At 39.0% G+C, this 120,773-nt stretch overlaps 5 protein-coding genes and 1 pseudogene across 8 annotated transcripts; 3 read left to right on the top strand and 3 right to left on the bottom strand.

Annotated features, from left to right (window-relative positions):
• Positions 1 to 3,612: 3,612 nt before the first annotated feature.
• On the bottom strand, positions 3,613 to 5,989 carry mc2r (melanocortin 2 receptor). The gene is made up of 2 exons (XM_088327930.1): positions 5,640 to 5,989; positions 3,613 to 4,150 (listed from the first exon to the last, which is right to left on the bottom strand). The coding sequence occupies exons 1-2, from the start codon at positions 5,987 to 5,989 to the stop codon at positions 3,613 to 3,615; spliced, it is 888 nt and encodes a 295-aa protein (XP_088184056.1).
• Positions 5,990 to 9,993: 4,004 nt separating this feature from the next.
• Positions 9,994 to 38,076, top strand: LOC148371731 (palmitoyltransferase ZDHHC3-like). Of its 4 annotated transcripts, none has more exons than XM_088326293.1 (8): positions 9,994 to 10,028; positions 11,403 to 11,449; positions 12,484 to 12,891; positions 13,851 to 13,975; positions 14,214 to 14,310; positions 14,463 to 14,544; positions 16,201 to 16,331; positions 34,267 to 38,076. In XM_088326293.1, exons 3-8 carry the CDS (start codon positions 12,556 to 12,558, stop codon positions 34,471 to 34,473), a joined length of 978 nt encoding a protein of 325 aa, XP_088182419.1. In that variant the 5' UTR covers positions 9,994 to 10,028; positions 11,403 to 11,449; positions 12,484 to 12,555; the 3' UTR covers positions 34,474 to 38,076. The 4 variants fall into 4 exon arrangements, with proteins under 4 accessions (XP_088182419.1, XP_088182420.1, XP_088182418.1 ...); XM_088326292.1 differs by having other exon boundaries at positions 10,002 to 10,174; XM_088326294.1 differs by lacking the exons at positions 11,403 to 11,449; positions 34,267 to 38,076 and adding an exon at positions 23,372 to 23,708 and having other exon boundaries at positions 9,998 to 10,174.
• On the bottom strand, positions 15,866 to 15,956 carry LOC148371732 (U2 spliceosomal RNA; annotated as a pseudogene).
• Positions 38,077 to 41,771: 3,695 nt separating the features above from the next.
• On the bottom strand, positions 41,772 to 45,013 carry LOC148371730 (transmembrane protein 42-like). The gene is made up of 3 exons (XM_088327928.1): positions 44,568 to 45,013; positions 42,276 to 42,422; positions 41,772 to 42,191 (listed from the first exon to the last, which is right to left on the bottom strand). The coding sequence occupies exons 1-3, from the start codon at positions 44,730 to 44,732 to the stop codon at positions 42,051 to 42,053; spliced, it is 453 nt and encodes a 150-aa protein (XP_088184054.1). The 5' UTR covers positions 44,733 to 45,013; the 3' UTR covers positions 41,772 to 42,050.
• A 1,001-nt stretch (positions 45,014 to 46,014) lies between these two features.
• kiaa1143 (KIAA1143 ortholog) lies at positions 46,015 to 51,410 on the top strand. The gene is made up of 3 exons (XM_088327927.1): positions 46,015 to 46,237; positions 48,598 to 48,748; positions 49,879 to 51,410. Exons 1-3 carry the CDS (start codon positions 46,124 to 46,126, stop codon positions 50,085 to 50,087), a joined length of 474 nt encoding a protein of 157 aa, XP_088184053.1. The 5' UTR covers positions 46,015 to 46,123; the 3' UTR covers positions 50,088 to 51,410.
• Positions 51,411 to 62,590: 11,180 nt separating this feature from the next.
• On the top strand, positions 62,591 to 118,200 carry LOC148371728 (IgGFc-binding protein-like). Its single transcript, XM_088327926.1, has 35 exons — positions 62,591 to 62,639; positions 62,707 to 62,861; positions 63,872 to 64,530; positions 66,389 to 66,822; positions 76,849 to 77,012; positions 77,718 to 77,894; positions 78,004 to 78,229; positions 79,147 to 79,392; positions 79,490 to 79,591; positions 81,027 to 81,171; positions 82,645 to 82,765; positions 82,846 to 83,172; positions 84,535 to 84,706; positions 87,246 to 87,343; positions 87,644 to 87,774; positions 87,884 to 88,053; positions 89,449 to 89,663; positions 89,730 to 89,924; positions 90,965 to 91,150; positions 92,046 to 92,479; positions 93,434 to 93,552; positions 93,626 to 93,822; positions 96,286 to 96,424; positions 97,342 to 97,524; positions 99,465 to 99,610; positions 100,878 to 101,224; positions 103,296 to 103,519; positions 105,470 to 105,611; positions 108,473 to 108,809; positions 110,448 to 110,564; positions 110,645 to 110,746; positions 113,260 to 113,455; positions 115,148 to 115,411; positions 116,543 to 116,685; positions 117,531 to 118,200. Exons 1-35 carry the CDS (start codon positions 62,591 to 62,593, stop codon positions 117,750 to 117,752), a joined length of 7,284 nt encoding a protein of 2,427 aa, XP_088184052.1. The 3' UTR covers positions 117,753 to 118,200.
• The last annotated feature ends 2,573 nt before the right edge of the window (positions 118,201 to 120,773 follow it).

Below are 120,773 nucleotides of genomic sequence, written 5' to 3'. Positions count from 1 at the left end.
GAAATTATCACATGATACTGGTGGGGACAAAACTACGTCTTTGCTTGCTGTTAACTTGCTAATACTAATACTGACTCTATTGTTTGGAGCTGAGGTGTGCACCAAATCAGAATCTTTGGTTTAAGTGCTCCCCTCTGCCATGAGACAGAGAATAACGTGCCTCATGAAGAAAGTCATACCTTACATATTGCTCATTTTGAACCACAACACCAATAGATAGGTAATCCTCCATTATGAAATAGAAGTCCATCCAACGAGAAAAAAGGATGGTCAGCTTGCCTTGCTCTTGACCTCCTGATACTATAACAAATTCAGGTTTTTAGGGATGAGGTGTGCGCCAAATGGGAATCCTATGTCTCACTATCGCCCTCTGCCATGAGGCAAGAGAATTGTGTGCCTCACTCTGCATCTGCAGACGTTCAGCACACAACTAAAACAACAAAAACTGTGAAATTGAATGCAAAATTTTTTTTTACTGTGAATAAATTTGACAGTTTAATATATTTTTTATTTTATATTTCTATTATGGCAGGTAGGGCACACCTCCCCCCTCTCCTGGCTGCTTGTCAAAGACTTTCAAATAAGGGCTATAGTAGACACAGCCAGTGATACGGGAAAATAAATAAATATAAGTTAATTATGAAACAGCAATAAGTATCCAAATCATTGCAAAGCATAATCGATTGTTGACAATTCAATTGTAGTTGCATTTTCACAAGTGAGAGGGCATATCATATGTCTCCCAACACTGCCTAAATCTGTCATATGCATCAGTTGAACTAAAAAGAGAAATGTAGCTAATGCATACTTGAATCATGACAAGAGTTCTTGGTCACTGGTCAGGAGCAACTACTTTACTGTATCCCTACTTAATGACATCATAACACTGTTTCATTAATCTTTTTTTTTAAAAAACGCTACCAGGTCGAACTGATGCCGGAGAGCAATTCCCTTGCTGGTAATACAGTAGGAAGCAATAAAAGTCTCTAAAAGACATTTTTCTTTTTGGACACATAATGTCCCCACCTGCAATACAACACAATGTCTTGTTGTTCAATTATTTTTACACAGTTCTGTTTTGGCAAGCAGGAGAGTTTTCAAGACATTAATTGACGTAACCAACTCAAAACCTAAATAACCAGAGTAGCTAACTAGCTTGCTTTAGTGTGTTCATGCAAAGACATAGTGTGTGACTCATTGGCAACCAATAAAATTCAATGATTTATTTCTTTAAAGAACATTGTGTATGTTTTAGTGCCTCCTAGTGGTAAACAAATTATCTAAAAAACAATATTGATTTGAATTATAAGCAAAATTGTATTATATCATATAAAGACGCGTAGGTCGAGACATTTGTATTTATTTTAACTAACATGAAGCTCCCATAGAGGAAGCTGACATGATTGTATTTATCTATTTATTTATGTATTTGTTTTACTGGAACCATTTAATGAATCATTTATTATTTTATTTTTGGAGTAACCCTTTCATATTTTATTTCCAATCCAGGTTCATTTTTTTTTTTAAATCTTTCAAACCTTCTAGCTAGTATAAAGTGAAATATGTCCCAATTTATTATGTCCCAAATCCAAATGACGTAACATAATCGCGAGGAAGTTAGTTTTTAACACAAAAATATGAAAGCCGCAATGATGAAGGTGCTGTATCTGAGTCAGATCCGGAGGCTTCTTCCTCAACTGGTAACCATAGAAACCATGACTATATGTTTCATGTGGGGGAGCTAACTCAAAAAATAGGCTTGTAAAGATGGCTGAACTTGACCAAGACCACCCCCGGAAGTGTTGCCCTGACGATACAGGTGGTTAAGGAAACATGAACCGTGAATAACATAAAACATATTAACAACACAAGTGAGTTGTCTGTCCCCGTGTGCCCTGCGATTGGCTGGCAACCAGTTCAGGGTGTCCCCTGCCCACTGCCCGATGATTGCTGGGATGGGCTCCAGCACCCCCGCGACCCTACTGAGGATAAGCGGTGTAGCTAATGAGATGAGATGAGATGAGATATTAACAACATAAACATAACATGATATGTTGTCATTTTCGAAATGCATATCAAAATGGTATCCCTTTGCGCTAATCAGTAACATCAAATTATCGCTTGGCTTTAAAATGATCGGTGACACCTTCACATTGCTGCAAACAGATTATCCAAAATAAAAAATCATAAACAGTGTAAAAGTAGTTATTTACAGTTACTGGTTACCTTTACTAGTTACTTCATTTAAAAAGTAATTGCGCTACGCCCCTCCCCAGATTACTGACACCCAAAAGTAGGGTGTTACGCCAGGTACAAATTACAATCTACTAAATATACTCGCATTGAATCTGACCCCTTAAAACTGCTTACAAATAGCCACATAATAAAAAAAATAGAAAAACACATGCACACTGACCTGTGGAAACAGTGGCGCCTTCATATTTCTAGGCTTGTGCAATCTTGAGAGCTTGCAATCTAACAGTAATAATAATCCATATCCATTTTGTCTTTTGTCTTCAAACCACTAAAATGTTTCCTTCTCCATTTCTGGGTAATGTCTAAGACTTCTCTGTTTTTTCGCTCATCATGGTGTTTTGCAAAAATAATTCTATGTTTACTCCATAGGTTCCGTTGTTCCTGTATAAGCCAGGCTGTCACGAATCAGGGCAGGAAACAGGAAAGGAACCCAATAGCGAAACGTACCTACAATTTATTGGGGAGAGGAGGAGGGCGCGCACACTCGATCCGGGGTCTTTCGGGTCCCAAACGGCTCTACTAGGTTGTTTTTGTTGCTTTATCCTACATTACTAATGTAACAATGTGCACGGAATGTCTTAAAAAGGGGGAACAATGAAAAACCAAAAGACAAAAATGAAAAAAAGAAACAAACTGAAAAATGCAATAATAAAAGGAAAAAAGAGCGATAAAAGAAAAGCAAAAAAAACCTACATTTTTATATAAACACATTAACACTGAAAAAAACAGGAGATACATTTAAAATATTTATTAATCTACAAAAAAAAGGTGTAATACAAACCAATTTTAAATTTATAATCACCAACACACAGTCCCAAAATATGAATATTCACTGGTGACAAGAAAAAAAAAGTTGCCTGGGGGAAACCAACTGTTGAGATGGTGGGGAGAGGGTTGCCTTCATTCACTTCCAAGCCGGCTCATAGAGCCTTTTTGTTCGCGAACGACACGAGTCAGTTGCTATTGCATCCCCGAATGTCAACAGCACTGGTGGCTCACTTTTTTCGCAACACAAGCCTGATTTGCCTTTTCCCTTTGGCGCATTAATAAATATTGCATTGGTAATGTAAATGAATGGTAGTAGCTGTTATGAATGTGGACATGATCCGAAAAGACATGACGTAAACAACTAGGAGAAAAGCGGAAAACCGCTTTATTCAAAGTAACGCACCGCTTTTGACCGTCAGTAACCGTAACAGTGTTGTAACTGTGGGAAAATAATTGGTTAGATTAGCCTGTTACTGAAAAAAAATACCGCGGTTAAAAACACCGTTATTCCCAACACAGCTCGTTACAGAGAAAAGTAATTGCATTCCAAGAATGCAGTCCTTTATTACGCGTTACTTCCAACACCGGTCATAAACAAAGGAGCATCTTCCTGAATGTATGCCTAAGCTCGGCACTGCGAAAGGCGTAGATGGCAGGATCTATAAGGGCATGACTCATGAGTAACAACACATGGATCTGGAAAAATGATCGAAAACACTCGCAATACGGATCAGTTGGGCACACCGTTATGATAATGAGGTGGAAAAAGAAAGGTGCCCAACAAACGACAAACGCCCCAAACAGAATGGTCAATGTGAGGGCTCCTCTTATGCTGCTCCCCCGCCACCTCGGACGACATTTTTCACCTCTGCCCGAGGTTATGGCGGCAATCTTCCTGGCGTGGTTACGAGCCAGCATAAACATATAAAAGTAGAGGAAGCAGATGACAGCGAAGGATATCACAAACAGGACCACGAAGAAGATCATGATGAACTTGAAGTCGAAGAACATCACCATGAACATGGCTGAAACTCCACAGGTTGTCCAGATGACGCCTAACGTGGTCCCCATACGTCGCATCGTCATGATGTTGTGGTATCGGAGAGCGTGGAAAATTGAGACGTATCTGGAACAAAAAGCATACATAAATGCATCAATCAATTAATAAATGCATACTTAAATGCGGGGTGCATTGTTTGAGGTGTCGTCAAAAAAGTTGAAAGTCAAATATTTTCTCTATGCAGTTCACAAAACCCTTAACCTGTGGTGTTTCTAGGGCAAGTACAGCCTGGCGGTGCCCAAGCCTCTCCAAGTCGTTTTTGGGGGGTGTTGGGGTTTTCTCCCCCTCATGAAACAGACAGTAATGGTTTTCATGGTGACAAGCATAAAGAGAAGCCTCATTATCTGACTCAGATACATCAACTACATCAGCTGGTTGCCATTTTTTTCCCGGTGTAAAGCATCAACCGACGGAGTCGTGACAGTACTGATACTAGATCCTAAATCACTGGGGAAACGCTATTTTGTTCCGAAATTTTGAGCATCAAATCGTGTAATACGTATTCTTTGTATATTTTTGCTAGAAAACCAACTTTGTGTCAATGACGTTACTTCCTCGGCTGTTGTGACAGATTAAAGGATCAAAGGCTCTCTGTTTGGTAAATTACTTTGCATTTTTTCGACAAAAAAAAATTATAGTAAAAAAAATTCATAATACGTGACATAAATACATAAACAAAAAAATTAAATACAATGGTTCCACTAAAATCACATAAATAATTAAATTAAGTGTGTGAGTTCAAAGAGCTCTTGTGCTTTTTTCCACTGCCCTATCTACTTTTTCTTACTTTTAGTTGATGGTGGAGAATGATATCATGCTAATCCCTATAAGTTTTTTTAGTTTATTTTCGTTAGAGTAGCATTAAAATCCTAAATGTAAGAAGAAGCCTGATTCAAGTACACTCCAAACGCCAACCAAAACCCAAAGAAAGATGAAAAACATAGATTATTAAAGTGTGTCTAAAATAATCCTAAAGAAGTTTGACAGGGGCTGCAATAATGACACAAGCCAGAGGTGGCGGACGTGAGTAAAAATGTTCTAATTTCTTTACAGCTACTTAGGAGGTGGGGGATCTCCTTAAAACGTTGAAAGTAGAATATTTTTTCTATAAAGTATGTGTTAACAATATGAGGGACGGTGGGGTTGAAGAGTGATTTCATCTAGTTTACGTAACATGAGATTCACCTCGAGGAAGCTAACATGCTTTTCTGCCATCTTGTCTGCCACAAAAAACAAAAACCTTGTGAAAGTCTGGCCGAAAAAAGAAGAGTGCGGTTTGGTCACCTTTAGTGGTAGTAGATTGTATTTTTTCTTTTTACTTTGTTGCACTAGTTTATTGGTGCACAACACAACACAGTGATCTCTAGTGGTTAAATAGTAGATAGTGCCCCTTTAAAATAAAATAAAAATGGAGATATGCTTTCTTCACGTGAGAATAATGATCTGAATTTCTTTTTTGTACATGTTTAATGTACGCTGCGCGGCCTTGAAAGATAGTTGGCTGGCCGCAAATAGCCCCCGGTTTTAGTGTGGAGATGATTATGATAATGCATACCGGTCCACAGCGATGGCCAGGAAGCTGAAAATTGACCCCATGAAAGACATTACGAGTAACGAATCGATCACATCATCAAGCTTGGTCTCAGAAGAGCCTTCCCTCTCCAATTTTCCCACGTCAGCAAACATCAGCAGGACGTTCTCGCAGGTTTTGCTGAGGCTGGCGACGGTGTTGAAGCCGGCCAGGCTGCACATGAAGCCATACATGGGCGAGTGCAGGTTGCGGTTGTAGATGACGGCCATCACCACCAAGAGGTTCTCAATCAGGCTGAAAACACCAATGGTGAAGAAGACAGCCACTGGGACACTTAGCTCCGGGCAGTCGGATTGGTTCGTGGAGGTGTTCATGATCAAGTAAGGCCAAAGTTTCTTTTAAAAGAATGTAACTGAAAATATAAATTCCCGAAGTTTTACAGTGAAGAAAAAAAACATAATGTACGTATTATTGGCCTTCACATATGCACAATATTGTCTTTCGGGAACGACAGTCACAGAATTTCACATGATGTCTCTCCCCCAGATGATCTTATTTCAGTCCTGCATCTTTTAGGGAGTATGTGTTCTTTGGCTAGGTGGGTTCATCTTTCAGTCTGTCCATGTTTTAAATGTATCCGGTCATGTCACCTGCAAAAAGACAAGACAGTACAAGGGTGAGACTTTATAACAATTCTTCGTCCATTTCTCCATTGATTCTCTGATATCTACCCAGCTGGTCTGTCCCTCTGTCCAGACAGCAATCCATCTGCCCATTTATCCATCCATTCATTTGTTCGTAAATCAAGCTGTCCAATCCAGTACTCCATCCAACCGATGATCAATTCATCTGATCATCTGACCATACAACCGTCTATCTATATATAATACCACACACAATTCAATTGTCCATCCATCAATTATTCCATACGACTATCCTTTAATTTAACCATCTGTTTGTCTATATATCGATCTGTCCACCAGACTCTCCGGCCATACTGCCATTTGACCATCCATTCGACCATTTGTATCCATCCATATTTCTATCCATCCATCTGACTATCAGACCATCTGACCATACATCCATCTATCTCTCCATCATTCTACTTGACCATCCATATATCCATCCATCCATCTAGCTATCCATTATTCCATTCTATCATCCATCCATCTGACCATCCATTTGTCCATCCATCTCTCCTTCCATTCATCCGTCCATCTATCCACCAAGGACAGTCTTTTAATCCATGTATTTATTTGTTCATCTATTGAACCATCCATCTATCCATCCATCCATCATCCTCCATCCATACATCCATCCATACATCATACGTACATACGTAGGTACATACATACATACATACATACATACATCCCCCATCCATCGATCCATACATCTCTCTGTCAGACTAATTTCAAAGTACCAGTAGGACCACATATGTATGACGTAACATATTGAAAAGCAAGCTGCAAAAAGTATAGCTGGTGTTTTTTGTTTAGTTTCTATTACTCCAACTAATAATTCATAATCACAGCAAATAAAAGGTCTGTTTCTTTTTTTCTTGCTCATCAGAGCCCTATTATAATAACACTGTTGTTTGAGTGAGACTGCATGATGAGAGTATGCTTTCACTACGTCCTTCATTAATTTCACAAAAGGCTTGCATGCACAAAGCAACACATAAACGCTGCAGCCACCTGTGCATCCATTTTATTCATTTACTAGGCAGTGAGGTACAGTATTTACTATACTGTGTAGTCATAATAACCTTGTGTCCCACTTTATTGCATTACCACTCAACGCTGTATTCAGCAAGTTATACAACAATCATTCATGAATATTACCACATCATCAAGTAGATTTAAAAGCTTTTTTGTACATATCTATATTTTTTTGTGTAGCTTACTATTTTATATTTTAGTTCTATTTTCTGTAATGGCCCAAAATTGGAAAAGCGCTGAAAGGTTAAAGACCTGCAAACGAAATAAACCCAAGTAATGATTACAATAACTCACACAACATCCCATATCTGCTAATGGTTTGTCAAGATGCAAAATACTGTGGATCCCTTAGATTTAAGAACAATATAAAAGTGAACTCAGACGCTGTAAAAAAAACAATGCAATTTTCTGAATTCAATGAAATCTTTTTCAAATTGACGTAATTCCAGCGTTCTAACTTCAATGTATCGTAAAATAATTGATAGTAAGCTTACCTTGATTCACTACCATCTTTTAGGAAAGCCTTTTGGGAAATGACTTGCCTTCAATTATTACAGCCAAGGATGAACTGAAATGGACCAGTATTTTGAGAAAGTTGGTTTTTGATGGATGCATGCAAATATTGTTGTAGCCTTGGAAGCTTGCCTCACCAAGGCTGCAAAAAGTCATGTGTCTATGTGATGGTGTCCCCTACTTAAACACATGAAAATGTATATTTTTCTATAAACCTGGGCAAGCAGTTAACTTCTACTGCTTTAAGTGCATTTCTGCTTAAGGTATTGTTTCCATTTCTTTCCCTTTCGCCCCAAAATGTTTCTAATATTTTTAGATTGAGTGTATTTTGTGTACTATATGTCTTCTTTTGCCAGCACAGCTATCTCTGCGTCATCAGTATAATATGTATAAAATGGTGAAAAGGTACCACCAAGAAAAATGCGTAGATTTGGACCCCAGTGTCCCCGACATTCAAACAGCTGGCTACATTTTTTTCTTTCCTTTTTTTTCAGGTATTTCTTTTATATATCAAGGTACAATATTTATTCAATTAAATGGGAAAAAAAATGTATTACATTTTAAGTTTTTCAATTATTATTGTCAATGTAAGTGCTTAAACGGGGACATAATTCAATATTGTGCTTTGAATCAGTGTGTTTCAAAACTATTGGATAAAACGGTCCATTTAGAGCATTGAAAAACAAAGTATACAATGTACTTGTATGTTTGCCAGGGCGCCCAATTGGCCCCGCCCTTGTGGCGCCAGCTGCGGCTCGTTGACAGATTGGCTTCCCTGCTATTGAAAGCCAGTCCTGTCACTCCCCTTTTGTCAGTCCGTCTGCAAACCTCAGTGAATACTAGGCAAGTCTTTTTCGACCCTGACTCCCGCTTGTCCCGTTTTTTGCTCCCGTTTGTCTCCGGCTACGACCCTTTTTGATCCCAACCACGTCTGCTCTCCCGTCCCCACTTACGACCCATTTTGATCCCGACCACGTCTGCTCTCCTGTCCCAACTCACGAGCCGTTTCCAGCCCCGACCACGTCTTTCTCTCCCAGTCTCGGCTACCGACCAGTTTTCCGCCCTTGGTCACAATCCGAGTACAAAAGCGACTTGCTTCACACGCCCAACGAACACCGGATCGTGGGCGCAGCCCTTCCTCTCTTTCAATAAAACTTGTGGTTAACGTCACGTGAGCGTGTGTGCGGCACAAATTTGTGGTCATGAGATCGGACCTTCCTGTGTGGAGTTTGCATGTTCTCCCCGTGCTTGCGTGAGTTTCCTCCCACATCCTTAAAACATGCATGTCAGATTAATTGGCTGGTCCACATTGTCCCTAGGTGTGAATGAGCGAGTGAGTTGTCTGTCTCTGTGTGCCCTGCGACTGGCTGGCAACCAGTTCAGGGTGTCCCCTTCCCGCTGCCCGAAGATAGCTGGGATGGGCTCCAGCTCCCCCGCGACTCTACTGAGGATAAGCGGTGCAGATAATGCATGGACAAATAACAAACAAAGAAACATGAGGAAACTGGTGTCAGGAATTTTATTTTTAAAAGTTTTCACTGGATGATGTACCTCGAGATTTCTTATTCATGAAAAACAATGTGCCTCATATAATGGGCATAACCAACCCCTTTTAGTGGGTGCTCAAGTACCCCCAAGTTCAACCTAAAGCTCTCTATTCTATCAGTTCCATAGAGCACAGCGTAGCAGCAGATTGCCAGACAAACACGGCGGCAACCTCTGGGTTAGGATTCCACTATGTAAACACATTTTTACACCCATGATCTTTTTTATTAAAAAAAAAGCATTGGTATAGGAGTTCAGGTATTCTTTCTTCGTGTTTAATTCAATGTTCTTTGTATTTTCGTACTGAAGGAAGGTTTTTTTTGTACCACTAGAAGCACTAAATATTACACAGTGCGTCTTTAAGTGTAATGGAAAAAAATGTAACCTGCCAGACACTCTCGGTGTTCAGCACCCCCAAAGCTCTGAACCATAAATCGCCACTGCCTCATCTCAAAAAAGGTCGGAAAAAAATTCTTTTCTAAAAGCTTTGAATCGGTATTGAAGCGTCCTGCCTGAGAAAGGCAGTATTCAGCTGAGTGAGGTAAACACTGCCAAATATAAAAACGAAGAAGAATGATCTGTCGTCAAGGAAGAACCAAATCATAAATAAAGAGACTTCCGGTTTTAGCAAAAGGTTAGAATGGCCCAAGTGGCATTCACTACTCAGACGGGACAAAATGTAAAACAGTTCACATAACATGAGAGTGGACCGATGTCCCAGGGTGTCCATCACTTTTCATTTGAAGCCAACACGAATGATATTGCGTTGCGAATTGGCATGTAAGTACTCTTGTTCGTTAGCGTTAGCAGCCACGATGAAGTGGTAAGAAGCGATATTGATATAAATTATTTTGCCGTCCTGGTTTAAGATGATACCTTGTCACTGTCACTCCGATGTAATCTAGTTCTGGCAGTTATTTTAGCAACACCAAATAGGCTGTAATTCACACAATAATATACTGATAGTCGATTAAATGTGTATTTTTTTATTAATCTGCTGCAAGTGAATTTTGGACCTCTTTCGAACTCAAGAATTTGAATTGCTGGTGTCGAAGACCCACGGGTGCCTTTTCTAATGCATTTTATTTGTTATCGTTTAACAGTTTGGGCTGTGACGAATAGGAATTTCTGGACATGATTAAATGTCACAAACATAATCACGGTTGACGAATATTTATTCAATTCCCCCCACACCGCTTTATTAAATGTTCCTGTGATAATATGAGCTTTATATTACATATATCTCAATAAAGAAGAGCATTTTAATGGTCAAGAAGTAATTAATAAATCTCTATTAACTTAACATCCAGTTCATTTGATCAACAGTGGCAACAATGCAGAATTTCAGGCTGTTAGGTTAGATCCTTTTCAGTAGCAATGCATGGGTAAGGTAACAGGTCGTAAGGTCTTTGACTCAACTTGTCAGTACTAAAGTGCAAAATCGAACAAAGTGCTAGAATGAGGTGCACAGATGATAAAAGTGCTCTATTTTTAACTCACACACTTAAAGTGAATACAGCAGAAGAGCAGCTACATGTGTCTGCTTTGCTTCAAGTTTTAGGATTTCAACACATTTTAAAATAAATGCAGCTACCATCAGCACACAAATGTCTTTTCACTGCATGTTGACGTTTTTTCATTTCAGTCAAGGGTGGTCACAAAGGGGGGTGGAGAGAATAAAAGATGGTAAGGTTAAAAATATTCGCAATTAGGCAAATATGTCTAATCGCCTTAATAACAGACGTAGTTGACTATGTTTGGAGATGGCAAAGAAAAATATATGACTAATATCATTACTCCGAAGAGGTTGTGCACGTTTTTAAAGGGACAGTATGTATTATTTGCCCGCTAGATGTAGCTGTATTGTGTAGTGCAACTGAAAATGAGGACTATAAGGCACAAGAAAGAATGCAAACTATGCAGACTCAAAATGACCAAAAACCACCATTATTCTTTTACTTTTTTACCCAGCATTTAATGGGTTTTTTTGTTTTGTTTGTTTTTTGAGGTACCGGTAACTGTAAGATGGCTGACAACTATGTCATCTCCCTCTAGGTGAGGCGCATGATATGTCAAATAAATGTTGATTTTTCGACCTACAAGTGTTTTTAACAAGATGCATGTTTTTGTGATAATGTATTCTTGCTTATTTTTTTAAATCTATAAGTTTTTTTATGATTTAAGGCTTTTTTTACACTAGGACACACTAAATAATGCATACTCTTGCTTTAAGGGTACACACTACACAGTGATTCATGATCAATCAAGTTAGACCAATTTTGAAATTTTTTAACGGTCTGACAACCTTTTCTGTACCACAGACAGGTTCAAGGTCTGATAATATTTTGTGGCCTGGCCCAATGATAACATTTAGTTATAATAAGACTTAGAAAAAAAAATTATTATAGGCCTAAATGTAATCACTATACAACTAGGGATCTAGATGACATAAGAAAATTCTTTCAATTTTATCTTATGATCACACTAGTTTTACTCACGGTATTAGAGACCAATGTTAGACTAGGTTCACACTGCAAAGAAATTGGATATTTTTGCAGGGACCTGTATCTGATCTGTTAAAGTCCCATCTGTTGAAAACCTAGGCCACTTTCATATGTGGCCCTAAATCTGATACATCTCTGATCTTTTGGAATGCAACCACATATTAAACACCATGGTACCTTGAGTAAAAATTCTGTATTGATAAAATCCAAAACCTTCCCCAGTGGTCACAGCCATCTGGGTTTGATTTCCCTTGCATCCAATGTTAGCAAAAGTTGGTCAGCAATATTTGCAGCAACAGATCAATCATTGCGCAAATACGGTAATATAATACTGTGAGGCCTTGTGTTTAACATGCACCCGAACTTTGAGTTATTTTTTGGTATAAAAAAGTGCGTTAGACACAAATAAATACGATATATATGGTATACGCAAAAAATGGGGCAACTTTTTTTTCTTTCTGTGCAGCCCCGGTACCAAAAAACCCACGGCCCAGTACCGGTCCGTGCCGGGTGTTTGCTGATCACTGATTTAAAAGACAATTAAATTTAAATCAAATGATGTTGTGAACCGTTTGCTTTTCCCAGCATATGGTGAGCTTTACTGTAGCCAAAAAGTGCAGCAAACCAGCAGCAGCAGGCTTCTAACATTGATGAAGCATGAAGAGCCCAGTCCACAGATGCAGAGACTTGGAGCAAAGCCATGGACAAGCTTGGGCAGGGACCACCTTCTTACAGATAGAGCAGCGCATACCCATCTCTAAGGACGTTATCACTTCCTCTTCAGCTTCTGCAATGTGGTTCATCAAGGACGCCTGTGGGATCATTTGTGCTATCATCACGTGGTTGCTGGTCTTGTATGCGGAGTTTGTGGTGCTGTTTGTCATGCTGCTGCCCTCAAAGAATCTGACCTACAGCGTTGTCAACGCTTCTCTTTTCAATGTTCTGGCCTTTCTAGCTCTCGCCTCACACCTCAGGGCCATGTGTACTGATCCTGTAAGTATCTTATTGAGATGCCAGAATTGTTTTGTCAAAATAATCATATCCTGATTTAATGAACACTGCACTAAATTGATGATCGATAAGTTGTTCAGTGTTTGCTATATAATTTTATAAGACCATGGTGGTAGGATAGTCTTGGGGTGTCAAGGGCCGTGCTCCCCTGAAAGAAAATTTTGCACATTTTACATTCAAACCTCAATCTGGTGCATTTTTAGCTAGAGCTATGATAAACGTGTGCCCTTGTAGGAAATTGAAGCATAGATACATCAGTTATAAAAGGCAACGATACAGCAAACAAGTCACATCCACAAAGCATTGTGAACGAGACAGGAGTTTAATGCAAAAAATCCGCTTGTCCTCTAACTAAATTAAAGATAACTAGTGTTGTTCTAATGCTGATTCTGTACTTTTTTAAGATATAGTATCGGCAAGTTATCTGACCAAAGTCACAGATTTTAATTAAATTAAATGTAATGCTCATATCGCTGATTATTTAAATTGCGGTATTATATATCAGTACTGCTTCTTTTGCGATTGCGTCTGACAGTATTCAGGTTCTTCTTTATTTGTTTCCAGGAGGTTTTTGTAACGCGTAACTTATGAGATAGAGTAAGGCCCCCGTGTCCACGAAAACTTTTTCAGCTATTTGACTAATTCCTTCCAATGACAATGTGGTGCTTTTACGCTCTGTTGAAAACGCCGGCTGTTTGGCGAGGCTTTGACAAGGTTTCCTGCGTGCATTGCTCTGCGATAAACCTTTTTTCTGCTCCCAGAAGTTAATAAATGTAAACAGTCTTTGAAGGGCTCACCAGAAAAATAACCTGTAATAATTCTGACTTTAAATAAAAAAATAATAATCACCTTTTTGCCATATGTGTTAGAGAGACACATATTTGGATCATAACCAACCTGTAAAAATAAATACCGATCTAAAAAGTTGCCTATTTTTACAGGGAGCGGTGCCCAAAGGCAATGCAACAAAGGAATATATTGAAAGCCTTCAACTGAAACCAGGACAGGTGGTCTACAAGTGTCCCAAGTGCTGTAGCATCAAGCCTGACCGAGCACACCACTGCAGGTAAACATTAATTCATTCACAAGCTTCACTGCGTTCAAATTGATGCATTTGATGATGTTAATGGTTGAACAACACAACATGCTGTTTTTGGTGTCTCCTCAAAATGTACCATATTGAGGTTTAATATTTGTGCTTTACATTTATGGAGTCAAATTTGATGTCATAACCTGTATCAAAGTGTTTTGTGAAATAAAAATCATACATTTTTCTCACCTTCTTCTCTGATGGACTCTCCAAGTGTTTGCAAACGCTGCATCCGAAAAATGGACCACCACTGCCCCTGGGTGAACAACTGTGTTGGAGAGAATAATCAAAAGTACTTTGTGCTCTTCACTGTGAGTTGCCTACAATGATCTTGCATTCATAATGTGTTCGACATTCTTTCTTTTTTTCACTCATAAGTGATGCAATTTTCAACACTGTATGTGAAAATTATGTGATTTTAAAGTCAGATAGGGTCCTTAAATTTCATTTTCTTTTTATTCAGATGTACATTGCACTTATCTCTCTCCACGCTCTATTCATGGTGGTTTTCCATTTTCTCTACTGCTTTGAAGATGATTGGACAAGTAAGTATGTTTTGATTTGTTTTGTGTTTGTATTTCATAGTAAAAGTGTTTTTGTACCCATGGAATATTAAAACCAAATACTGATCCTTTACCTGAAACGTGATCCTTATTTTTACGAATTTTAGTATTATCATACCAAAACAAGTACCGTATTTTCATGATCATACTGCATAGTAGTGTGCCCGCTTTGAGACTGGGAGGTCGCTGGTTCGCGCCTCGGCCGAGACATACCTAATTGGTATAATGGCGGCGCCCTCTGTTGGCTGCGGCTGCATCGACTCGCTACAATGGGTCAGGTGTATCGACATTTCGTTCTGTGTACATTGTTACAAAGAATGACAATACAAAGGAAATTATTATTTATATTATAATAGGCACTTTTTTTGTGCGCAATTTTCAGTGTTGGTCAAAAATTTAGTAACTGAATTACTCTAAAGGAAAGGAACTACTTACCAGGGAAAGTAACTATTTCCGTTACTTTAAAATAAGTTATTTGTCAAATCATTTGAAATTTTCTGAGCAACATTTTCTATTCTTAACTTAAAGAGCAACAAATATCAACCGTAAACAATATAATCAAACAACAATCAGCAATAAACAACATAAAGTGAGTTTAATAAGTGGGAAAAGCATTGGAAAAAAGAAAAAATTACAAGATCGAATGTAAAAAAAAATATAGAAGAAAAATAATCAAAATTATATTTTATATAAACCATGCTTACACTGAAAAACACGCTACTAAAATTAAGATATTTATAAATCTAAAAAAAAAAAGATAAAATACCAATGTAGATTGGAAAAGTATGCTGATCGCGTCAGTAGTGTGCAAGGCTTAGAATGAGCATTTTGCATCTTAGTAAAACCTAATCGAGAAGAGGTTAATTTGATATGAAATACACCCTATTCTTTGATTTCCTATGAAATGCATATAACACAGCTTTGTACACGTGCACACTTTCATTAGACTTGCAGTTTCTGTATACTGATACACACATTCTTGTCCTTGAAGATAGCAGTTCATGTACACGTTCTATTCAATGCTCATTCTTCCCCTCAAAGTTTAATGGTGGGCTCTGCTTAACAGTCCACAACACACACACACACACACACACAAAACACGATAGGTTGCAGCCCTTTTATGAAGAGAATTAAATGGGGGGGTTTTTAAGGGTTATTGTTCTATCTTCGTTATTCATTATCCATTATCCGTTATCGGTCAGTTCATTATACGCTACAAAGCCTAGGAGCCGGGACACTTACTCTCAACCAAAAGGCTAAGCTAAGGTCCTAGCCCTAAAGCCTTGTTGCGATCATTGCGAATGCACCGTTCCCGGAGGTACTGCAATACCGGGCCGATGCGTGGTGTGGACAGAGCAAGCTCTTATTCCATCTCCGGAATGCAAAAATCATTTGCGAGCATTACTCTCGGCCAGTTTAATGTGCACCTTATAATCGTGAAATTACGGTACTAAACGTCTAATCCTTCTTATTTATAAACTCTGTAACACTCCCTTCTATAGTACATCCCTAAGCAAATATGAATACATAGCACCTGTTAAAAATCCCTAAGAGGCAATACCTTAGAATCTAGTTAAAACTCTCATGAGCCTCTTCTTGTCCCTCGTGCTTTTCTTCCTTCCAATCCTCATTTCCCAGAGTGCAGTTCCTTCTCTCCACCAGCAACAGTCCTCCTCCTCATACTCCTGTGCTTTGAAGGCCTCCTATTCCTCATCTTCACCTCTGTGATGTTTGGTACCCAAGTCCACTCCATCTGTACTGATGAAACCGTGAGTAACCTATTTAGTTACAAATACCGTGTTCATTGACACTTCCTCCCTTCATCTGTACATTTCTCTTCCTAATTCCTTCCCGAATGTCGTTTTACTCTGCTACTTAAAAGGTGAACTATTAACCACCAAGAGAGTCATTTGTGTAATTTCTTTGGCACAGAAATATCGGAATTGATGTTATAAAATGTTTTTCAAAATTTCCATTATAGTTGATTGTAAAGAGTGGTGTCAAAATGATCATGATTTTAATGTTATAGCAAAATTTTTTAACAGTCAATTAATGTCTGCCCCTGATTTTGCAATCTTTCTGATCACAAGGCAGCAGACTGAGTGTCTGATTAGCTGTATCCTTGTGTGAATTTGCATCGATGAGTGCACTACACTTCAGCCTACACTTGCTGTTGGTCTTATATTGTTCAGAAAGTCCACTGCACATGATTTCAACTTGTTGAATTTTTACTTGTAATACTTTTAAAACGCATAATGAACTCACACACATGAAAAACTAATGCCCCCAGTGGCTGAGAATTGAGTTTAGCGCCCATCAGGCACAATCATGTAAGTTTCAGAGGAAAATTAGTCCTTTAGGGAATATACCTCAACTATCAAATTTTTGGGGCAGTTGTACTGTAGCGTAATGCAGTTTCATAATTTGGTATTACTATGAAATACTGTAAAATAAGTGTATCAAACAAAAATTGCTGTAAAATGACCAATGTATCTTTTCATTATATTTTTTCCACTACATTTAAATACACAGTTAAGGCTGCATAAGGTAAACATTTTTCCACTTCTGTGACGTGTGGTCTTCAACCGCCTAGTTCATGTCTTAGTATAATTCTGATGGTTATTTGGTTGGCTTGGAAAATGTTTATATGGATGTTATACATCCATAAAAGTTATCACTGGAAGACTAGATACGAGTAACAAAAACACCATTAAGAATTGCTCGAGGTCAATTGTCCCATCTCCTAAAAAAAGTCTATCCTCAGTTGATACTAAAAGTAAATTATTTTTCTTCCTCCACATTTTTAATTAACATCTTTGTTAAGAGATGGGGTCAGTAAAACAAATGCTGGAGTTGAGCAGTTCTTTTGAGGTTTTTGTTCTACTTTGTATACACTATGAATCAACAGAACATATCCCGGGTATGTGAATAGAGCAAGGCTGTATAGTTTCACGATTGTACAGTCAAAATGGCTAACATAAGCTTGTATACCAAGAGGGCAGGCTATGACAAACACGGAACATTTGTCCAAAGACCCTAACAAACACCAGCCCTTTGTCTTGACTGGGTGTGGCAGGTGTTGATAAGACTGAAGGCCTTCTCCCAATGGCAAAACAAAACATCATTTGGAAGACTGTAGAGAATATTATACCAACTGAATGAATGGATACATTGAGAAGTCAAGTGATTACACAGAGAAGTACCAACACCCCTCGCTACCTCGCGCTTCAATCATTGCTGGTTCACTGTTTTGCGAAGAAAAAGAGTAGTTTAAATAAAAAAAACAACAGATGCTTCCCCTACCATGGAGGAACATTTCGGGCACGCAAGGTTTAAGCCAACTGACCATTCAATTAATGGTTCCGTACTGCATCTCGCATTTGCGCTTGTGCCTTCCTCGTGCCACCTGCCAAACTTGTTGTTTTCTCTCTCTCCCCTTTACTCTCAATCCACAGGGCTTTAATCAAATTGCGGAAAAAAAAGACTAATTTAAAATAAGAACTCTGTTTCAATTTGTTCTCTCTCTCACTCTTTCATTCTTAATCGGTAAGTCGGCAGGTCTGCTCTGATAAAAGCCCTAGGGGGGGTGGGGAAATTGTGACAAAACTTTGTGGATTTTTAATTTTTGTGAGTTGTCCAGGTCTCAATTTACCGCAAAAACCAAGGGATCTCTGTAAATGATCATAACTACACTCGTATATATTTACAATTATAAGCTGCATAAATTACTCCTAAATAAGTAAAGGAGATAAAATAGACAGAAATAATGAAAAGGTTATAGCTGAAAACATGAATATATATCAGGGTTCATGCAGGTGCTTGAAATCCTTGGAACTGCTTGACTTTTAATGTCGTTTTCGAGGATTCAAAAGTGCTGCAATTTTGGTTGAAGTGCTTACAACTGCTTGAAATCGTTGCCATATTTCTCAACAAGTCTGCTTTAAAATGCCACAGACTCTGCTCTCTGGTGTCTTTGGTTAGCCATCGCAATTCCTCTTCCCTTGTGATATTCGGCATTTGTTTGTGTGGCATTGTCCTATGACGCGTCATCCCCTAAGGGTCGGGCCCAAGAGGCCAGGTGCATGCTGTAACTAAACAGGGGTACTATGAAATGTGTATTAGTACAAAAATTATTTATCAATTATGGACATTTTTTATGGGCCATGCAAAAAATTATGGTCGTGTTTCACAGTGGTAAATTGTAATGGGAAGAACTTCCTGCAACTGAAAAATCTACATAATACTGTCATTGTTTCCCCAACACCTATATAGGGAGAAATTTGTCTTAAAAATATTTACACACATAGTTAGGATCCACAAATATATTATATTTACTCAAGATCTAAGAGTCATAAGTAAATCGCAGATATATTGCAAAATCCATGATTTACACCAGATTTCCTCTTTAATGGTACTGGATGAATTGGAAACTTGGCTTTGAAAGTCCTTAAAAGTTTCTTAAATTTGGCCATGTAAAGAGTGTACAACCCCTGTTATGTACATTTCAATGTTACAATAATGCCAATTTGATTATTTCGGTCACCCGAAAAGTTAACAATTATATAAGGATGTGATATGTTTATCATGGACCTCTGAACAGGTCAAACTGCCTTTTTCAATGTGGCGTCATGCGCAACTGCAGCTTGCTTATTTCTTGTGTCTTGACAAGTTATTCTTTTTGTGTGAAGGTAAGGCAGCTCAGATTCCAAAGAAGAAATTATTACGTGCTGGCGATCAACTCTAGATTAGAATTAAGGGGAATTTGTGGCTATATGTCATAGTTTAGGTTTATGAAGTGGGTTCAATATTTTTTCGAATAGCCCAACGATCCTGATCCAGCCATTTTGGCATGTATCATACTACCCAATACCGATCAGGCCATTCCTAACTATTATATACATTATGAAAAGAACATTATATTTAAAATAAATATAACATTTAATAAATATGGTTCAATTGAGTTTTGTAAATTGAATGTATTTATGAAAGTTTTTCTATTGCTGATTCGCATAGTTTTTGTACATTGCCATGAAAACTATTCACTCTATTTCATACATCTCATGTTTGCTTAGTTTTCAAGATCGTTAAACTAAACCTTTTGAAATGGGGATTTAATTCACCAAGGGACAAAACAACTAAAATGATTTTAATATGGCTGAATCACATTTCCCAGTTCATTCTTACTATCAACAGCCGAAGTGTATTTAATTAAGAAATCACCTTGAATAGAAACATTTTGTTAAATGAAGACAGCGTTGTTGTCACATGAGTTTTCCATTGGTTCCAGTGGGCAGCCAAAGCACATTTTGATCTTAAATAGATTGAATCATCTGCTTCACTCTTGTTCCATGAGCCCTGTATTCATCTAAATTGCCATGTTAAAAGTAGTTTGGCCATATTCAATCAAATAATCCTTATTTATTCATGTATTTTTGATACAGGTTTTTTCTCATGGATTGAATGAAGTGGTGGATATTTTTAACTGGAGTTTGTTACCAGTATTTCGGAGTAGCCGAAAAGACAAACAAAAAGCAGGTTGATGAGATATATGGAGGAATAATGAAGTTGTTTTTATTACCGTTACTCCAAATCTTTCTTCAGGATATGTTCCACACTCAAAAAAAAAAGAGAAAAAAGGCAATACTAAAATGTATACTAAAATATCATTCTAAAATCTGTATCCCACAAAAAGTACTACAAGTTTTATCCATGTTCCAGATTTTAAAATAATCTAGTTTGTTGCTACTTAAAATTTTAGAACAACATTTTTATAATAATGCTGCATCTTATAACTCGGCAATGTTCACCCAAAGTACAATTTACAAATCACCTTAATATCCTATGAGTTAATATTAAAAATTGATGTGGTAAATTGTATTGGAATACAGTTGTGTTATGTGCTTATTTTTAATGCACTTCTTCTAGAGAACAGCAGTTACATATTGTGATATTTCCTACAGAGTAGGCCAGCAGCTATTCTGTTTTTTATTATATAAATTGGATTTATTACCATATATTTTATAATTACAGGAGACAAAAACAACGATGATATTAAGGAATCAACTCTATTAAAATTTTACACAATCAACATTTTCAGACAAATCACCATTCAACTCTGCAATCTTAGCTGCTAAATCTAACAGCAGCATGGGCAAAGCTAGCTGGTAATGCTAGTAGTCAAGTCTGAGAAGCTAGTTGCTAATACATTTTATACTTCTGTACTTATTCTATTGTCTGCAGTATTGAAAGAAAAAAGAACAAATTAACTCTTAAGTAATTTTTTCTTTTCCAAAAGTTATTCTGTGACTGCTTCCAAGAATTTGAAGTAGCTATTTGACAATGTCTTTCTATTATTCTTGATATTATGATTCTATTCATTAATCTTCATTTTTCCTGACACTGTCGTCCATCTGCAATAGTATTATTCATCCTGGATATTTTAATATGACGATAACTATTGACTTGATTAGAAAATTGCATATTTTGTGCAACAATAGCTGTCAAGGAGCTACAGCTTGGCTAGCTAATGTTTCAAAATGTGAGGCTACACATGGTTTGCTTGAATAGTTGCTTCTGAATAGTTAAATAGTCTTTACTTCCATGTCAGTGAGTAATCTATTGACCCTTTGCACACACGTGTCCTAACCACGTGACGACAACATTACGGATGGCAGTAACCTGTAGTAAACAAAAGCTATACTGTTCAACATAATTGGCAATGAGTAGTGAAACGAATATTGTGCATCTGTCTGATGAGGTGGCTCACCTTGTCGGAAAGCACAAAAAGCGCTATTTAGAGAAATTGAGTACCGACCCATTCCTTCCTCCTTCTGACATATTCACACATCTAACAAAATCGTCCTTCACGATCTGTACCACTATATTGTGCATTGTATATCCTCATACACCTGTGCTGATCTAAAAGTTTATAAAAGTCTGGATGCTTACTAGTTCTTCATAGCTGGTACGCATTACTGTGGTTCATTTTACCGACAAATGCATCCCCAGCGTGAACTGTCCCTCTTGCTCAAACATTACTAAAAAGACTTTGTATCAAAATTTGGGGGGAATGTAATAAAAGAATAAAGCACGGGGCATTTGCACCTTGTGTAGGAATCATTTTCAAACATGTTGAAAATATTTACTGGCGGAATGATGATTTATCTTCTAAAAGTTTGTTTTTCGTTGATAATTTTACAGTTCACTTCGGCATAAATCGCTTTATGGTCGGGAACGTAACAGTGTTCACTACATGTGATATTCCGAAGATTACCTCCCGAGCTACTGCTCGTCTTGGGATCAAGAGGTTGCAGGTTTGATTCCCAGCTCCTCCGTGTTAAATGTCAAAGTGTCCTTGGGCAAGACACTGAATCCCTAATGCTGCTGACAAGCAGGTAGTTGCCTTGCATGGCTGATGCTGCTATCGGTGTGTGAGTGTGTGTGAATGGTTAAGTGTGAAGTACATTGTAAAGCGCTTTGGGAGGTCTTCATTGACTTGAAAAGTGCTATATAAATGTAGATTATTTATAATTACATTTTGAATCGTTGCTTAATCGTAATAAAAGCAGTTAATTTACATAGTTAGAAATAGCAACTGTAAGACACTATATAGCTAACTGATTTTATTGTTGTTGTTTTTATTTTTGCCGATTGAATTGAGTGTCTTTAATGTGACTCGTATATCCATCCATCCAATATCTGCACCGCTTATCGTCAGTAGAGTTGCGGGGGTGCTGGAGCTCATCCCAGCCATCTTCGGACCGTAGGCAGGGGACACCCTCAACTGCTTGCCAGTCGTAGGGCACACAGAAACAGTCAACTTACTCGCTCTTTCACCCATGGGGACAATTTAGACCGGCCACTTGACCTCACATGCATGTTTTGGGGACTGTGGCACGGGAAGAATATGCAAACTCCACACTAGAAGGCTGCTGTAGTTGGACTTGAAACCTGAACCTCCGCACCATGGGGCTGCGGCTAACCACCCATCTGCCGTGCCGCCTCCACTGGTACCCACTTAACAAGAAATTGCTCGGAAATGCATCAAACATACCTTGTAAAAAATGTTCGCTGCAAATCCTGGAATACTTGAGGGTTGCAAGTGTTAACATCAATCCCTTTGTTTAATTTGCAGATAAACATCGGCATCTTCTGTCCTCATCAAAAAAGATACAATTACAAATTGGGCTTAGAACCTTGCCAACCGCACAGCGATAAATCACCATCGTAAAAAGTGGTAGTTATATTATTATGTTGTCGTTATTGATATTTGTTCCAACTCAAATCCTAATTTAAGTACTGTCCGCCAGGCTGCTTCTGCCATCCGTCATGGCTCTCATTCTGCCAGGAAGGGCAACATGACATCACGTGCAAGGGGTCAATACTTTGACATGAATCATTGATCGAGGATGAAAAGCTTTGCTAATTCTAAAGGGCAAGACAATTAAACTTCCCGTTATGGAAAGATAACTCGTTACATAAGTTCATTGGTTGCCAAAAAAAGACCCTTTAAAAACAATATATTCATATCATCAATATTTATACAATGAGATCATTTTTATACGTCGTACAGTAGGAAATGTGCCGATACAGTCTTCATTGGACCATCAGTGAGCTTATTTGAAGCTAACCCACATAGGCCAAGTCCAGTGTTTTTCGACCAGTGTGCCAGGATTCACTAGTATGCCGTGAGACCTTGTCTCGTGTGCCACTGGAAATATCCCGATCTTTGAAAAAAAGCATGCCATTTAGTAGCCGGCGGCAGGGTAAAGAACACTCCGACTGAAGTCTGGTTATCTTTTGTTTTTAGGGCATAGAGCAGTTGAAAAAGGAAGAGAGAAGATGGGCTAAAAAAACTAAGTGGATGAACTTGAGGGCAGTGTTTGGCCACCATTTCTCCTTACTCTGGTTTAGCCCGTTCTCCACCCCTGACCATGGCAAGGCTGAGACGTACCAATATGTGGTTTGAAAGGGAGAAACGCGTCTTCACCTAATCACACTAAGCAGTTGTGCAGTGTCTGCGGACAGCTTCAAAGCTTTTCTGTGTGCTTCATGTCCAACACTTGTTTAGTTTTTACTTTAAGACACCTTTCGGTAATCGTTTTTGATCACTCACAAATTTGATTCTATCCAAATACCAGTTTTTCGCTCTTCCGGATTATAAGGCGCCCACCCAAAAATGTGTCTTTTGTGATATTTTTTTCCCAAAAGGTCGCTTACGACTTAAAACAATAGTAAGGGCTAGGATTTCACTAAATATAAAAAAGTACCATATTTTGGCATCGATTGATCAGTGAGTTCAAGTATATTCCTGATCACAATTGCAAAAATTGGATATAACATGTATCGAACCCGGATGGTGGCGGGGAGAGCGCCACATCCTATCCACTAGACTACTAGGGATACAGATGACATTTGAGAGGACATTTGGTTTTATGTCACTATTCTAACCAGAATGAAGAGAATGGCATTGTGGGAAGTGATTTGGTAGTCCTTAAAGATAGAAATAAACACGAGGGCGCACATATTCAACAATAAACTTGCTTAGTTTGACCTGAAAAAAAGTGAAACAAAATTGTATGCCGATTTTTAGTCACTTTCTTTTTTTCTGAATTCTCTAACATTTGTAAATGGTACCATTACTAAAAATACTGTGATCAATTGACTTAACCTTCTTTATCTATGTACCTAGTGGTCAGGTGGTGAGGATCTGGAACTTTTACCGTTGCTGTCAGAGTTTGACCACTGTTCTAACCATTGTTATAGGGTTGTACAAATATACTGGTCTGCATTGGATTAGTAAGCGCACTTTCTGGTCTATTTGGGGTTTTAGGGTGTGCCTTATGGTCCGGAAAATACGGTATTTAGAATTCAAGCAACTAACCTGTATAAAAGGGTGCGAAACTATTAGGCCCCCTTAACTTGTGACCTTTTGCCACATTTCAGACTTCAAACATCAAGATATAAAACTGTAATTTCTTGTGAAGAATCAACAATAAGTGGGACACAATCATGTAGTGGAACACACTTTATTGTCTATTTTAAATTTTATTTACAAACAAAAAATGAAAAAGTGGGTGTGCAAAATTATTCTGCCCAATTGAGTTAATACTTTGTAGCGCCACCTTTTGCTTTGATTACAGCTGCAAGTCGTTTGGGGTATGTCTCTATCAGTTTTGCACATGGAGAAACTGATATTTTTTCCCATTCCTCCTTGCAAAACAGCCTGAGCTCAGTGAGGTTGGATAGAAAGCGTTTGTGAAGAGCAGTTTTCAGTTCTTTCCACAGATTCTCAATTGGATTGAGGTCTGGATTTTGACCTGGCCATTCTAACACCTTGATATGTTTTGGTGAACCCATCCCATTGTAGCTTTTGCTTTATGATCTGGATCATTGTCTTGTTGGAAGACAAATCTCCGTCCCGGTCTCAGGTCTTTCGCGGACTCCATCAGGTTTACTTCCAGAATGGTCCTGTATTTGGTTGCATCCATCTTTTCATCAATTTTAACCATCTTCCCTGTCCCTCCTGAAGAAAAGCAGGCCCAAACCATAATGCTGCCACCACCATGTTTGACTGTGGGGATGGTGTGTTGAGGGTGATGAGCTGTGCTGCTTTTACGCCAAACATAACGTCCTGCATTGTTGCCAAAAAGTTTGATTTTGGTCTCATCTGACCAGAGCACCTTCTTCCACATGTTTGGTGTGTCTCCCAGTTGTCTTGTGGCAAACTTTAAACGACACTTTTTATGGATATATTTAAGAAATGGCTTTCTTGCCACTCTTCCATAAAGGCCAGATTTGTGCAGTATACGACTGATTGTTGTCCAATGGACAGATTCTCCCACCTTAGCTGTAGACCTCTGCAGTTCATCCAGAGTGATCATTGGCCTCTTGGCTGCCTCTCTGATCAGTTTTCTCCTTGTATGAGCTGAAAGTTCAGGGGGACGGCCCGTATTTTATAGATTTGCAGTGGTCTGATACTCATTCCATTTCAATATTATTGCTTGCACAGTGCTCCCTGGGATGTTTAAAGCTTGGGAAATCTTTTTGTATCCAAATCCAGTTTTAAACTTCTCAACAGATCTCAGACCTAGACCTGCCTGGTGTTCCTCGTTCTTCATGATGCTCTCTGCGATTTAAACAGAACTCTGAGACTATCACAGTGCAGGTGCATTTATACAGAGACTTGATTACACACAGATGGATTCCATTTATCATCGTTAGTCATTTAGATCAACATTGAATCATTCAGAGATCCTCACTGAACTTCTGGAAAGAGTTTGCTGCACTAAAAGTAAAGGGGCTGAATAATTTTGCACACCCACTTTTTAGTTTTTGATTTGTTAAAAAAGTTTAAAATATCCAATAAAGTGTGTTCCACTTCATGATTGTGTTTCACTTATTGTTGATTCGTCACAAGAAATTAAAGTTTTATATCTTTTTCTTGAAGTCTGAAATGTGGCAAAAGGTCACAAAGTTCAAGGGGGCCAAATAGTTTCGCAAGCCACTGTAGATGGAAAAGAAGTGTGAAACATTCCCGATTATTGTTTGGCCTGTCCTCAACAAGGCTTCCATTGGTGGGTTCCGGACACATTCTATTTATTAACTGTTATGGAAAATGCTTGTGCGTCATAAGTTATCCCAAATTGTATTTGCTACGGGCAGAGAAAAAGAGTAATAACTTCCGGTGGTAGAAATGTGAAGATAAAGGCTTACATTTAAAAAAAGGAAAAAAAAAAAAAAACTCATGCACTTGTTATGTCAGGCCGAAGGTTACCAAGGTAATCATGGACCAGGAGTCGGCAAACTTTTTTGAGTCGTGGGCTCCATTGGGGATGAAAGAACTTGACATAAGGGCAAAGAAGAAAAAAATCTTGCTTTCATTTTTTATATCTACCGATCCAGTCTGGAATCTCATAGTTTGGCAATCCCGAAGGAGAAAAAGATGCAATGCAGCGAGCTCTGAAGTTTTTGATACATTTAATAAATATCTTGATAAATAACACAAGCCCGTGACGAAAAATAGTAGGTTAAGAAAATGTGGCTGGCTCGAACAATGAGATTTAGGAGGGCCCGCATTGGTGAAAGCCTGATACCCTCTGCCATCACCTTTCTAAACAACAGGCCCCACTAACCCATCCAATTTGTCTGCTTTCATTATACCACTGTCATGTTAGTTTGTCGTTTAGACTTTTTTTGTCTTTTTTTAATGTAATTTGATACTTGTTGTTTTCTCCTCGCACAGTCAGTATAAGTGACTTTCTCTCAGGGTACCTATAAATTCAAATCTAAATATGAATGTTCGGGACACTGGGGACAAGAGTGGCACCAAATCAACACATTTTCATCAGTAGTATTTTTTTACCATTTTATGCATGTCATCATTACATTTTTAACATTTTCATTTTACGGGCCGGAAGAAAAGGGCTGACATGTGGCCCCTGGGCTGTAGTTTGCCCACCCCTGAATGTATGTGTGCATGCTAGTTCTAAAAGCATGTGTTCTCGCTAGCTGGTATTTCCCTCATTGTGGGAGGACATTTTCAATTTTTCCTGCATTTTGTGGAGTGGAATGGTGTTTTGTGCACTTTCTTGTCAGTGTTTTTTTTTTTTTTAATACGTTCCGTATTTGTAACACTTACCCTTATACACTTTTAACTGTTTTTTTATGTTCTGGTTGACTCCGGTCAGGATCTAGACACTTTGTACTTTTTGAATTACACATTTGGTTGATTTTTATTGTCCACGCTCATCAGACCGCAGGCTGCTCAGTATAAAACGGATGTTAAGGTACAACCGGATTAGACAGGTTGCTTGTTAAGATATGTCCAAATGTAAGACACCTATTGAGTCATTCCATGCCAAATGACTAACAGGATATGATCGTAATTTCCGGACTACAAGCCTTCACTTTTTCCCAGGATTTGAACAATGCAGTGTATACAAAGATGTGGCTATTCTGTGGATTTGACTTCCAGAGATTGCTATGGGGCACTCTTAGTAAAAAGAATTAGGTGGAAAATTAATTAAAAGACTTCTATACTTTAGAATACAGAATTAACAACTGTTAATTATTTTTGAATACATCAAAAAGTTGAAATGATGAAAGTTGAAAATTGATGATGAAATTACCTTGTTTTATCTTTGATCTGTTCTGTTCAAATCCAGCAATGTTTTTGCTGTATTAGGAAACTGGATATAATTTGATCAGGTACATAAATGTTCATTTGAAGTTGAAATTGGTTATGTCCATGCAGTAAATATCTAAGTTTTCAATGTTATTTCCTTCAGTTTGTAGTCCAATGCGGTTGCATATTTTTTTTTTGTTTTGGTGTAAATTAGATTGGGTTTATACAGAAGTGCGACCTATTGTCTGAAAATATGGTAACCAAAAAGATTTTAGTGAAACTGGGTGCACTTTTTGATAATGATGGCACAAGGGAAAACAAACTCAAATTTAGTGTCAAACAGAGCAAGGGTTTGGTCATTATGGCATCTGAATTTGGATATTTTAAAAAGGGGCGCTGGCAACTTCCTTTGATGTCTAAAGTTTAAGGATATCCTGAGTCAGTTTTTCGAGAACCGATAATGATGGGAAGAGAATTCAATAAGGATTTCAAATCTACTATCGGATGCAAGATTATTGGTACATATATTAGTAAACCTTTTAACTTTTTATTTTATAATGACTCTAAAATTAAGTTTTAGTCTTGCAGTTTCTAAAAACAAAACAACATAGGGTTCAGGTCTGCATTGTTGTTGTTTTTTTTTTTTTAGAGTAAAAACAAAATACACACTTCAATGGTAAACAAAAAGTTATGTGGAGTCAGGGGAAGCAGGTAAGGCTGTGCCTCACCTGTTATCATGAAAATATAAAATTGAAAAAATTACATAGGGGTACTTGTTTAGTGTTAAAGTTCTTTAACGTCACTATTTTTGATAGTCTTTTTCAAAATTACTGAATTTTCACATTATATTATTGATATTATTAATAAACATATGTACGAGACGTATTATTGTGCTGATCATCTGCAGATGCAGAGTGAGCCATGTAATTATCTTGCATCATGGCACGGGGCAATAGTAAGACTAATCTGGCGCACACCTCATCCCTAAAAGATAGAATTAGTGATAGTATTAGCATGCATATAATAGTTTTTTTACCTTAGCTTGGACTTTTCTTTCATAATGGAGAATTACCTATTGATTGATGGAGTTAATATCTTGCTTTCCTGCTCTGCCAATCAAATGATGAATAAAATGCAGGTAATCTGATTGGGTTCATCAAACACAAACCTCACCGTAAGTCACTGTAAACACTGTAAATGAATGTTCGTTACATCTTGTCACCCAGGCACCCTTTTTAACAAAAGCGTCCAAAATTGGCAAGCCTTTTCTCCCGAACCTCTGCTCTGATCAATTTAAATTTGGGGATTCAGGGTTCTATCACTATCAACAGGTATGCCAGATTTCATGGAAATCAAAATCCGCTCGGTATAAACCCAGGACAGTTGGAAACCTGTTATCTGAACTGGAACGACCCTTTTGCTGCTTTGCCCGTACTCATACTTGTTGACACGTGAAGGGCTAAGAAATGTAATTGTAATTGTTGGCTTTACAAGCAGTGGGTTACGGTTTAGCCTGTGTTTGTTTGTGCCCATTTAAACCGTCGTGTAACCTCTGCACAACCACAAATGATTGGCTGTTGATGATCTTAAACTATAGAAGTCATTCATTTGAGCTTGGGAAAAACCCAATGGACTGCTTTCCATGAAATTGTTGTGTAGAAGCATGAATTGAACATCAAGATCGAAATTAAATCAAAATCTGGAATGCTTTGATGAGGGTCACGGTTGCTTCCTTTTTTCACGCCCCTTAACCAAAGTTTCCTGGAAATCAGTTTAGTATTTTTAAGTGCATAGTAACAAACGCAGGCATGGGTGTAACCTGCTTTGCATACTTGATGCATGACTTGTGTGAAGCATTTGACAATTTTGTGCTTTATGTGGGGCCTAACCAGAGTGTTGTTTTGCTCTGATGACTCACAATGATGTGTATAAAAGTCTGATTGTGTCAAAGGCTAAACCACTATTGTTTGTGCAAAACGGACGGTATTGTTCTGAATTATTGTTGAAAATGAGTTTCCGTTTTGATTTGGGTTCATGAATATCCTGAAGCTATTTCAGCACATTCAGGGAATAAACACAATTTAACCACCACATATTGATTTATTTTTGTGGGCAGTGACTTAAACAGCATGTGACAATCCTAGACACTCTGCTCTGCTTTTTTTACATCCTAAAAAAGTTTCATTTTTTTTAACTTATTCCGGGGGTCAGCAACCCGCAGCACTTGAACCGCATGCCGGTCTTTAGTGCCGCACTTGTGGCTCCCTGGAGCTTTTCAAAAATGCTTGGAAATAGAAATAGTAAAGGGGGGTAATAAATATTTTTTAATGACAGTTACATGTCCACACCTATACAAGTGTTAATGCATAGAGCTAGAACAGGGAACTGCAATGTTTTCAGCACATTGTTAAGCACTTTGGAAGGTTTTTAGTGACTCCAAAAGCGCTATATTAATGCAGACCATTTACCATTTAATCTGGACCAACACCAAATAAAAAACAAAAAACAATTAGATTAGTTTTTTAAAGGGACTATGTATTTTAACACCTTCTAGTGGTACAAAATATATTCATAAAAAATATTTGTTTAAATGATGAGCAAATACATAAACATGCGTTATTTAGAATTCTCATAGGTTAAGAATTTAGAATTTATTTTACATCACACGAGCCTCACCTAAAGGAAGCTAACATAATTATATGCCATCTTGTTGCTATGGGTACACCAAAACCTCGAAAAGGCTAGGAAGAAAAAAGAGAAGTAAAATGGTGCGATTCAGTTACTGTATTTTCCGGACCCTAAGTTGCAGTTTTTTTTAATAGTTTGGCCAGGGGGTGTGACTTATACCCTGGTGAGACTTATATGTGATTTTATTAACACATTATATCATTGAGTTTAGAATGTTTATTGCTGGTTCTGTATATCATTTCACTTATTATTTTCACACTAAACCTCAAGAGGGCCTGTGTTGAATATTTTACCCTTGACCGCAATGTAAAAGCAGGAGGAGGAAGCAGCTTTTCATCTATGTCCCGAGTAGGGGGAGTTCCATACCGGTAAAAGTAACACTGAGGATTAATATGTTGTTGGATTTAGGGATTTTGAGTGAAACTGATAGTTTGGTAAGCATGTACTTTATACTAGACTCATCTGAATAACTTCATATGATACGTCGTCATTGACGTACATATATGAGCATGTCTAAGATTCGCAAGTATGTGGGACGTTAGTATACCCTATTCTCGATTATTATTATTATTTTTTTTAAATATCCTTTCAATATGTCATGGTGTTGAATTTTATCGAATACATTTCTGGTGAGACTTATACTCCGGAGCGACTTATAGGCAGGAAAATACAGTACTTGAGGTACTTTCCATTCTTCTGTGTGCTTTGTAGTACTCGTTTTATGTTGCTGGACAGCAAAAAGCAACATTTGGTGATCAAATAATACAGACTGTCACGTTAAAGGTTTTAAAAAATGTTTGGGAAAAACTTAAATGGGTAGCTTTTGATTTTTAAAAGGCTTATACAAGGCTTTATTTATTTTTTTATTCCAGATTTTTTTTGTATTTGTTTAGTCTGTTATGAGTCTTAACATTTTTGGTTGCTGATCCTTGACTGATGAACGAGTCCCTGTCTTGTGATGCTTGCTTCCCTTCCTTCCAATGTTCTCTCCACACCCGTGCAATTTTAGTTTTTTGTAATCGATAACAATCTCTCTGAAGCTGACATCACTTAAAGGTGACGAGAGGTAAGATGCGATGCTGTCTCACTGATTGGCAATACATCCTCAGCATGCCTGGTACCCCTAAACGTGAAACCACAAAATTGAAAATACAATGCATCGTCCACGACACTTGTCACAGGCCACATTGCTTCTGACATTTTTATTTTTTTACTTTTATTTTTGCATGAGAATTTTAGCACTTCTTGGGCATGTTTCCAAGAGGAGCATATGTATTCTAATCATCAAATTCCAAATACAATACTCAGCTGCCTTATGTGCATGAAATAAGGGTTAGGTTTAATTGTTAAGTCAATGAATATGGTAGAGTAAACTTAAAAAATGAATTTGAACTGCCTATATTCTAAAATAAAAATCAAATTGCATTGTGAAAAAAAAATCAATGATCATCTGGGCCAGCGGTGAGCAAACTAAAAACATTTAGCAAATGGGTCAGGTCAAAAGATAAATAAGATTGATTTATTGATTATCGCATTTTGCGGATACAGTCTCAAATCTGACACCAAGGCAACACAGGAAAAATATAACGTAGGCCTATCCTTTTTTATGAAAAAATATACATGCAGACATCTTCATGTTCGTTCTATTGAATTTGATATTTGTTTAGAAATAGACCATTTCAAATAATTGGTTTTGAAACATGTAAGTAGACGTCCCTATTTTAAACATGGTTTAAAAGGTACAAAATGTCCCTATTAGGACCTGCTATGAGTGGGGCAGTGCTAGAGATAAACTGTACTGAAGGCAATAAAATGAAGTTTTAAACAAATTGCCTGATAGGCATTAGAATAAATAAATAAAGAAGTTGTCTGGAAAGAGTGCCCAAATTATGGTCCATGGCCTATTGCGGCCAATCAGACCCCAGGACCTACAAAAAAAGAATTTGAAAGCCTGCAAAGTTAAATCAGAATAAAGAAATTGCAGATGGACAGAGTGAAAAGAAGAATATACAGGACTATCTATCTATCTATCTATCTATCTATCTATCTATCTATCTATCTATCTATCTATCTATCTATCTATCTATCTATCTATCTATCTATCTATCTATCTATCTATCTATCTATCTATCTATCTATCTATCTATCTATCTATCTATCTATCTATCTATCTATCTATCTATCTATCTATCTATCTATGACTAAAACCAAACATCATTCTGGATTCATTGCAAATCCACTGAAGTATTGCAAATCTTCAATCGTTTATCATTGCTGATTATGGCGAAAAAACTCAATTATCACATCTTTTAAGTAATAAAATATGACGATAAAGCATACTAGCAGGCTGGAAGCCATAATCTGCTATTCAAAAGGCTAGCACGTTTCAATTGATTTGTAAAGAATCTAGAATGTATGATTTAATTATCTGTGACGGTCTTTGTAGATAGTGAAAGTCACAAATACGTAAGCCTCCAAAAATATTCCTTTTCAGAGCAATAATGATTAAAGATAATTAAAATACATCTGCAAAAATATTAAGATTTTTACTTTTATTTTGAAAGGGGTCCAATTTGCAGACACATTACAAACCCACACATTTTTAAAAATAGTCTCCGAATGACAGGGGTGTCTATCATATGGCCCGTCGAACCATTCAGGCCCGCCAAGGGATTTATTTCACCCGCAAGACAATGCTGAGAGAATCACAAGATAAAAAGTAGCCGCATAATGTCAAACAATTAGTTAAAGTTTTTCATATGTCCACTGGATGTCGCCAAATTCTGGCGCCACTCTAATAGCATACCACACACTTTAGCTGTATTTGCTGGCTACCATTTATCAATCCGAGAACATTCAACGGAAATACTCATCCCAGTGTTATTTTACCTAAAATAGAAGTGACTGACGCGCTGTTCATGATTGCACTCACGTGTGGTGGGAGATTGTCTCTTTTAACCGTAGAATTCGCAACTAAACTATCCTTTATGAACCCAGTGATTCAAAGTTAGCGGTTAGCATCTGTATTAAAAAAATATCAAAATTGAAAGATAGCACCTGAGTGTTAGCAGAAGTTTATAAAAGTGGCTAATTTCTATAATACATATGAAATCTAACAGTGAAGTTCCCTATTTAGGTAAACGCTAAATCTACCGTGTGAATAATTAGGATTTAGTGTTTAAGTTCTATATTCGTCACTTTCCAGTTTGCACTCAGTTTCTCTAAATAAACTGTTGTAGAAATGAAATAGTGATGAACACTACAAGAAATTAAATCTTAATAAAGGAAACAAATACTAAACACCCGGTCATCGTAATCGTTATTTAATTGTGAGCCTCCAAAAGATCGCCACCCTTACAGATAAAGAACGGTGTTAACGTCATTAAGTTACTATTCTGGCCACCGTCTGAGTGTTTCGTTTGTTTTCTTACCACGTGGCCCCTTAGCAAAAATGAGTCTGAAACCCGTGCTTTATAATAACATGTTTTGGTTCTGAAAGAGAAAATTGGATTTCATAGCTGTTAAGTGCAGGGGAAGTTTTAGTCTCGGGTATTAGAGGACCGCAACTGCCCCAAATTTTTGAAAAAAGAAAAAAAACTATTAGTTAGTCTACCCGGGCCAACCAAGGGAAATTAATAAATATAGCCTACCATCCAATATGAACTCATTTTCCCAAACTTTTAAAATGTCAGCGATCATTGATTAAATTCAAACAACCTAAAGTGAGTATTGTATTGAGAATGGATCTGCTTTTTGTCTTCCATTACCCCAAATAGCAATCCGCTGTCCCACACAGAGTCCGACCAGTGCAAGAATTAACATCAGCCCTATTTGGTAATGACAAATTTCCATTAATCTCTTGACTCTGTGCTCCTCCCTCCCCCCTGCAGGGAATCGAACGTTTGAAGGGTGAAGTGGGCAAGTGGGAGAAGGTGCCTTGCTGGGAAGCCCTGAAGACGGCATTCGGGGGTCCCTTCTCCCTCACCTGGTGCAGCCCTTTCTCTGGGATGAGCTGCAAAAAGAGCCCAGACAAGACCGACCATTTTCCAGCCGGTGACATCATCGAGGAGGACGTCATCGAGATTCCACTGAACTAGGACTCGATTTCATATCGCCTTGTTTTCTGGGATTCTGTCAATGGTGGGCCTACATTCAGTTAAAAAGAATATATACAGTTATATATTTTTATCTACAGATCGATAGTTATTTATACTATTCGGGGTGTCCCAAAAAATGGATACACATTTTAGCAGCTGATAACTCAACAATAGTAATCCCTTGCTAAAAGTGAAAATCCACATAGTAGGGTTCATAAAATCCCCCAAGAGTTAAACTTATATTGAGATGATGTCCTTACTGACGTAGAGTATGACAAATATAGGTCTGCAAATAAAAACACGGAATTGTATTAGAATGAATGCTTTTTATTGTCATTTTACAAAAGTACAACAGTAGGAGGCCTTCTCCAATTAGTGTAAGAAAGCAATTCAGAGAGCAGCTGGCAAGCTGCACGCCAGTTTTGGTTAACCTTGACTTCAGCCAGGTCTTCACGATGATTAAACTATAACCCTTCCAAATGTAGCAGTTTCCCATGAGTTATAGCTCCAGGTCCTCCGTTTCTTGGGTAAAGGATCTGCTGGGGTGGCATAAGAAAGTTGTTAGCTTAGCCATAGCAGTAGGCCGGACTTTTAGCCTCGCTGTCGCCTTCTCTCCCGCTGCCGCCTTAGTATCTTCCCCGACCTAAAAACAATCCACGGAGCGCCCTTTGGTGATCACTATTTCTTTGAGCTCTTCTGACTTTTCCCAGAGTCAGATTCAATTGATGAATTTATTTTCAATGTAACAAGCTGCTAAAAGCTATCTGTCGCCATGCTACCCAGTTTGTTTTGGGGAAATACATTGACTTGTGTGCCCGCCCCGCTGTTTGTTTCACAGCATACACCAGCCTATCAGTCACCCACCCAACACACAACCTGCCCCTGTAATGGCATTTTCTGCTGTCTGCTCAGAACACAAAGGATACATTGATATCATAGACAGTAAAGACAATTCAATTCTATTTTTTTTCTAGACAGAACCCATTGAACCGAGTGATGGCAACCAGACTTGACTTTTGTTTTAAAATGCTATTGGAAGTAGGAAAATGCAATTAATTCCTGGTACATTAACATTGTGGTCAAGCATTTGGACTTCCAGGCCCCAGTAGTAGGTGCAATTGTGTCTGTTGATTGAATAAGTTTGAATGTGGCCTCATCACTTCACACAATCTTTGCAGGAATGTAAGCATCTTCGTTAGATCGTTCTCGCAATCCCGTACTCTTCGGTCTGGATCATCATCATTAAGAGCATGGATTAATCTTGGAAAGAAACTTCTCCATCGACAATGTTTCATGAAGCAATTGACAGTAGTTTTGAAATGCTGACCTCACGATTAGCATTTAAGACGGTCTTGGATTGTGTTGAAAGATTTCCAGTAATCTGTCTTCGTTTAGGGGCTTGTCAAAATGTACGTGGTCTTCTGGAACGCTTCTTATGGACGTCCTGAACAATTCCATCAGCTTCTCACTTATCTGTAATTCGAGTGATGGTAATTCGTGTTGGTGGTTCTTTGTTAAACTTCCTTATAAATTGTCTTTGCACTTCAACTGTATTTTCATACTTCCAGTGGCAGTTTAGCATCCATTTACATCACATTCTGGTCGCCATTGCTCGGTTTAAATGGTAGAGTCTATAAATGGTAAATAGTCTGCATTTATAAAGCGCTTTTCAAGTCAATGAAGACCTTCCAAAGCGCTTTACAATGTGCTTCACACTTACCCATTCACACACGAACTCGCACACCAATAGCGGCCATGCAGCCATGCAAGGCGCCGACCTGCTTATTGGGGGCATTAGGGATTCAGTGTCTTGCCCAAGGACACTTCGACATATAACACGGAGGAGCCGGGAAGAAAACCAATTGAGTTATCAGCTGCTAAATGTGTGTCCATTTTTTGGAAATCTTGTATAGATGCTCTTACTATATGAGCTGATGTCATCAGGGTGTTTTTGACATTTGTAGGTTAAAACCCTTTAAATATTTTTTTTTTGTTGAACTGCATGCTCAGGAACACTTGAGTGTGAGGTTGTACACAAGCAAATCCATTTTGTCACCACCACAAAACGTTAAGATGGCTTCCTTTTTTGGCGAAGGAAAGACTCCTGTGATAGGTGCACTGCTGTCATTGTCTTAAACCCTGATTTTATTGGTATTGTTAATTTGGATGTTCAAGTACATTCTTGCCTAACTTTATCAGGTACTTAAAGGAACAGTGTGTATTATTTGACTGCTAGATTTTGCTGTCATGTGTAGTGCAACCCAAAAAGAGTGCTAAAAAGCACAAGGAAGGACACTTCATGGTTACTAAACCGCACAAGTTTTCTTCCCATTTTTGCCAAGCCTTTCGCAGGCCTTTTTGCTTTGACAGCAAAATGACGGACAATTATGTCAGCTCCCTCTAGGTGAGGCTCAGGATATGTCAAATAAATGCAAATTTCACAACCTATGAAAATGTTAAAAATGTAGGTTTTTATGATAGTTTATTACTTATATTTAAATCAGTTTTTAATAAGGTTTTTTTTTTTTAACTTCACACTGTCCCTTTAACAAAACAAGGCAGCAAATTAAATTATTTCATATATATATATATATATATATATATGGTGAGACTATCCACTAACTAATGACAGAAAATGATCTAACTTTTATGTTCCCATTCTACTCATGTCAAAATCCATTCTGTGTGCAGTGGTGACCAAAGGTTTTGGTGGCCGATGGGCCACAACTGATGCTGCTAAAAGAGGGCTCAAATGATGCCACTTTACCTGGTTGATAATTGCCAACGGGTGCTCCAGCACTGCTTTTTTTTTTTCTTTTCTTTTTTTCTTTCTTTTCTTCAAAACGAAGCTCAAAATGGTTCAATTTATGTCCTTTCCACATTTTAATTGTTGGCCATTAGAGAAAGATAATTTCCCTTAAAAACGTCAAAAGAAAGTTTCTAATAACTCTCTTGAATTTTCATGCATCTTTGTATCTAGCTATGATTTGAACAAATAGTTGTTGCATTTTCTCTTTAGCACGGACCAAAATGCAAAAACACCAAAGATATCAACTCCGGGAAAGTCCTGTCAAGCTTGTTTTCTTGAGTTGCGGCCTCTTCTTTCTGATTGCATGGGGCTGACCTTCTTTATTAAGAGGTTTCATGTAAACAATGTGTTTTTCTGAAATCTTTAGTACCTTTAAAGGTTATTGTCACTTCTTGACTTACCATTCCAAATTCAATGGCTCTTTTTTTCAAGAATTTAAAGGGACGATAACGATGTCGATGTGTTGTGCTAAAAAGCACAAGGAAAATACAAACTACGGAGACCATAAACCTGACCGTATACAGCCTCTCATGGGGATTTTTGTTTGTTTTCATATACATTCCCTTTTAAAGTAGTGATGAGTTATTGTGGTTTCTTGCCAAAGCCAACATTTGCTTTACCGAAGTGTATCTAATGAACAGTAGCACCAATCCTGAAGCAGGTTTTGTGCACTTACCACTGTGCCTTATCTTTCCTAACGTGTGAAACGTATTTTTCATGTGTTTAACCTCACTTATGTTTGATGTTGGAGACTGCAACTTGAGGGCTTTGAACTCAGTAAACGGGTGCCGGAATACTGTTTCATGTGGTTCCTTTAATTGGGAGTTTGTTTTTCAGTGCCAGACTTTTCAAGTATTGGTTGTAAGGATTATTTTATGAAAACATGACATGCAGCAATGCACAGTCCCCAAATAAACAGCTAAACCCTGTGCAGTAAGCCCTTACAGATTTCAAAAAATGTCCTCTTGTGTAGAACAGTTTACTGCCTCCTTTAAACTGAAATGAGTCAACCATCCACAAAGTTTGTATGCAAGGTGTCAAAGGTTTTTAATTTCTACCAAGTTGAGATGTTTAAAGTTTAGTAGAAACTCAAAATAATACCGACATCAATGGAACAGGGGAGAGCGCTCAAACCTCAGATAAGAAATTCCAACCTGACCTAAAAGCCCTCCCCTGAGCCCTTTTTTATTAAACAGCCTAGGTTACAAAAGCAGATGTGTCCTTAAAGGGTGTGGAGATCAAAGAACAGCAACATCATTTGACAATAGTGACAATGATGTAGATAGATAGATACTTTATTCACAACGCAAACGTGCATAATAGTCAAAACAACAAATAACTGCACAATATTAGACAAAATGATGAACTGGCATCCTATGATATTTCTTTTGCAGGGGTCCGATATTAAAAACAGAATAAACTTCTTAAAGGCTATTATCAAAAAGTGTATACTTTTAAAAATAACAACTGTAAATAGCAAGTTTATAACACATTTTGCAAACTAGTTGGACCTTTTCCAATAATCATATTTTGCCACAATAGCCCAAAGCAATAGCTTTACTTTGTAGCTCTGCTATCAAAGTGTATTTTTTATGGTGAACTTACTTTCATAGAGTTACAGAACCGAAAAAGTATTGAAAAAAACAAGGTTAGAGGGACAATGTGTATTTTTTAACCATTAGATGTCGCTGTAATGTGTAGTGCAACTGAAAAGCATACAAACTACAGAGACGCAAGTGACCAAATCAAACCACTTTAATTCTCATTTTTTGCCCAGTCAAGGTTTTTAGGGGTACCCGTAGCAGCAAGATGGCAGACAATTATAACTTCTCCATCTACTGTAGAGGAGTTCAAATAATGTAGTAAAAAAAAAGCATATTTCTTTAGCTATAATTAATCTGAAAATGCATGTTTAAATGATAGTTCATGTATTTTTACTTGTTATGTAAATCAATATTTAACCACTAAGATGTGTCGAATAACAAACGGTCCTTTTAGTAGAAAGCACGTATTTTTTTCTTATTTCTTGCTGTTTTTCGGAGGGGCTTTTTTGTTTCTATCTGGCTCAACTCAAACTGGTATTTTTTATCATGAATATTATGATTTTTTTTTTTCTTGTAACGTCAATGAGAAGGCAGAGTGATTTCAAGCAATATATGTATGTGATAAAGTAAAAGTTGGCTTCTTATCACTTTTCAACAAAATCTTGTTAGGCAAAAGTAAAATTGTGTTATAGCTTTAGTTCCATGTGTTGTATGAATAGGGTTGCGTTCATAAAGACTAATCATGGTATTGGCTGCTATCTAGTGGCCAATTACAATCAGGAAACAGAAATTCGAAGATCACTGACGCTAATTTCATGCAATTATAAAGGGTCATTGCCTATAATCCAGCGCATTTCACATCACCGGGGCCCGGATAGAGAAGGCTCTTGAACCTGCGGATCTCTTCTTGGCTCTTGGGATCACTAGTAGACCAGCATTTTCAGAGCGAAGTATAGAATATTGTAGAATTGATCTAAAATCCCAATCCAAGTCGTACACAACGTAAATTGGATGCTGTTATTGAACCTTTTGGAGAATCTGGATGGTTTTGATGTCTTTTGAAAGGTAACACTCTGAAATGTTGTCCCAAACTGAAATCATCTCTGAAAGTGCTACTACATTGAGTACACACAGAAAATGGAAGGGTTTTATATTACATGCTTGCAGTTGTAGCTAGAGGATATTTACTTGAAAACGGCTGGGACAATAGCACGAGCCTTACCTTGGTCCCAGGTCAGAGTTGATGATTATCTGAAAAACTAAACATTAGTATTTTACAGATTTTTCCAATGGCTGGTTTAGGCGTTTCTAAAAGTGGCCGTTTGGAGACTCCTAAAGAACCAAAGACTGGTGACATTATACTAACAGGTCTTTGCTACTCGGGCAGTTAAAACGTTGACCCCACAACGGGTAATATTTGACCACTAAGTGTGACATGTATTGTCTGGCACAAGTGAAAACCAGTGATACACCGCACAGCATGGCGGACAAATATGCCGCCGACTTAAATGGGGATTTCACGACGTAAAATCAATTAAATAAAACAGATTTCCTGACTTGACCTGTTTTTTTTGTTTGTTTTTTTAATAAAAATGAACATTGATATGATAGTGTATGTAATTTTGAAATACAAGAATAAATTACATTTTTTAAAACGCCAATTGTGAAATACATCCCTGAAAAACACTGAAAACAGTGCAGTGCAAACAAGTTTTGGGGGTAATAATATCCCCCTGTGCATCTCTTGTGCCCCCCTGAGACTCATGTCTGGCAACGGCCCTGTTTGTAGGCTTTATAGGTTATGCCATGTTATGGCCCAAGTTTTCTGCAATATCACATGATTCCCATAACAGCTTAAAAATTGTCATTTCACGACTCTTTGAATTGTTCGCGTTCTAAAGATTGGAATGAGATAAGATTGCTGATTAGTGTAGCGATTGATCTTGTCTTGTGGGTCACGGGAGTTCTCGTCCTGACCTCACCTAAAACTTGAAAATCTAACGGGTCAGGTCATGTCACATTGATTTGTATAGCCCTTACTCACAAAAAGTTGAAAAGGGCTGCACAGACCACTATTACACCATCCCCTGATCTGAAACCTACAGGAGGGCAAGGAAAAACCTCAGCATGAGGAAAATAAATAAACCCCTTCCAGGAAGACCAGGCTGCAACGGATGGTGCAAGGGGCGTTAAGCAGCATTCTGAAAAAAATTGGTACCCAATGGAAGCTCATTAAACAATCGGTTTATTGTTGAAACACTTTATGATAAAAAGCCACAAAACAAACTTTAAATACCCATAGGTCAATTTGATTGGGTAAGTGTCAGGATTGGATGGAGCTATAAGTACTATTACCACTACTCCTCTTTGCTCAGCGCCAGTAAATATGTTGGTTTCCTTGTTTACAGTTTTTTGTGACATTTTTATAAAATATCTTTTCTTGCACCTTGTTTTAAAACCATTACTTTCGACAAAAGTGACTGCAGAAGGGAGACTAATTGTAGGTGGTATATTGATATGGGACACAGGCTCTGGCATTATTATTTCATAGATTTTATAACATCATCAAACATCACACAGTGAAATAAAATGTGCTGAAGAATTGGCTTTTGTCTGGTGAGCGGGTTTATTGGATTTTGTCTTTAAATATACTGTGTGGCTCTCTCAAAAATTTTGTATTGTGTGCACCTTTTTTCCCCGAGTACAGGACAGTACTGTAGTGCTTCTTTCCGCCGCTACCGACATAGGCGCTGTGAGAGTTCACCCAGCAAGTGTAAAGAAGAGGCGAGCCGTTTCTTTTGAAATGAAAGCGGAAAAAGAAAGCTTGATGCGGTTGAGAAAATGGTTGGATCGTTTTGTTTTTTTCCGTCTACTTTCTACCACGGTGGATTACCTCTTGAAGCGCATCTTCCAGAAGTAAGTTAAACTCAACTTTATAGAGCATATTATTTCATGAAAAGTTTATTTTTAGTACAAAACAATACAAGTTACTTATACAAGCCTTAAACATACTTATACAAACCTTAAACATACAAAATATAGCACTGAAGCAACTTACGAACAAATTCAACTTACAAGTGATCGTAAGTTGGGCAGCGTCTGAATTTACTTCAAAAATGTCATCTTTGGTGCCTACCTCCTTTCATGAACCCACTTATGATGATATAAAAATACTTAAAATAGTAGATGTACATACATATATATACACATGCAAACATGTTCAATTAATCTCTTTTGGCGTCTTTCTGTGGAAGTGACTCAGGCTTGGATGAGTGAAGCAACAGGAGGCCACAAAGCGTCAGAGAGATGCCCACCCACCACAACACTGCTTGATTCTCTCCAAAAATAAGCTTCCCCAGGACGGCCTGAATTCACAAACAATGGAGATCCACAATCAATCGTCAATCCCAGTTTGTTATAGCAACTATATCGACATTCGAATATCTTACCGCCGAGATAAAGTTGCCTGCAGTAGTGGTGGCGGTGACTCTGGCTGAAGAAGAACTGTAGCGAAGAGCTTTGGAGAAGAACGTCCACATGACTGCATTGCAGAGGAACATCAAGCCTACGCACAGGAGACGCAGGGGAATGTGCAGCTGCGAACCAGACAGGAGACTTAAAGAGACAGTGTGTATGTATTATGTGACCACTAGATGCAGTGCCGTCCGAACGATAACGAGTGCTTAAAGCACAAGGATGAATACAGACTACGGACTCAAAGGGACAAAATCGTACTATTTTTCTTCTTACTTTTGTGCCATCCTTTTGCAAGGTTTTGAGATATGCATAGCAGCAAGATAAAGGGACATTGTGTATTATTTAGTGTCTTCATCTCATCTCATTAGCTACACCGCTTATCCTCAGTAGGGTCGCGTGGGTGCTGGAGCCCATCCCAGCAATCATCGGGCAGTGGGCAGGGGACACCCTGAACTGGTTGCCAGCCAATCGCAGGGCACACGGGGACAGACAACTCACTCGCTCATTCACACCTAGGGACAATTTGGACCGGCCAATTTACCTGACATGCATGTTTTTGGAATGTGGGAGGAAACCGGAGTGCCGGAGGAAACCCACGCAAGCACGGGGAGAACATACAAACTCTACACAGGAGGTTCCCAAGACATGAACTGTGCCGCACATGCGCTAACCACTGCGCTGCCGTGCTGCCCTATTTAGTGTCTTATAGTGGGGAAAAAAAACTCTTTTCTTTTTTTTAACAAATATTCGTATAAAATCCCACAGAGCAGAAGTCAGCGTACCCCTTTTCATTTATGGGTACTACCCTTTAACATAAATCATTCTTGAGCAGTCCCATTCTGAAAAATCTTAAGGCAGTAATAAAACATCTATTGATTATGTTGCATATATGTAATTCTAGCTGCTCTTGCATAATCCCCTCTTTTATAACTAGTAAGTTGAGAAATGTATTTATATTTTATTCATTTTACATAACATGAGACTCACGTAGAAGGAGCTGACTTGATTGTCCACTATCTTGCTGCTATCGGTACCCCAAACAAAGAAAAACCTTGTAAAAGGCTGGGCCAAATCATGAGAAGAAAACTGGTTCGGTTATGGTCACTTAGAGCCTCCGTAGCTTTATAGCACTCATTTTCAATTTCACTACAAAATACAATGACCTCTAAGTGGCAAATGCTACACAGCGTCCTTTAAACGAAATAAATTTTAACGTTGGTTGTATCCCTTAACCACCCGGGTCGTAGAGGCATAATTTCCTGTGGTGTGTCTTTGGCAAGTACAGCCTGGTGGCGCCCATCCCTCTCCAGGCCGATATATATTTGCACCTGGTCTTGAACAGGGGACCTTTCACGAGATGGGCGAATGTGCACCACAAAAACAGTAGGACGTCAAAAAATGATACACACTGTCCCTTTAAGATGTTGCCACGATGAAAGCACAAGGCTTGAGAAGTAATACAATGCACATAACAGTGTTACGTAATTAGGACAGAGAGATGTAAACAAATATTACATATATATATATATATATATATATATATATATATATATATATACTTTACAAGATTAACACTTTATTTGCCTGAATACAAAGCATGACTATATGACCAAAAACTTTGCAAAACTCCTCCTTGGCACGCCCATGGGAGGAGTCGGCACGCCATTATGCGGGGAGAAGATGGCCAATAGGAGAGAGCTAAAGGACTTGAGAAAAAGGCTTCCCAGAGACTTCAACGTCACTAATTCGGCTGTTTTCAATGGAGTAGACTTAGTTAAATAGTTAATGAAATTAAATCTGTAAAAATGACGGCTTTCTTGTTCATCTTTTCCCTCAAAAAACGAGCGCGCATATATTGTTGGGTGAATCTAGGTTGTGTTTGGTTAATGGAGTCAGATAACTCATTCAAACAATTTGGTAAACGGTACATTTTGATATTTAATTCCCAACATTAAAATAAATTGTAATTATATTTATAATTACCTATTTTGTCTTTAATTAGTATGTTAATTTTAGAGTAATCCAAAAGTAATCGAAAGTCATCAAGGTTAATTACTGCAATATTGTGGAATGGCGTTACTGATTACATTTTTCAACAAGTAACTAGTAACTGTTAGGCAACCCTCCCAATCCCGATTACCAGGGAATCAAAGGAGTGGACAACATTCGGAACGTTTGGACATTCTTTTCTCTTTCTTGCCTCGCTCGACTTTAACATTTGTGTACCGGGAAGTGATGAAGAAAGTGATCTTAGTTGAGCTTACCCCAACACAGACAGTAGAGTGATCGTGTTGCGCTCCATACTTGCTGCTAATTCCAGCTTCACAAATTTCCTTCAAGTAGTTTGCACCGAGAGTAAGCTTGGCAGAAAGGGAGGCGAGTGCCCCCCATAAACCGGCCAACAAGGCGTAAAAAGAACCCGAATTCATGCCTGATGCAGGTAGCGCCCTATTGCAGTTACCTCGTTTGTTTGTATTTTCATAGTTGTAGTTTCTAACCAGTATTCGCTTTGATTTCAAAACAAAAGCTCGGTACAATTATATTTTTAGATTATGTATTCACACGTAACTTGAAAGGTTTCAAAAAGCGTATTATAACTTGTTATGACGAGGTGCCTCCTTTTGAATAATTTACTAAAAAAATATTCATCAAAGTTAACATTGGATATATTAAAATGAAGGAAAAAAACAACATCCGGATCAAGTGCTCAACCACCTTTCCCTGAGCCCTAGTGATGGGTCGTTCGCGAACGCATAGGCTCATTAAGAAGGAGCTTCTTCCCTTCGAAATGCTCCCTCTCTCTCTTTCTCTCTCTCTTTCTCTCTCTCACACTTTCTCCTGTGTTTTCTTTCTCTTTATCTCATTTTATGTCTCTTTCTCTTCCTCTCTTTGTCCCTTTTTTCTCTGCCCCCCTCTTTTATTCTCTCACTCTCTCTCTCTCGTCATCCATCTCTTTCTCTCGCTGCCTCTCTCTGTTTCTCTTTTTCACACTTTCTCCTTTGCTTTCTTTCTTTCTCTTTGTCTTATTTTCTCTCTGTCTTCCTCTCCTTTTCCCTTTCTTCTTTGACCCCCTCTCTTCCGCTCTCTCTCTCACTCTTTCTCTCTTTCTCTGTCTCACTCACTCTATGTCTCTCTTTCTCTCTCTCTCTCTGTCTCTTTCTCTCTCTCTCTCATTCTTGGTCTCTCTTTCTTTGCTTTCTATCACTCTAATACTTTCTCCTTTGCTGTCTTTCTTTCTCTTAGTCTCGTTTTCTTTTTCTCCCTCTTCTTGTCGTCCCCCCCCCCCTCTCTCTCTGGTCCATTTGAGTTATGTCCTCTCGATGTTGTTTGCTCAATATGTACAATTTAAAAGTTTAAATTAGGTAAAGGCTTACTGCATATTGAAACGATAAAGGCTATCAAAATATAATAGCATAAACATGGTCCGCGGATCTCTTAACTACATGGGGCACCAATGAGGACGCAACTCTTGCCCCAGTAGCGAAATTGAGTTTCAAAGTTAATTAACTCGGTGCCTAATATTGATTATTATTATTATTGATATTCTGTATATCATTCAAAAAAAACGAAGAACTGTTTAAGAGCCGAAACAGTCGGCTCTTTTCAATGAGTCGAGCCGAAAAAGCCAGTTTTCCAAAAATAGCCGGAATCCTCATCACTACTGCGCTCATCACTTTCAACCAATACGAGTAACTCCCAGGACCACGTGACTTTACTGGCGCCTTTTGATGACGTATTATTTACCCCCTTCTGTCTCAAACCTAGTGTAGAAACGATTGAATTGTTTTTGCAGAATAATTGGTTTCTTTTTTGCTCTGCAATGAATAAAAGTAAAGGTAGCGGCGTATCCTGGGTCAAACCAGCGGAACCTTCTTTTTTGAAGAAATTTAAAACAGACGTCGGTTTTAAAGAAGGTCCGACTGTTGACACAAAGGTATGTACTGAGTAACCGGAGATTCTGAAACGTGGAGGTGATTGTATTTATCAGATTATCTCTGTTGAATTTGGATAACATACCTGCAATGCACGCAAGATCAGTAAATAAAGATATATATATTTGCTCCATTTTCGGTCGCCACAAGAAGGCGGCCAATCAACACAATAGCAATAACCCAACCTTACTGGCCTACTGTCAAGGGACGATTTTCGAGTCTTGCAAATTGTCTTATTTTGGAATAAAAATATAACTTTACTTAAAAATCAGTGATGTGCGGGGAGGTTTGCGTCTGATGAAAAAACAGATTATTACATAAAGACAATAAAAGATGCCAAAGGAAGCCCCTATAATGTGGAATTTTATTTTGTGCACTTCATTAAATGTGCACAATTAAAACTCATTTATAAATGCGTGCATCAACAGGCCCAGAGGAGCTCAGAACGGGAACTGTCAAGTCTCGAGGCGGACAACTAATGTTGGACAATCAGCTTTGACTGTACAAGGCTTTAAAGCCTGTAACTGTTTACCCACTGAACTAGTCAGGTCATGTTTATTTTTATAGCCCTTAATCACAAGAAGTCTCAAAGGGCTGCACAGATCACATATTATTGCAAACTACAGACTATTATCACACCATCCCATGATCTAAAACCTACACGAGGGCAAGGAAAAACTCAAAAACCTAAGCATGAGGAAAATGAAGAAACGTTGAGTAGGCACCGCACATGAGGTAATCCCCCTTCCAGGATGACTAGGCTGCAGTGGATGTTGCAATAACAAATAATACACAGATATCATCAACATGAAATACAGGTCAGTCATAAGCTCGAGAATAGAAATGTCTTTTCAGTTTAGATTTAAACAGTTTCACTGAGGTTGTAGATCCAATCTCAGGGGAAGAGCATTCCACAGCATCGGGGCCCGAATGGAGAACGCTCTCGAACCTGCAGATCTCTTATTGGCTCTTGGGATCACAAGTAGACCAGTATTTTAAGAGCTAAGTGTATGGACCAGAACATAGGAGGAAATTAAATATGAAAGACATCAGGGAGCAAGTCAATGCATGATTTTGTTTAATACCAACAGAACCTTAAAATAGCAGCTTAAGCTAACAGGAGCCAATGCAGGTTAGCTACGTTCAGGCTAGTGTGATCAAACTTTTTTGTCCAAAAAAGAGTCAAAGTGGGTCCTTTTTGAACATAAACTTTAAGACTTTTTAGTCAGAGGTATGACATATGACCACCTGTAGCCTCTGCAATCGTGCTGTTTTATAATATTGTCTATTGTATGTTCTGGGGACAGACATTGAGAATTAGCCTTGGCTAAAATGACATGAAATTATGTAGCATACTTGTCCCTTTTCAAATAAAAGGAATTTGAAACCAAGTCAGTTTTTGAAATAAATAAAACTACATGTCAAGTCACTCTAACCACAAAAAGTCTCAAAGGGATGCATAGACCACCATTGCATCCTCATGTTAAAGCTACACGAGGGCAAGAACAAAATTAAAAATCTAAGCATGAGGAAAATTAAGCATGTGAGGTAATCGCCCTCAACAGACAACACACAGTCAACATCAACATTAAATATAAGTACTAATCGCAAACATTCAAAAATATCAATAAAAAAAATCAAGTTTACAGCAACGACAACCTTCCTGTTTCAAAATATTGATTTATTTACAGAAAAGTAATCTGCTATCGGGTAGTGTACCTTATCAGAACAACAAGGTTTACTAGAATCTTCAAAATTCAAACACATTTAAATTACGCTCTCACAAACTCGAAAACACATCCTTGCTTTCTAATGTTGTCTCACTAACAAGATCTAAATCAAGAAAACATTGAGAATATTTGATTAGACTGTGTGATGTGGGATGATTTGATAAAATCTATGAAAAAAACTAATAATACCATAGTCTTAAATGGTCTGCATTTATATACAGATTTTCAAGTCAATGAAGGCCTCCCAAAACGCTGCTTCACACTTACCCACACACACACACACACAACAATAGCGGCCATGCAGCCATGCAAGGCGCTGACCTGCTTATTGGGGGCATTAGGGATTCAGTGTCTTGCCCAAGGACACTTCGACATAATAACACGGAGGAGCTGGGAATGGAACATTGAGGTCATACGCGCCTCTACTACATGAGAATAAATGCCCTGACTGCACGTCACTGATTTGTGGTCGCCACAAGAACGTGGTCAATCAACACATTCACAATAATCAAAATTTACTGTCTGTCTAGATACGCCTTTGAGTCTTGCCAACACTCACAAAACCGTTTTAAAATATTTTGAATAGAAATAAGGTTATGAAGTTATGCCTTTTTTTGTATGTTACCCTGCAGCGTGAAGCCATGCCAACACCGGATGATGATAGCGGGAGCGATCGAGAGGACGAATTGCCTCAAGTCGTGCTTCTCAAGGATGGAGACCTGACCTCGGAGGAAGCAAAGAATCTCAAAGAAGGGAAGAAATCCGACGGAGAGTCAGACAAAAGTAAAGCTTTCCCCAATCCCCAAAAATAAGTTGGTTTTGTTTGAACGTGTATTGTAATTTTGGGAGGAAAACGGCGGCGCCGAGAATCAGACATGTTGAGTTGTAAATAGCACTGAAGAGTTGATATTTCTCATTTTTATTTTCTTGAAGTCAGTTAAAAGTTCACTGTAGAGTGGTGAAATAAAGGCAAGTATGATATAGTAGTATAATACAATTTTATTTGTAATGTTATTGGGAGTATATTGGTTAAAGCAACAACAAAACAAACATACAAAAGTCCCTGCCCCCCTAGACTGTCCACCTCCCAGGTCCTCGCAAAATTCTAAGGGAAAAACTGAGTCAGTAGATTGTTATTTGAGCTTGTCATTGAGTGCAATCAATATTTTGTTTTGCCGCTGTTGAGGTTAAAACTTGAGATTGTTTTAGGATGAAGAAAAGAACACGCTCTGAGTCGGGGATTTAGGTTTTTGATAGCCCTTCCATCAGAGGCGCGTGCTTCCAAGATCGGCTCAGGAAGGAATTACGTTTCGCCTATGGCTAGAGGCCCAATAATTGAAAAGCTCAGGCATAGAACAACATATTCGATTGGCTTAAGAGAGGTGACATGAACACAAGTAACAAATCTGATTGGTTTAGACAGAAAACACAAATTAAGTTAATAACGCTGGTGACTAGATGGCGTGTGAGCATAATAAATAAGGAGTAAGGGAAGGGAAACTTTGTAAAACAAAAGTGAAACTTTGTAACACAAACGGTACTATGCCTCACTGAGAAAAGGAAGGAATGTGGGGAAGAAACCTCTTCCCCGCACTTCCCAGCACCAAAGCGAAGGCCATCTTGACCAATAGTTAGCGGGCCTCAAGAGGATACAATTTTTGCAAGAATGCTAACAGCACCTGGATATAATCTTTGGCTTATTTGAGGCACTTTTGAGAATAAAATCATACAAAGGCACATTTTAATTCTTATTTCCTTGACAGTGTGTGAGAAAATGACCCATTTTTAGAATGTACACCTTTCCAGTTTGTCATTTTGTGCACCTTTCAAGAAAGATTTTATACCGTGGCTCGCTTGTGGGTTCATTTCCGAAAAGTGCGCTCGAATGACCGTCAATCGCGTGTGTCCCGCAGATGAGGAACCCCCGACGGACGGTAAAATCGTCTTCAAGAAACCGGCCAAGCGCTCCTCCTCGGAGAAATTTCAAGGGATCACGGCCTCCTCCAGCAAAAAGAAGAGAGAACCGGTAGAGAAAGAGGAGAAGAAAGATGCGAGTCCCGGCAAGAAAGTGAAAAACAGCAGCTTGTTGTCGTTCGGTGGCGAGGAGGAAGACGAAGACTAGCAGTGCTCTTTTCCACTGCTTCTTCATGTTTGTTCAATCACCTTACCAATTAAAATAGGTTTTCTTTTTAATGAAAGGGACATTGTGTATTATTTAGCGCCCTGTAGTGGTAAAGAAAAAAAAACTCAATATTGGTTCATAAGGTAAGCTAAAATGCATGATCGTTGTCAGCCATCTTGATACTAAAACCAAAAACCTGTCTTTTTTTCCAGTTCTTTTTTTATGTTATTTTTTCCCCTTTCCTATTTTTTCTTTTGTTATATTTTCTTCCTTTCCCCATTTTTTCCCTTTGTCTTTCTTATTTTTGATCTTGTTTCCATTTTTAATTTTTCCCAAGAGTACCCCTAAAAAGCAAGTTTTTCCCTTTTTTCTTTTACTTTTTTCCTGTTGTTTGCTTACCTTTCTTTCTTCCCTATTTTTATTTTCATCCTTTTTTTTTCTTCTTTTCCTTTTTTCTTTCCTTCTTTTTGCTTTTTCTGTTTTCTCTTTTCCTCTTTTGTCGTCTTACCCATCTTTATTCCTTTTTTCATTTTGCTAAAAGTACCCCAAAAATTAAAAGAACCTTTTCTTTCCTTTTCATTTTTCTTTTTTTTTCTCGTTTTTATCTTCTTATTCTGCTTTGTCTTTTTATTTTTTGACTTAATTTTTTCACTTTTTTTTTCATTTTCTCCCTTTTTTCTGTCTTTGTTCCCCCTTAAAGTATTTTTTTTGTATTCTTTTTTCCCTATTTTTTCTTTAGGGTTTTGATCTTTTCAAACCTTTTGTTGGTTGCATTTTGATTTTCATGATGTCGTAGGTAAATCCTTAATCCCACAGAACAATACAAAGGAAAAAAACGACATGTTTACAGATTGCTGGATTCTATTATTTTGCCTCCCTTTTTTGATTTTAAACATGATTTTAACATGGTTATCTATTTTTGATATAGTACAGATGAGCAAACAATAAGACAGAATACCGGCAATATCTGTATTCTTTTTAATCCCATCGTAATGTGTCGAGTTATTTTCATGCAGTCTTTAATGTTGTATTTGAAAAAGATACCAACGTAGCGTCTCCACTGTTGAGCAAATATGGATATCAAGTCCTTTAGATGAGTTTGGTAACTCAGTTCCTTCATCCATACCGTCTAAAAGTTCTGTAATTGTTGTAAAGAATCATCCGAGTGTATAGTCTGCACGGTAGATTTTGAATACATTCAATTTTGTGTTGAATGTCTAAATGTGTATAGCTTCAGAGGGAAGCTGTTAATGTATAACTGCATTACTTTTAATGCAATTGTATATTTTTATGGGTCATCTAAGCATTAAATATTTCAACCAACATTTTGTTTTGATTATTGTTGTAGCAAATATGGTTGGCAAATAAATTATTCTAACTAAAAATGTATTGACCAATTGAATTAAAGAGTCAAGTGTACTCTTTTCAAAACTTGTCTCGCCTTTTTGGAGAACCACATACGTTTTTAGATCATTATGTCAGGAAAACGTCCGAAAAACCTTGTTTACTTATTCTGAATGGTGACTACACACACTTCAGGTGAATTTTACAATTTTTGACAGTTCAATACACTTTAATCAAGACACACACACTCTTGGATTTAAGGGCTTTTCTTTTACTAACCATTTACTCAAGAAGCTTGAATAGAACACAAATAATAATAGGAAAATAAAACTAAGACAACTAGAAGTTGAGAAATTAATCTGGCACCATTTGGATAGAGAACATTGGCTGGATTATTAAATTATTGTATTTGATAGAATTCCCCCTTTTACGTCACACCAATACCTAGCAACAACGAGATGTTCTGCAAAGTTCTGCTTCAATGAAGACGACGGCCCAGTCTTTATGTCCTCGGCTGTAGAGCGATGAGGAATCCTGGTAGGCCTTGTACAAGGACCACAGAATGCAGGGTCTTGAGGCAGTTCTTCTTCTTAGAATATACCCTCTTCCCTTTTTGTTGACCAAATTCAGACTGCCCTTGAGAGGTGAGACGAGTACCAGCTCTGGGTTCCGGTCTCCTGGGAGGGGCAGGCCCCCTGTGGTGGAGTTGTAAGGGCAACTTTTGATGCACAAATGCAGCCATAGCCCCACCCTTCCCAACCTCAGTTTCCGGCAGTATCCGTCAGATAACATATCTATATGATTGACGGAAAACGGAATTCTGACCAAACGTTGAATACTGACAGGACATCAGCAAATCATGACACGAACACAGCCATAAATCTTTTAATTACAATAGAAAACTTGTGTTGATACTATAGGTACTGATACATTTTACAGCTAGTGACATTTTTTTCTTCATATTTATTATTATTGTGAAGATAATAGATAAAGGATATTATCCCTATAAATATTTTCCATTGTTTACATTTTGAAATTACCCAGAAAGTTAACAAAGAACAATTAATAGTTAGCTATTTTTATTGAATGGTTTTTATTATGCAACAAGATGAGACATGACACTTGAGGATAAACATGCAATAAAGACTTGAGAGAGCAAAATAAGATAAAAGAATGTCGGGATAAATAAGCAAAACGTGTTTAAAAAATGGTGCTTCGGATGCATACGGAGGCAACGAGAAATTGACCTCTGGAAATATCCAATGCGGCGGTCAGCAACAGGATGCTCTGAAGCCCTTTGCGACTCTCTAACCCTGCCCAGTGGCTATCCGGCGCCTTTTTATAAATGTTTGATATTGGGAAAGTACATGGTTTCCGTAGAAGGGAAAACAGAACACATATTTATCATTTTTCGATGAATATAGTAAGCTACAGTATGTATTGGAGGGGGTTCCACTATGGCTCTTTTCAACATTTTGGGTTGCCGACCCCATTCTAATAGTTGGTGAATACGATTTGAATTTGATTTCCACATGGCCTTTATTCTGAAAGCAGTATTCTGAATGCATCTTGAGCTACCGGACCGGCACCGGGACCTGATGCTTGCCGTTATAGAATAGTTATGGGGAAATTATTGCGAGACAAGAGTCAAATAAAGAAGAAAATAAGAAAAATAGTTAAAAAGCTAGGTGGGGAAATACACGCAATAGAGGAAAAACAAAAATGGAAAAGAAAAGAAAAGAAAAAGTCAAGTCACGTTTATTTGTATAGCCCTTAATCCCAAGGAGTCTCAAAGGGCTGCACAGACCACCGATAAATATGACACCATCCCCTGATCTAAAACCTTTACGTTTACTGGCAAGGAAAAACTCAAAAACATCAACATGAGGAAAATGAAGAAAGCTTGAGAAGGGATGCCACATTTCATCTCTTTTTATTTCTTTATTTTTTGGTTTCTGTTTATTTCTCTTAATTTTCTCTCTGTTTTTTTCTCTTTTTCTCACTTTCTCTCTTACCAGGGACAAAAGAAGAAAAAAGAGAAAAAAATAAAATGAATAAAAAAGCAACAACTTCTGTCAAATGGACTATACGCACAATTTCAGTTACAGACGCTGCCCCACTTACTAACGATCGTTCGTAAGTTAAATTTGTCCGTAAGTTGCTTCAGTGCTATATTTGGTATGTTTAAGGTTTATATAATTATGTTTAAGGCTTGTATAAGTGACCTGAATTGTTTTGTACTAAAAATAAACACTTCATAAAATAATATGCTCTATAAAGTTAAAGAAATTTAGGTTTAACTTACTCTTGGAAGATGAGCTTCAACAGTTAGGCAACTTCCTCCTCCGTGGTGGAAAGTGGCAAAAAAAAAGCGATCCAACCATTTTCTCAACCGCATCAAGCTTTCCTATTCCACTTTCATTTTAAAAGAAACGGCTTGCCCGTTCTTTACGCTTTACACCAACCATATTAAATGAATGCACGAGATATTAAACAGTACAAATCTCAAAGTTCTTAGCGCGCTAGAGATACAGTACCCGTATATTTATACACGAACTAAGAAATAGAAGCCGTATTTCTTCTTCGGGGTGGATGCTGGGAAACTTCTTACAGCACCACCACACGCCAGTAGTGGCGAAAGGAAGCACTACAGTAATTTCCTGCACTCTGAAAAAGTTGCACACAATACCAAATCTAACATACAGCAGTGACTGGATATTTTTTGACATTCTGAAAAAAGATTATCGTATCTACCGTTTCACGTAAGTCAAATGGTCGTAAGTAGGAAAGCGTCTTATTACTTAGGTTTATTGTTGATGTTAACTGTGTATTGTTTGTCGATACCCTTGCAACATCCATTGCAGCCTGGTCATCCTAGTAGAGGGATTACTTCATGTATGGCCCCTTCTTAAGCTTTCTTCATTTTTAGAATGCCTAGGTGTTTTGAATTTTTCCTTGCCTTGGTGTAGGTTTCAGAACAGGGTTGTATTGGTGGTCCGTGCAGACCTTTGCGATTGATTGTGATTAAGAGCTATACAGATACATGTGACTTAACAATCCAGTGTTTTGTGTTCCCAACCACCAGCAATAAAGCAAATAGATCATTGAGGTGACTGTGACCAATTTAAATAGTATGTGACACTGACGTGCCTCTTGGGTAGATCGTTGTGTACACACATCCCCACCTTCCTCACATATTGGCTCAAGAATCCCAGTTGATGCTTCCAAGTTGATCGTGATAACATATTATCTATCATAAAGAAATTAGCATCAAGCCTGTAAAATTCACAGGCTCATAAAAGCGCTTCATGATTAAAACTCAAAGGCTTTACAGGATATTTCTAGTCACTTTATTTGTTTAGCGCTTAATCACAAGAAGTTTCAAAGGGCTGCACAAACAGTACACAGACGTAATCAAAATAAAATATGGGTACTTCATTCATGAGCTACTTATAAAAGTGTGTTTTAAGCCTAAATTGAATCACTTCCATTGAGGTTGCAGATGGAATCTCAGCGGGTAGATCATTCCACGGCACCGGGGCCCGAATGGAAAACGCTCTCGAATCTGGGGATTTCTTCTTGGCTCTTGAGATCACCAAAGAATAATTCTTTCAAAAGTGTTTCATTTTAAAATGTTTGTTCACATCAATTTATGATATGACACTAATCTGATTGGATTGAAACTTTTTGTCACGGTTCTGTCACTTGCCTGCTAATTGCCCTCACTACGCTCACTCTTTCAGGCCCAGCTGCCACTCGTTCCCTAATTATCCCTCTCCTATTTAAGCACTTCATTCCCGTTCACTCTTGGTCAGTCCGTCAGCGAACCTCAACACATGCAAGGCAAGCACTTTTTGACTCTGGCTCCTGTTTTTGATTCCGGCCTGTTCCTGCATTCCTCCCGGTTCCTTCCCCTGTTTCTTGTATCGATCCCCTGTCCCTGGCTTCCCGATCATCTCCGGTTACCTGACTTGCTTCCGATCCCTGACCACGCTTCTTTCTCCTGTCCCGGCGACCCGACCTTCTTCCGATCCATGACCACGCTTTGTTCTCCTGTCACCGGCCGCGAGGGTTTCCTGCTCCTCAAGCCCAGCGAGCACCAGAACGCTGTCTTTTTCATCTCACCTTCCCTTTAATAAAGCATTGTGTGAAACGTTACGCATTTGAGTCCACTGCTCGTTCTAGTCGTGACACTTTTTTTCCAGCATTCCAATGATATAAACCTGTAATTGGCACAGAAAACCCTCTTTTTTCAATTGCAAGGATTGGGTCAGTACTTTCGTTTTCCTATTGCTTGTGCATGTATACGCATCCAAGCAATCTGATTTCTGTTGTGTCTGTGTAATTTCCCTAATTCAGGATATTTTTATGCAGAAAAACACTGAGAGTCTTGTAGTAGGGTGCCGAATGATACAGGCAAGCTCGTCTACGGGAAAATAGTCTCATGTGTATAGTAATGTCTTGTTATAACACAGTTCACCTTTCACGGCCTTGCTGCTCCACATATTTCTATAATGCTTAATGATCTAATTTGTGATTGGCTAGTCAGTACCTATAGTATCAACACAAGTTTTCTATTGTAATTAAAAGATTTATGGCTGTGTTCGTGTCATGATTTGCTAATTGACGCTGGGAAAATGGTCATTTATCATTCTCTTTCAGCAAAACAGAATCGCTGGTTTTACACCTCTCCAGAGTCCCCTCGATTAGTTCGAGGATGCGGATTAACCGTGATAATCTCCATTTTATTATAAACTAAGATTGCCTTTCGGAGGAGTCGAAAATATGTCAAGTGTTTCATGAAACTTCATTTGTCCAAGAGTACATGGATTAAGTGTTCTTTCAGTTGAACCGAGATAGGGTCCAATCACGAAAGGGAAGGAGGAGATTGTGTGAAAAACGTATTTTGTCCAGCCAATAACATTCACGGCTACTTTTCCAACATTTTTTAAACAACCATCCGTTCTGAAAATGTATCAAGTAAATAGTACAGCAACTTATTTTGAAATGTTAGAGATACAAATATAAGGTATGGTCGTCCTGACACACCTTTTTTAGTGCCGGAACTCTGCCGTCAAATTGAATTGCAAGCAGGTTTACATTGGTTTCACAAGAGTTTAAAAACATTTTGCAGTATTTGAACCCACAAATGCAACATTTTTTGAATATATAGACTAGTGTAACCTGACACTTCATATTATAGATGTCTTCAAACTAATACTCTTTTCAGAATTGTATAAAGGTTTTAAGTATATTTTACTTAGAAGGGCTTTTATGTATTATTTAACGCCATTTATTGGTAGAAACATGTTTAAAAAACAATATTAGTTGTAATAATAACTATCATATACATGTGCAAATTTTAACCCTTGGATGCATACTTTACCAGTACCTACACTCTTTCCATGAGTGGGGTCGATAATGACCCCAATTGAAATGAATGAATGTTTACAATTACTTTATACATTTCTTTTATTTTGGTTGGAGATTCTATATTTTGGTTATTTGTTTTTTTTCATTTGTTTATTTTGTTTGTTTTGGGACGTGCGGATCCCAAGGCAATCTACGGTCCCCAGGTTCGGGGCCTTGGCACCCCACAAAGCTTGGAGAGCCTGTGGTTTTCTCCGTCCATGTCGTCTGGATGAAAACTGCCCCAAGGTTGACCACCAATAAGGATAAGAACCTGGTTTTCTTGAGCTTCCTGTAAGGCCATGCGTTGCATTTTACACACCACTCCGCAGGGGGCCCTCTTTGTTCTCAGAGGTCTGCAAGAAAAGATAACGCAACAACCTGTCCTTGGTGTTTTGGACTAATATTTAATGCTGACATGCTACAAAATTAATATTGATCTTTAAAATAAGCTTATCAATCTGGATTTAATTCTGTATTAAATAAATATAATTTAAACCAATTTTCTCTACATGAAAATCAATTGGGTACATTTGTGTGTCATTATGTCTGACTATATGGAGGACGAACAGAGAATATTCATGAATTTGCTTCTGGCTGTAACCATTGCACACAGGGGTACTGCATTTTTTCCTAACTTATCAGCACAGAGGGGCAACCAGTTCAACCAGTTTAATATTAACTTTTAAAATAGGAACTTACTTCGATGGCTTGTTAAATACCCGAAAAGGTAGCTAGATAGTTAGCTAGAAAGGTAAACAGGTAAAAGAACTTAAAGGGAGCTAGATAGCTAGCTAAAACAAGTAAAAAAGTATTTAAAATAGTCGGATAGGACGCTAAAAACAAAGCTAGATAGCAAGGTAGAGAGGAGCCCAAATTTAGCTTGATAACTGGCAAAAAAAGTATGTTAGCTAGATAGAATGCAAAAATGTAAAAAGCTAGCCAGATAGCTTGTAAATAGCTCAAAAGGAAGCTTAATGGTTAGCTAGAAAGGTAAACTGGTAAAAATCTAATAGGGAGCTTGATAGCTAGCTAAAAGGTGAAAAGACACATAAATAGCTGTATATGAAATGAAATGATCTGCACTTATATAGCGCTTTTCAAGTCAATGACTTCCCAAAGCGCTTTACAATGTGCTCCACATTTCCCAATAGTGGCCTTGCAGCCATGTAAGGCGCTAACCTGCTTATTGGGGGTATTAGGGGTTCAGTGTCTTACCCAAGGACACTTCGACATGTAACACGGACGAGCCGGGATTCGAACAGGGATCCCTTGATCCCAAGACGAGCGCTCTACCTCCTGAGGTACTGCCGCCCCTAAAGAAAGCTAAAACCAAGGTTGATAGCTAGCTGGAAAGGAGCCCAAAATTTAGCTTGATAACTAGCAAAAAAGTAATATGTTAGCGAGATAGCATGCAATAAAATGTAAAAAGCTATCTAGATAGCTTGCTTGATACATAAAAATGTAGAAAGGTAGCTAGCAACAAACTAAAAAGGTAGCCAGACAACTAACTAAAACTACAGTACAGTTTTTGCTCATTTGCTTTATAAAACCCATTGATTGGAATTTAGTCTGTTGTATTTCCTGTACAGAAAGTCAATAAACTAATTAATAAAATAAATTATTTTGATACACTCTCTTAATTAATTGCTTAAAAAAAATGACCAATACATAAATAGATTGTTTTTGTCCATAAAGTCAATGAACTGGATTTCATTTATTTGTATTTCTAAATGAACAACTTATGTTGTTATTACCATGTTGTTACAATTTAATACCAGGATAATTATTGGACGTTAGGTTATATAGACTCAGTCAACCACTAAGAATTTTTTTACTAGAAAATCACAATGACCCAGCGCCGGTAAAATATTTTCAGAACAGGTCTGCAGGCACCTCAACTGTCGCTAGGAGGCAGCCTGGTGCCAGCTTGCACCAAGTTAGAGACCCCTGCCATGGAGTAATTTTCGACCCCACTTCTGCATCAGAGGGTTAAAAACTCATCGGTCAAGAAATTTGTATTTATTTTACCCAACATTAGCCTCATCAAGAGGGAGCTGACATTATTGTCCACAATTTTGCAGGTATAGGTAAAGATAGGTATTGTAAATTCTGGACTAAAATCCGCGACTTTCGTCCCAAGCGTTCAACCCTGCGGCTTGTACAACGATGCAGCTCATTTAAACATTTTTTCTTACAGCCACCAGGGGGCGCCCAAGCAGTAGTGGTCAGAGTGAGCCACGTGGAATATATGTGTCAAGGAAGACGCTAGTTTGAGCTAACAAAACTAGCACGAACAGAGGCTTCTAATGGAAAATGCAAAAAGAAATGCATACGACGTAGGTTTCAAGTGAAAAGCAATTGAGCTGGTGGATAAAAAAGGCAACAGAAATGCTGCACATAAACGAACTGGAGCATTATAAAAAGACAAAAAAGCTTTCAGAGGTAATAAAAGCGGGTATATTGTTAAAACTTTGAAAGCTCTGCGTACCGTCTTTTTTTGCAAATGCGGCTTATAGACAGGTGCGGCTTATGTATGTACAATTTTTTTTTTTTTTTTTTTTAAATGTACGGGCTTATAATCAGGTGCGCTTTATAGTTCGTAAATAAAGGTACATTATAAGATAAATGGTGCGGTTTGGTCACTTTGGGTCTCTGTAGTTTGTATTCTTCCACGTTCTAAACAGACCTCCACCTACAAGCTTTAAATCCGGAATATAACAGACTTGGTGTCACATCCTGGTTCCCTTTTCTCCAATAGGTCCAAAAAGAATCACATGAGATAACGTGAAAAGAAAGTAGCCATGATTTTTTTTCCTATGTGACGGACGAATGATTGACTTGTGGTCAGTCAAGAATGGATCTCACCTCTCTAAACAAGGGAAGGAGTTACTTTCAGCATTGGAGCTTAGCCAAGCTTGACTGGTTAAATAATAGTTAAATAAACTATTTTTATTAACACCATGCCATTGTGTGTCTTGTCAGACAAGTGTTCTACTGGTCCAGTATACTTTACACTCGGTTAGAACAACTTGTTGATTTTTTCCTGCAAACGTGTCTCTTTCGTGTCCTGCATATAAATGTCCCGCTTCTCCATTTCCCATCACCTGCCACATGGCCAGTTACAGGTAAAGTCACAATGCGTCTTCTATCTATGGTGATGGCTGTTATAAGGGTTTAAATGCTGACTTTTCTATAGTATTTGTCTTTTGTTTTTAAAATCAAGCGATCCGTCCGTTTAAAAGGAAAGAAAAAGCATTTTTTCGTGAAAAGTAATCCCGCATTGTTGTTCATTGTGTACAGACAAAGTACTTTTTCTGTGACTAAGTTTGAACAAAACTATTTAAGCCAACTAGAGCAAATGTTTGTGAATGTTTTTGGTAAAAAAAAAAAAAAAAGAAAAAGATTAGTATCATGTGCAGAAAAATGAAAATGTACATTTTCTTTCAATCAATTTCTTTAAAATGATATGCTGGGATGGGCTCCAGCACCCCCGCGACCCTACTGAGGATAAGCGGTGCAGCTAATGAGATGAGATGAGATATGTGATTGTGTTTTGCCACAATCGTATTTTACTTGAGGCGGCAGTAGCTCAGGAGGTAAAGGGCCAGCGCCTCAAATGTAACCAAATAATGATCAGAAATAACGGTAGCACACGGTAACACCGTCACGTTTGAAGTTGAAACTCCTCGAGTCAGAACCAACTCTAGCGTGTTTCCATCTTTATGAGCTGGCAAATCAATCAGTTGATCAAAACCAAATGTATCAATTAGAGACCGAAACGCAACAGTAAGTGAACTGAGTGGGGAGTTCATATGAATGTTAAAGTCTCCCATAATTATTATTTTGTCTGCATAGCTTACAAGGTCAGACAACAGTTCAGAGAATTCATCTAAGAAATCAAGTATGGTCCTGGTGCGCGATAAATAGTTACCACAAAAATGGACATCAAAGAGGACCGCATAACAAGAGCCTCAAACGCCTTATAATTATTAGAGGCAGGTAAGTTTGAGTATTTTTTTCAGAAATTAGCGCAACACCGCCACCATCAAGCTTCCATATTCCACTTTAATTTCAAATGAACGCCTCTTCTTTAAACTTTACACCAAACATATTGAACAGATGCACGATATATTAAACCATAAAAATGTCAAAGTTCTTAGTGCGCTGGAGATACAGTATAGAATGTTTACACACGAACGAGGGAGAGGAAGCGGATTTCTTCTTAGGGGTGGATGCTGGGTGACCTCTCATAGTGCCACCACACGCCAGTATCAGCGGGAAGAAGCACGACAGTAATGTCCTGTACCAGCAAAAAGGTGCGCTCAATAAAAATTCCAACTCACAGCAATGATCGGATATTTTTCGACATCCCCAAAGAAATGTTCATATCTACCATTCATCGTAAGTCGAATGGTCGTAAGAAGGGGAGTATCTGTATTTATAACACTGGTTGTCGGATGTAATTGGATCCAATCAGGGTATGGCATGAAGTCGCAAAATTGAGAAATAGCCTTCCTTATTCAAAGTCCTTTTGACCTTGTACAAATCCCCTACTTTAACAGCACTAAAGCGACCAAAAACTTAACCTTACCTCCACCATGCTTGACATGTGACGTCAGGCACTCTTCCAGCATCTTTTCAGATCTTGAGCTTGTCACAAATGTTCTTAAGACCTCAAATTTTGGTTCATTACTTCATGACACCAATTTCCAGTCTTCTTCTGTCCAGTGGCCTTGTTCTTTTGCCCACATGAATCTCTTCCTTTTGTTGGCCCGTCTCAGATATAGCTTTTTCTTTACCAGCATCTTAGAGTCGCATTTTCATTAGAGATGTTGACACTGGTGTTTTGCAGGTACTATTTGGCAAAACTGCTTGTTGAGAACCTGTAAGCCATCTATTTCTCAAAATAGAAACTCTTTTCCTCTTGCTTGGTTGCACACTGAGGCCTCCAACGTATCTTTCTCTTCAGGTTAGGATCTGTTTGTGCCTGTTTTGTCACTGAAGAGTAGTACACAACGTTGTGGGAGATTTTTAGTTTCTTGGCGATTACTTACATGGAATCGCCTTAATTTCTTAGAGCAAGAATACTGTAGACAGTCAAGTTTCACATGAAAGTTCTCTTTTGCTGTCCACCCACGAATGTGATGCTCCAGGTACTAGACAAGGTCAGCTTAACTGTTTTCAACTGTGCTAACATAATTGCACGAGGGTTTTCTAATCATTCATTAGCCTTCTAACGCAATTAGCAAACACAAGGTACTTTTACAACACTGGAATGCTGGTTTCTGGAAACTGCCCTCTATACACTTATATATTATCTTAAAAAACAGGCATAAACAGCAGAAATCATGATTTACAGTGTTTTTTTATTTTTACGTTATTTATTTTGCAAAAGAAAACAGCACACTTTCAAAACAAAAAAGCAAGCTTGTAATAAGTCGGTGCAGTTGTGGCACCCTCTGGCCATGATTTTGTCATTAGTTTTCCGAGCAGACAAAAACATTACATATCTGTACTCCCATTGTACTGTATGTGTTTCCGCTAATGGTTTCTATTTTCCATTAATTTTGAAGTTGTTCTTTGGTTATGTGTATGAGTATGGTAATGTTTGGAGGACATGGTAAGTTTTCTTATGATTTGTTAGGATTGATGTTTTAATATGCGCCGAACTGGTAGGTATGATGATATGCGTGTCTAAATTGCTGCTTGATGTTAAAATGTTTGACTTCATATTTTATTTCTCAGCCATGGAAATAAATCTTCTCCTGTTTTGGGCTGCCGCTTCGCTTTTGCCAGGTATTCACATAAGCAACAACATTAATATGTGTGAGTATCGTGTGATAACGCTCATGTCCAAATGCAGTTTCTCATGGATGTTCGACTGGCAAGGAATTCATCACGACATTCCTTCCCAACTACCAAAACCCGAATTTCTTCCATCAATTATTATTTGGAAATGACCATAAACTCCAAGTGGTTCTCACCGCAATGGGCTCTGCCACGGAAGTCCACATTCAGGTCAGTTCTCATGTTCAAGGTTTTACTCAGCAGTTACGTGCAGTCAGGGGAGGCAGGTAAGGCTCGGCCTCATCTGTCATCATGGAACTGTAAAATAAAAACTATACTAAATAGGTATATTTTTTCAGTGTCAAAGTTAACTCCATATTTTTGGATTTTGTTTTTCAAAATATCAAGATTTTCACATTGTATTTTGAAAATTGTTGATAGTCATATTTATTTGGATAGCCCTTAATCACAAGAAGTCTCTAAGAGCTGCACAGACCACATACTATCACAGACTACAGACTATTATTACACCATCCCCTGATCTAAAGCCTACATAAGGACAATGAAAAACTCAAAACCTCAGCATGAGGAAAACAAGGAAATCTTGAGAAAGGACGGCACCTAAGGTAATCCCTCTTCCAGGAAATCGGAATTCAAGAGCTGTTTTGCATTAAAAAAAAACATCGCAATACAATTAGTATTTGTCGATTTACTGTGCTGAGCATCTGCAAATGCAGGGTGAGGCATGCAAATCCTTTGCCTCGTGGCAGAGGGCAATAATGAGACCAAGGACCCTGATTCGGCACACAATTCAGCCCCACACAATAGAATTAGTGATAGTAATAGCAAGCTAACACCAAGTAAAGCCATCGAGTAATATTTTTTCCGCTGGATGGACTTTTTTCGTAATGGAGGATTACCTATCGATTTATGCTTTTACTCAGGAGCAGTATGTAACATATTGCTGTTCTGAGCATCTGCAGATGCAGAGCGAGGCACGCAATGCTCTTGCCTCATGTCAGAGGGCAATAGTGAGATTAAGGATTCTGATTTGGCGCAGACCTCAGCCCCAAATAATAGAATTAGTGATAGTATTAGCAAGCTAACATTAAGTCAATCCTTCCAGTAATAGATAGTGATTAAGTTAATTTATTTATAATCTGACACAAACCTCACAGCACGTCACTGTTACTCATGTAGTGATAAGCCTTTTTTTAATCAATTATCGCTATGCCTTGCAGGTGGCTTCAGTAAAGTTCTCTAAGAAGTTGACCCTGTCCGCAGGCGAAACCCGTAGGGTTTGTCTTCCGGTCAAAGTAGAACTGCAACAGCAACTAATAAATCAAAATTCAGCAGTTCACATCACCTCCACCGCAGAAATATCAGTGGTCTCTTTCAATCGCCGCCACGAATCAGGAGACGGGACGGTGGTTTCTCCCATTGCAGCCCTTGGTACAGAGTACCTTGTGTTCTTGCCGCGTGGAGGAGCAAAACACATGGACAAACTTTTGGCTATTGTCAACGGTGACAGTCCGAATTCAGTCACAATCACTCCAAATACTCCAGTGTCGCTACGAGGTGGAGGGCATTGGAAATGTGGGAAGCCAGTGACTTTTACCCTCGAACCCTATGCAACCTACCTCGTGAGGAGTCATAACACTTGGACAGGCCTCATTAAATCCAATTTTCCTGTGGCGGTCGTGGCGGGTCACCAATGTCTCACATTGGGTCAGGGATGTGAGCACTTGTATGAACAGCTTCCCCCAGTTTGCAATCTGGGTAAACACTACATGGTTCCCAGGACCGGAGGCTGCCACACCACCAACTGGGCGGTGATCGTTGCTGCAGAAGATAATACGGAGCTGAAACTTATCAGGAGTCAGAATTCCGTGCATAAAGAGTTGAGTTTAATTCTTTACATCCTTTCAAATGTGTTATGTTTTGTAGCATTTTCATCTTGTGTTCAGCAGGAAATGGTTTTAGCTTTCTGCATGCCAAATGCAGTTCCTTTAAATTACCAAAAGAAAACGCCAAAGATCCACTTTGTAAAATAATGATCAGTTTTATAATTATGAAGTAGCTAAACATTTATTTATTAATTCGCATTTCTTTGATTTGACGAAAAATTACTAATTCGGTGACATACACACATTGATTGATAATTACAAAACTAAATTCATTCTGCCTAAGGTCTATACAAATTTCAACATGGTGATAATTGGAATGAGATGGGTTTTCGAAAGTGTTGGAAAAATGGTGGCTATGTTGTTGAAACTAGCTTATGAAAGGAATGAGCAAAAATGTTTGAAACATTTGACCCCAGCACCAAGCTAGCAGTTATGTTTTTTGGGGAATGCACTTAAGTACCTTTAGAGAGAGAAAGACAGGTGTTTCAGTCATTATGGGTCAGCTGGAGCTCTTATCTCGGAGAGAGAAAGAAAAACAGACGGAGTTGCTTCAGCGCGCTTTGGTCAAGAGAGTGAGGTGCGTCTTTAATACGTTTTTGGGGCGCACTAGGCATCAAAGCTACTTTTGCACGCCACGGTGTTGAAGTCTTAGTCACAGATGGTGTTCTTCAGGTTGCATCATTGAAGTTTGCAAACTTTGCCAAAAAGTACACAACATGTAACCAGCAGCCCCCGCTCTCCTCAGGGAAATTAAGAAGTTTAAAGAGCAGCGGGACCTGTTAAATCTCTCCTAAGGAAGGGGTTCAATCCATTCAGGGCCCTTATGTCTTACAGGGGCCCACCTTTGGCACAAGGCGCTTCTCCTGCACAGCCTCTAATGGGTCGAAACATCAGAACACTGCTGCCTGTCATTCAAAACAACTTGGAACCGTGGTGGTCCGATCACCAAACTTTCAGTGAGAAAGCTCAACAAATGAAGGCAAAGCAAGCACCCTTTCTCAACAAAGGACACTGCGCACAGCAGAGACAGGAGATGTAACCAGGACCGAGTTTGGGTGAAGAACACAGCGGAACCCATGGTCATCACAGGCCCAGCCCAGACACCAAGATCATAAAACATCGAAATGACCTCATGAAGTCTAAAAAAAACAGATCCAACATCAGGGTCAATTCCAAGACTCCTGCTTTGACTCAATCAGGGCCCATGATCAGAAGACCAGTGAGAATAGACTTGTAACTTGTTTTATTTAAAAAGCAGTAATTGATATTGTTAATGATGTTAAAATAATTGTTGGTAACTCGCTTAAAGAGGGAATATTGGTAGGAACCAATCAGCAGAATTGATGTGCCTGTGTTAGTAGTTGACTGAGGACATTACAGGTAACGCCCATACCCCAAGAGAACTTGGATGTATGATTAAAGCAGCATGGAAAGATACTTTCTTAGTCAAACAGACAATTCATTGAACATTGTTACATGTACAGCTTGGACCCCAAAGTTATTGACACACTGGAAGTCACAGGCAGAAACGGGGTGGGTTGACTGTTTAGCCAATCAGAATGCAGCACACAATGCACAATGAATATTTGAAACTGTGAAAAGTAAACCGCATTAAAGCGAGGGATTGCTCTATCTCAATATTTTTTTATCCCTATTTTTATCTTGCTGATGCCACTATCGGTGTGTGAGTGTGTGTGTGAATGGGTAAGTGTGAAGCACATTGTAAAGCGCTTTAGGAGGACTTCAGTGACTCGTAAAGCGCTATATAAATGCATACCATTTACCATTTTACCAACTTTGGGTTTCTTGTAATGAAAATTACTCTTATCGTTTGTTGATTTAATACCACAGGACCCTGAAAAAGGCTGGAGTCGTTACCTACCTAAAACTGACCAGCCGACATCCTGTAGTACTCAAGAGCAACAAAAGAGTGATGGTTCTTCTCCTAAGCAACAATAAACCACATGACCCTTTCCTGATGACACTGACTCCTACCTGCAAGTTGTCCACCGACTGGGCCGTAGACACTTTGGACGGTCTCCCGAACACCGTTGCGGTTTTGTCGGAGAAAGAAGGCTCTTCCAGCGTCAAAGTGTGTGTGAAAGGAAAATGCCAGTCGCCTCGATGGAACGACTTTGTTTCCGATCAACGGTGGGTTTGGTCCAATGTAGCGGTGGGCGAACAGAACAGTCACGTTACAGTGGAAGGCGCCGCACGTATGGCAGTCTACGTCTACGGAGGCAAAAATCGGCATGGGTACGGAACTGCTGGAGTTTGTTCCGAAGGTACGCATGTTCTCATTCACACCTGGATGAATTGGAATCACAGTAAATTTTGGACTACAAGCGGCTACTTTTTAATACACTCTAAACACTGCAGCTTTATCTTCTTCTTTTTTGCGAAAATCAGGCCCTTCTTTGGATCACATTGTGCTGCGATTCAGACTCTTGTCAACCTTAATCAACTATCGCAGCAGCCATTTTAGACCAAATTAGCATTTACGTACAGTACACTCAGGAGTACAACAAAATAATTCTAAAAAACAAAAACTCCATGTACTGTACTGACTGAAATTCAGAATATTGTACAATCACAAGAGCCAGTACTCATGCAAAGCCATGTGACTGATCTTAAGCTCCCCCATCCCTTGCGCAAATGACAAACTGATAGAGAGGAGACCAAGTATTGCTACTACAACATAAATAACCATTAAACATTCCGACACTAGTTGCTAACTTAGGAGAGGTACTAGAAAACTATTAGGCTCACAGTTAGCAGATTGTTAACAGCCTAATATGACACCACAGTATTTAGCCCGATAGGATTTATTACCAATTATAACATGACATTATGGACAAAATAAATAAAATGGGGAGGAAAAAATAAGCACAAATGAGAAAAAAAGACTAAACTAAAAAAAATAAAAATAAAAATAAACCAAAAAGAGAAAAATGAGGAAACAAACAACAAAAAACTAAGAAAAAAAGGAGAAAAAGGCAACAGTAAAAAAACCAAAGATAAGAAAAAAGAAACAAAAGGAAAAAAATAGAAAAAAATATACAACAAAAAAGACAAGAAAAAAAGCGAGGAAAAAAATGGAAAGAGGGAGGTCCCGGTATATTCCCAATAATAATAAAATTACTCTCTAAATGAATTGTTATAGTTTCTTGTTGTCTTTTGGTTGTTTCTTCATCAATTTTTGTTCGTTTTTAGATTCATTTTGTAGACATTTTTTTGTTATTTTTGGGTTGTTTTATATATATATTTTTTTGTGTTCTTTTTTTTTGGTCTATTTTTGGTTGTTTCCTGTTCGATTGTTTCTCTGTTTTTGGTCCATCTTTGTTGATTTTTTGGGGCAATTCATGTTTGTTTTTTGGTCCTTTCTTGTCATATTTTGGTTATTTCCTGGTCAATTCCCGCCATTTTCTTTGTCAATTTCTGTTTATTTTCAATTTTGTGTGGTTTTTTAGACAGGGTCTTTTGGTGTTTTTTTTTAGGAAGTTTCTTGTCGTTTGCTGGTCGTTTCCTGGTAATTCTTTGTTCGTTTATTATTATTATTATCATTACTATTATTATCATTATCATTATTTTTATCAGTTTATTATTCTTTTTTTTGGGACAATTTGTTTTTTGCGTGGTCTCTTGCAATATTTTGGTGGTTTTCTGGTTAATTTAAACAACAAATTAAGTCAATAATATGTGTAACCGCGTTGTACGTGTCCCACCAAAGATCCACATTCACGCTGGACTGGATGATGAGGTTTTTATTATTACAGTTTCTGCAAATGGATGAGTCACAACATTAGCTTTTTCTGCTGGGTTTGATCTCTTTGATCTCTTTGTAGTACTCTGGTTAAACTGACAACAAAGCATATCAAAGAGCTGTCTTTTCACTTTACAGAAAATACATTTTAGAATATCACAATACATTTATAAATCTTTGCATTTTAACAAGATACTTTTAACAAGAGATCGTATAGTGGATTTTTAACGTTTACAATGAATTCAACATGTTTTTCTTTACTCTGAATTTTAACCAACATCATCCTTTTTTAATGTATATGAAAAAATAGGAATAAAAACAATAATGAGTATAAAAATGGGTACAATTTACCTGCAAATGGATGAGTCACAACATTAGCTTTTTCTGCTGGGTTTGATCTCTTTGATCTCTACAAGGGGAATTAATATTTAGTAAAACAGAAACAAAACGAAAATAAATCAAAACAGCTTGACAATATCAATCACATTACTATGCATGGTGAGAGATTTGTCAGCTGGGGTTATAATGTTTAAAATTAACTTATTTTGTGGAGCACCAAAAGATATGTCTTACCTTTGTAGTACTCTGGTTAAACTGACAAAACCCCGCCTCCTGGTCACATGTTAGAAGCCAAAACCAAACCCCACCCCATACCAGCAGATGGCACTGTTGGACTCAGCATTGCAGGACATTTACCAAAAACTATACACATATTTTAGCAGGAATTTCAATAAAATAAAAGTTATTATTACACCCGTTACATACACCCCCCTGAAATTCTGCTAAATATGGGAGTGCTACACTAAAAAGAAAAAAAATCACATGCCAAAAAGGCAAATACTGATGAAAAAGAGGACACGAAAACTGGTACAGTATTACAAGGAACAAACTGAAGTGCATGTCAGTTCTAAAACTCTCCCAAAAAGGAGTGTGAAAAGAAAGGAGGCGAGCAAACTCCTAACTAAGCACAGACTCAAAGATGCCTGTTACATCTCTGAAATATCAAACATTGTTCCTGTAGTTGTAAGTGCTCACATAGGCACAATTCTTGTTTCTTACTCAAGCTTTGTTACTCAAACTGAAAGTGCATCTCTACTGAACTTAAACTAGGAACTTGCAGATATTGCGGACAGATGATTGTCACCTACCACATGGTCATTCATCTGACAAATAAGACGACTAGGAGGCCTGATGGACTGGCGGACCCTAAGACCATAACGGTTAGGTTGAGCACAAATAACCTGAGCTTGAAGGTCTGGGGCAGTCAAGTCTAAACAGTCAGTATCAGGGGAGTCTGCGTCCAGATGGTCAGTGTTCAATGGGGTCTCGTCTGGGAGACCCATACCCAAAGGGATCATGTTTTCAGAGCACTGTGATGGGCTTTCCGTACTGTCACTTGAAGTATGGTCAACATCTTGTTCGGGGATGTGCTGACTTCCTCGACTGGATGTATCATCTGTGAGAGAGTCGGACTGGGCATCAGATCTGCTGTCTAGTGAGTTATCCTTCACTTCTGGATGAACTTGCTCTTCACCCGCCTGTATCACCCAGTTTACTGTACGGACATCACTGTCTTCAACCGCGTCAGGTAAATCAGGGCATACATCACTTCCATGCATAGCAGCGTCAGACTCTGAGTGTTCAGATTCGCTGGCCAGATCATCCTCACAGGGCAAGAAGCTAACAGAGAGCAGCAAATTCCTGTGAACTACCTTCTCTTTGCCCGTCAGACAATCCTTGACTCTGTAGACATTGAGATCAGGCTTGACTGATATGACTTCATACGGGGTTGACTCCCACTTGTCTGCAACTTTGCGTTTCCCCGGGACACCTCTGTTGGCGATCAACACCCGGTCTCCCACGACGAGAGGTGATCCTTTGGCCCTACGGTTGTACAGCTTGGCATGACGAGTCTGTTCTCTGAGAGTATTCCTCTGTACAATCTGAGCAGCTTCATGTAGATCTTTCTTCAGATGGCGTACAAAGTCAGAGTAGCTGACAACAGCATCATTGGTATTAGCATGTTGAAACATGACATCGACAGGGAGACGAGGGATCCTACCAAACACTAGGTAAAACGGTGCAAACCCTGTTGTCTCGTGCTCTGTGCAGTTATAGCAGAATGTGAGCTGCTGCAGCATTTGTGGCCACTTTGCTTTGGGCTGAGGGGGAAGGGTTCTGATCATATCTCCCAATGTTCGGTTGAATCGTTCTGCGATGCCATTTCCCATGGGGTGGTACGGAGTGGTATGGGATTTCTGCACCCCTGCCATCTCTAGAAGCTCTTTGATCAGTTTGCTCTCAAAATTAGCTCCCTGATCAGAGTGGATACGCCGTGGGAAACCATAGACAAGGAAGAAATCCTGCCACAGACGGCGAGCAACTTGTTTGGCGGTTTGATTTCTGCAAGGGAAGGCGTGCGCCATCTTGGAGAAATGATCAGTTACGACCAGGACATCTACAGACTTGTTCTCTTGCTCAGCAGTCCAAAAGTCTATACAGACCAACTCCATAGGCTCAGAGGTGACTATGTTCTTGAGTGGTGCACGGTTGTGTGGTTCCGGTGTTTTCCCTACTACACAGCGCTGACAGGATTTGACATAATTCACAACATCACGTTCCATGCCATTCCAGAAGAATCGTTGCCGCACCAGAGACAAAGTACGGTTCTGGCCTTGGTGACCTGCTGAGTCATGTAAACCTTGAAGGACTTTCTGTTTCAATGAATCAGGCACCACAAACTGGAAGATTTTCTTGGCCATGTGAGGATCTTTCCTTATTTTGTAGAGCATGCCATTCTGTATGGTGAGTCTGCTCCAATGCTTCAGTAGTTTCATCACACTAGGCGACTCGACAGCTCTCTCACGCCTGGTAGGTCTCTTGTGTCTATGCACAAAGTACATGGTCCTGCTTATTGTGTTGTCCTGTTCTTGTAAACCAACAAGCTGACTCTGTGGGAGTGCCGTTGACTGATCTCCCTTCCGCAGAAGATTGAAGTTGGCGTCTGTTCCCATCACTTGACCCACGCCACCAGTGGACTGAGCACTGAAGACAGCAGCAACCTCTTCTGATGTCACAGAACCATTGGAGCCTGATGGATTAGCCCTTTTTACTAACTCGTCTGATGTCCCAGCACTCTCGTCTACAACAGCGTGACAATTGTTGGATACTCTGAACACCTCTTGCACAGTACTGTTGTTCACCCTGTTGACTTGGTCCAAGAGCGAAGTATAGGGCTCGGTAACAAGGCGATGACCCACACATGACCGTACAAATGGCTCACGGCTCAGAGCGTCGGCTACGATGTTCTTTGGTCCAGGAATGTACTTCAGGTCAAAATTGTATGCAGCTAGCTTCGCTACCCACCGCTGTTCACACGCATCAAGTCTTGGTTTGGTCAAAATGTATGTAAGTGGGTTATTGTCGGTCCACGTGGTAAAGTGTCTTCCTTTCAACCAATGGCTGAATTTATCACATACCGCCCATTTCAAGGCAAGAAATTCGAGCCTGTGTGCAGGGTAGTTGAGCTGGGAGCGAGAGAGCGTCTTACTTGCAAAGGCGACTGGTCTGGCTACTTTTCCACCAGGTGGCAGCTGTGACAGGACTGCTCCAATCCCATCAAAGGATGCGTCGACAGCCAGAATAAACGGCGCATCAAAATCTGGGTGGGCCAGAGTGACACCTGTCACAAGGTCGTGCTTCAGTGTTTCAAAGGCGTTCTGGCATGCATCGGACCAATCTGCAGGCGTCAGCTTCACTTGACCTTTCTTGCGGGCTCTCTTGCGCTTATGCTTGTCACCAGATTCAGATGTGAGCCTGAACAGAGGTTTTGCCTTCGCAGAACATGCTTCAATGAAGCTTTGGAAATACATCACCATGCCTAGAAAAGATCTGATTTTACTAGGGCATGGCGTCTTGCCATCCGACTCCATTAGATCAGTGACTTGTACGTCATTTATCGCTCTCACTTTCTCGGGGTCAGTCCGAATTCCATCCTCACTGATGACATGCCCAAGAAATTTCACAGTCCGTCTGAGGAAAAAACACTTTTTGGGTGCGAGCTTGAGGTTGTGTTCCTTAAGGCGAGTAAACACCATCTGCAGGCGTTGGAGTGCAACTTCCTCTGTGGGGGCAAACACCATCAGATCGTCGAGGTAACATAATAGGCTCATGAAATTCTGATCACCAAATATTGACATCATCATCCTCATAAATGTTGCTGGGCTGTTGCAAAGTCCCTGAGGGAGCCGGTTGTACTCGTGAAGGCCGAATGGTGAGGAGAATGCCGTGTACTTTTTGTCGTCAGGGTGCAAGGGGACATTGTAGTAGCCTGACGTCAGATCCATTGTGGAGAAAAAGGCATTTCCCCCAAGTGCGGCCAAAGCATCAGCTTGATGCGGTAGTGGGTAGGCATCCTTTATGGTTCTTGCATTAAGCCTTCTGAAATCAGTACATACCCTTAGTTCTCCATTCCGCTTCCATATGAGAACAAGCGCAGATGCATAGTCGCTAGTCGACTTCTGAATAATTCCTTTCTCTTCCATCTCGTTCAGAGTCGTCCTCAGTTTTTCATACTGACTTGGTGGTATACGTCTGTAGGGTAGACGGAACGGCTTATCATCAACAAGGTGGATACGATGTACAAACTCTTTGGCCTCTCCACAGTCCATCTTATGGCGAGAAAAGATTGACTCGAATTGTTCGATGATATGAAGGAGCTTGTCTTTACACTGCAGCGAAACCTCACATGACTTCAGGTCAATGTCTTGCAGTCCCAGAGCTTCCAATGCACGCATCATGTCCTCTTCTGACCTGGGTCGGACCTCTTTGCTCTGTACACTCTGCACGTTGCACTTGACCTCCTCTGCATTGGGCAGGTCTTCCGCTGCGATACAAGGAGACACATCTGCAATTTTCCTGTTTCTTCTCAGCACCACAACTCTGTCCGTGGGATTAAAGACTTTAACAGGCACCCATCCATCTCCCCAGAGTGGAGTAACAACTCGTCCGACAAGGACTTGTCTGGGCGCAGCCTTTGATTGGGTTGGCTCAACGACCACTGTGCTGCCCACAGACGTCCCGGCCAACTCAGATAACTTGCCCCAAATAACGTACTCGGTCCGTGGATTCAGCGTCACGCAACTCCTGATTTTTACTGTCCCTACTTTGTCTGGAATGCAGTCACCTCTCCATCTCTCTGTGTTAGAAAGCATTGACAGGAATTGACTGTGGTTATCGGACAGACCGTTGTCAGGAGTGGAAACTAATCTCCAGTAGCCATCAGTACTTTTCAATTGAGTCAAAATATATTTGATGGCATTGCTGCCAAGGATCATCTGTTCGGTCTGGCCTGGCACAACCATTACTGGTATTATCATTTGGCACCCGTAAACTGTGACGTGAATGTCGTACATATCTCTGGGAGAAACTTGGTGTCCACCGCAGCCTACAATGACATAATCATCGGCCGTGTAACTCATCATATCAGGGAATTGCTGCAGGAGGGACTTAGCCGTGTCCTCACTTACTGTACAAGCCATCGACCCGCTGTCCAACAGCGCTCTGAAAGTGGGGCCTTCTTGCACAAGTACAGGTGTGTAAAACAGTTCGTCAGTCTCTGCTATTCTCTGAAACCCCTGAAAGATCAGCTTCTTCGATGGAGGTATCTTGTTGCTATACAACTCATAAATTGATTTATTGTCTTGCATGTCAGGCTTCACATTAGTGGTGGGAGGTTTACTCAGTTGATCTGCACTGTTCTCCCCTAAGCGCAGATCAGTTAGTTTCCCTGAGGCAGCGGGACAACTTTCGTCACTGGACAATCACGTCGAGAATGCCCTGGGGCATGGCAGTGAAAGCAAAGGTTTTTGTCTCGGCAATGAGAGAGAGCACTGTGTTCGACTTCTTTGCAAATGATACATGGCTTGGCAGTGAAACCATTTATTCTGGCTCCAGGTCGCCTGGTTGGAGCTCCCCCTCTCTCTTGAAACTGGTTCGAAGTAACACGTATCAGAACTTTCTCCAACATACTAATAACGTCCGTTAGAGAGACATACTGTGGGCTCGAAGTCTGAGGTGGCTCGTGCACGAGGGTTGGACCATGGTTCACCTCAGCTTTGTGTACGGCAATTTCCGCTCTATTCGCAGGTTGTTGTAGGGAATCTGCTTTGTAGCTCTTCTCAGCGTGGTATTCATTCAGCACCTCTAGTACCTCACATGCTGACCACTTTTCGATGGTTTTTGATCTGTAAGTGAGTGCCAGTTCCTTGCATGGGCAGTTCCGAATAAACATGCGAGTAACCTCTATTTCAGGGTTGTCAAATGTTTTGCCCTGCTCACTCAAGCACTCAGAGGCAAGGTCAGCTGCTCTGTTTAGTCTCAGCCAGTAGTCATAGGGGTCTTCCTGGTCTTTGGGCAAAGTTGAATAAAAGTCAGCTAAAGGGACAGCAGAGTACTTGGTACAGCTAAAGTATTTCCTGAGAAGACTATAAATCATGTCAGGGCGGGTATAGACGTCTATATTACTGTTTCTAATGCTAAACCTAACTACATCTTTAGCTTTTCCTCTCAAATGTATAAGGATTTCCTCTGCTTGCTCTTCAAGTCTCACATCACTCCTTTTTATAAATGTCCTCATTAGATCTTCCCACTCATGTATTGTTATTGAGTCTGAGCCATCCCCAATAAATGACGGCGGTTCCTTAACCTTTCTCTGCGTTACCACCTGACTCAATCTGTTTGCTTCATCTTGTGTGGCAGCAGCGTTAGGTGCTACTATATTACGTGACTGTATATTTGTGAATATGCTATCAGCCAATTTATGTCCTATCTCCTGAATAATATTTGTCATCTGATCAGCTACACCCTCAGAAACGTCACTTGTGCTCTGAGTAAACATGTTTCAAAGATGTAAATAAGTCAAAATCGCCTGCGTAACACGTCACTGTATAGCAGTTTTAAATACTGTGAGCTGATGGCTTTATGAAATGATGTGGCAGGTAGGACAGTCCTCGGTTCGGAGAGCTTGATAGAAGTCACGGGTCACGGCACCAATGTAACCGCGTTGTACGTGTCCCACCAAAGATCCACATTCACGCTGGACTGGATGATGAGGTTTTTATTATTACAGTTTCTGCAAATGGATGAGTCACAACATTAGCTTTTTCTGCTGGGTTTGATCTCTTTGATCTCTTTGTAGTACTCTGGTTAAACTGACAACAAAGCATATCAAAGAGCTGTCTTTTCACTTTACAGAAAATACATTTTAGAATATCACAATACATTTATAAATCTTTGCATTTTAACAAGATACTTTTAACAAGAGATCGTATAGTGGATTTTTAACGTTTACAATGAATTCAACATGTTTTTCTTTACTCTGAATTTTAACCAACATCATCCTTTTTTAATGTATATGAAAAAATAGGAATAAAAACAATAATGAGTATAAAAATGGGTACAATTTACCTGCAAATGGATGAGTCACAACATTAGCTTTTTCTGCTGGGTTTGATCTCTTTGATCTCTACAAGGGGAATTAATATTTAGTAAAACAGAAACAAAACGAAAATAAATCAAAACAGCTTGACAATATCAATCACATTACTATGCATGGTGAGAGATTTGTCAGCTGGGGTTATAATGTTTAAAATTAACTTATTTTGTGGAGCACCAAAAGATATGTCTTACCTTTGTAGTACTCTGGTTAAACTGACAAAACCCCGCCTCCTGGTCACATGTTAGAAGCCAAAACCAAACCCCACCCCATACCAGCAGATGGCACTGTTGGACTCAGCATTGCAGGACATTTACCAAAAACTATACACATATTTTAGCAGGAATTTCAATAAAATAAAAGTTATTATTACACCCGTTACATATGCAATCGCTGATTGTTTTTTATTTTAACCAATCACAGGAAAAAAAAAGCATCTTGAGGGGAACCAGCTCTTGATTGATCGGGAGCTGGCTCATGAATGTGATCGACAGGAGCCGTTTGTTTGCGAAAGACTCATCACTATTATATAGTAGTAGCAATACTTTGTCTCCTCTCTGTCACTTTGTCATGTGCGCAAGGGATGGGAGAGCTTAAGATCAGTCTCATAGCTCAGCATATGTACAGGCTCTTGTGATTGTACAAGATTCTGACTTTTAATCAATACGCATTGAGTTTTGTTTTGAGAATGTTTTTATCACAATCCTGCGTTATTGTTAATACCAATGTAATTAATATCGACTTCTTTGCTAGTTGATTAATATTGACAGTTGTGGACACAGTCTGCAAACGAGTGTCTTAATCGCAGTGTTACTTTTCTGTACTAGACGTTTCCCCGCTAGTTTTTTAAGTGTAAAAAATGGACCTGAATACATTAATTTTTATGGCTGTTTAAGCCCGAGGCTTAAAATCTGACGCAACTTGTACAAAGACAAAATTGAGTTCCTTCCTTAAATTTGCACATGCTGCTTTCAATCGAGTGCGCTGTGTAGTCCGTATTTTAGATTGATGAGAGGACAGTCATAGACAACGATGTGGCTTTGGGTGTTTTAGGAAGCCCACTTCCCCCACCACCAAAGGATCCCTGTGAGGACGTAAAATGTCAGGAAAAGGAACATTGTGTGGACGGAAGATGTAAGCACTCGTCCACGGCGACGTGTCACGCCCTTGGTGACCCCCACTACTTGACATTTGATGGCAGACCTTACGACTTCCAGGTTTGTAAGCTCATTTAAATGTTGATAATCAAGACGTTTTCCAGGCCTGATATCTCAGTGAAAGACTTTCTTAAATTTGATTCTCATGCATGTTTATGTGAGAGTTAATGTATATTTTATTTGTATTCAAATCAATATTGATTTTTCTGAGTCAATGAAGTTTTTTATTACCATTTGCAGGCGCTAAATAATACACACTGTCCCTTTAATAAGGTTGTGGTGTGACTTGTCTTTGCAGAGAAAAATGTGTTGAAAAACTATTTGAGAATTTAAAAAAAATCAATAGCATTAAAAAGTGTGCTTTAGAGTGGGTTATTTGATGAATTAAGATTTGTGTGACTGTATTTCCATTTATTTACATTTTTTTGAATTTACACTTTTATTTTGCCTGCAAAAAGAAAAATTGAGTGACTTCAAAATCAAGGCCCGCGGGCCACATCCGGCCCAGAGAAGGTTTTCCTTGGCCCCTGAGATAATCTTGATTCATTTTTGTATCATACACAAGCAATTTTGTTTGGTGAATGATCGAAAATTACTATAATTTGGGCTTTTGAACTGATTTTTGCCTACTTTTACTAGACTATAAGCATAGTTTTAAAATGCTTAACATTATATTAGTCCAATCCTTGACTTGTAGCCTCCTTAATTTTCTATCTAAACCTTTCACCCGTTTAAATTGGACACCCGACATGTACTATCTTCTAGGGTTCCTGCACTTATATCATGGCAACGGTCGCAGAGAAAGCACTGGCCCTTCCGTCTTTCACGGTTACCACCAAGAATGACCACAGAGGTAACCGGCGAGTTTCCTTTGTGAGGACCGTTACCGTCACCGTTCACCAGCAAACCATTGTTATCGGCAAGCACACACATCAAGTTGAGGTAATACATCAGTTGAGATGTAAATTGTCAAATGTGTCATCTCGTCTCTCACAAAAGACACCAAAATGAATGCAGCAATTGTTCGGTATTGTTTAATGATTTGTTTCAGGTAAACGGTGAACTTCAGTACCTACCAGTGGTCTTATTAGGAGGTCGCGTTTCGGTGAAGCGCAGAGGAAGCTTCTCTGTTCTCCAGACTGACTTTGGTCTGACTGTGAAATATGATTGCAACACGAAGCTTTACATCACCGTGCCCTCCTCGTATTATAAACACTTGGGAGGCCTCTGTGGAAATTACAATGGAGACAAAACAGATGACTTGCCTGATCCAAAAGGTAAAAGGGGAAATAGTGCATTAGGGTTAATCCTGCTCTGCTGTTTTTTTGCTTGGTTTTTAACCTTGATTGCTGTTCAGTGTGTAATAGTCCAAAACTAGTCTTGTGTATACCAGCGGCGGGCCATGAATTTTACCCTTGGGTCTTCCTTTCAGTGAGGAGTAGATTGCTTTAAATTAGTTTTATTTAATTCAGAATCGAATTCTGTGGTTAGCGATTCGGCCAGCAGGTAGTGCTCACGGTTTCCCACTTGAATTAATTGGACATAGCCTCATATTGTGTCTAGCATGTCTCATCAAGGAACCGATACGCTATACACATTTTAATTTTAGCTTTAAATTATCGATTTCTTTGTTCATTGATCTGGATAATGATTGATCAGTGCAGAAGTAAAACAGAAGAGGCACACAAATAAATGATGCACGTGTTTGATACCAAGAAACAAAATTTATTAAAACGACAAAAAAAATTGAATTACACACAAAAAAATAAAGGATATTGTTGACACAAGCCCTTGTAGTCTAAGAAAACGGGAATGAAATTCGGTGGCAATATAGAAATTACAGATCTATAAACCCGGTTAAGATAATCAACTAATTTAAATGATCACAAATTATTTTTATAGCGTGTCAGAAATGAAATATTATTTGCCCTGCACCAATGAGATCCTTCCTTGCCTACCTTTGGGTCTGACAAAGCAGCATGTGATGGGGGATAGTCTCTCTATCCATTTGGTTGCATCCCTCAACTAAGGGATAGGGAAACAGTACAATGAATTGGTTTTGCCATGTTTCCTGGCTGGGGAGACGAAGCTGTGGTCTTTGGCCTTGTTGGTCGCCATTGTCCCCTGGTGGCCTAGGGTTTTTTTGAGTGCACCTTTTAGTCTGGAAAATACAGTATTCGTTTTAATTCCGCAGGCTCTCACAATTCAGTTGTGCTGAAGATGATACAGCAGTGGAAAATCAAAGATCCTGACCTCTTCTGTCATGACAATTGCGGTGGCCGTTGCCCCACGTGTTCTCCTGACAGACAGGCCTACTTCAGCCACCCAAAGCGATGCGGGATTCTAACACAGCCAGGTGGCCCCTTCTCATCCTGCCATAAAGTGGTACACCCCTCTTTGTACTTTGACAACTGTGTCTACGACGTCTGCATCAATAAGGGTAAGCTAAAAAGATTGCACGGAAATGGTTTTGTTTTCCTCTAAATTTAGGGACTAGACTTATATTATTGTAACTAACTTTTTTGATGTGTGTGCAGGTGCGAGACAGATTCTTTGTGACTCCCTTAAGAGTTACAGTGATGCCTGCCAGTCAGAAGGAGTGAAAGTCGATCCTGAGTGGAGAATGGTCACTGAATGCCGTAAGTATGTCAAAATCGAGGCCAAATTCGGCCGGCGAGATGAGCTTGATTCACTTTTGTATTAAACAGCAAGAATTTTACTGTACATTACTTCTCTTTGGAGAAAGTGTTGCATTTCAATCCAATTATTTATTTATTTTTAATATTTCAATTGAGTGAAAATGTAAAATAGAAACTAAAGGCTACAGATGCTGCCTGAATAATACGGGCTTTTTTCATTTATTTCTCCTGTCATGTGTCGAGAACCCACTAGGGGTGGAGTAGAAGCAAATTGCAGAAACACTGATTAGTACAGTAAACTTTTATCCGGGTAGGGTTTGGTACACAGAAAGTCAGATATCAAGGCAACAATCAGTGTTCTAGTAAATCCAAACAACGAAGATGACAGTCCAAGAGTTCGACTTTAGGTATTTGTGATCCAGAAGGGCAGGCAAAGGATCTGTACACTTGAATAACAAGACGCCGAGACACAGTGTTTGAATTGTGATGAGGGAGGGTCGTGATAGGAGGGAAATGGAGAGGGATAGGAGAGAGAGAGAGAGAGAGAGAGAGAGACAGAGACACAGAGAGAGAGAGAGAGAGAGAGAGAGAGAGAGAGAGAGAGAGAGAGAGAGAGAGAGAGAGAGAGAGAGAGAGAGAGAGAGAGAGAGAGAGAGAGAGAGAGAGAGAGAGAGAGAGAGAGAGAGAGACGAAAGAGTTGGCTAGAGAGGTAACCTGAGTACAGGGTTGTGACAGGGGCAGTAATGAAAGCGTTACTGATCAACCAATAGAGTGCTGCTGAGTGAAAGCTCAGGCAACTGAGCAGCATCCTCATTTGAATAACATTTTTGGGGACAAATTACATGACAAAATGCACAAAAAAATACATGACAAAATGAATACTGATAAAATAATAATAAATGACCAAATTCATTAATTGCATTAATGTCATATATATATATATAGGTATTATGTGATTTGTTAATGTGTTCAATTCCTTATATGGCATGTATTTGCATGTATTTGTCTAAATAGTGTTTAATTAGTAAGAAGGGAGAGTTGCATAGGAGGGAAATCAAGCCCATAGTTGTGAGGAGAAAAAAGGAACCCAGAGGTGAGTGACCAAATAAGGTAAAGTCAAAAGAGAGAGATTGATAGAGAAGTAACCTACGGAGAAATGGAGCCTAAACACAGGAATGTGCACTCCATCTAACTTTTCTGGCTCGATTTCTGGCTTCATTTCCCATCCTTCTCCACCTCACTCTCTAACAACCGTATGTGTAAAACGTAAGACAAATACACATTTTCTCTTGAAATTTTAAAGTTTAAAGTTATATTAATATATGAAGAAAAATACATTGTCATTTGACCCAGGGACCCGCAACCCTTGTGAGGACAAACGGTCGGTAGATGCTTCGCTGACCGTTCTTCATGATGGGTATCTTTCTCTTCGCAGCTCTTTTGTGTCCTGCAGGAAGCCATTATGAGGCTTGCGGGTCGGCATGTCCTGCTTCTTGTGGCTCCACTGACAATGAAAAGTGTGATGCACCCTGTGAGGAGGGATGCCAGTGCGATACAGGACTCGTGCTTAATGGTGAAAGGTAACATGAGAGCATTGATTGTTAACCCTCTTAACAGAACCGAATCATGCCAATTTGCATTCATTGAGCTTTTGTTTCCAGGGACACTGTGTAATGTTTAACCACTAGATGTCGTCGTATGATGTAGTGCAACTCAAAACAAGTGCTAAAAAGTCAAAGGAAAGGAAGTATGGACACCCTAAGTGACCAGACCGCACCATTTTTCATTTGATATTTCTGCCTAGCGTTTCATAAGGTTTTTGGTTTTCTAAAGCAGACACATGATTTGGCATTAGGGACACTCTAAACTGCTTTTAAATCCTGATTTGTGAGTGTGTGTGGATGTGCGTATAGGCTCTGAAACGGCGGAACCGATTTTTGTGAAAATTCACACGGTTGTACTTTAGGCCTCCACGAGTGTCTTTAGCTAGGTTTGGTGTCAAGACACCCACTATAAAAACACCTGCTTTCGTGTGATCTGCTTTCGTTGGGTCTCTCAGTTGCGTACTGCAGCGCCAGGCCATTTTGCTGGTTTATTAAAAAAAAAAAAGGATAATTATTTAGAATAATAATAATAATCTGCTGGAGAGAAGCTTGGGCCCAACACGACACAATCCGAATGTCACAAATGATATTTTGGGCCCAAACATAACTTAAAGCTTAAGATCTTATCTCTAGTATGAAATCCTAAAATATAATATTACCAGGGAAACCATTGGGCTGACTTCTATATTGATATAAGATTTTTTTAAATTTTCTTTTCTTTGTGGCCTCAACCAAACAATGAAATGCTGGATAAAAACACTTGCTCACAGCAAATATTGAGTTTGTCTTTTCTTTAATACGATACACTCTATTACTTTGAAAAAAGATAAAAAACAATGCAGACAAAATGAAAAACTGAACTCAATTAGAACAGTCTTTATTGTTGATAAGTTTAAAATTTAGTAGACAAAAAGAACAGGAAAGGAAAAAGCCCTCACAATGCCAAATTCCAAATCTGTTGTAAAATCCCTTCCCTGAGCCCTTTTTTTTTAATATAAAATCTCCCAGGTCACGAAAAGCAGATACGCCCTAAAGGGTTCTGGTAATCTAAGAACAGCATCATTATTGGCCACTATTGACAATCCTGTGAACGGTGCATCATAGTCAAAATGAAGAGAAACAGTGAGGTATCATAATCAAAATAACAAACTTGGCCTCACCGATGGGCCAATGTGTGACCAAATAGTCTTAACTGAACCAGACTGTATACTGTGTGCACGAGTGCTTATAGACAGAAATGCGCCAAGCAGCCTAGTGGGCCAGCTCAAGGCTTCTATTTCCATAAACTTATCACTCGTGATTGATAACAATATCATGAGCACTGTTTACAAAAACGTATCAGATTTAGATTTTCGAGAGTATGTGTTGACCTTTGGCTTGTAGATAAAAAACGTTTAACTTATGAATCATTGTCAAGCTTAGACTGATTGATTTGTTTTGTTTTACCAGATGTGTTCCTCAGTCTAGCTGTGGCTGCCAGCATCAGGGCAAATATTACCCATCAGGCACCACTTTCTGGCAGGACAGCACTTGTACAAGCAAATGTAATTGCCACAGCGGCAACGTCAAGGTACTATTTGGTAATCTGCTGTGTGTTGAAGTATGGAAAAGTATGACTTTTGACATTTGTTTTGTTTTACTCTTCTGAAGTGCAAATCGGTTACCTGCAAGAATCACGAACACTGTGCCGTAAAAGGGGGCGTGAGGGACTGCTACCCAGTCTCTTATGCCACATGCCAGGCTGCAGGAGACCCACACTACACAAGTTTTGACAATCGGCGATTTGATTTCCAAGGGACTTGCACCTATGTTTTATCTCAACACGCCAAAGTCTCCAAGTGCTTGCTCCCATTCAAGGTGCTTGTCCAAAATGAGAACAGGGGACGAAATAATCGAGTGTCCTATACCAAGTCCGTCTCGCTCACTGTGCTCGGCTACACGATCAGCATGAGTCGTACCGACCCGGGCAAAGTATTGGTAAGCCTGAATATTTGATTTAATTTCATGTTTTTACAGGTAGTCGAGTGTACTTGATAAGTTTAGACTTTAGGAGACACTCAAAATGAGGAGAGAAGATGTCAATAGATTTTGAATTTGCAAGGAGAACAGAAGCGGACCCAAACTTCCGATAAGAAATTCCCACCTATTCTAAAAATCGTCTCTCTAACCATTTCTTTTTATGAAATCTCCCAGATTACGAAAGCTATCTACCCTAAAGGGTGAGCAACAAAGAACAGTAAAATGATTGGCTTATAGTGACATATACTGTATGTAAACAGTGCATAATAGTCAAAATAATGAACTGGCATCCCGTGCAATCACTTTTGCACAGGTCCAAATTTTAAAAACTGAATAAAATATTAGTACTTATGCATGCTAGAAATGTACATTCGCTTTGTATCAGTATTTTGAGAGTAGTAAAAATAGTTTAAATCAGATAGATAGGTAGGTAGATAGATCATACCTGTCAACCTGTACGGTTTTGCCGTACAAGGTACGTTTTTTATGCATTTTAAGACGAGTACAACGTACAAGAAAATCTGTGCGGAAAAACGCAAATGCGGAAGCCTCTATCTCAATATCGTTTTTTTTGTTGCAAACGAAACGAGCGGTTTGATGCTGCTGTGCGCATGCGTTTGCCGCCTGGGGATTTACCATCATGCATCATTCCGAAAAAAAAAAAATATGGTGTACGATTATTTTGTATTTTGTACGGGAAAATACGACAGTTTGTACGGGCATGGAGCCGTGGAGGTTGACAGGTATGATAGATAGCTAGTAAAAATAGTTTAAAATGCAAAGTGGATCAATTTGGGTTACCCATTTTACTTGATGTTTGTGTTTACCACAGAGAAAAACTGCCTTTTCCACTTTAATGCAAAATCAACATACATAATCATCCGTGCACACATTTTAAGGGGAGATTGTGTATGATTTTGCGCCTACTAATACAAAGAACACGATTTAAAAAAATAAATAAACTTAAATAATAAAATAAACAACAACAATACAAATGCATTTTTTAAAATACTCATATGTTGAGAAATTGGAATGTAATTCATAGGCTCACCAAGAGGGAACAAGCATGATTGTCCACCATCCTGTTGCTACGGGTACTCCAAAAACCTGGTCAAAAAATTGTGTAGTTTAGTCGCTTTGAGTCTCCACGGTTTGTATTCTTTCTTGTGCAATGTAGCCCTCGTTTTCAGTTGCACTTCACAATAAAGTGAAATATAGTGGTAAAATATTACAACCGTGTCCCTTTAGGTGGCAAGGCTAAAAATTGAGAGGACATTGCAGACATGATTTTGTCTCATTTGGCACTTTGCCCCTTCTCAGGTGAACAGCCGCGCCATCAACTTGCCTTACCTAACCGAGGAGGGAAAGCTCTCCATTTTCCGACAAGGTTACTTTGGCGTTGTGAAAACTAACTTCGGTTTGACTCTCAAGTTCAACTGGAACAGCCATCTAACCTTAACCCTTCCCAGTTCGTATTCTTCTGCTACAACTGGTAAGAACAAGAAAGGCTCTCACTTTGACTCCAACATATAAAGTCAAGCTCTTTTGGTTGATTACTTTTATTATCCATCAGCAAAACTATTATTTAAATGTAGAGGAACCTGGCCCGAATTTCGGGCTTAAAATATCAATCATTAAGTCAGGCCGATTTCGTTTGGAGATTTGTTCCCCTCATTCACGTGTTACATCTCGTTTAATGATGACAAAACATCAGAAACGTTCGTCTCCTGTTTTATCTGTTGATAATGGTAGAGCACGTAACCGTTTTCAATACCAGTGATATTGGGAAGAAAATGCAAAATGAACATGCTACTTGCTTAAATGTGCATTACTATTCTATTACATTCCCAACAAATGCGAGACGAAATGGTTTTAATCACATTTTCGCTATTACGTTTTATGGTTTTAGTGACTTAGCGCGAATGACGTTTACGTATTACGGCTAGGGGGGAGAATTCTCGACGTGGGCACAATTCTCGGCACAAAACCGGTCAGGTTTCCATCTTGCCATTTTTTGTTTTTTTTTTCCTTCGTGGAAGATCTACACAGCATGCTCTTACTCTTACTCAAGTAAATACTTCGATAAAGAAAATGCTTACCAAACTATTGGTGTGATTCAAAATCACTAAATCCAAAGAAATGTTCTTCCTCGATGTTGGGGAAAAAAGACATGCGGCTTCCTCCTTCCAGCTCCCTTACGTCAGATGTCATTTCCGCTTCTTGATAATAGTTTACAAGCTTAACCAACTTAATCTGCATAGTTTGAGTATATTTTCGATGCCATTTTGTTCACTTTCACTTTCGCTCGCTGCCTGTCGGTCCTCGAGAGCATGTCCTGCATGTGTTTGAAGTTTCTCTGCTCCAATAGAGGTGATTCCAATCACCTGGATCATTATCAAGCTCTCACAAAGCTCGCTAACAAGCTGAAAATTGGCATCGCGTGGGTTGGAGCAGAGAAACCTCCAAAACATGCAGGACAAGCGGCTCTCGAGGAACGTGTTAGCCACCTCTGATTTAGGCGCTGCGCTTGCAGTGCACTTAATTTGAGGGACTCGGCCCCCAGTAAACCCCAAGCTGCGTAATTCAGCCGAAACGCACAGTTTGGTGCAGAAGTACGCACAGGAGTAGAGCTTCGTGTTTACTTTGGCGTCGAATGAAAACTGTATTTCAGGCTCGGTTATCAAATCAAGTTAATACGCCGGGTTTGGGCGGGTTCAGGTCTATATACCTGCAACTCGGGTCGGGTCAGGTCGGGCAGAATTTTTTAAGCCTGATCTTACCCCGATTCAAGACGAAATTACTCTGAGTGACATCCTTCAATTCTTTAAAGTGCACCAATACTGAATATTATACCAGTTTTTTCTTTTTGTGAGCCAAGGCAGACTTTTTTCATTAAAATATCTCGAGGCACGACGTCCATTGAATTTAAAAAATGATTTCCCGGCAGTTATGTTTTTTCAAAGCTTATCATGTTTTCCTGAATTGACAATGCAGTCCTTTGATACATTTTGTGATGAAGGGCTATAAAAATAAATATGATTTGGCCTGTTACGTTTTTCTTTTTATATTATTCCATTCTATGTTATTCCATTTGGTTAAAGGGACATTTGGTTAAAGGGACAGTGATTAATATTTAGTGTCTCCTAGGGTTACAGTAAAAAAAACATTGATTTGAATACAAGACAAAAATACATGAACTATCATACCAATGTTAATTTTGACTTTGCCCATGTTTGTCCGGCAGCATGCCACTACGGTGTATCACCTGCTTTCACTTATACTAGATAACACAGTGCCATCTTGTGGTCAAAAATTGCACATTAGGGCTTTAGTCATTTTGCTGAAATTATAGATTTTACGATATTATTTACGTTCTCAACTTAGTGTTTCAAGTTTCACTATATTTTCATCTTGTAATTTCTAGAAATACAATGCAAGTAATATGCAATATGAGCAAAACAAATATATGTCATTGGAACAAATAATGCTTACTAGGCTTTAACTTTTTTCCTTTTTTTTTTGGTAAAATAAGACAATAATTAAAATCAGCAAATCTGCGCGCAGGACCTGTACACTATTTTCTCATTCTTATTATTTTTTGCAGTGCAAATTTGAACAGTTTCATCAGACAACATAGTTTATATATATATATATATATATATATATATATATATATATATATATATATATATATATATATATATATATATTTACTGTACCTGTACCAACTCGCTAGCAAATAATTAGTATATACAGCTCAAAGAAAAAAAGAAATCTCTTGCCACCTACTGATGGATGAATGTTACAGTTACTCTGCTGATCATTGGAGGAAGCAAAGATACTGAACAATGGCATGCTTTTTTGCCATTTCCTGCAGCACACTGGAACAAGTCTCATGGCACACTGGTTGAAAAACACAGTTTTTTTGCCATCTAACTTACGTTGTCCTATTAATTATTGAAAATATTTGGGGGAATCAGAATGCAACCATTTATTTTTTCATTCAACAGATTTACTTTGTCGTTTTTCAGGGTTATGTGGAAATTATAATGGCAAACCTGGTGATGATCTGCTGCAACCCGATGGCACACAGGCAAACCATATTAACGCGTTTGGCCATAGCTGGAAGGTAGGCATCGCCAGGGCTTTGGTGTTCAAGTCCAAAATCTATTTCTGTTATTTACCATGTATTTTTTGCAAAAAAAAATTTATATTAAACTTTATGGCCCACCTCTTCTTTGCTGAATTGCATTCCTTAGATTTTACAAACAATGTCACATGAGCGATTACACATCATTTTGGGCATTATAGTTGATTGGAAATACAAGACGTAAAGAAATATTAATATTACTTTGAAAATAATCCAGTAGGTGCATATTAACACAAGTATAAAACATTAAATAAATGTTTTTTTTTATGGGGTTTTCAGGCAGGAGGAGATCTCAGCTGCACCAGTGACTGTCCTGGTAATAAATGTCCCGAGTGTGAGCCTGCACTATTAGTGCGTTACCAGCAGGGGCGCTACTGTGGCATAATTTCTGATAAATCTGGGCCTTTCAGGTAACAAACAAATTCTTAAATCTAATCTCAGGCATTTTTCTGTAACTTATGAAGCTTCCATACTTTTTCTTTTGAATATATTTTCCTGTTTCTGTGTCGTCGCATACAGAGACTGCCACAAAAAACTTGACGCCTTAGGCTTCCTCAAAGACTGTGTCTTTGATTTGTGCATGTATGACGGCCATGCCTCCGCCCTGTGCAACAGCCTGACAGCTTTCAGCAGCTCTTGCCAAGATGCAGGAGCTGCAGTGGAGACTTGGAGAACCCAAGAGTTTTGTCGTAAGATCCGTATTGACAGAAAAGAAATGTCATTGTTATGGCTGGTTTAAGGAATAACACTTAGACAGATTAATATCAGAACATATTCAGAGTCATTTAACAGTTTCACGAGGGGCAGTTCATGCAGTCCCCCTTCAGATTCCCAAGATAATGCTGGTGGTTTTGTTTTTCGCCTATTTCATGGTTTCATTATAGAAGAGCGAGTACGGATCAGGCCCATAGCTGACAATAATCAATATTTGATTTAATTTTCAAGAAAAAAGAATAATATTTCAGGTTCAATAGATGTTCAAAGTTGTGTGACATGCAACTTTTTCTTGGTAAATTGTATGTATAGAAACGTATTAGGGATGATCAGTATCACATTTTTTTAGACTGGGGGTCTGTAACAAGCCGATCAGGGGCCACATTTGGCTCTTGTGCACACTACTTTTTCTCTTTTTTCTCTCTCTCTCATTCCCTCTTTTGCTCCTCTCTCTCTTTTCTCCCTTTCTTTGCCTCTTTCTGTCCCTTTTCCATTTCCTCTCCCCCTTTCTCCATTTTTTTTCTCTCCTTCTCTTTGTTTCTTTTTTGCCTTTTTCTTCTCTTCCAGCATTCTTTTTTTCTCTTCTCTCTCTTTCCTATTCTTTATCTCTCATTTAGTCTCTTGCTTTAAAATGTTGTCTTTTTCTTTTTTTTGTCATTGTTGGTTGCCCCAGTATGGAACCATATTGCATTGGCTTGTCATCATTCCTTGAAGATTAAATGGAAGGCCAGTGATTGGACAATGACTCTGATGATAATGAACGTTTTAAGATTGTTGTTTTGAATACAGTATTTACTACATGCTAATAACAGCCATTTTTTAATATTCCTAGGGTGTTTTTATGAAATAAAACAATATATCTTAATTCAAATTGGGAACATTTTGTGCCAATAAGAAAATCTGTTTGGCGGTGTAATAGCGATGTCTTAATTTGGTAATATCACAAGTAAATATGATTAGTCATTTGCAATTTTTCAACAATGTACGGTATTCCCTGAATATAAGACGCACATAAAAAACTTAAAGAATCGACAAATTCCAAAGTGTTCCTCATAATCTGGTGCGCCTTATAAACAAAAAAATAAGGTAAATAAAATCTGGAAATGCAGATTTACAATTAAGTACTGCCACATACAGTAACCAAAGACATTAGTATGATGTAAAAATACGTCTTTGGCACTTTCCTAATTTAATGTGAAATTTCAGGAATTTTAAAAAAGAAAATCCCTAAATTGTATAGTTAAATGAGAACGAACGTTCACTCTGAATAAATGTAATAATTTCCTATATTTTCAATGTTATCTTTCTATGCAAACATCCTCAACTGATTGCAGGTCGCTAATGTCAATACATTTGCGTCTCTCTGCCAGCTTCATCATGCGGCACAAACAGTCACTACGAAGTGTGCGCCCCAGCCTGCCAGCTTACTTGCAGCGGAATGACAACTCCCGAAGGCTGCGATGAGAGCGCCCCCTGCACTGAGGCTTGTGTGTGTGACGACGGATTCATGCTGAGCCATGACAAGTGTGTTCCTTTAACAGACTGTGGCTGTCAGTATGAAGGCGAATATTACCAACATGGGCAGGTCAGTTTCCACTCTTAGTTCATCGCAGTGCAAGTATAATATTGCTCAACCCTCTTCCTTTTTCAGGTTTTCTATCTCGGAGAATCATGTAACACTCAGTGTGTCTGCGGAGACAACGGACAAGTGCGATGTGAACCCGAATTCCACTGCTCACATCACGAAAAGTGTGTTGTGAAAGACGGTGTGGCCTCTTGTTCGCCCAAAAGCGTCGCTTCCTGTTCTGTCTTCGGAGTTCGATCCGTTCTCTCTTTCGACGGGAAGGTAACGCGTTTTGCATCATTAAACATGTCTTCGAATGATGGAAATCAGGCGTGATTTAGTTAGGCCTGCCATGAATTTCTTAGTATGCCCAAAGAAGAAGCCTGTCTCTAGGTCATTTCTATCGAAATGTATGATTTTTAAAACAAATGCAAACCAAATGCTCCCTCCGGCTGCTAGGGGGCAGTAAAGGATATATTCTCAGCTCTTGCAAGCCCTGATGTAATCTAACATTAAGTCAAGTCAAGTCAAGTCATTTTTATTTGTATAGCCCTTAATCACAAAGAGTCTCAAAGGGCTTCACAGGTTATTACACAGACTATTTTTTCAGATTATTATTACACCATCCCCTGATCTGGAACCAACATGAGGGCAAGGAAAAACTCAAAAACCTCAACATGAGGAAAGTGAAGAAACCCTGAGAAGGGACCGCACATGTGGCATCCCCTTTCAGGATTACCAGACAGCAAAGGATGTTGCAATCACAAATAATAAACAGATATTGTCCAATAAAAGTATAGGTTATTCATATGCTATAGAGTAGAAGTGTATTTTAAGCTTAGATTTAAACATTTCCACTGAGGTTGCAGCACGGATCTCAGGGGGAAGAGCATTCCACAGCACCGGTGCCCGGATGGAGAACGCTCTCGAACCAGCGGAACACTTCTTGGCATTACTGTTCCTGCACTGCTAAAACCTTTATTTGTGTTCCTGTTTAATCTTTGAAACCAGTACAATTAAGACAAAAATGGTATGTTTTTTATAGCTCCTCCTTAAGTTTGTATAGCGTGGTGAGTTGGTGCATTCACTCACCAGTTAAAACATTCAATGCTAAACCTGACCATCCTGCTTTCCTACTGTTTGTGAATTAACATGTTCTGCCAAAAGCCCATCATGTCATCCATATTTATAATTTGTGGATTACTGGATTACTACATTCAATTTGACATTCTGATCCGGCCCGTCTGAGAACAGAACTTCTGGATCCAGCCTCGGAGCTAAACTGAGTTTGACATTCTTGATCTATTTTTTTTTTTTTCTAGGCTTATCCACTGGTGGGGAATTGCTTGTTTAAGTTATCAGAGGTGGAGGATGAAGAGCGTTTGGCATCTTATTCAGTGTTGGTTCAGCAACAAACCAACAAAGATGGGGATGTTTCTCGTAGTGTGGAGCTTCGAGTGTATGACATGGAGATCACCATGGAGACGGGCATTGTTTGGGAGATTAAGGTGCGATTTTATTCACCATTACTCATCTTAATTAAGTTTGTAATACTGAGATGGGGATTTCCAGTTTGAGAAACTGAAATACCGGCAACAGTTAGGATTAAGTCACAGGAACGTCCTTCTATTTAATGGACAAGTAAACGTGATCCTGATTAAGAAGACCTATGGCGAAAGGTATATTTTGGCTGGGTTTTTACTTGGATGGAATTCCTATTTCTGGTTGTATTAAGTAGGGTTTATGCAAAAGGAGAAACTAGATATGACGCAACCTTCCAGTTAAAGTGACAAATGATATACTGAATCTTCGGTTCCTGTTCAAGTAAAATGACAGTGTTTTAAGCACAGTAGCTGCCTCATTGTTGTCTCTTGAAAACTTTGATAACTGTATATACTCGTATAAAACTCAAATTTGAAGTTATAAAATACAACATTGAAATCAGGAGGTTGGCTTACATGCGCATAAAAAAAAATGAACTCAGGACCGGCAGAGCCACCTAAGCAAGCCGGTGCAGTCTCCTCATGCTCCCCTCTTTATTGCTGTTCAGTCAATCTGTGCCGTCCTGATTGTTTGAGAGAACATCTTATTTTAGAGTGATTTATTGCATTTCAATGCATTTATTTTGCGTCAATAATGTGTCCCTAATAATTTAGCGATTAGGGGAAGAAAAAGTAGAAAATAGTGACAATGTTCAAGTCAAAGAAGGAAATCATTGCGAAATATGTAAACATTGCACAAGTGTCTGCCATTGAAGCACTGTTTAAAAGGCACAATTAATGGTTCAAAGACACTTTATTTTCCTCTTATAAGGGGTTTATAACCTTAGATCTGAAATCCCCGTTCTCTGGGTTTGACAATTCTTATCTTATTTGACTTGCCCTGTTTTTGTGTGCACAACAGGTCGACGGCATTCGAATCTCCCTACCCACCTCATTAGCAGATGGAAATGTGCAAGCGTATCAAAATGGCATCAACATCGTCATAGAAACTGACTTTGCTCTAAAGTTGACCTATGACACGTCAGCAGGCGTCATGTTACAAATCCCATCCACCTACCAAGGTCTACCAACTGGTCTCTGTGGCAACTACAATGAGAAGACTTCAGATGACTTGCCGTCGGACGGAGGAAAGGCACCGAACGTCTCTGCTTTTGTTGTCAGTGAGGATGATGAAACCTGCGAGACGGGTTGCGAAGGAGCTTCCTGTCCTGACCCAGATGGAGAAAAGATCCCAGAAGCAGAAAAGGATTGTGACATCATCAAAGATCCGAAGGGGCCTTTTTTGGAATGCCACGCCACCGTGTCCCCTACGCCCAACTTTGAAGCTTGCGTCAGGTTTGGAAATCAGCTAGTAACTAAACAATAGACAATGTCGGAATTAAACTGTCAAAAACCCACTCGAGGTGGTGCAGTTCGGAAACAACTGATTAGAACAGTAAACGCTGGTCTTTTTACAGGCAGGGTTTGGTACATGGGAAGTCAGGTAGCAAGGCAGCAATCGTAATCCAAGAGACAGGCGAGGTTTCGGTATTCCAGTACACCTAAGCAAGGAAGGTGACAGTCCAAGAGTTGGTCAGCCAGTACTTTGTGACCTGGAAGTGCAGGGTTTGGTACACTGGTATAACAGAAGGCTGACACAGGAGTGACATTGAAGACAAAAGACTAGAACAGAGCCAGAGTGAATAAATAGTAAAGCGGAAGGGTCCTGATGGGAAATCAAGACAAGTGATCAAAGCTGTCAGGAGAAAAATTGAACCCAGAAGTGAGTGCCAAATAAAGTAGGTCAAAAGAGATAAGAGAGATAAAAGAGGGAGAGTAATAGATAGAGAGGGCATCAACAGAGAAACGGGAACATGAGTGCAGGGTTGTGATGTAAACTTTTACGATATATTTCCTCTAAAGTCTAGATTAGTGATTCTCAAGTGAGATGAATATGGGGTAACATTTTTTTTTAATAAAAGGTGAAAAAAAGTTGAACACAAATAAAAATAATTTCTAAAAAAATACATTATTTGGTATATAATGCAAAATCACAATATGTTACTTAAATTCACTGGCCTAAAACTCCAATGTCCCAACTTCTCATATCATACGGCATGTCGATGATTTTGAAACCTTATTTTGAATTACAATAATGATTCTTTTTTTCATTTTTGGGGGGGAATTACTCATGCGTGACAATGTGTACCGCTTTTTAATGTCAAAGTGTTGGCATGTCCATATAATTCTGTTTACTTCTGTATTTGTATGCTGTCTGACTGAATATTGCAATCCACTTTTTCTTTCAAGGGAGATTTCCTCAGGAAAAAGAGAGCAGGACGTTCTGTGTCGTCACATTCAGAATTATGCGCACGCATGCCAACTAGCCGGCACCAAGATTAGTAGTTGGAGGACTGACGCCTTTTGTCGTGAGTTCTGACGTAAACTGTCGAAGTTTGATAGTTATTTGAGGTCGAGTTGTTTTTTTCTCAATCTTTGTAGCTATAAAGTGTCAAGCCGGGAGTCACTATGAGCTCTGTTCTTCTTCCTGCTCGTCCACCTGTGCCTCTCTGGAGACCTTAAAACCTTGCCCGATGTGCCAGGAGGGATGCCAATGTGACGATGGACTCATGTCCAATGGGGACCAATGTGTGCCTATGGAGAAATGTGGCTGCGTTGTGGACGGACAATATTACAAGGTCAGGTGGAATGTGATGTGGAATTTGACAAGTTACTGCTTCATCAGTGACGCTCAATGTTTGTAACATGCTATTCAGTAGGGGTCACCAACTATTGAAACACTTAAATCTAACATGAAGTCATATCGTGTTCATTTGTATAGCCCTCAATCACAAAGAGTCTCAAAGGGCTGCACAGACCACAAACTGTTATTACACCATCCCCTGATCTAAATGAGAGCAAGGAAAAACTAAAAAAAACCTTAGCATGAGGAAAATTAAGAAACCTTGAGAAGGGACCGCACATGAGGTGATCCCCCTTCCAGGAGGACCAAGCTGCAATGGATCTTGCATAACAAACAATAAAATCAAAAATAAAATATAAAATAATTAAAGTATATAAAGTATAAAATTAAAAAGATGAAAAGAATATCCAAGTTGCAATCGATGTAGCATTAACAAACAATACACATGAAATATGGGTCACTCATAAGCTAAAGAATATAAGTGTGTTTTAAGCCTACATTTAAACAGTTCCACTGAGATTGCAGATCCAACCTCAGAGTTTTATTATTTGGCTAATGACAATAAAAACAAGAAAAATTGGTTCAAAATTGGTTATTCAACACACTGCGGATTTGTAAAATAATAAAATAAAAATGCCTTATCTAAAACCAAGTAGGCACAGTGCTTGGTCAGTCGAGACATACATCCTTAAATTAACCTCTCAATTTTTAAGGAAAAGGCAAGTATTTAATATATCAAAATCAAGTAACCATTTTATTTCTCTGTAAAACAAAAACTGGCTTGTTAGCAGCAGTAGAACAATAAAAAAAACTAAAATGTCTATTTTGTGAAGTCCATTCTGGGGTCAACTGCAAAGTCAGTAACTGAAGAACTTTTAAACAATTCAAACAGTTCTAACAACTGACATTTTTTTGACATTTTAACAACTGACCTTGTTCGTAGGACTGCATGAACTTAATTTCAAATACGTTTGTCGGGCACAGTCTTGCATAATGCTCAAGCTCTGTTTCATGGCAAAATCAACGAGTATGAAATTTAAATGCATGATAAAAAAATGTGCTTGATTGTTACTTGAATCTTACAGAGGTGAGTCAGACACAGTTTCTTTCAACTGCAATGATACACAAAGTCTACTGTGTAAACTTTGCAAGTAGTCTTTTAATTGGCCATACTCAGGCTAAATTGCTGTATGTTACCATTCGAGACAGGGACACTATTGCTCATGTTCAACTCTCAGCAGAGATTATAATCGTGTAAAATGCCTCACTCTATTGTAAAAAGGTGTCTGGTGACAATCGTTGACAATGAAATGCTGAAAGTCTGGCCAAAATATGAAATGGAAATGGGGCTATTTGGTCACTTTGAGTCTCTGTAGTTTGTATTTTTCCTTGTGCTTTGTTCAACATTTTGCGGTGGCAGGCCAAAATGCGGAGAAGCAGGAGGAAGGTGTTATCAACAAAGGGGGTTTTATTAACAAAAACAGGAAAAAAACAAACATAAAACAACCAGGTCTGGAAACAACTTGCAAAGTGTCGATACAAGTAACAAAAACACAAACTGGACAGTGATCCGATGCAGTGTAATGTTCAAAATGTCCTTTTAAAGGGTTCTGGATAATTGGGCACAGGTGTGTGATAATTGGACACACCTTTGTCCAGTTCGAACCCTTTTTGGGGCCCTCTGGTGGTAGAAGGCATGTCAGACCCTAACAGCTTTGTAGCACTCATTTTCGATTGCTCTATACCAGGGGTTTCCATTGTTGTGCCCGCGGGCACCAGGTAGTCCTCTATTAACACATAAGTAGCCCGCAGACAGGTTCTGAAAAATTGGTCACCAGTGATGAGTTATTCTTATTTTCAAAGACATTTGATTTATAACAGGCATCGTGTTTTTGTGGTGTACTGAGCCTATTTTAACTCTACTTTTAATAGTCACAACCTGATAATAACGGTAACAATATAGTAATATCTTAATGAGTTGTTACATTAGAAATTAATTTGAAACTGACATGGATTGGAGCACAGCGGCGCAGTGGTTAGCGCGTGTGCGGCACAGTTCTGGGGTCATGAGATCGAACCCCCTGTGTGGAGTTTGCATGTTCTCCCCGTGCTTGCGTGGGTTTCCTCCGGGCACTCCGGTTTCCTCCCACATTCCAAAAACATGCATGTCAGGTTAATTGGTCGGTCCAACTTGTCCCTAGGTGTGAATGAGTGAGCGAATTGTCTGTCCTTGTGTGCCCTGCGACTGGCTGGCAACCAGCTCAGGGTGTCCCCTGCCCACTGCCCGAAGATAACTGGGATGGGCTCCAGCTCCTCCGCGACCCTACTGAGGATAAGCGGTGCAGATAATGGATGGATGGATGGATGAGATGGATTGAACTGGGTGGATTTTGCTACCTACCATGGCGCATACTTATATTCAACATTCTATTCATAGAGTGATTCTTTCTTTCCCCAGTCAAACACACCCATTTTTAAGGAGGACTGTTCTGAACACTGTGTCTGCCAGTCCGGACAGTTCATCTGTAATCCCACAAAGTGCCAGGAGGGGGAGGAGTGCGCCACTAAAAATGGAATTATGGGCTGCTTCTCCACGGGTAAGTGCTCAAATTTGTGAGCTCACACATACAGTCTTGGCTCCATGGAATCTAGCTGCACAAGGCAAAATGTTTCACATGACGGAAAATGTTATGCACATTTTATTCGAAACAAGTCTTTTTAGTCATCACAATTCTGTTCAGCTTCACGGTTGTTTTGACCAGGCGGTTGGCAATACTTGGGATTTTGGTATTAATCCGTTCCGAACAAATTATGGGCAGAATCAATCAATACCGATCCAATACCGATACTTATGGTTTGGAAATCATCATCACTGAATAATTGACCTACTTGCGTTTGCTAGTTTATAATTATGATTATACAAAGCTCAAAGATTACAAACTATTGATTTTTTTTTTTATCAGAAAACTACAAAATGTACTTCAAAAGAATAAAAAATGAAATGCCTTCGACTACAACTGTTTTAGAACAAGATACAAGGGAGTCATACCAAAAAAGTAGAAACGTTACCAAAATACAAATATAACAATGTCAAAATGAGAACTATACCTTCCAAAATATTTTGAAAACAAAGTTGGAAAGTTCAAGTAATGTAAACAATACAATGTAAAAAAAATCACTATGAAAAAAAAACATTTACAAAACAACTGATTTAGAACTAAATTAAAGAGGGTCAAACAAAAAAGAAGCAATGGTAACAAAAATACAAATACTACATAAGAATGTCAATAAGATAATTTAAACACCTTCCACTGCATAATATTTTGAAGTAAGCTGTGTAAATAAAATGTTAATACAAGTGGATCAAATTTGAAAATGATAATGTACTTATTACCTTACATTCCACGAACAACATTATATTTCTAGTCAAAACAGAAAGACAGTATCAATCCCAGGACAATAATATTGATCTGGTCCGCGTACTTGCTCAGTATCCATCTGTGTCTGTTTTCAGATCCGTGTGCCGAGGTTGTGTGCAGGGCAAAAGAGCACTGTGAAATTTCAGAAGGTCAAGGAACGTGCGTGGCAGACAGTAGTGTTGTCTGCTGGGCTTTCGGGGACCCGCACTACACTACATTTGATGGCTGGGGTTACTCTTTCCAGGGAACCTGCACATACGTTCTGGTCAATACCACAGGTTTGTCTTTTATTATAGCTTCCCTCTTTAAAAAGTGATTTCAGCAGGAGCATGCATTCAGGGGAGGCCGGTGAAGTAGTGCCTCCCTCTTTTCATGGAAATATATGAAATGATTATATTTAGTCAGTGTTGAATTTATTCACAATTTCTGGATTTTCTTTTTAAAAACGGCAGTTAATACATTATTTTATGTACGTAACATTAAAATAATTAGTATGTAAAGTAGTACTGTGCGTCTACAGATTCAGAGTGAGGCACGCAATTTTCTTGCCTCATGGCAGAGTGTGATAGTGAGACCAATGATTCTTATTTGGCGCACACTTCAGCACCAAACAATATATTAGTGATAGTTAGCAAGCTAACACCAAGTCAGGCCATCCATTATTTTTTTTCAGGTTACTTGTTTTTTTCCTAATGAAAGATGACCTGTCAATTAGAAGAAGCATTACGTAATGAATTAACTGTGCTGGGCGTCTGTAAATGCAGACTGAGGCATGCATTTCTCTTACCTCATGGCAGAGGGCGATAGTGAGAACAACAATTCTGAATTGGCGCACATACTTAGCCCCCCAAAAAAAATAAAATTCGTGATAGTATTAGAAAGCCAACAGCAAGTCACGACGCCCGATATTTTATTCTGGGTACATGGAGAGTTTTTTGTAAAGGAAGATTATTGATACTTTTATTCAAAAGGACAGCACATAAGTTAAGGTAAGCCAATAAAAATGTTTTGAATCATGCTATAGTTTATATATTGCTTTCTTGCTCCGCTAATCAAATGATAAATAAGAATTACATTCATTTATTTGTGAATCTCATTGTGCCACACCAAACAAGAACTGTAAGTCATTATTTCCAATTTTAGAAAAACACCATTTGTTATTCACAATATTAAATGCACTCATGTCCTTTTTTCCTTAGGAACACAAGACAAGCATAAGCAAATGTATGAAAAAAGCTAGATTTTGAAAGTTGAATAGATTTATTTTGTATTGTGTGTTCATATGTACTATTGATCGTCAGTATGCAAAATAAAGCCACATGTTGATGACTATTGATCACTATGATGGCCTGTTAGTTAGCAAATCAGAGCATGCAATGAAGGAAAACCATTATCACGTCAATTACAAGGTTCGTACACTTTTTTTATGGACAAATCAAGCACTTTATAAGGACTTTTAGGCCAATTTTCAAATTTCTCCAGTTCTATTAATAAAAGAAAATCAAGTTTGAATTGTGTACTCTTCTGAGCCACAAATATATCTGTGCATTTATCAATACATATTAGTTTTAGATCTTGAGTAATCGCAAATATATTTGCAAATCTCCCCCAATACAGATGTTGGGTAAAATTGAAAGTAATATGTAGCTTACATTTTCATTTGCAGGAAGTTCTTCCCATTACAATGTACTGCTGGGAAACGCTATTTTAATTTTTTGCATGGCTCATAATAAATGCTCCTTATTGATATGTAATTCTTGGACTAATACACTTTTAATAGTGCCCTGTTTAGGTGTAGAATGCACCTGGAGTCTTGTGCGCGACCCATACGAAAATGCCATACAAACTAATGCTAGCTGGCGTTAATCATGAGGGAAACAGAAATCAAATGGCAAAGAGAAGCTACCAAAAAACAGTGTCAGCAAGTTTTTTTTAGTATTTGATCCAAATTTTAAGCACTTTTCAATCCTTCAAAAGGATTTCAAGCATCTGTACGAACCCTGATATTGAGTTTAGAAATACAGTACGTCACTTGGTTTAGGTCCCTCTTAAAAAAATCTGAGTTGCTGGATTTCAGTGCAGTTCAACATATATAAAGCATGACAATTTGTTATGGGGAAAGAAAAAACACCCACATCAAACATCTTTGAGAAGGCAAGTTCAACGAACATCAAGGAGCTCACGTGAGTTAGTTTTGATCTCATTTCAACCCCGACAGGTGTCGATCGGACCCTGCCAGAGGTAACAGTGACAAGCAAAAACGAACTCCGTGGGAACTCAGAAGGCTCCTTTGTGCGTTCGGCCACCGTGGAGTTGTTAGGCCACACCATCTTCATTCCCACACATAAAAGAGGTTTTGTTTTGGTAAGTTTCACATCCTGCCAGCCTATTGACGAGAAAATCACTGTAGGGATATTCTTTTCAGTGAAACAAGGTTTCAGTTTTGCAAAGATCTGCTCAGAAGGTGGCCAGGTGTAGCAGAATAATTGTAAAACCGACCAGGATTTAAAGGGACAGTGTGTATTATTTGGTGCCTGGTGGTTATTTATTTATTATTATTATTTATTCAACAAAAAACATGACTTTAAAAGGACAATAATACATTGAAGGTGGGGTGCAGGATTAGAAAACTTAAGCCTGCAATCATGACTTTAAGCCAGGAGATGGCGGCAGAGAATAACACATGGACATGCATTTTTCACCCGGTCAATAAACTCTTTTTTTTAATCTTCTTTGTGGTTTGGATTAGTATTTTGAATTAGAAATAGGCCTATTTTTACTTTTACCATTCTGTGCTCCACTGACAAATAGAAATTTAGAGAAAAATCTCTCAGGTACTCCCCTAACCCCCTTTCCTTGAACCAAACGTGTTCTGCTCCAAACAGCTCAGCTAAAAGTAAGATAAAAGCAGATAGTAGCAATGGAAAAGAAAGCATAAGGTCTCTTTGAACTCAGTAGGGCATTGCTAACACATACCTAATAGAGAAAATATTGAACTTGTTTGATATCAATCTCCAGTGTCTGCTATCGTTCCCGTCTATTTTGTCCTGTTTGATATCAATCTCCAGTGTCTGGTATCGTTCCCGTCTATTTTGTCCTGTTTGATATCGATCCCGAGTGTCTGGTATTGTTCTTGTCTATTTTGTCCTGTTTGATATCGATCTCCAGTGTCTGGTATCATTCCCGTCTTTTTTGTCCTGCTTGTTATCGGACTCCTGTCTCCAGTGTCTGATATCAATCCTGTCTGTCCCGTCTTGTCCGGTATCGACCCCATCTGTCTGGTATCTGCTCGTGTAACTGGTATCGATCTCGTCGGCCTCTGGCTTCCTGTCGTTCCACACCAGACTGTTGCCTTACTTCTTCCGCCCAGCGTTTGTGTTAACGTGCATGACTGCCCCATTTCCCGTAAAATAAAGCTTGTGTGAGAAACGTTACGCATCTGGGTCCTCCTCCTGTTCTGGTTCTGACAGTGAGTGGGTGGCAACCAGTTCAGGGTGTCCCCTGCCCACTGCCCAAGGACAGCTGAGATGGGCTCCAGCACCCCTGCGACCCTACTGAGGATAAGCAGTCCAGATAATGGATTGATGAATGACTTCCTTCAATTTATTTCTCTTGTTCTTCTCTTTTTTAGGTGGATGGCATTAAGAAAGGACTTCCCGTATCCTTGGAAGAAGGCAGCATTTCTATAACCGAATCAGGAATTCGAGGAATATTGGAGAGTGATATCGGAGTCACGGTCACATTTGATTGGGCAACATTGGTGATGGTTTCCCTCAGCAGCAGCTACTACGGCAATGTAGTTGGCCTCTGTGGCAACTACAACGATAACAAGGACGACGAAATGACGATTCTCGGTGGTGGGGCTGCAGCAAACGTAACTGACTGGGCGGGGACGTTGAGCATCCCTGATGGCGACCCCTTCTGTTACCATTACTGCGACGGTGTTTGTCCTCAATGCTCTCAAGAGGACCAAATACGGTAACATATGACAGATCACAATTATTTATAAATGACAATTTTGCAACTGACTTCTTGTAGTTCACGGTTCCCTTAATCCCCTGGGTCATCGGGGCACCACTTCCTGTAACAAGTACATGTAAAACGTCAAAGTATTTGATAATTAGTATGACTTATAGTCAAGTGTTTCTGCATGTTTAGACACCAGGATTGTTATTGAATCACTAGCATTGAGAGAAACTAAATATAGTACATATGAAATACCTGAATATTGTTTGTCTGCTAACAACACTCGGATGCAGGATTTTCTCTATCTTTTCTGTCTCTTTGCCCGCATGTGGCTGCTCTGACGCTTGCTCAGCAAAAAATAAAGCTTCTGGTCTATTTGCAAATACCTTTCTATCATTTTTTGGGGTAAATTTGAATTTTTACTATTTTTACTATTTTATTTTTGGTCATTATCATGGGTACATTAATTTCTTACTCAAACATTTTTAAATGTCTGCCCATCAGTTCCTTGGATTGGTATTTAGCATGAAAAAAATCTAATTAAATCAAATGTTAGTAAGAAATTGTATTTGTTTAAGACATAAAACAAGATTTTAACAAGACACGCATACAAACACAATTACACTTATGGAGTGTTCCTAACGTCAGTGCCACAAAGTTTTTTTTTTTTTTCAAAAAATACAAGTATGTAAAGGCTAAAAGGCAATGGGTGTGCTGAATGGATTGTTCAAATGTAATCATCTGCAAAGGATTGTATAAAGGTGTGATGGTGATGGGATGAATAAAGTATCTATCTATCTATCTATCTATCTGGTACCAACAGTGATGTATGGCTCAGCGATGCATAATGTACGATGAGATACTCAAAATTTCGGAACAAAATAGGTTTTCTCCGGTGCTTTAGGATCAAGTATCAGAATTGTCACACCGTTGCCCGTCATTGCCGAGTTTAGCCTCATCTCTTAAGAGGGGGATGACGCTTTACACTGAAAAACACCGGCGACCAGATGATGAAAGTGCTGTAGTAGAGTCAGAACGGGAAGTGGTGCCCTAACAACACTGGGGCTTGAAGGATCTGTAAATCGTGAACCGTGAATTTATAAAGTGAAAGTGTTTTTTGCACAAACTGTATCCGTACATTCTACAGAGAGTTTGTTTCTCATTTCAGTTACAGGATTTTGTCGAACTTATTGTGTTTGTGTAAAACATAGTGATGCCTAGAAGTGGGAACACCTACCTGTCAAATCTTACAATTTTGTCATATTTATAAGAATTTTTGCTAAAATACTTTAAAACGATCGTATTACAAAATGAAGTAAACTGATAAATACACATTTTGCCTACTCTGCACATTTGCCTGCTCTTAAACAAACTGTGCCTTTAAGAGACAACTTAATGATGTTAATCGTGTTCCTTAAGACATACACATTGTTAAGGTTCACGGAAATTGTGACTTGAGTGCCCAAGCATGTCTCGGACTCTCCTCTCTTACTCTTTTGTTGTTCGTAAATGAAAGTTTGATACTTCTGTGGGAATTGTTTTCTTTTAAAAAAAAAAGTTATTTTTTTCTTTGTATTTTTTGCGTTACTTGGGATTCATTATTATTTCCCTTTTGGAAATTCTGTGCAAAAGGCCCTTGCAGGTATAATTTGACCTAGTTGATTTAATGGTTAGGTTTATTTTTACACTTATTTAACCCCCTGAATAAATAAATAGAATAACCATTTTATGGGTTACAAAAAGTGTCTTTATTTTAGTTGACCTGTGCACATTTCAGTCACTCGAGGTTGACAAGTATCCGAACAGCCAATGCCTCCCTGTTTTTGGTTGCACTACACAATACAGTGGTTAAATAAAGCATACCCTCCCTTCAAAAATAATTATAATTGTTGTTATTAAACCAAAAACGATGTATGCTTACAAAAGCAATAAGAATTAAAGAAGAAAAATGGTTGTTTATTGTATTTGTCAAATATATTTTGCATTTATTTATCTTATACATTATAATTCATTGTCATTGATATTTTTTTGTTATACGGTTTATTCTAAAACGTTTTTTCTGTCCCTCTGTTTCTTTCTTTAGGTACACTGGTCCTGAATTCTGTGGCATCCTTGGCAAAAAGGATGGACCGTTTTCTGGTTGCCATGGCAGCGTGCCTGTTAGCCTGGCAATGTCCGACTGTCTGTACGACGTTTGTGTCAATGCGGGACGACATGAAGTACTTTGTGAGTCTTTGAGCAATTACATGGCCGAATGCCAGGAAGTCGCAGCTCCGGTGTCACCGTGGAGACAACAGACCAACTGTTGTGAGTTTTCCAAGAGTACCGTTGAGTTTATTTGTGAAGATGTAAGTGTTGGGCGCGTTACTGAATTAGTTTCAGTTACTAGTTACAACACTGAAAATGCAACTCAGTTACCTCCCATTTTACTGACACCAAAAAGTAGCACATCACTCCAAAAGTAACTATCTAATTACAAATTACCGTATATACCCGCATGAAGGCCAACCAACCAGAATTGCTTTAAAATGTCCACGTAATAAAAAAAAATAGAAACAAAATCGTGTACAACAGGGGTCTCAAACACAATCTACCTGGGTACCGGCGGAGCTAGGTTCTGAGGTTGGGCCAAATGGTTTTTTTTACAAAAAGTTCCCTTCACCAAATAAAAATAAAAAAACATTAGGAATTCTTGGGAAAATAAATCAATAGGGAATATATCAATCCATTATCATAAAGAGCTTCACTTAAAAGTGAAAGTGTGTATTATTCAGTGCCTCTTAGTGGTAAACAAATGTCATTCATTAAAAAAAGAATATAGATTAAAAAATTATTAAAACTACATGAACTACCAGGTAAAGAAATTTCTATTCATTTTACACAATGTGAGCCTCACCTAAAAAGAGATGAGAAGCTTTTCCGTCATTTTGCTGCTACAGGTGCCAAATAAACAAAAACTCGGCGAACGGCTGGGCATAAAATATAGAAGGTTTTTGAAGTTTCTCCATTTTCCTCATGCTGAGGTTTCTAGTTTTCGCTTGCCCTCATGTAGGTTTCAGATCAGGGGATGGTGTAATAATGTAGTCTGTAGTAGTCTGTGGTCGGTGCAGCCCTTTGAGCGTCCTTGTGATTTAGGGCTGTACAAATGAACATGACTTGACTAGTAAAATGGTGCTTTAGGGTCACTTTGCGTGTCTGTCATTTTAATTCTAGTGATTTGTAGCATTTGTTTTCAGATGCACGACAGAATAGTACAACATTTATTGGTCAAATAACACACTGTCACTTTACATTTCTTATTAAGACAAGAGCCTCAAACTATCACGCTGAAGGCTGCAAATGAACCCTAGGCCGCAAGTTTGAGAGCCCTTGTGTACCTCACCCTGGGGAAGGAGTGAACCCTATACATTTATCGGCGTAGGCAATTTTGAGAGTTTGCCACTGAACACTTTGTCGAGACACTCCATATCCATATCCACTCCGATATCTCATTCTCCGTTTTTGGGTACAGGTGTATTGCAAACGTGATTTCACAAATGAAAAGACCAAAATTCGGCACCCTTTCATGTTAAATTCTGTGCTTACATTTGTCCCATACATTTCCAGTTGGTTTGTTGTTCCAACATAAGCCACATCCCTATAATCATGCACTGCTTACCATTTATTACTGGTGAAACACAACCAAATATGTACATTCTGTATAAGATGACCCCCTAATTTCAGTATTCCATTTTATACTTGTAAATCTTGCTTAGATGCGAGTATATGGTAAGGAGCAAATCTGCATGAGGAGAAATTCAAAGACCTCACTCTCTGTGGTTAAGACTGCGCCACCATAACTGTATTTAGTTGTACTTTGTAGGTAGCTATAAACATGTTTGTTCTTATCGATGGATCAGGCGTTGTACGTAACAATATGAGTGTTAAAGACTTGATCAATAATCCGAGAACAGCACAATTTGGTATCATTATCTAATGAGTAATGCAGTACTGCTTTATGTAGTAACAACAGTTGAGCTACAAAATTGAATTAATAACGTGTTCCAGTACTCGTTCCTTTGTAATCCCAACACTGCTCATAGATAATTGCAACACATTATTATTGAATATTTGTCTTTGTTTGTTTGAAACATTTTTGAATACACGTGGTTAGAACAGCAATACTTGCAAATTGCTGTCTTTTAAAATACGCCTCGCCGTCTCTTTATTGTATTGTTTTGGTTATGAACGATTAGCATTTTCTTTCTCTACTCACAGCTATCGAGTGTCCAGCTAACAGTCATTACGAGGTGTGTGGTCCTGCCTGTCAAGCTAGCTGTGGCGCTCAACCAGAAGTCTGCCACAATTCCTGCGTTGAAGGCTGTTTCTGTGACAAGGGATTTGTTCTCAGCCGAGACGGGTGAGTGCCAACTGTGTGCTTTTTTTTCAAATCGCCATGACGTCACAATAACTACATTTAAAATGTTTGCCTGAATAAAATGGATAGGAATGGGTGGGTTCCGACCGTGTGATTGTTGATGGAAAAAGCCTGGTGGTTGGCCAGGTTTACAAAGCGCTAGGCCAACCCAAGATGTTGAAAGAGAAAACAAAAATAAAACAAAATACAAATTTGTCCGGAGCAGCAAAAGATTAAGAGCTTCATGTAAACCTTACAATGAATGCAACACCTGCTTTGTGTATCTATATTAGCTATATTAGCATAGTATCAAAATGACTACGTTTTGCAGCGCGTCCGGTGAAGAATGATGTACCCCTTGACCTCTTTATTGTAGGATACCTCCTCAAGTTTAACGTCACTACCAGATCCGGCCCAAGGCATAAGCGAAGTAAGGGGCCTCTTAGGGCCCCCAGACCAGTAGGGGCCCCCAAACAGCGGTTAACTTTTTTGGAGCCAACCTTGTTCCCATCTACGACAACAAAACTTCTACAGGAATACTAGAAAAGAACTACAAAACTAAATATCTAGTATAGAGCTTAAAAACAGGGACCTCTTATATTAATTTGCTTTCATTCAGAGAAGAAAAAACAATATAGAAATACTACAAAAATTCCATGATACAAAATACTGCAGAAATATGACCCCAGAATTACTACAAAAACACAACTACAGTAATATTACAAAAATAATATGACAAAAACAATACTATGTGAATACTTCAAAAAAATATAAAAAGTTACTAATATACTGCTTTGGAAATACATAAAAAAATAAATCTACAGAAAAACTTCAAAAATACCACTATAATACAAAACACGACCAGAAAAATATTACTGTACTACATGAATACTACTACAGAAGTATAGCAACATAAATACTGCAAAAACACAATAGAGCGATACTACAAAAACTTTACTATGGAAATACGACAATAATACTACAAAAATAAAACGACATTAATACTTAACTACGGTAATAACCTCTCCTCTCATAGTTACATATTTACACCCAGGGTTTAAATGTAATATTTATTCTGCACATTTTTAAAGCATTGGAAAACATTAGTTTGTGTCATGTTTGTCCTCGTACATTAACCATTTTGCGAGAAAAATGATTAGAAAAATATATATCCCTCCTCCAATAAGGTGCCGTAGGCGGCTCCTGAGCCACAGGTTGCCGACTAGTCACTAGGGGATACCCTACTTCATAGCATCACATTTATCTGAATCAAAGTTCAGTTGCTTGAACAGGGTACTCAATAGGTTTCCAAACATAGTATCCGTTGAAAATGGGAAAGATAATATTTAAAAAGGATTAAGAATATTCTGTCCAAGGAATTTGGTAATTTGACTTGGAAATATGATTAGTTTCCATTTTTTTTAGTATATTTGTGTGTGGTGAGGCACAGTGAGATTTACTGATAGACAAACCTATATCTTTAACATCATTTGATTTGCAGAGCAAGACAGCAATATATTAAGTGAAGCAATACCGGGAAAAAAAACATTTTAATTTAAAATTGTCCATAGTTAGATTGCTTCTTCTAAACAAAAGTATCAATACATTGGTAATCTTCAATTAAAAAAGGCAATACAACGAAAAAAAGAATACAGGATGGCTTGACTGGGGTTAGCTTGCTAGTACTATCGCTAATTCTATTGTTTGTGGCTGAGGTCTGCGCTAAATCAGAATCCTTGTTTTCATTATCGCCCTCTGACATGAGGCAATGGAATTGCATGCCTCACTCTGTTTCCGCAGTGCAGACATCACATACTACTTGTTTTAATTATATTCGTAATGTAATGTGAACAGTTTTGAACAAAAATACCCAAATTTTGAAGTTAAATATAATAATTTACCCTAAATTCCGGACTACAGGCTGCTACTTTTTTGTTCCATTTCAAACACCGCGTCTTCAATTACGGATTCTTCCATTTTTTTAGGAGGCACTGAGGAAAATGACTAGCTGCTCTTTTTCACAATGCATGCGCTCTTAATCCAGATCCCAGCAGTGACGTCTGGAAGCATTTATTTATATATTACATCACAGGAGCAAACGGGAACGTCTGACAGTCCTCGATTCAGACATCCAAATTAAAAAGCAGTGGAATTTATCTATCAAAAACGCTTCTATTTTTGTATCATCGGCATCAACATTAGGTCACTGACGTATTTTTTTAATCTCAAACAAGTGAACGCAATTTGCTCTACTCCCTCAGCAACAATAAATGACAACAACACAAAAAGACACACCTGTGTTACAACCTGGCACCATTCTCCAGAGTATCGTTGCCCTGATCCTGTCGTCTAGAAATATATGGGCTCATATTTTACAGGACTCAGCCCTCATTCATTACGGTATAATAGTATACTGGTATATGTGCTTGTCTTTGTAATAACCATCCTGAAATGTCACATGATCTGAAAACACGCAATGTAAACAACTCGAAGTAGAACGTGGCTGAAAATGGCAACAGTTGTGCTGTGGCCTGGCGCCGTTGGCTTTCTGACCCTAAGGCGTCAACACTAAATTCCGCAGTCTGCACCAGGTGTTTAGAATGTACGAAATGGACGTGAATTGGTTCATTTTTATGACTGTTTAAGCCTTTGGTTTGAAATACGATGCGGATTAGAGTTAAGTTTCATTCTTAAATCTTAGCATGCATCTTTTAATCAGATGCACTCTGTAGTCCAGAATATACAGTAAGACATTTTTAGTTTTATATTTCCATGGCGACAGGTGAGGCACAGCCTCACCGGCCTCCTCTGACTGCATGTCACTGTGTGACATGTCTTCTGATCTCCATTTTGTTGTTTTCCAGGTGTGTTGAAAAGGAAAAGGGCTGCGGATGTAGCCATTTAGGCTACTATTACCTGCCGGGCGAGGTTTTCTGGGCTGACTCGAAGTGTGAAGAGGAATGCGTGTGTGATGGCGCAACACAAACGGTGCGATGTGAGCCAAGGGGTTGTCGAACTGGAGAAGAGTGCCGAATTGAGGACGGGGTCCAGGACTGTTTCCCCATCGGCTTCAAGACTTGTTCTGCACTTGGGGATCCTCATTTCTATACCTTTGATGGACTCAGGTTTGACTTCCAAGGCAACTGCGTGTACCAGCTGGCCACTGTGTGTAAAAATGCAGAAGGTCTTCCCCACTTTGAGGTACTGATCACTATCATGAAAGTTTTCTTGTGACCAGTGTTGGGAGCATCATAAAAAATATATTTATACTAGTAACAGTTACTAGTTACTTCATTTAAAAGGTGATTCAGTTTCCCCCCCAGATTACTGATACTCACAAGTAGTGTGTTACTTTGAAAGTACCTATCTAGTTACTTTATATACTCGCATAGAAGCGGACCCCCTCATATATCTTAGCGGGCTTGAGCAATCTGGAGAGCTTGCAAACGAACAATTAGCCGAGACATTCCATACCCATTTTGTCTCTGGGCTTTGAACAACTGGAATTTCTAGATAATGTCCAAAACATTTCCTTCTTTTTGCATAAATCATCTTACAAAAAAAACAAACCAAGATTAAGCTCACCTTTACCGTAAATTATCTGCTGACGTTTGCCCAGTTGGTTTCCTGTTGATTTGTTCCTGTATAACCCTTGCCAATGCCCTGCTCAATACTAGTTACTGGTGAAACACAACTAAATATGCGCATATGATTTGAGTATTTTTATAGTTGAAAATTTAGCTTAGATGCCTCTACATACGTTTGGGAGAGTCTCTCCATTGGGAGAAATTCTGCTTCTTCGTACTCTATGCTTGAGATAGAGCCATAATAACTGTACAAAGTTGTGCTTTGTAGGTAGACATTAACACTTTGTTATTGACAGATTGAAAATTGTATGTGACTCTATGAATATTGAAGAATGGATCAGTAGTCAGAATATCACGATGTATAAATGGCTCAGATGCGAGTATATAAATTAGGCAAAATATCTATGTCAAAGACCAGAACAGGAAACAGGACCCAGTTGCGTAACGTTACTCACAGTTTTATTGGGGGAGAAAGATAGGAGCGCACACTCTATCCAGAGATTGTTGGTCGCGGGGGAGTAGCTCAAAACGCAGAAGTGGTATTTCAGTTGCGAGCGAAGGCAGAGTCCAAGAGCAGGGGCAAAAACAGATTGATGGCCGGGAGGAAAACAAAACCACAGGACAGACGACAACAGGGCTTATTGAGTCAAAATGGAGTTCGCAGACGAACCGACGAAAAAGGACTGACAGGACAGCATTTAAATACTGACAGGGAGCAGTCTGTCAACAGGCTCCAGTTGGCGCCCACAGGCGGGGCCCACAGGTGGGGCCAATTGGGCGCCATGGCAACCATGACAGAAGCTGGCGCCACACGGCGGGGGGGAATTGGGCGTCATGGCAACCGTGACAGTCGAATGATGAAAACTTCTGCCTCCTCATAATATGTGCTTGAGAAGGCGCCTGTATTAAATTCCCCTTACATTTCTTAAATGCTTCTGATGATTAGAATATTGCCTTTTACATCGTGAACAGAGGAGGAACAGTTAGCGACAAAAGGATGAAATGAGTCCCTATTTGCTTTTAATAAGTAGCGAAGTAACGCACCCCGTTGTAACGACAGTTGCCTTAGAAAATTCTATTAACAACGCGTTACAGTGCTCGTTACAAAGAAGAGTCATTTTGTTTCAGTAACGTGTTTCTCTGTCACGTGTCATGGGACTTACACGCTTTGTGAGACATGGGAAATGATTTGATATCATAACTCTTTCTGATTTGATATATTCTTCCTTTGTATCTGTTTGTTGACTCCTAGATAAACATAGAAAATAACAATCGTGGAAACAAAAGGGTCTCCTATGCCAAAGGGTTGATAGTGAAAGTCTTTGGAAACACTTACAAATTCTCAGTGGAAAACCCATACAAAGTAATGGTAAGTAAACATATTACAACATACATTCATATAAACGCAGACACACTCAGTTTGAATATGATACAATATTTCTGCCGCAGGTGGACGGGCTGAGAAACTCTTTGCCCTTCATGTCCGATCAATCGCCGGTTCAGGTTTATCGCAGGTACAGGTTGGCTGTCCTTGAAACCACCTTTTTAAAGGTATATTTTCACAAATAAGTTTTATTGGTATTTGTTAAAGCCCCAGTGTGTGATATTTGAACACTAGATGGCACTGTTGTCTAATGAGAACAAAAACCAGTACCACGGCAAAAATCACGCCGGACAAACATGCCGGAGACCTAATTGCACCATGTTAAAGAAATACAATATTCTTGACCTATGATTTATTCATTTTTAATTAACATTGATATGATAGTTCATGGGCAGCACGGCGGCGAAGTGGTTAGCGCGTGCGGCACAGTTCTAAGGTCTTGGGAACCTCCTGTGTGGGTTCAAATCCAGCTCCCGGCCTTACTGTGCGGAGTTTGTATGTTCTCCCCGTGCTTGCGTGGGTTTCCTCCGGGCACTCCGGTTTCCTCCCACGTTGCAAAAACATGCATTTCAGGTGAACTGGCCGGTCCAAATTGTCCCTAGGTGTGAATGAGCGAATAGGTTGTCTGTCCCTGTGTGCCCTGCGATTGGCTGGCAACCAGTTCAGGGTGTCCCCTGCCCACTGCCCGGAGATGGCTGGGATGGGCTCCAGCCCCCCCCCCCGCGACCCTAATGAGGATAAGCGGTACAGCTGATGAGATGAGATGAGATGATAGTTCATATGTTTGCCTGGTATTCAGATCAACGTTGTTGTTTCTTTATTGAATGAAAGTTTTTTTGTACGACTAGGAGGCACTAAATCTGACTTCTGGGAGAAGACAATCAAATCGAGAAAGGTCTCTTTAGGCTCGGCTCACTAAAAAGAGCCGGGTCTTTTGGCTCCCAAAGGCCTTTTTTTGTTGATGCTTTAATCTATATTTTACCAATAATGATTTAACATTATGTACAGAATGAATTAATAATCAGTTATGTCAGGATTATACAACTACATTATTGTATCCTTTAATTTTTAATGCTACAATGAAATTTTAACACATTTTGGTACCATATACTGTATGTCATTCAAAATGAGTCCAAATTTGGCTCATTTTCCTGCTTTGTTTAATTTTTTTTGACTAATTATATTTTTGTCCACCGTATTGGACTTTTGTCGCCACGCCTGTTAACCACTCTTGTGCGCTTTCAATTTAAAAAAAGCGAGAGAGAGAGAGAGAGAGAGAGAGAGAGAGAGAGAGAGAGAGAGAGAGAGAGAGAGAGAGAGAGAGAGAGAGAGAGAGAGAGAAAGAAAGTGTCTTGAAGGAAACTGGCTCTTGATTGATAGGGAGCCGGCTCCAGTCACTCACATTTGCGACTGAGACATGACTAGAATTATGCAAAACTGTTGGTGATAGTAAACAAAATGGAACATTTTGCGAGTGATTTGCGATACCACATTTTTACATTCTTCAGTCTTCATCGCCACATTCTAATGAAATTAGTACATGAAAATAAACCTTTGCCTGAAGAAGAATGACACACATTTTTAAACAAATGCCCTTACATTCCCACGAAATATTTTTTCTTAAAGTGACAGTGTGTATTATTTGATGACTCGTCGGTGTATTATGTAGTGCAATCGAAAACGAGTGCGAAAAAGCACATGGAAGAATACAAACTTTGGAGACTCAAAGTAACCATAAAGCACCATTTTTTATTTTTTTTTTGCACAGTCTTTAGCAAGGTTTTGGCTTTTTGGGGTACCCATAGCAGCAAGATGGCTCCCTTTTGGTGAAGCTGGTGTTATGTACGTTTTTGACCTACGAGTAGTTTAAAAGATGTACATTCATAAGATAGTTCATGTATTTTTGATTATTTTTCTTGGAGAAATTACTATTTCTTCATTGTAATGTTCATAATTGTTTGTCAGCTTATAAAAAACCGACAACACTGGTAGCAGTTAATATTATAAGTCTCAATACATTTAAAGAGGCTAATATCGTCATTGGTGTCAATGTTGGGTATCACATCTCTACATTTTACCATATATTTATTGCTTCCCACTTATCAATGTTCCTTCCTGACCTCAGGTTTCACTTTCAAACCAATTGGGTCTAAATAACCCGATTTAGATCAAGAATGGATTAATTTGTATGGGTTAATTTGAAAGCACTTCCTGGGTTTTCCTGCATAAACCCCCACCATCAGCCCAAAAATCTAAAACAGATAAAACATTAGGTTATTTTTATTATATATAAAATCACACGATATTTCAAAAATTATCAAATAAATATGAAAAAAATAAAAACATGCATATATAAAATCCATGAAAACTCGGGTCAATTTCTTTAAATCAACTCCACATTTATTTTGTTTGAACACTCCAACCTCTGAAAGAAATTGAGTCATATTATACACAGCCTCTAAAATTAAAATGAAATAGAATTTATTGTCATTTTAAGATGTCAAATGCACAGCAAAATTAAATAAAAGGCCATCCTGGTGGTACAAGAACATCTACAAGATAACATACCACAGTTTAAAATTGTGAGTTAAGTGCAAAAGAGTAGGTTTTTATTTGTCAAAACACAGAATCTAAAACAGATTAAGTATTTCATTTTCAAAATGTTCTTTCGCATTGTTAGGTCTCTTTTGATTTTACGAGTGCAGTCAAAGTGGAGTTGGCAACTAGTTATCATGGGACCATGTGCGGACTTTGTGGAAACTTTAACGACCATCCTGCTGATGACTTGACGCTGCCCAATGGGAAGGCAGCTTCTAACGCCAATGAGTTTGGCGTTAGCCAATGGGTGGCCGACCTTCCTGGTTGCTCTCGGGAGTGTAAGTCCACAAACTCAAATGTACGCGTTTCACATAAACATTTACGAACACACCCACAATTAATTCACAAGTAAGACGCACAGAAATCTTATAAACAATTTTATCGATGACACCTTCCGTGATTTTTCGGCGCAGAGCGGGCTTTAAAGTCCTTATATTATCATCCTATTTCTCTTACGTCTCTATTTTTATGTTCAATTACTCTTTCAATCAGTTTTTACTGATTATGAAGATTTGTGTTTTAGCTATTTAGAGTTAACGTTGGGATCCTGGGAACAGATTAATTGGTTTTCAGTTTTTTTGTATCAGAGAAATTCACTCGAGAGACGAGAAATTCTAGATACGAGCGCGATCTGATGAATTGTTCTCATAAGTAAATGTATCACTGTATAACAAAAGGGTGGATCACGACGTGATATGAAAATATATCATATGATATCAAAATTAAGAAAGTTGAAAATTCTTCAAATTCCAGCTTCACACCAGTCTTTTGTCCAGACTGAATCCTGCAGGTTGTTTTAACAGGGATCTCCAATGTGGTGGTACCAAGTTGCCCCTTTAAGACCACAAGAGTAGCCTGCAGGACTGGTTCTGAAAATTGTAATTTTCTAGGAAATCTGATTTCTAATTCGTGTGATGTTTAGCCTTTGACCGAGCTTCTTCTAACCTCTAATAAATACAACCTGCTAACAACGTAGTAACTACATGTTATTTTAGATGTGCGTATCGAACTGGTAGAACTTTGTGCTTATCAGTAACAAAAAAACAGCTCTAGGCTCCAGAAAGTTGGCAACCGCTGACTGAAATCGCATAGGATGTCAGTTTATTATGTTGACTATTATACCTCACTTTTGATTGTGGGTTTGACTATTATGTACTGTGTACATCATTGACACTATCAGCCAATCTCATCTCATCTCATTAGCCGTACCGCTTATCCTCAGTAGGGTCGCGGGGGGCTGGAGCCCATCCCAGCAATCATCGGGCAGTGGGCAGGGGACACCCTGAACTGGTTGCCAGCCAATCGCAGGGCACACAGGGACAGACAACTCATTCGCTCATTCACACCTAGGGACAATTTGGACCGGCCAATTCACCTGAAATGCATGTCTTTGGAATGTGGGAGGAAACCGGAGTGCCCGGAGGAAACCCACGCAAGCACGGGGAGAACATACAAACTCCGCACAGAAAGTCTGGAGCTGGATTTGAACCCACGACAGGTTCCCATGACATGAACTGTGCCGCACAAGCGCTAACCACTGCGCCGCCGTGCTGCCCTATCAGCCAATCATGTTTCTGTTATTTAATTCCCACACCCTTTTTGGCCGATCTGCTTTTGTAACCAAGAACTGTGGTCACTTGTCATCTAAATCCCTAGTGATCACACAGTGGATTTGGGCTTATTATCATTAATATTACGTTTTTAGTGCTATTATTATCATTATTGCTAATTGTGTTGTTGTGACGGGCCATGAGAATATAATCAGGCCTGTGGTATAGAAAATGTTGCCAAACACTGACCTAGAAGATAATAAAAAGTAAGGTCTCAGGGCAAGGCTTTTAAAACAGTTTGGAAAATTGTTATCTGAGGTTTATGTGCTAAAAATCAGTTTATGTCTCCTGTCCTTATTTCAATTTTCTACTATTTATAAACTTATCAAGTACAACTTTTTGTCTACAATATGACATCAGGTAAGGACTGCGCCCCGCCCCTCGACCCTGACGTCACACCGCCAGACTACACGTCAGTCTGCGATATCATCACAGCAAAGGACGGGCCCCTGGCCGACTGCCTGAGCCGAGTGGATTCCGAGCAGTTCCGTTCTGACTGCATTTACGACATGATGCTGGCGGACGGCAAACAGGAAGCCGCCTGTGACATCATCAGTAACTACGTAGAAGAATGTCAGGTCAAGGGAGGCTGCGTCAAGTCGTGGCGGACCCGGCGACTCTGCTGTAAGTGCAAAAGGTTGCTGCTTCATCACAAAGCACATAGTAGTGTTTCCCATAGAGCTTTGTGACGACCTGATGGGTGGACAGTCTACGGGAGATCGGGGCACGGTCCCCTCCCTCGGACTCTTTTTTTTTGTACATTTTAAACACATCGATCTGATGCTTTTTACAGCCAAATCAAGAAGCCGTATCTATGATGAATGTGTAACCTTGTAACCATTGAATCCCAAATACACAAGTTATAAAAGGCATTGACACAAGTTACAACCACAAAGCAGGGTCAACGAGACAAGAGTTAAATGCGGCAAAAAACAAAAAATCTTATCGTCATCTAATTAGACTATAAATAACTAGTGTTGTTCCAATGCTGTATTATTTTGAGATATCGTATCGGCGAGTAAAACGACCAAATAATAGATAAGAGTTTAAATTTGAATAAATGTAATGCTCAGATCATTGATTTAGTATATTACAGTATTTAATATCAGTACTGCTGCTTTGGTGGTAGCAGATATGACAGGATGCTGGTTCTCTTTCGATGGTTTACGGGAGGTAATTTTAATGCACAACTTATGAGCTACAGTTGGGGCCCGTGTCCAATAAAACAATTTCTGATTCAATGCAATGGCTGCGCCACATTTTTACACACTGTTGGAAATGCTAGCAGTGCAACAAGTGGCTGGGGAGGTTTCTCCACGGTACAGGTCAGCGAGAGTTGAAAAGTTTTTAACTTGGGGAAAATGTGACGCTCGTCAATGTCACATTTACTTGTATAGCCCTTAATCACAAGATATCTCAAAGGGCTGCACAGGATTACAAACACCATCGCCTGTTCTTAAACCATCTAATCACAGTGTAGGTGGGGTGCGACAAACACCGCAACAACCGAATGTCAGTTCAGGTTGAGGGGATTACTTCTGAGTGACAGAGATACACAGCAAAAATACACACCATGAGGTTTGCGATCATATATGTAATGGGAATCTATATATATTCATAAATATGTTTTATATTTTTAATAACACAAGTTGATGAGACATTGGCGGGACCAATTAAACCCTGGTGGACCGCCAGAGTCTTTCTATGTATGGGAAACACAGAAGTATTTTTCCATCCCGTGTTTTTTGATCGCAGGGAAGCAGTGTCCAGTCAACAGCATGTACAGCATCACAGCTCCCGGTTGCCCTCTCAGCTGCACCTCTCTATCGGCACCTGTCGAGTGCAAAATTCCGCCCAGTGAGGGCTGCATGTGTGTCCCTGGATTCTTTTTGAGCCAGGTAAGGAGACGTGTGTCATGGAAAACCAATTCTGCCATATGTAGAAATGAATGAATGAATAAGTGAATATCTAGAACTAATGTCTGACAAGCAAAATGGCCTGGTTAATAGAAGATTCCATCCGGCTGCTTGGAGTGGTCAGTGGTTGGGAGCTGCAGTACATAATTTGGCCGCCACGGGGCGTTAGAGAACCCACGAAGGCAAATGTTTATCGATTTTGTTGGGATTTATTGGGGGTGTCTTGACACCAAACCTAGCTAAAGACACTCGTGGAGGCCAAAAGTAAAACTCTATGAGTTTTCACAAAAATCGGTTCCGCTGTTTCGGAGCCTGTAAGTCACATACAAAGACACACACATACACATGAACAAACAGACACACATATAAGCACACACGTTGGGATTTATAAAGTAGTTTATATGTAATAGATTTTATATGTTAAATTGTAAGCTTAAGCTTATAGTTTAGTATACACTTAAAATAAGGAGCATAGACATCAATAAATTTTAAACTTGCAAGGAGAACAGGAGAGGACTGTACAAAAAACTTAAAATACATGACAAAATACATGATAAAACACACAAGATGCACGACAAAATACTCAACAAATTAAATGACAAAATAAATGAGAAAATACATGACAAAATACTGTAGTCTAAAAAGACATGACAAAACCATACGACAAAATACACGACAAAGTACACAACAAAACACAAAACTACGGACAGAATAGATGACAAAATACTCGACAAAACCCATTTCTTCACCATAGTGGCTTATTTGTGGACGTCTGCCCTTGTTGCCACATAAAACCTCTCATTTTTTTGTCTTCACCCCCTTCCTAGGATCGCTGCGTGCCACTCGCCGAGTGCGGCTGTCTCTACAAAGGCCGATACTTTGATTCCGGTGAGGCTTTCTACCCGGACTGCCAACATCTGTGCACGTGCCAGGGTGGCGTGATGTCCTGCCAAAAAACGCACTGCAAAGAACATCAGAAGTGTACCATTTTGGGGGGGACATTGGGCTGCTATGAGTTTTCAGTCCAACAACATCCAGGGAGGAAATAATATTTAGGCGTCAAGTCTTTGGGATGAAGCGAAGCAGCTTCCTGGTAGCTTCATTAGTACTAGTACTTACAAAATGTGTTCAGGTTCAAAATGTATTTGTATCAGGAATTGCTAAGGTGTATACCAAATTTTAAACAAATTCACGGCTAGTTCATTTTTTTGTTCTTCAACTTTTATGTATATGAGTAAGAATGGGCTTGTAGTCCGATATGGGTATTGGTGCCAATATTCAAGGCATCGGCAATCAGGACAGTTGCTGATACTAGTATCAGTACATAAAGATTAGAAAATACATTATGTCAACATTCACATCATGCAATTTGGTTTCCATAGTACAGGAGTCTTTTTTGAAGGATGAAAGGAAATGTATGTATTATTGTGTTATCTGTATATGGTATCTGTATCAATGACTACTCAAGAACCTGATTAAAAGTGGGATTGCATTGCATTTATGTCTGTTCTTTGTGGCTTTTTATTCAGGCACTGCACAAAAAAACACTAACCACTAATAATGTATCCAGTGATATAGAAAACCTCATTTTTTTATCATCATACTTGAATAAGATCCAACTTGAATTGTCACTAAAACAATAACAGGAAGTGATACCACTGATACTTTCGACAAGAAAGAAATCCTTCAAAATGAATAAATGTCAGTTTCTTTCATTTTTTACAATATTTTCCAATTACTAAAGGTCAATATGGGTATTAGTTGCTGCAAGTATCAAAACTAGAGATATTTGACAGCACTGTTACTTAACTTTTGAATAGTTATTGGTATCATTATCCCAAACTAATACAACTAGTACAAAAATTTCCCCTTGCTTCCCTTTTAAAAACAACCAATGATTTTCAAGAAATAATTGTAATTACAAACATATTGTTCTCAAAAAAATTGTTGTCCAGATAAATTTCCCCTATTTTTACTCCCTAATTTTAAAACAACCCCTAAGGAATGGCTTCCGATACTGGTATCTTTTACTGTTGCAAGTACTTAGTCTTCTGTCCGTACCAATAACAATATTTGATAACAATACATGAGTACTTGGTCACTCCTATCCAATACATTAAATTAGGGCTAGGTATGGACCCAATAACTTGTATCGGTACTCACCTATTCATATTCCCCTAATATCAATTGCACTATTTTATCTGTTAAGTGGGGGAAAAAATAATTACTGGTACTTATACTACAATTTAGCCTGATTTTGATGGTGTGCATCATTCTTCTTTTTAATATAAAAAAAATTTCCGCTGCATTTTTGTGTTTGTGTATTTAATGGGTGAGTTATATACTAAAATGAAACCGGTGACATGCCTTGAGGTTTGTGTCTGGTGAGGCAGAGTCGGATTGACAAATAAAGGAACCTTTACTTTATCATCTTTTCATTGGCAGAGCAAGAAGGCAATACATAACTTGTAGCAGAGAAAAATACGTCCTATTGTCTTACCTTAACTTGTAAATGAAGTATATGCTCTGCTCCTTTTGAACAGAGCCATCAATGTATAATTAATCCCAGACCATGCAATGATAAAGAATAGAGGATTGCTTGACTTGCTTTTAACTTGCTAATACTAAAACTAATTTTACTGTTCAGGGATAATGTGGGCGCCAAATCAGTAACTTTGCTCTCACTATCGCCCTCTGGCATAAGACAAAATAAATGCATGCTTTACTCTGCAGATGCTAAGGGGCCGGTCACACAGACATTTGCGGCTGAATCACGGCCAGAAATTTCTGCCTTTGAGGCGGACTCTATTGGACGCATTGAGATCGCCATTCAGACGAGATACAGCGGTGCTTAACACGAGGTCGGAAATTCGCGCGCGGGTGGCAGCGCGAAAAAGTTTTGCGCTGCTCAATTCTTCAGAGCGCGGGTACACAGCCTTTCACGAGCGTATCAAGGTTGAACCATGGCCAGAAATTTCTGGCCGTGAAGCAGATGCTGTTGGGCGGTGTTGGACGTTTTGAGACCGCCATATAGACGAGATACAGCAGTGCTTTACGCGCGGTCGGAAATTCACACGAGGTTGGCCGCGCGCAAAACTTTTGAGCTGCTCAAAAGTTTGAGCACGTGTAAAACCGCGTGCCGCACACGTGGTCAACACGAGGTAATGACGCGGAAATGACGCGGAACGACGTGCTCTGGCCGCGCGCCAGGGCGTGGTTACACATGGGTAGGACGGGAAATTTCAGCGGGTAATCGTGGGTGGAGCATGGTGATAGCATGTACTGCGCCTGTATCGCGGTGTTATTACGTGAAATTAGTGTGTTACGGTCAAACGCCTTTCTCCGCGTATATACAGCGCGATTTGCCGAGCACACGTCAGTTGTGCTCGAGACGTCAAGGGGGTGAACATGGATCCCCGTCAGCGTAGTGACCTCGTCTTAATCCATTTTTAATTCTTGACTTTTCTTTTCAAGATAATAAAATAAAAATGATGCCATAGCTTGAAATCTTGATCTTCACTGGACTGTGTCTTGAGCGGTTATGATTTCTACAGCCCGGTGTTATCCGAGAAATGCATCCCTGTCGAGATTCGCATCCCCACTTTTACCTCGTTTTATCTCACTTTTAGGGAATGTAATGGCGAACATATAACCAAAACCACTTCGTCTTGCATTTGTTGGGAATGTAATACAGCTTAAACCATTCCGTCTTTGTTTTTGTTGTAAACGTAATCGAACTGTAAATCCCCCCCCCCTCGCGTGAACGCGCATTCTGCTGCGCTTCCAACAAAAGTGATCGTATTCTATATAAAACGCTTATTAAAACAATGAAGCGAGCTAATTATAACAATTGGGAGATCCTAGTCTATATAACGCGTTTATTTAAACAATAAAGTGCGATCGTATTCTACAAAATGCGTTTGTTAACGCAGATGAAAAAGTCACCAACGTCAATGCACGCTTCCCACAAAAGCGATCGCAGCAGAATGCGCGTTCACGCGAGGGGGTGGGGGGGGGGTTGTTGCGTAGGAGTCGGATTTGGGCACAACACCGGCTCGGGAGCTTTTATA

The sequence above is a fragment of the Urocampus carinirostris genome, chromosome 2, assembly GCF_059441175.1.
Source record: "Urocampus carinirostris isolate Australia breed hairy pipefish chromosome 2, RoL_Ucar_1.0, whole genome shotgun sequence".
Lineage (NCBI taxonomy): Eukaryota > Metazoa > Chordata > Actinopteri > Syngnathiformes > Syngnathidae > Urocampus > Urocampus carinirostris.
This window is presented reverse-complemented; position numbering and strand designations above follow the sequence as displayed.

Bases quoted from the DNA above. Each gene is read 5' to 3' on its own strand.
- mc2r (XM_088327930.1), bottom strand. From the start codon at position 5,989: ATGAACACCTCCACGAACCAATCCGACTGCCCGGAGCTAAGTGTCCCA. The intron at 4,151-5,639 runs GTATGCATTATC...TTTTTGTTCCAG, and splicing joins CTGGCCATCGCTGTGGACCG to ATACGTCTCAATTTTCCACG.
- LOC148371731 (XM_088326293.1), top strand. From the start codon at position 12,556: ATGAAGAGCCCAGTCCACAGATGCAGAGACTTGGAGCAAAGCCATGGA. The intron at 14,545-16,200 runs GTAAGTATGTTT...CTCATTTCCCAG, and splicing joins CTTTGAAGATGATTGGACAA to AGTGCAGTTCCTTCTCTCCA. The intron at 16,332-34,266 runs GTGAGTAACCTA...TCCCCCCTGCAG, and splicing joins CCATCTGTACTGATGAAACC to GGAATCGAACGTTTGAAGGG.
- LOC148371730 (XM_088327928.1), bottom strand. From the start codon at position 44,732: ATGAATTCGGGTTCTTTTTACGCCTTGTTGGCCGGTTTATGGGGGGCA. The intron at 42,423-44,567 runs GTAAGCTCAACT...TCTGGTTCGCAG, and splicing joins ACTCTACTGTCTGTGTTGGG to CTGCACATTCCCCTGCGTCT. The intron at 42,192-42,275 runs GTAAGATATTCG...TTGTGAATTCAG, and splicing joins CAGGCAACTTTATCTCGGCG to GCCGTCCTGGGGAAGCTTAT.
- kiaa1143 (XM_088327927.1), top strand. From the start codon at position 46,124: ATGAATAAAAGTAAAGGTAGCGGCGTATCCTGGGTCAAACCAGCGGAA. The intron at 46,238-48,597 runs GTATGTACTGAG...GTTACCCTGCAG, and splicing joins GTCCGACTGTTGACACAAAG to CGTGAAGCCATGCCAACACC. The intron at 48,749-49,878 runs GTAAAGCTTTCC...TGTGTCCCGCAG, and splicing joins CGACGGAGAGTCAGACAAAA to ATGAGGAACCCCCGACGGAC.
- LOC148371728 (XM_088327926.1), top strand. From the start codon at position 62,591: ATGGAAATAAATCTTCTCCTGTTTTGGGCTGCCGCTTCGCTTTTGCCA. The intron at 97,525-99,464 runs GTTTGTCTTTTA...CAACCCCGACAG, and splicing joins CGTTCTGGTCAATACCACAG to GTGTCGATCGGACCCTGCCA. The intron at 113,456-115,147 runs GTAAGTCCACAA...ATATGACATCAG, and splicing joins TCCTGGTTGCTCTCGGGAGT to GTAAGGACTGCGCCCCGCCC.